The sequence below is a fragment of the Fundulus heteroclitus genome, chromosome 11 (genome assembly GCF_011125445.2).
Source record: "Fundulus heteroclitus isolate FHET01 chromosome 11, MU-UCD_Fhet_4.1, whole genome shotgun sequence".
In the NCBI taxonomy this organism is placed as follows: domain Eukaryota; kingdom Metazoa; phylum Chordata; class Actinopteri; order Cyprinodontiformes; family Fundulidae; genus Fundulus; species Fundulus heteroclitus.
The window spans coordinates 11,387,755-11,531,933 of record NC_046371.1 but is presented as its reverse complement, the minus strand read 5'-3'; the positions used below and the strand labels follow the sequence as shown (position 1 = coordinate 11,531,933).

Sequence of the window (144,179 nt, the reverse complement as noted above, 5' to 3'; positions counted from 1 at the left end):
TTGAATTTCCAAGAGCCGACACAACGTAGTAGTACTTTGTTGCATCCGTGGTGATGTCACGTAACGCGAACTGCGCTTCAGTCTGGGCGAACCATGCCGACGCCGACGATTCCCAGAATTCGGGGAGCTTGAGGGTAACAGCGTTCGCGGTCATGGTCGTGGAGTGTCTCTGGATACGTCCAGCAGACTAACGTCGGGGTCACCAGTGTGGAAATTGCAGTAAATCGTAAAAGACAATTTCTCACTTTGAGCACACGAGATGCGTGTGTCGTTTATTTCAATAGGAAAAACACTGAGCTCCAAAATGGCGCTGTCCAGCAACAACAAAAGCCTGGGGCTACACGTCATCACCCTTCTTAACATTTAAAGGGACCGCGATCCCTGAACAGCTATACTTACATGAAGTAACTACAGGCAGAACAAAGTGCTGTGTCTAGTATGAACGGTATGTAGAACCATACTTAATAACAAAGGTGAATTATGTCAATCACATTCACTACAAGTACAATGTTTACTAATGTTAGCCAAAGGACTTGGCAACTGGCTGGTAAATAGTACAACTGAACCTTAGAACCAGAGCGGCCAAGCGCAAGTGCACCATCTAATGGCCGGGAGGAGTTAAACTTGTAGCTATCTCCTTTAATTAATATCATGTTATGCAGAATACAAGTTGGACCAAAATTAAGTTCAGTTCAATGCAGTGTATTCCAGTACAATATCATACCATACCATACCATACCACACCATACCATACCATACCACAGCATACCATACCACCCCATACCATACCATACCATACCATACCACCCCATACCATACCATACCATACCATACCACCCCATACCATAGGTAGGTAGGAATAGCTCCTAAATTGACTCTGTCCCTGAATGAGACACAGTTAAAAACTAAAACAAAGTGAGTGTTACTAGATGAGCAGAACTTTCTATGATAAAAGAAAAACAGAAATCGTATCCATGGCTAGTAGCAACAATACCTCCATCAATGACTCCGTTCACCAGAGACAGACAGCTAAACAAAGATTCACTGGGCCAGGGGCACTTTCTATTGAACAACAACAAAGAGAGTCCACAAGCTTAATGAGAGCAAACTTTTCATTAATGGCTTTGACCACTTAAGAGAAATAGCTAAACCGTTGATCATTGAGCAAGGACTGCTTTCTATAAAAAAGGAAACTGGGAGTACAAAAAGTTAGAGCATTGCAACAATTACTCTGTCCATGAAAGAGTTTCAGCTAAATACAGTTAGGTAGCCATATGTACTTTATACAGGAGGAAGAAGTACTAGTTACCGACAGAAAAAAAGCTTTGTCAGTGAGTCTATCCATGTCAGAAGTGTTCTGGTACTTTTTTCAGAAAAATACCAAAGAGAGCACATCAACTTAAAGTCAGCAATAATTTTTGTCAAGGAAGAAGACAAAGGTTAACACAGAATCACATGCTCAAAATATTTTTTTTATGAAAATAAAATAAGAACACACATAATGGCAAGAATATCTCTACAGAGGGCTGTTTCCAGAACACCTACACACCAAAACAAAGAAGTCCTGGGCCGCCAAGAGTACTTTCCATGGAAAGAAAAAAAGACAGAGCAAAAGGAAACAATAACTCAGTCCCCAGGGTTGTCCTGATAACAGACACAGCAAATTGCATAACCACAGGGTCAAGAATACTTTCTATGGAAAGATAAAAACACTGCACAAAGTGGAATGCAGCAATATATGTGCTTATGACTATATACTCAAATAATACCAAAACTTGCATGTGCACAAGTACGTTCATATTTTGTGACTGCTTCAGATTAAAATGTCCCCTTTAAACTTCAACCAAATGTTGTTTGAAAGTTTACAAATCTTATCAGACTCCATTTGAACATGAAGGTAACCATTTATGTGGACACACAGTTTTAAAACATGAAGATAAAAGATTACTGGAAGTTTTCTTTAAGCCTTTATTAAGAATGGCTGTAGCAGTGAAAGAGTACTGCACTAAAAGATAGGGTTGAACCATGGTTGTTTAAGACCCTTTGGATAAAAGTGTGCTGCATCTGAAGTACAATACTTCCAAATCAGCCCAAGCCAAGTTTGTGCTTTTGGCTTCATTGATCAAGAAAGGCTTATAGCTTGTAGTTTGATTCACATCTGTCCCTGATAACCACAATGTGAAACCACAGACTTGGCAGCAGGAGCAGAGCTCTGCCCTGCCAGCACTTTTACCACAAACTCTCAAACTGCCACGCCGAGCCTCCCGCGGTACGCTGCATCCAGAATCAATGTGTTCTGAATACTAGATTCTGCAATCAACACACTCTCCATATTCTCTCCCTGAGGTGCCTCGCCGACATCAAAGGAGGAAAAAAGATGGTGTGGTATCTCTGTGCGCCTGTGCCTTCCCCTCTATGAAACAGCCCGGCTTTCAGCCCCGAGACACAGGCGGTGAGCAGCCGAGGAAATTTGATTTCACGAGTACCACGTTACTACCCGGCAGGTAGGGCTGTGGTTTGTGTGTTTTGCAGGTTTTGCCTGCACCTGGTTGTGAGCTGATCACACCAAATGCCTCTTTAAGCCGCAAGATCAGATATAAAAATCCTTATGCCAAACATTCTGAACACAACAGAGAAAGTAAAGAAGAAAAATGTGCCACTCAATAATACTTTGGTGGGAAAAAAAAAATTGTTAACTTTTGAGGGAGCTTCTCCTCATACTGTGGTGGTTCAAAAATATAAAAAAATAAAGAATTTGAAATTACATCCTTTTTCTCAGAAGAGACGAATAGTGATATTTTAAAAATTGTTCTACAGCATAAATCTCATGGAAGATTCATCTTTATGCTGTCCAATGAAAATGTAAACTTCTGTAAGTAAACTGCACTTAATTACCTTGAAATTTTCCAGACTTTTTAATTTTTTTATTTTTTTCAAGAGCCTGATAAAAAGAGATGTTACAGGAGAAAAGTATCCCCGAAGAAAACATTTGTGGTCTGTAGCTCTCAGCAAAGGATAAAATGGAGAAGTTTACTGTAGATGAAGCAAAAAAGATCCGTTTTCTTACAAAAAAAGGGACTTTCCCAAAAAGCTTTCTCGTGGTAACAATCTTCAAACAGTCCACTTCCTTCTTCTCCTATTAATGAAAGTTATTTGTACTTTATTGCAAACTTTTTTTAGGACAGCTCCTAGGCCTTTATTAATGTTTCACATTAAAGCCATTGTCACAACAGCCCTTCATGTTCAATTTCAAAAGTTGTTTCTGTAAAAAAAAAAAAAAAAAAGTAAAATATTAGCAACCCCTACTCTGAAACTTGAAAACTAACTTGAAGTTGTACAGAAAACAAAACCTTTAGATTTATCTAGTTAAAAATATGGAAGCGAGCGTCTGTGTTTCTTTAAATCATCAGAGAGGAAGTCAACTCTTGGTATACTTGAACTAAACAAGGTTAAAGACCTGACCTTGTATATAAATACATTTAGTTTTTACTTTTTAAATATAGTTTGAGTCATAATGTTGCTTTCATGTGACTGAATGTAATCTGTGGATCTCCTACAGACTGGTTTATAAAACATTTCACCCACAATCCATCCAGTTGTTTGTGGCATTTGCTTTGTTATTCATTTTTAAATTTAATTGTAAAATATCCCCCCAGAAACAGTGTTTATGCCTAAAATCCCAACAGAAAGTAACAGGAAATCCTGAAGTAATTCCAAATCGAATTAAATGTTCAGCTTTGGATCTGAAATGTTGTGTAAATGATTTGGCTCTTAACTAAAAACATTTATTTTTACTTTTTGGTGATTACATTAAAAAATATATATATAAATGATCATGTTCACAATAACTGTTGCACATTAAGTTTGAATGAAACATAAGCAAGCCCAAATTATTCATACTCCAGGCAGATGTAGGTTGAAAGTGATCTTTTAATTTTACTGACATGGTTGTTCATACTGGAAGCAATATTAATGTTTTGGAGAGGCCGAGTCGTAGTCCTGACTTTAATCTTATAGAGAATCTGTGGAGAGAGCTAAAGATTAGGGTGATGGCAAGAGGCCTTTCACCCTTTAAAGACTTGAAGCTCATCATCACGTAAATCCTCAAAATACTAGCGGAGACAGTCAAAAATCTCATTAAATATAATTTTGTTTAATTGTTGTGATACCAATAACATTTTGTCCACTGATTATTAAGAAAGAGATGCATGCTTTTTAATATGCATTTTTATATAAACATAAATATAAGAAGATACTTCTTATATTTAAGTTAATTTCAATTTAATATTAATTTCAGAAACAAACTTTATGGCTAAATCTGTCAAGGGTATGAATACTTTTGAACTTAACTGTATTCCCTATGTCTTCTGATGACATGATTGCTACTTTGTTATTAACTCTAGTTAGATCACCCCAAAAAGAGAAATGTTTAAAAAAAATAGAAGTAAGTCTATCTCTATGGACAACAGTGTTTAAAAAGTCTTAAAATAAAAACATTTATTGCAGCAGCATAATATTAGCCTGATCATCTACTTTTGAGAGCACAATTATTCATGTGGATTTGTTTTCTTAAAAATTGTGGCATCTAAAGTCACATTTAGAGGCACAACTAATATTTTTCTAAGAATAAAGGTAACCAAAGAATTTCTGACTTTCTGACCCATTTCTCTCAGCCACTCTTACAAATGGGAAAGAAAAGAGAACACACTGGTTAACTGAAGCAGATGTGTGTTCTCCTCATTAGTGGGAACAGAGCTACAAGAAAACAGCCAAAATATCTACAGTTAGATCACTTATTTGACACGTTCAAATTTATCTGTGACAAACAAGGATAGCCAAGGACCCAAGGTTTTTTTGTTTGTTTGTTTTTTTGTTTTACACATGCAGAATGAGGAGGATGTAAGGAAAAAGAACATAAAAATCTCCAAACCTCAGTGCAGCAAAAGACGGTCATCCTGTGGTCATCATGTCTCCATGACAGCAAGTTGTTTCAAGGCTTTCGTCCTCATCTTTACCAACTGTGAAAGGGACTCAGTCTACAGTATATTTCATTAAATGCCATATTTTGAACTTTTCTCCAGAAACAAAGTTTGCATAAAAAAGAATGTTGAAAAAGTGAGCAGGCTGAAGCTCTTCTGTTGAAAAAGTGTTTGACATCAATCAAGAACATCCACCAAAATGTCAATCTAATGTCTTGAATGGGCAAAATCATTTACATTATCATTAGATAATTCATTCATCTTACTGCATCCTTTGAATTAAGTTTTGTTCTTGCAGTTTTTTTTTTTTTTTTGATCGGTTTGGTTTGCTGAATGAATATTCCTTTTCGTCGCACTTTCACCAAAACATTAGCACAAATTGTCTGTAGCAGAGGGCCAGAGAAACAGAGAAAGAAGGGAGCGAGGGAGCGAGAAGCTGCAGCGCACCAAACTGAAAATCCCTGGCACTCAACATGGAGCCTGGAGCCAGTGGTAACTTTCCTCTGCTTTTTGATCCTGACTAGAATTTCACAACAGAAAAAAAAAAAAAAAAAATCAACACAAATTGGCTTTTATCTTCTCAGGAGTTCAGCCAGATACAGAAAAGCACATGAACGCTGTTATATCACCAACAGACTCGACTACTGTAATGTGCTTGAAAATTCTGGATAAACTGCAAAAAGCCAAAGCAGAAGCAGATGGGCCTCCCGTTCGTTTTTGATTTTACTGGTTCTGTTTTATTGGTTTCAAATCTCTCTCTGGACTCCTGTTGTGCATTATACACTCTCCCCTGAACTAATCCTCCATACAGGCTCCATATTTGTAAACTCTATCCAATATTTTATATTTATTTCCAGAATAATTACCACACATCTTGTGTGTAAAAGCACGCATGATGGCTTACTTTTTGTGTATCTAAATCGAATAAGGAATCAAAAAGTGCATTTTTATGTTCTTTTAAACATCTATTTTTTTAAGAATATAGCTCATTCTTCTTCTTCTTCTAAAGCTTACACTACTTGTGAAATTTACTTTATGTAGCTGGGACTCACGGGACAAACAAGAATAACTTTAATTTCGCAATTTTAACCAAGCGTTACAGTTTAATGTGACTTTAATGTCTCCCTTTTTACACTTTACAGTATTTAGATGCTTTGCGATGCATTTCTTCAAGAATATTGTGCAACCTTTATCCACTTTGAAGCCTAAAGTTACTTATATTCAATGAGCACAGCTTCCTGAGACAAGGTTACAGTTTGTCATATCAAGGCAGTACAGATCATTTTCCATACAGGCGTCTGATCAGCGTTGTGATCTTTCAGTGGTTGTGTAATTCAATCTGTCTTGAGAAATGCGCTTCACTGTCTTCACAAAGACCCCCATTGTAGATATGAAAATCTCTTTCAAGCCAGAGGTGTGAAGAAATCAGACAAAGCAGTTTTCTGGGCGTACTTGCTTTGTTTGTTGAGATGCTGACAGTTGACTCTAAATGCCAAGCGCATCTCAAGCGCCTAACGTACAGACAACCACACACAAAAATGCAATCCCACGCCCATCTTTAAGTCAAGAGCTACACACACACACACAACAACGACACTCACACAAACGGGTATTGCTTGTGTGTCCCTCTTTCAGGACCAGGAGGTTCTCCTGGTCCTGAAGTAAAACGTTCGCTTGCTTTTCAGGTATCTTTGTTTTGGTCTTTTGCATACAGTAATAACACGCTGTACTTGTGAGCAAAAGACAGACCTACACAGCACACAGTTGAAACAAGATATTTACATATACTGTATAAAATGAAATGTAACCTTTTTTCACTGACTGCCTGACCCTTAATCAGACAAACCTGTCCTATTTGGGTCATTTAAGATTATACAAACATTTTTCTACAAGTTAAATGCCAGAAAAAAAGTTTATCATTATTTCCTTCATGCCTTTAAACAATTTGAGAAAGTTCAGATCGTGATGCCATGGCTTTGCAAAGCTACTGATTTATTTATTCACAGCTTTAGAGTTAAAAAGCGATACACTCGTGGATGTATTTTAAGGCAGCACACAACGCTTCCTTGCGTACTATCATGGAAAAATCAAATGCATTCAGGCAAGATGTGGAGTAAACCGTGGAGCTCCATAAGTCTCGTTCATCCTTGGGTACATTGTCCAGATGGCTGAAAGAACTACGTAACAATGATACACAAGCATAAACACCCTAGGAACGTACAACATAGTGCACAGGGAAGAGATGGGCTCTGTGTCCCGGTGTTGAACGTGTTTTAGAGCAAAATGTGTGACTCAACCAGGGAACAAAAGCTAAATGCCTTTTAAAGATGTGGTAAGAGAGTGTCATTATCCACTATAATGAAAGGCCACTTAAGAGAAAAAGAATCCATTTCTCTAAAAGCAACATAAAAAGCTAAATTACAGTCTATAAATCCACACATGGTCAACGACCTTAATTTTTGGAGACCTGATCTGCTGTCTGATGAAGCTGTCGTTGAAGCGATTTGCCCTAATGAGCATGGCTACATTTGGAGGAGAGGGGGAAGCTTGCAGGCCTGAGATCACCTTCTCAGCAGTGAAGTACAGGGGTGGCATCATCAGGTTTTACAGCAAAAGGGACTGGTACACCTAACAAAATAAATTGTACCCCAATGAAAGAACATTATTATAAAATATTTCAGGCAATAACAAAGGTTATACATGTTTTTATACAGACTGATTAAATATCTATTGGCAGGACCAGTTCCAGTCTACATCAGGGATTAATGCTTAGTGAGATTTGCTGCTGTTTCTATTTAATTAATAAATAAGGAGAAAAAGGGAGAACTCTGGGAATTCACTGGAGATCCTAGAAGCAAAACTGTAGATTTTTACAGGAAGGGGAAGTCCTATATTCAAACAATCACTTCAAGCAACTGTACTTTAACACAAGTGTTTCAGATGTGTCAGCTTCTTGTCAAGGTCTGAAAGAAGAACCTCAATTATTTCCCCCAGATGAAAGGGAACTGGTTAGGATATTCAGGAACAATCCAGAACTGCTGGAACATCAGCAAGGGCTGAGAGGATGTCACCCAAGAAAGATACCTGAAACCTTTAAAGTTATCCAAAGTCTGTAGCTGCCCACATTAACACACCTGATGCTTTCAGGACAAAAGTTTCTCAATCAGAAAGTAGGAAATTTAATTGTTTGGCTTTGATGATGATAAATATGTTTGAAGAAGTCAACTTAACTCCCCAAATTTAAGAACACTGTACCAAAAACGGTGGTAGCAGCATTAACACCAATTTTATCAACGTCACCAGTTCTGTAAAGAGGATTGGTCAAATATAGAGAAAGAAATATACCAGACACTTGTTGATGGTTACAAAAAGCATGAGGTCATTGTGCAACCTCCTAAGGAGCATTTTTCCTGATATTTAAACTTCTGACCAGAATTATGATAATATCATAAATATTCTAATCCTTTTATATACACATAAACTTAAAGTAAACAATCTGAAACAAGTTAATCACATGATAAACTAGTTGTATTTGATTAATGGACATAAGGATGTAACTTTTTGCTGAATGATTCTCACTTTGGATTATTGATAATGTGTCATTAATTATTAAAAGTTATAATTTGATCTGAAAAACACACTTTATTCCGTAGACAACTCAACAATTTGTTTAGCTAACACTTTTAAGCACCTTCAAAGAACCTTTTGCAATTTATCATATATATTGTGTTCATACAAGAATCAAGAAACTTTTATTGTCACCACGCGTTACTGTGGTGAAATTATTTCAAAACAGACACCGGCTTAGGAGTCACACAAACAATGTGTACAGGTGGACACAACAGATATAGACATTATTTTTAATTTTTTTTATTTATTTTTTTACAGTCACAAAACATATTCAGTAACCCTTTATCAAATTGAATTTGATTTCTGCAGATCATTTCGTACATATTCTATATTTGATGTCAAAATATCATCTTTTAAGTTAAACTTTTAATGCACATGTCAGATTTTAACAGCCCACCAATGAGTTCAAACACCATCATCTAAAGGTGGTATAATCCTCTTTCATGGGCTTTTCCAACCTGACTAGCGTCAAAAAATATATTGATCACAATAAGTAAAAAAAAATAATAAAGCTGAGACGACAGTTTGTAAAGTTGTGGGTTTAACATTGTTTTCCGGTCAAATACCGATGAACCTCTGGGCAAGGCACTCCTAGGATGCCTACTGCTCAGGATATAATGGCGAACGTTTGAGTGCAAGGGGCTGATTGTTGCTGGAGTGTAAAGTACTTTCAGTATGAGTAGAAAAGTGCCATATAAAGTGAGTCCATTTGCCATAGAGCACATGTATTTATCACAGACAGGGGGATTCCATGAGTTTATTTCTGTTGATGTTGAGGCTATTAGCTCACACCTAATGAAAACCCCATTTATCCAGAGAAAAGTGGAACATGACAAATTTCTGATTAAAACAGAATTTTTCTACTAATAAATGTTGACCTATTGAAACGTATTTCCTGTAAATACATCAGTACATGATCAGGGACCTTTTGCTTGAATTACGACTTCAAAGCAGATTTGTATGTAGGGGAACCACTCGTGGTTCTTCTTAGACATTCAGGAAGTCAAGTTGTCTGTAATGTTGGCCTCCAGCCGGTCTGCATCGATGGGTCTGGTGTCTCTCAAACTCCTCTAGATCTTACTCAACAGATTCTCTGTGGAGTCCTTTTGGCAGTGGAGGATAATGGAAGGATAATGTGCTGGATCCATTTATGTGTTGAGAAAGCTAAAACACAGCTTCAGCTGTGGTCCACGCTTTGTGAATCCACTCCCAAACTCGTGAATGGGTTTCAAATTCCTTTCAAAGCTGTCCCATCATCACACTGCTTTGGCATCACTTTTATGCTACACATTTTCCTTCCACTCAACTTTCCATTAATATGCTCATCATCTAACACTCTGAGAAGAGAAAACTTCTTTAGCAATGACCTTTTTTGACTCACCCAACTTGTGGAGGGTGTCAGTGACCAGTTGACAATCTTCCCCATCGCTGTGTGGGCCCTTAATAATATATTATACAATTTATGTGTTAAAAATAATTTTCATATCTAATATCTAATTTTACGTGAAACAGAATTTGGGGTTTTCATGAGCTGCAAGCCAAAATAATCTAAATAGAAATAAAAAGTGCTTGAAATGCAACACTCTGAGGGTTTCATTGCCTGAATTGAATTACTGAAAGATGTTTTATTGAACTTCCAATTTATCGTGATGTACTTCAGTGGCTTTAGACAGAATATGGACATATGTAGGAGGATCAAAAACCCAAAACTAGAGCATTTGATAAATAGATCATTTTTAAAATTGTATTGGATGCAAACAAAATCCTTTAAAATACATCAAGTTTCTACTTTTTGATTCTTCTCACATTCATAAATCCAAATTTAAAGCTGAAATGTAATTCACATGACAGCATTCAGTCAGGCGTTGTTAGTTTAGATATAACACTTCTCAGTTCATTAAGTGAGACAGAGCAGGCCTAACTTTTCCTCAATCTGTCTTTAAGGAAATAACATTAGTTACTGTTTTTTAGATAGTTATTTAGTCAATCTTAAAACATGGTAGCAAAACTCGAAACCCCCCAAACAGCAGTTTTTTTTTTTTCACACAAAATCTAAAAACTTCAACAGCCACAGCGCCACAACGTTCCCATTACCGCTTCATCGTCCAGAGCTCAGTAAAAGTTGTGCATTGGGATTGTTTCCTTTATGCTCATAACAACCAAGAGACAGAGCTGATGTGCGGTGACACATTTGTCGCCATCCCAATAAAGCCCTGTAATATTCTCAGTCAGGAAAACCAGAACAAATTAGGTTGTGCAGCGCTTCCAGTGTGCCATCGCCGTAAATCATCGTCATGGCCCCGAACAACAGGGCCTGGGAGGATAATGCTTGTTCCCAACTCTGAGCCACAAGCAAAGGGTGATATACTGTGAGAAGAGTCCCGTTCACATGTAATTCTCCCACACTTATTGTATGTTGGAGGAAAAGTGTTTCCCAACTATAGGTTTTGGTTTGGCCCTCATCCGTTTTCATTACAGGGTGTGAACAAGCATCGGGCAACACGGTGCGTTTGTTTACGGGGCACTGTGTGAATGCGCTGAGACACTGCGCGTTTAAACGCCACCAAACCAGGACCTGACAATGAAAATAACAGAAACAATAAACAATTGTATGCTTTTATTGTTGAGAAAAGTTTCCCACACTCTTAACAACAGGAAGAGGCATAAACCACGGTTACATGTTTAGACGCTTCCAGTCGGAAATCTTCTGAATCTGGTAGAAATCCCAAAATGTGGCAGAATTCTTGTTGGATAGATGAGTTCAGTTGTTTTAATTAAGCAGCCATAGCTCACGTTGTGGAGGGGTCCTTCAACCACTGGTGGCTTCGTCCTCAAATTCCCAAATCCCAAGTTTCATTGGGAAAGACAACGCTCCATTCTCCTGTCTTCACTTTGAAATTGCGTTAAATTAAATTAATTTAATGTAGGGCAGTTAGTTTCCTGTCAGAGAGGCCATATATTTTTGAAAGGGCTCATGTCTCTATCTAGGGAAAGCGATATCAATGGTTTGGCCATGGTAGGATTTTTTGGTTGAAGTACCAGATTTGATATTATTTTTGGAATCATCGTCCCATCAAACTACAGCAACATTTAGATTCATCATAGTTTAAACTGTCTTGCGGATTTTTGTTGAGGACATGGTGAAGAAAACTGCATAAGATATTGTTTCTAATACTTTGTGAAAGCCAAAAAGTTTAAAAATAAACTACAAAATCCAGAACATTTCATAAAGGTTCCACCACCATGCTGTTTGTTTGTTTGTTTGTTTTAGTAGGATGCTTCCCTCCTATAATCTGACAAAAAGAATCACTAAAAGTATACAAATCTTTAACATTTAAATACACATTTTTCATTAGTATGTATTTTACTAAAATTAATGATTTTGGTTAATGGACTCGCCCTGCGACAGACTGGCGACCTGTCCAATGGTGTAACCCGCCTCTCGCCCATTGAATGCCGGAGATAGGCACCAGCACCCCTCGTGACCCCACAAGGGACAAGCGTGATGGAAAATGGATGGATGGATGGATGGATGGATGGATGGATGGATGGATGGATGGATGGATGGATGGATGGATGGATGGTTAATGGACGCATGTTTTAACGCACACTTTTAATTTATTCATATTTTGGTGCATAAATGAAACATTAACTAGCTACTTTTTAACATGAGTAATGGTGACCCATTGAATGACTGTCCCTCAGAGCTTTTTGTAAGAGCCAGTGGCTGATTGGCAGAAGTGATTGGTCCAGTGTTTCAAGGCCTGTCCAATGGGTTATATGTAGAAGAGAGGCAGACCAGGGATTGGACACCCAATCCTGAAGGTGTGCTGCCACATTCGGATCTGCATGAGGAAGGCTTCCAATATCAGTGTCATAGTTTGTGTTCTTTCTTAGTGTTAGTTTTGGGTTCTGTCTTAGTTTTAGCTTCTGTCATAGGTTTAGGTTCTGTTTTAGTATGTTTTTGTCCTGATTTGTCCTTAAACAGTGTTTTAAGTTTACCTGTTTTCACTAGCCAGTTATTCAGTTTAGCCACACCCCCGTCACCTGTCGCCCACAATTAGTGCTTAACTCCTGTCACCTGTCCTGTCCTCTATTTATACCTGACTCGCTCCTCCATTCTCTGCCAGATCATTACAAACCATTCGGTGAGTTGATTTTGACCCGAATCGTTAAGCTTCTGAGCCAGCCTAATCCCTGAATCTGTTTTTCTTACCTGTTCCTGCCTGTTGACTTGTGTACCAGACCTAGCCTGTTTTAGGATAATATGAGTTTGCCTGATCCCTGCCTGTTAAACCTGCTTGCCTGTGTACCATTTTTGGACTGTATTCTGACCATCGAGCCGGCCCATCCTAGTCCAGCCTATCTTTGAACCTTCATCTGTTCACTGACTCTGTGCCCGGATTCTGCTCCGGCTGTTCTGCACCTCTGTCTGACCTAGGACTGTTTTTGACCACAAGCTCTGTCTCGCTCAGTTGTCTGTTACTGTTTAGATCTGACTTAGCAGTCTTACACTACCATTTGGCAATTATTAATTAAAGCAGAAAATATCACATGTGGGGTTCCTCAAGGCTCCGTTCTTGGGCTACTTTTATTCAACATCTGTGTGCTCCCACTACCTCAGAATATGGAATATAATGTAATCGCTTATTAATTCATATGCTTATAAAACATAATTTTATATTTCTTTTCTACTAGTCTTTGTGTCCATAATATCAATGAACAAAAGGGTCAAAATTTCCTTCTGTTTAATGCAAAAGAAAAAAAAGAAATCTTTGTTTTTAGGCCAAAAAAAATGCAAGAATAAAAATCAAAAGCAGCTGCAGCTGTAGCTGCAACTCATCTAAAATGATTCTGTCTGAGTCCTGACCAACAACTGGTAAATGCACCACTACCTAAATCCCTGCGCAGGCTCCCCATTTGTAAAATTATAGATTTTAAAATCCTGGTACTGGCTTCCAAAACACTGCATGTTTGTGGGCACAAATATGTTTCATATCATCTATACTTAAGCGTTCCCATGACCCTAAAAAAATATTTAGTTTTGATGTACCTCAGCTCCGGAAATGTCTGCAAAGTTTTGGCCCCTTTAATTTAGAAATGAAGGCATCATTGTTTACAGCAGTTTTCACATCTATACATTGGATGGTCACAACGGAAACAAGTCCAGGAGAGAAACCCAAAAATCCCTTTCCCCAGTGCCATCCTTCAGCTCGTTCTGGGGAATCCCAAGAAGTTCCCAGGCCAGACAGGATATGTAGTCCCTCCAGAGTGTTTTGGGTCTTCCCCAGGGTCTCTTCCCAGTGGGAGGGATCTGAAAAAAACCCAAAAAGGAGGCGCCCATTCTGATCAGATGCCCAAACCAATTGTCTCCTTTTGATGTGAAGAAGCAGTGACTCTACTTTAAGCTCCCCCCAGATGACATAACTCTTCACCCTATCTCTAAGGCTGAGCCCGGCCACCCTCTGGAGGAAGCTCATTTTGGCCACTTGTATCCGAGCAGTTTTCCCACAAAGGTCAAATGTTATTTTAGGAGTTAATTAAAAGAAAAAAAAATACCTTTACTTTGTTTTCCTTTTAAGCACATTTAAAAAAACATATATATATCATTGGTGCTATAATTAGAGTTGCCTTGCCTATTTTGAGAAGACTAAGTTAATGGTCCATTCTTTGAGAAATTGGGTGACTTGGGATAAATATTAAATGTGAATTTATCAATGGGTAATTAAGATGTAGTATGCATAGTTATAGGCAATTGGTTAATGAAATTAAACTTTAAAAAAAATGAAAACATAAAAAGTCCAAAACAAAAAGTCAACGAGGAAAAAGCAAAGAGGAAGTTGTAAAGAGTGAAGGAAACAGAGAACAAACATAAGGGCAAAAAAGGAGGAATCCTGTGAGAGGAAGAGGGATAGAGATGGACAGTTGAGCTCCGCAGTTGGATATCCAATCTGTGTCACCGCCCCCTGAGCAAAACCATCAAAGGCGGAAATTTGGAGACCCGAAAGTCGGCTCAGTCTCCCAAAAAGGAATTCCCACAGCCTTTAAGGGGTTGCCAAACACGTATTTGTTTTGAATTAATGTCATTAACCCCCCCTTTTCCCTGGCCGTCACAAAGAGAAAGCAAGTCACAGTGAAAGGATTACAAAAACCTCAGCTTCTCATGCACCCCGCCTGGCTGGCAGAGAGGCTCGCTGATTCCATATCAATGGGATTTATTTTATTTTGCTTCAGCTTGACATGTAAATCGTCCGGTGACAGTTCTCAAATAGAAATCGGCAGACAGACAGTGAGCAGTCAAACAGATAAACTGCAGATGGGCAGTAAAAAAAAAACACGCACACATCTGCAACAAGGGTGCTCCCTATTTCCACATGTGCACATGCGTTCTTCTTTGTTGCAGTTTTTCAAATACTCTTCAAAAGTTTATCACTACTGTAGAGCAGCTGCATGGGAAACAAATTTGTGTAACAATGAGTATTCACTACCCAATACAAAACACAGTTTATCATCTGCTGTTGACTGGAAAATCTCTCCAAATGTTTGAAGAAAAAAAAGACCCCTGCTGTCTCTTAAAGCTTATGCTCATGCAAACTTTACAGCTATGCCGCCTGTTTTAAGTGGGTTTAAAGGAGTCTTTAGTTTGCATCATAAAACTTACCCAGTCAAAACCAGACTGCTTAAAAATCCATTCAGCGGAGGAGACAAGTTACTTAACCCCAGTCGATCAGCCTCCCAGAGCGGTCCAGAGTCGTAACTCTTTTGGCGTCAATAACTTCTCATGCGACAGAAGTCACAGTAAAACAAATTATGCGTAAGTATGTCATACAATAGCCTTCCAGCTGTACTAAAATGTCCCATAAATCCAAGGCTTTACTGGTTCATACACCATGTCTCTATTCGTTTGCAGAAAAATAAATAGGAATCTGAAAAGTATTGAAAAGATTTTGTGATCAAACCCAGATTTGAATCGCATCTTAAAGTCACATACAAATGAATAGTGTGTGTATATATATATATATATATATATATATATATATATATATATATATATATATATATATATATATATATTATTCAGGCTACAAAATCCAAGCTGCATTACAAATCCAAAGAAAGCCTAAAACTTATTTTTTTTTCTCTTTTCATAAATTACAAAAATCTAATCAGAGTGAATTTTTCATGTGATGATCCAGGTTTAGCCTTTAAATTTAAATATGCAGCTACATCCCTTGAACATTAGCCGATGGAAACACTGCAGCTGTTCTTGCTCTCACCTTCTGTCATTAGTTCCCTTCATGCACCTCAAGAGGTCAGTCTAGCTCCCTCTGCCAGCAGCGGGTGGCCACCTGAGACCATGACCAGCAACAGATCCTCCCAGAGAGGTAGAAACCTCCATCTTATGATAGCATTGACAAACTCTTTGCCCCCAAAGCAGCAGTGGTAAGTATACATGTATGCATGGGTACAAGCTTAATACTTATATTTTATTATTTTCACTGTTTCATCATTCATTAATTATTTAGATGTTGCGCAACAAGTTAAGACGCATTTATTTTTGGAACAGTTTTATTTGAATCCTTTAACAAACCCTGGAAAACATCAGCGTAAGACCCTCAGCATCCATTGATATAAAGTTGTTTGTGTTGATCTGGAAAGGTATTATGGCTTCGTTCAGGGGATGCGCGGTGGGACAGTCGGTAATATTCAGAAACTATGATATATATGACGGTTAGGTTTATATGGGGTCTTTCAGTTGTCCATGGTAATGTGAGCATGCACGGTTGTCTGTCCTGTGTGTCTCTGTGATGGGTCGATGGCCTGTCCAGGGTGTATCCCGCCTCTCGCCCAATAACTGCTGAAGATAGGCAGCCACCACCAGCATCGCCCCACGCGTCACTGCAAGGATTAGTGGGTATAGGCAGTGGTTGACTGGATGTTTTGTTCATTTGTTTTGTCCAGTCTTCAAGTTTGTGTGTGTTTTACACAAAGTTTGTTGTTTCCTCTTTTGTTTTTGAAAAACATAAGCCCCATTTACATTAACCTTTTTTAACTGATCCATGCCGGGTTCGGACCGAGCTTGAATCAGTTACCCGTGACGAGCTTGGTTCTTACGACCGTTTACACGTCACGCTAGCACGGTTCCTCACCTCCTATGGATGATCTACGGTACTACTGCTCTCTAGGATTGAAGGAGGGAATCAAGCAAATAAAAATGGCGGCGCCCGTAACATTCAGGAAGTTATGTTTGGTTATAATTGTGATATTTCCTTGTTTGCGGAGAGTCAGGCGAAGAAGGCAACCTTTGGTAAATTTACTTGACGGAGTCGACTTTTGGGAAGTGGATAAGACAAACGTCTAATCAGGGTTTACAGACGCAGGAAACAACGACAGACGTTGAGGTTCATCACACTGCTAAGCAGAATCATCACTGCAAATCGTCGGGCACGGTAGGGAAGCTAGTATTATTATGAATGTCTGAAATTTCTGACTGTGAGGAGATGACGCGGTCTGCCCATGCGCTCTTTGTTATCAGAGAACCGAGCCACTGAAAAACCGTGCCGAGCCCTACTTATCGAACTGGTCCAGATTTAGCGCGGATCGGTTGTGTCTGGCATGGTTCAGTTCAGTTGAGTTCCATTTACACTCAATAGTTATCTCAGTTACCGAGCTCGGACCATTCTCAGCACGGTTAAAAAAGGGTAGTGTAAATGGAGCTTTAGGGTTTTTCCTTCACCTGTTTATCTGCTCCTGTAAATGTCTTTTTTGTTTGCAACTGTGTCCGATCGGTCTTTATGTCTCTCTGCAGTCACTGGCCACTTTATTAGGTACACATCGCTAGTACCAGACAACGAGGCATTTTCATTCGTGCAGCGTCTGCTCACTGGATATATTCTCTTTTTAGGATAATACTCTGTAAAGATGAGAAAGGGCTGTGCGTTAAAATCTAAGTAGATCAACTATTTCTAAAAAAGTCACAATAGCATGTCTGACACCAACAACTATGACATCCACACATTCAAACCCCCCTTTCTTCCCTATTTTGATGCTATGTTTAAAGAGCATTCGCCAAAGCATTTATGGCTACATGCAAAACACTAAATGTGGTGCAAAATTAACTCTGCATATCTGAACACCCTGCAGCGTATTTAGTGTAGGTCAGCATCATGATGATAAAAAGAGACTGGGAAAAATTGGGATCCACGGGGGAGCAGCTATCATCACAGTATGATGCAGGGGTAGGGAAGCTGGTTCAGAGTTTATGGGAAGATGGACGAATCAGAAGATTGCAGCAAAGAAACATGTTAGAGGATGCAAAAGACTTCAGACAGGGAAAAAGATTCACCTTCCAGCAGGACAACGACCTTAAACATGCAGCCAGAGCTACAAGATTGAATCGTGATCTTCTTAAGATTCTCCAGGCAAAGCCCAGATCCAGATCGAAACGAGAATCTGGAACAAAACTTGATGATTCCTGTCCACAGAAGCGTTCCGTCCAATCTGACCATCCTTGAGGAATCTTTGCTGATAACAATGGGCACAAATTTAATTATCTAGATGTGAAAAGCAGGTGGAGACGTATCCCAAAAGACCTGCAGCTGGAAATGCCATAAACAGCGATTCAATACGAGACTTTTATATGTTACACTTTTCAGAGTTCTTTTTCTATGTATAAATCATTTATAATTTTCCTTCAACTACAGCATTATAAACATACTTAAAATCTCACTAAATTACATTGAAATTTGAGAAATTTCAACTGTTTCACAAAATCTGAAACGGTTCACACTTGACAGGATAATAACTCATATTGCTTATATCGCTGATATGGAAATCATTTGACTTTTTTTTTCACCAACTCCAATTCTAAAGAACAAATAAGACTTCCAAATGTTTAAAGGTAACATATAAGCATGCTGTTTCATTCTCATTGTTTACATGCAAATCTGCCCGTTCAAACTGAGAGTCTGATCTTCTGTCCCTGGTCCTCCAACTGAGTGGGGCTGTGTGGAAACACTCATGCACACACACACACACACACACACACACTCCCCAAACCTAAACAATGATCCATCACAGGAATCCACATCCTCCTCCCAGCCACATCAGTCCCGTTGCTGCGGAAAAACCGATCCCAGAATCGGCTGCTAACCGTCAACTGCAGGACTGCGAGCCGCCTACTCACCACTAAAAAGAGACCACTGTGGACGCACGCATTTAATGGGCCTGCCATCAGGCCAAATGGAGGATCAGTTTGCGAGCGCTCTGATCTCCCTGCGTTGGTGACATCTTTTCTTACAGAAGAAAAAAAACCCAACAACAACTTAAGATGAACCAAAAACAATGGTGGATCTGTTGAGGTTGTAAATTGAATCGTGTTTAAGTTTTGATCCTTGTCATTGTAGGTGAATTATCTGGCTTGTCACAGCTGTTATTGAGGTTTGTGTGTGTGTGGCGACTGCATTTTACAAAGTGCGCACGCTTTCATGTAGGTCCCTCCCACAGAACACATGCAGCCACTTTAACCGGCTGCTTGCACACTTTTACAAAGTTACGGTTTGAAAAACAACAGGGCTGACGAATAAAGGCGTAAACTGAACTTTTCACACAGCAGGGATTCAAAAATATGCATGCGTCCCAGCGTAATGTCCATACAAAGCCTCCAGTGTGACTCTATGAGAAAAGCATCACTATCCACCACTATCCTTGAGCTTGCCCACAGCGTCACTGTGGACATGACCACCCACACTCTCTGCCCCACTATACCATTTATATCAAAGTCCTCATATAGCACCATCTGTGGACGCTGGATGGCTAACTCATAAGCACCACCGCAAGTCGCTTCCTGCTCCAGCCAGAAAGTACGTTTAAAAAGAAACGGCCACATTTTCCGGCCTCTTAGCAGCTGAGCTGACCAAATAGTAAAAGGTGGCCTTGCCTGAGATAAATGTTGAGATTTGCCTCAATTGCAGCTTTAAACATTATGGTTTCTTATTAAATGGTTGGAAAAGACAACATAAGAGAAGAAGGGTACTTTTGTTGCCGTCATTGCTCATCTATATCCATAAAATACATTTAACAAACAAACAAAATAAAGAATGTACTTAAAGATGAAGCTGTAAAATACTTAATACTATACTATTAACTCTCACTGCTATAAAAAAAATCTCTTTTTTTAAAAGAATTTCTGTCCCATAACATTGGTATTACATTACAATTTATACAAACTGTGTTTACTATAATTAATATTATTATTATTGTGATTATTATTGTTGTTGTTAGTAATAACCAGCTGTCTTCTACGCAAGTAATTCTTGCGTTGGCAACTGGTACTTATCTTAAGTGTTATAAAAATGATAATAAACACTGAAACACAAACACAAACCAATGAGTTGACTGGGATCAGCAAGAGACTCGCTGAGGCTGTTAATGCCCTGTTTCCTCTGATGAGAAGCTTCGGGCAGAGCCATCGTTGGACAGAGGCAGGCCTCTCTGACTGTGGCGAACACACAGACCACTAATATCAGGTTGGTTCTGCAGAGGAGAACAACAGCAAGGCCACACTAACCAGACAGCTGCAGCTTGCTGTTTCAAGATGCACTAGGAATAAGCTTGACCATGTAAAAAGTAGAAAAACAACAGGAGAATTTCCAACAGTGGCGGCGGGCCCACTGGGCGCGTATCAGTCCCGCCAATCAAAATTGCATGAAAAAAGCGTAGCCAGTAGACATAAGTTACTGAATAAAAAAGTAATTATTACATTGTTCTCTCATAAAATATGTCTGACTTTACATTTTTTCCACATTCCTATTCCATTTTGGGTGTCTTTGGGACGCTGGACAGATGAGTGTGCATGTATGTTTCTAACCTTTCGGCTTGCATGTGATTCCATCCAGGTCTCTAATTGGTTAATTAGAGATTGTCCTCAGGGCACAGAGAGTCATAGCCAACCAACGTTTTTGTGATCAGATTAATTCAAGTTATGTACATGTCAATCAAAACCACAGCCCTGACAGTTTAGACACACAGGTGCAAATGTCATTTAAACATACAAATTTTGAGGGACGAGTCAGACAAGGCATATACAGGAGAGAATGATGCAGCAAAAGAATATTTGATAATTTATCTATATGACAATAATTGAACGAGGTTTTTGCTGAAGGAATAAGAGCGCATAAAGGAATTTAGACCAGACCGACAAGATTTAAAAATCCAGCAGCAGGTAGGTAACTGTGAACATATTGTGTTACAAGTAAAGTTTATTCTAATTGCATAGATTTTGATCCCATACTTGTCTCTTTTGGCCTGAGTGTGTCTTTGGAACCCCACAACAAGATCTGTGTTTTTCTTCCAGAGCTGTTATCTCAGCAGAACCTCCAAATTCTTTTGTTTGTTTAGTCAGTCTGCTCAAGTTACCTTCTGGATTTTCCTGACTTCTGATGCCCTGTTTGTACAGGAAGAAGCCATTAAAAACGGGATTGTGTTTCTGTTTAACACATCCACATGATAACATTTTAATCACAATCTCTGTGCACACGACACTTGCAGAAACTCTAAAAACACTGACTGTAGGCAGTATGTTCTTTGAACCTCAGCAACTTGCGCATGTGTGCAAGCTCTTGCCGCTTAAAAAGGCACCACCGGTAAGTAAACTGTCAGAATGGCAGAGACTTAAAGGTTTTTACAGACAGACAACTATGGCTTTGGGTGACTTTGAATTACATGAAAACTAATGTGGTTTTGAACTGGTCGCCATTCGTTATGCTGCGTGCGTACAGACAATTCCGTATACCGGCAGATTTAATTTTCCCCGTGTACACATCAGCAATGACCGGAGCGTTTTGAATCTCCACTCTGGAACGCGTTTGGCAGAGAAAGCGTGTACCGTTGTGGTGTAGAAACAGAAGCAACCGTTTCCGTTCGGACCAAATATCACTGTTTTCTGCACAGGGCCACATTGAGTCATTACAGCAAACATGCAAAAAAAGAAGAGAAAAAAGAGAGAAATACTAATTTATACTCATTCATGATTTTTTTATAACTGCTTAATCCTTGCACAGGGTTAGTGCCTTTTCATCAGCAGTCGAGAATGCATGTTTTTGGACTGTGTGGGACGAAGCCAAAGGGCCCAGAGAGAAGGCATGCATGCACATCAAACTAATTGGACTGTTAAAATCAACCCAGGTAAATACAGAATACAGTTTCCAAACCAGTAATCATCCCCCATATCTAATAACTGGGTGTTCTACAGTTAGAACAACGGAAAAATCAAGCGCTTTTGTCATGACTGATAAGAATTCTGAGCACTCTACTTTCCAGAACTATTTTAATTCAGCCCACTGCATGGTTTACCAAGCGTGAACAGCCTGGTTAAGGTCATGGCCAAGCTTCTCAATCAGATCTAAGTCCAGACTTTAACTAGGACACTCCAAACTTTCATTTAGCTTCTTTTTAGTGCTATTCAGGGTTGAATTTGCTGTGGTTCTTCAGTTTGTCGCCCTGCTGCTTGTGCTTCCTTTTACAAAAAACTGAAATCTATAATAGTGACAAAAATCAGATCAAATACAGAGCGTAATGCAACAAGAAAAGTAAAATGAGTTATGAAAAAATAAGAAAAAAAACACACACACAAAGTAGTTTTGCATGTCGGTACCCGGACCTGCAGCTCATCCTGCATCCGGGCAACCCTGCAACTCACCGTGACTGCGCCTTCTGCACGTCTGAACCATCTGCTGTCAGACGGACGACATCTGCGCAACAAACAAAAAGTTGCTTTCTTGTGAAACCAGTGCGCTTGTGCATCATTTATTTACACACTTGGATGTTGGTAAATAGTCCCATTGTGATGTAATGCAGTCATGACTAATTCAAGTATCCGCTAACAATTTGCAGCTCTGACTTTCAGACACTAATGACACGCTAGTATTGTGATTAGTAAAATAAAACGGCAATGATGGGAACTGCTATCACAATACGGGGGCTAGAATGTGTAATAGGAAAGAAAAAGCCGCGTAGCTTTGTGGCTTATAAGCGTGTTGGTTTAGATCTTATACAACAAGCTTTAAATAGCAGCCACGTTGCCTCGACACAGGCAGATTATTCTCTTTTTAGCATTTTCCTTCGTTCTGTGGTAAAAGGCACTTGTGCATGTGTCTGCCATTCTGTGTGTGTATATGCACATGTGTGTGTTTGCGTGTGTGTGTGTGTGTGTGTGTGTGTGTGTGTGTGTGTGTGTGTGTGTGTGTGTGTGTGTGTGTGTGTGTGTGAGTGCAAAGAACGAGGAGTGAATGGCTTGGCTCCACATCAAAGGCCCATGCGAGTCTCTGCATTAACGAGGCCCTTTGTTTCCTGCCTCCCAGATTACAACACGGTTCTCCCCGCCTGTGTGTGTGTGTGTGTGTGTGTGTGTGTGTGTGTGTACACGTGCACGTGCGTGCGTGCGTGCATGACAGACTAAGTGGAGGGCACAGTAACCTGGACACTGAAGGCCAAGGTCTGATCCTCCTCCTCATTTTTTTCATCTAATGTAACCAGAATCTTGTGAATTCAAGCACGCTGCACATTCTCAGCTTGAGGAAACAGTTTACTCTCTGCATCTTTAAACTATCATGCTTCCTGCCAAAGCATTATATTTTACATAAACTATTCTGCGCTAACTTCTTATACCACCTGGTCATGTATTTTGAGACGTTAAGCCATGCCTGCAAAATTATTACCAGTAGTGATTTTTAAAAAATTTTCACCATGACCACGAAAACCACTGTTTTACTGGAATTTTATGTGACTGACCTTGAAGCGACACCTATAGTCGTGTGTTTCTTTCAGCCTTATGCATCTAGAGGCTAAAATGTCTGTCCATCTTTTACAAATTAACTCAGACTCAGATTAGTTGGAGACTTGTGACAGATTCTGAGTTAGATTTAGGTCTGGATATACATTTTTTATTATTTATCTATTTTGAACGTGTGACAACATATACAGAATTTTTTTGAAAATAGAAGGATTAGAAAAAGATTGTGAGGCAAACAAAAGTAGCGTACACATCCAAAGAGGTAGGGAGGAGAACGAGCTTATAGTGACCCTTTTACCAGACACACTTTCACACTTTCAGACTCATCTGTTACCAGTTACATACAGAATTTACTTAATAATGTGCACCAAGTAATAATAATAATAATAATAATAATAATAATAATAATAATAATAATAATAAATAATGGTAATAATAACAATAATAACAACAACAATAATAATAATGAGGGAGTAAGCGGGTCAGAAATGGATGGATGGATGGATGGATAATAATAATAATAATAAATAATGGTAATAATAACAATAATAACAACAACAATAATAATAATGAGGGAGTAAGCGGGTCAGAAAATGGAAGGATGGATAATAATAATAATAATAATAATAATAATAATAATAATAATAATAATAATAATAATAATAATAAATGTTCTAAGGATGAAATCCATTTATAAACTATTTAATCTTTGGACATTGCTTGAACTCCACATTCAGACTGCTCCAAAGCGTCACACAGAAATGCAGATAGCTTTCCTTGCCTGGACCTTAAGAGAGCCATTCTAACAGGTGAATATATTTTCATCTAATTTTACTACATCTAAGGTTGCAATCCTGATCCAGAGTAAACTGTAGTTCCATCCATCTTCCCATCGACTCTGAACAGCTTCCCCGTCAAGGCTGAAGGAAAGCAGCCCACAACAGGTCAAGATAGATTGGAATAATGCAAACTCTAAACAAATAGGTTTTTAACTTTGATTTAAAGGGACTCGAGACTAAAGGACTGGAGACCGCGCTAACAGGAGTTTTACTTGCTACAGTATAATATGGAGGTGAGTTGTCTTTGCTTTTCTCCAGGTTTCCCTCACCTCGCTTCCTGATTGGCTACACGTCTCATTCAAGAAGCTGCATGCTTGTTTGTCCTCGGGGCAATAACACATATGCTAGGATATGGAGGCAAGACAACCCAACATGTTGAATATCCACGATTTGAGGTCAGATTGGTCCCGGCGACCTTCCGAACAGACTAAATCACTCTTACACCACGCACGGCAGGAATATCTGATAAGATTATCTTAAGAGCCATCACAATAATCAGGGTGTCCTTAATATTGTCAGAAGGGGAGCAAAAATCGTCATATTATCTTGCCATGTGAACCAATCCTCCAAAGCAAACCCAGAAGAAAAAGATCACATTTTTCTAATCGGTCTCCTAAAACCTACCTTGTTGTTCGTAGTTGATTCTCCACCAGAGTCTAAAATGGAAAACATGATATTTACACTGAAACAAGATAACAAAAGCTGGACTTAATTATGTGACTTTTAAAGGCAGTTGGATGCACTGAATTTTATTTAACAGAAACAGGGTGAAGGGGACTCAATATAAAGGTACAGCATCATTTTTAGACTTTTATTTGTATTAAATTAAATGAACGCAATGTATGATTTTCCTTGCACTTTTTTATTATGCATTACGTGGTGTTGGTCTGTCACATGCAAGTCCGATAAAATAGAAGGAAGTTTGTGGTTGTAACTTATCAAAATGTAAAAAGGGCCGCTCAGTTCAGTAATTAAACTGCCACAAAATTTGGGAGAAATTATTTTTCACCAAACGAAAAGCTGCGACGTCACAGCCTTGACATGCGGCTCCCAACCTAAAAGAACTTCTCATCCCACAAACTTCGAGACTTTCCTTCAGCTCCACACAGTCACACCGACCCCCTTCTCTCCTTGACAAAACTACGAGAGATTGGATTCTGCACTGCTGACATTACCAACTGCTCCACTTTGGAGCCCTTTATCATTTCATAATAAAGCATTTAAGAAGGAATCAAATGTAGTTTTTTTAATGGATCATGTGGTGGATTCATTTTGATACCCTGTTGCTGATTTGTTTTGGTTGCCCTCAAACAAAAGTAAAAAATCTGCCTCATTTTAGATCTTGAGTTTTACTCAAAGTCACGTGTACAGTGTTTGCATCTCCGTCCACTGATCCTCCACAGAAACGCAGCAATGTGTTTTCAAAGCTCTCTTCCTCCGATGTTTATGTTTGTTGATTTCATCCCCAAAGCCCACTGCAGATCTGTGGTATCAACTCATAAATGTTTGATTAGGAGTTAACGAAGAGGTAAAGCAACGGCATTCTGCTAAATCAAAAGCGTCAGATTAAAATCAGCAAACACTCAGCAAACCAAATCTTGAACAAGCCTCATTATCTTTGGTGTGACACTTCAGTTCTTACTGCTTTTCTTAAAAATTTGACTGAAGCCAGTAACTTTTAAGCTCCTATTCTATTTTTACTTTGACCTTCTAACTGTTAACTTTCAATCCAATATGGTCTCTGCAATCTTTCTTCTTGGAGGTGTTAAAGGTGATGTTTCCACCTCTTAGTGTAGACTTTCTAAATAAATATTAGACATTCTCAAATGATTAAAAGGTTTTTCAGCCTCCTACACAAGGGGTTTTCTGCCTCTTCTTCTCTTTTCGTTTTGCACGCACAATTTTAGTGGCATCTTGTCTCTAAGCTATTTATGTAGAACTCATCATCCAAAGAAGAAACACAAATTTTGTATCTCAAACACAGTCTCTCTCTCTCTCTGAAGATTCAGACTGTTTTTAATAAGACAAGTAAACCGCACTATTCGAAAATCCTGGACGCAGTGGTTGAGTTTGCCTCCAAAACATTTAAAAGCAGCTAAATATAAATCATTCAAAGTGAACTCATCGGCTGATATGTTTTTGACTTCACTGATAGAAACTTGGACGGTAAATCAAACTGGCGAGGAGACGTGCGGAGGTTCCATGTTGCCGGCTGGATGCTGCCTTGGAGGACGTGGTTTTGATTTTAGAAAAAACTACCAATAAAAAGCACACAAGTGGTTCTAGTTAGGAGCTGTTTGCTTGGATGTGGCTTAACCCCAATGAAAGGACATGATTTAATTACTCTGCAGCTTTAATGCGCCTGATGCTGCTTTAGAACCCAAAGTGTGTAATCTTTTTTTTTTTTTTAACCAACTGTGACTCATCTTTAAAGGAAAACATGTTTCCAAGTCTACTGATTAAGCAGTGGAATGATCTTTTCATATTAAATGGGGAATTGGTGTAAACGAATTTGCACCAGGATGGCCACTTTAAAGGGACTGGTGTCAGCAGCTCTTAACCTGTGTTGATTGTCAAGTTCTCACACAACTTTTGTTTTGTTTAATTTTGTTTTGTGCTGATAAGGTAAAAACCTTATCAGCAGTACATTAGATTACTGCTGATTAAAAGGTAGCGTAAGGAAGACAAAATGCTATTCAAAGAAAGGCTGCACTTCCTTTAAATTTCACAAACAAAAAAAGCAAAAACTAAATAAACAGAAATATTCATTTATGCCATTTATGCCATTCTAAGCCCTATCCCCGTTTTAAACTATTTTGTACCCATAAACAAGCTATTTCACACTGGTGGGTAACCATGTGTCTCAACCTATTTATAACATGTGTACTTAGCTTAGCACAAAAATTTCCATTGGGTAGTTAATTTTGATGAGTCATGGAGATAAATGTTTATAGAACAAATTGATAAACACTATGTTGCAATGTCATTTACCATGATGTAAAATTAACCATTTTTTAATTATCTAAATTAAAATACCTTGTTTTTGGTAAATATTATCCTAAATATGAATACTCCAGTCGTAACATTTGATCATTTTAACTATTTAAAGACAGGTAGATAAACTAATAGGCAGGTGAGGACAAAATGTCCATGATGACGGTACATGATCTGCTGACAGACAGTCTGTCAATGTGGGTTAATGTCAACTATGTAGGTATAAAACGTCAATGAGGAACATATGAGTTGCACAAAAAAGCTTGTTTAGAGAATGACAAAACTGCAAAAGAAATTTAAGGAGGAGAAATATACATTACCTGGCTTTTTTACTTGTAGAAAACAGAAATCTCCAAAGCAGAATACAAACTACGTAGAATGCCACTATCATAATATTTCTGTATATAATTTGGTGTTATGAAATGCATAGCAGCTATGTCGAATTTGAACTTGCGACTGTTCAGGAAACCTCAAAGGGGAACTCTAACTTTGAGTGTGACTCTGAAGAAATAATAATACTTTGTATATATTTTGTTTAGACTCAGTCAATATTTCAGAATGGAAAATATGGAAGCATTTAAGACACTTAAATGTATTGATTCAAGTTGACCAATTTTACATTTATTTACCCAACAAAGTTTGTTAAATCACGACTGATTATTAAGATCAATCTGCTAGCTAGCAAGTTTGACTATAGCTTTAGCGCTGTAGCTAAGCTAGTTAAAGCTGGATACAAACTTTTTAGATATTCTCATAAGGTGCCATGTAAACATATTCTCTGACAAACATACCTTATGTGTCCTTCATTAGCAATGACTGCCTCATGGTTAAACAGCTCAGCTTGCTAACACTATTGACTTTAGCTTTAGCGCTGCAGCTAGGCTGGTTAAACCTGGATACAAAATTTTTACGTACGTATCAGAAGTACTGGAATGGACACTCCAGATCGAAGTGGGAGTTTAAACTAATATTTTAGCTAGTAGTGCCTCTACATTCAATACAAAAAAATTATATTTTTTTAAGTTTTTGTAAAATTCTTTAATATGCATGCAATTGTATTTTAGTTCCATTTAATCTCATGCAGTACAAGTGTATTTATGTTTGCTTCTTCTAAAAATGTTTCCCTTTTTATCTTGTGAAGCACTGTTTTGTAACTTCTGTTTAAAAATAAAGTTAGTATCTTATTTTTGTATATTTTATCTACAGCGTTACTTTATTCAGTCATATATAACAATGTTAGCTAAATAGAAACTTAGACCTGATTGCCAGGGGTCTTTTTTACCAGAGCAACCACAGCCACTGTCTAGTTCAGATGCACAGCTTGCTCTGTCTCTAACTGTGTGACAAACTCGACTAGCGGGGTCGCGGCAGCAAAGCGTCTTTTTTTTTTCAGGTCTTCTATGTAGGATGCTTATCATTTCAATCTGCGCATGTTTCCTTTTTTGGTCTTTCCTGTCAACACTGGCAGTGTCGTCTGATGTCAGAGACGACACTCATTAGACTGAGAGATAAAAGGTGATAAGAAAGGATGCACGTGGTGTTTCACAGTCAAAGGAAAAAAATAGAAAAAGCCCAGGACTGATAAAGCAGGGTGATTTGAAGGTAAAATATAATTATGATCTGACATAAATAATGAAACCACTAAACCCTAAACAAAAAAAAGAGAGTGAAAGACGCACACACCGAAAAGCAGAGAAGGTTTATGAGTCTATTTAAGACACCTTGAACAGAGAGTTTGTTCATATCAGAACTTCTGTTTCGCATCAGATGTGAGAAGCCTCAGGTGAACCCGTGCACCCATGCGATCAACGTCTGCAGCTATCAGTACAGATATTCATTTAAGATCAGAGCATTGCATGCTCACAAGGCAGCGTGGCCCATGCAGGAAAAGGACCGTCTCTCTGGAAAAAAACAGCTGTCTATATTTAATCAAGACGAATAAACAAGGAGTTTAAACAACTCATTTATAATTTAGATTAGCATACATTAAAAACGCTCATTTTAATCTTTTTATTAATATGCATCAACGATATTGTATAAATATGCAGTTTTATGCAAATACTGGGCTCATTTTCTGTTTGTATTTAATTCTGTTTCCCAGCTGTGGATCATCATTCTCATTCAAGGCAACAGACTCAGATTAAGTCGAATATTAAGTCACAGCATGGGAGTGTATAAATATTTCTCAATTAAAAACTCTGAAGACCAGCTATGCTACTGTATCGGCATTAAAAATGCATTGGCATTGGGAGGAAAAACGGGGAAGGCAAGTTACGAGCTTGATAAGACATCAGAACTTCAAGTCTACATCTTTGAACTGTGTTTTCTTTTCCATCTTTCCCTCCTCCAATCAAGTAGTTGCAACGGCTAGCACTTTTTGGCTGTTTTGGAGGCTGTTACAAAATCTGGGGGATGTAAGGACCAGCCAAAACATGCTGTGCCTCTGTTATTCATGCCTTCTGATGTTTTTTCACAGAATGTCCTACATTTTGCTGCTTCTTGCGTGAGCTGCCACTTCTCTGTTGATGCAAATGAGGAGTTTTGTTCCAAAATGTGAAAACTACCAACTGAATGCTGTGACAGGCGACTGCTGCAAAATAACTGAGGGTTGGGGGAGATCTAACTTCTAAGTAAATTCAAAACAAACCACAGAAGTCACCTAAAAGTACTTTTTTTGTGAACTTGCATCGCAGTATAAATACAGCTGTGCTGTGAAGGCCCTGGAGATTTGTTAGAGAACGTTAGTGAACAAAAAACATCATGCAGACCAGCAAACAAAGCAAACAGGGTGCTAAGAAAGATGTGGCGAAGCTTAAACTAGGATTAGGTTATAAATGAATATGCCAAGCTTTGAACATCTGTTCAATTATCCAAAAATGGAGAGAGTTACACAACTGCAGACCCACCAAGAAATGAGTGGCCACTTTAACTCACAGGAAAAGATATGTTTAGTCAGAGAAGCATCACAAAATGCTCACGGTAACTCTGGGGGAGCTGCAGAGATCCACACCACTCAAAAACCCTGTTCTTTATGAACGAGTGGACTAGAAAAAAACATTGTTCGAAAGAAAGCCAAAATAAGACCTATATTATTCATAGAACCAGAGCTGCAGTGGGGGTCAGGGTTTATATCAAACCATATTAATGTTAGGACGGCCCAGTCAAAGTCAAAACCTAAATCAAACTGAGAATCTGAGGCACGACTTGACAATTGCTCTTCAGACACTCTTCATCCACTCTAAATGAGATTCTACTGTTTTCCTAAGAAGAGTTGACAAAAAAGATTAGTCTCTGGATGTTCAAAGCTGGTAGAGACAGACCCAAATATTTCCACTTGCTATTGTACTAAAAGATACAATGTACTGACTGTGCAAGGTTGAATACAAATGCATGGCATACTTTAAAGATTGATATTTATATAAAAACATAAAAAAATCATAATTTGCTCCACTTCACAATTATGTTCTACTTTATGGTAATCTTAAATTTCCTAAATTTAGATAAAATTATAAAATCTCAAACCAGACTGTAAATCTACAGTTCTGAAGTAAAATCAAGGTGTTCTCTGGTACTCAGTAATATAGCAAGTCAATAAGGTTTTGAGTGTTCAATTCGTACTCAGAAGTTGGAGTTCTGAGATGGAAAACAGATTTAGAAATACCCCCTGATGTCAGTGTATTCAGACCACTGATCTCTATTATACACCGGAGTGCTGATTTTACCAAAAAACTGAAGTCACTGGCCGCCATCTTGCTACTCCCTACTTTCACAGAATCCCATAGGATTTGGTGGCAACAACAAGCAGTTTTCTGGCTGTGTGAAAACATTTCACAGGTAATTTTACAGTGAGTGGATGTACTAACACTATCAACTACTAGGAAATTAGGTGCTGAAATATTTTACTTGTTATTCATATTAAATACATATGTGTGTATATGTATTATATATATATATATATATATATATATATATATATATATATATATATATATATATATATATATGTAAATATATGTTTTTGTATATTGTTATTTATATATTTACAAATGTTATTCATAAATGTTGGCTGTCATGCATATAAAATGTTTTGATATCTCCAATCATAAAAACTGTTTACACTTCCTATGTTCCTTAATCCTCATATTGTTATCGGTTTGTACTGCTAACAGCAGTTAGCCTCAATAGCTCCTTTTCAATTATTAGCCCCAAGATTTGGTTTCATGGGGTAAACCAAAGTCTGCGACTTATGGGTTTTCATGTTTCCTTTTGCTAGGGGCCATTTATGTAAAACAGTCCCAACTACGCATGGGTAGCCTCGTGAGACCATCCTGATCTCGCGAGGGTCCAAGCAAGTGGTGGCAAGAAGACAGTGGTCAAAAGGACAATGGCAGAGAAATTTTATCCTTTTCCTGCCACTCTTGCCGCCACTCATCTAGACTTTAGAAAACAGGATAGAGAACATGCAACCGATGACGTTATATCTGATTAGCCCCTTTTACACCACCCCAACCCTATTCCTCACTGTCGGGCTCCACTCTATTTTACACCTGTTGGTATCAATAAGTAAAAATAAAGCACTGCTTCTTTCTGCATGGTCAGCACAGAGACTGCAGTGGTGTGCGGGGTGTGACTCAAGCGGAGGGTAGATGACACTGATCTGTGCTCCACAGTTTGCCTTCATTGGGCAAACTTTACAACTTTCTGAGTATAATTTTCGTTAGCCATAGCGAGAACAACAATGATGATTTTTAAGTATTATATTGCAGACTTTTGATCAAAGAAATTTAATTTTTATAGGTTATAGGCTATACACTCTGAGCAGGTCTCCTTCGCTTTCTCTGCCACGGAAAGCGAGCCTGCTCCATGCGCACTCACACACACACACAGTCTGGGCCAAGAACAGTCTGATTAAGGAACTGTGGCAAAACAGTTTATAATTAACTCAAAACGCCAAAAACATCTAGATTTTCACATTTGATATCTGTTCTATGCAGATATTCCCCACTAATTTAGTAAACGCTTTATAGTAACTTTTCAGCTGCGACAAACAGATCCAGTCTACGGGAAATCACAGACAGTCTGGTCGACCAATCGCTGCAGTATAGCGGGGGTTTCCCCATGCAGTCTCTCCGGACAGGCCAGCCTGTCAGCGGGTCAACTGGCTCACAATCCTGATGAACTGACTGCGTAGATGTTTGGAGGTGTACTTACTCGCCTAAAAACATCTTAAACAACTTTTTTTGTGATAAATTACAGTTCTAAAATCGATTGGTAAACTTGTCAACTCCTTACTCCCCCCTTGTGGTGGAGAGTGTTTCTTGCTGCACGAAACCCCACCCCCATTATAGCCATGTTTTCATCCAATTTTCATGCGAACTTTTAAAATGCCATATTGAAGAAAATGCCATTAGACACGTTTCCATCTACTGGTTTGTAGGGAATTAACTAGGCTACACAAAATGTAATGTCGTCAGAAGTTGACATTATGCATGGTTCTAGTACACGGGAAGTGGAGGTTGCAAACTAGCATGGCAGTACTTATTATAATGGAGAGAGGTTTTCAGGAATATCTTGCTTTTCGAGAAAGTTGTAATTGTTCTATCATATCATCCAGTACAGCCGATGTTTCATGCTGCCTGGAGACGTAGAGAAAGAAATGCAATTCTATACACATTACGGGAATATCCGGGAAGACGGCGACAGCAGGAACAGCTGATCAGTCATCTGAGGTAAATGTTTGCTACGTCAGAACTTATTCAGCAAACGTGTTTCCATCTCCTATTTGGCTCAATAACTCTTTTCCCCCAAAATCAAAAAAAACACCTCAAGGGAGTGTAAAAACCTTTTTGCAAAATTTAGAACATTATTTTGAATTTTTACCATTTCCATCAACCTCTTCTATTGCGATTCTTAAAAAATGTGCATAAAAAATTTATGGAAACACAGCTATTGAGAGCAATGAGCAGAAAAGTCCATTTGTTTTGTGATTTGCAACTGGACCGCTGTTAAATTGGGTGTGTAATTCCAAGATCCGCCTCCCTGACTTCCAAACCCGGAATGGATTATAAATGCTTGCTCATTTACCTGAGCCTGATGTCTAGGTTACTTCTTCTTTGCATAACTGAGGATGCATTGTGGAGCTTTTTGTCATCATAGATTTACAGAACCAAGAGAAATTTGAAAAAAAAAAACCACACAAAACAAACATAAATATTTAAAGAGGTTTGCGCTATAGGAATCTGAGCTGTATTTATTCAAACTTGTTTTTACATTTCTGCTTTAGGGCGTTCAGTTGTTTGTGTGCTGCCAGGAAAAGAGAAACATGGCAAAAAAAATCTGTTTATTTCCTCTCATCTTATTTTGTTTATGAAATGTTAAATTTCATAAAAAACATTAATTTTTTTCCAATTTTCATTTAACTTTTTTTTCAAAAGCTCCCTAGCCTTCCTATACACCAGCAGTTGAAATTTGCTCCAAGTTATTTTTATTTACTATATATGTTTAATGTGTATGTGTTTTTTAAACGTTTGTGTTTATTCTAAACTTTGTTTTTTTTACTCAAATGTACTATATAAATAAAATTTACTTACACCCTTTGCCAATGATCATGTGAAAAAATAAGGACCCCCTTCAAAAGTCCATAGCGTGGGATTGGTTATTGGTATTACAAATAGTTTTGTTTAATACTGAAATTGGAAATGTTGGGATTGTAGTTTTTGTGTTTTATTTAGTATGTAAAAAATTTAGGGAGGTTTTATAAACAGACGTTGGTAGAAATAATTTGTTTTTACAACTACCCAACCCCTTTGAACACTGTTTTGTATCTTTGATATGTTTTATTTTCTTTATTTTAACTATTGTTAAAAAATAAAAACAAATAAACCAAGCTTAATAGTGTTCATTTTAACGGCACTGAAAAATTAAAAAAACAAACAAACAAATAAAGCAAAATTGTCTGTAAAATGTAATGTAAAAAGTGAAATTATCTTCTTTTTTTTTTTAGTAAAAATACATTTCCTTTACATCAACTATTTAGACAAAGAACTCAATATCTAATAGACTATCATCCTGATGCATGATCCTTTTTTGTATTTTTTTAATAAGCTACCCTAATTTTTCATATCACTACTGACATAAAGTAGTACATAAATATTAGGAAGAACACTTTTCTGTACTTTGTTAAATTGGCCTTTTACTTGCTCATAAAGACATTGAAAATATTCTACAAATTAGCCAAAATGTATCAGCTATATTGAAACTCTATTAACAACTACATTACACTTAATTTTGAATTAATCTTTACGCTTATTTCCAATTTAAATAAGTAAATGCTGGGGAGGTTACAGACAGAGAAATGTGCTTCCTGTCTAATTAGCCAAAAAATAAAGAGGATTTTGCCATAAATATTCACTTACTTTCACTTAGATTAAAACATATTATGTAAACACCTTTTTTTCTGACAGTGGCAGCCCAGGGACCGTGAATATAACGAAGACGGCCCTGGAAGTCATGAATAATGCCTGTTGAGCAGAGCAAATGGAGGGCTGTCTCTTTAAGAGGCTCAACCCTCTGCAGAAACAATCGTTCAACCCCCACCACCACCACCCCCACCCCCCAACAAGTCATCGGACCTGTCAATCAAGCGGTCGGCGCCCTTTGAAGTCGGGACTCCTCGCCTTGTCTTGGGCTCAAATGAGCTGTTTGCTGTTGTAGTGAAACATTATTCCTCTACCGAGTAGCCAGCCGGGGAGCGCCACATCTCAACTTTTTCTTCTGTATGTGGTGGGGCTTTCTCTACTTTTGTTTCGTGGAAGCGCTCCAGCCTGTGGATATTTAGCAGAGAAAGTAACTTTATTCCCTTCTTTATTTATACTTTTTTTTGTTGTTGTTTTTTAATTTTTTTTTTTTTTTTTAAACTTCGTAAAAGAGGAGGAAAAAAACTCCAGGGGAGGGAAGTAGTCATGCCTCAGCTCAGTAGCGGCGGAGGGGACGACCTGGGAGCGAATGATGAGATGATATCGTTCAAAGACGAAGGGGAGCAGGAGGAGAAAATCCCGGAGAACGCGTTCACGGAGAGAGACCTGGCCGACCTCAAGTCCTCTCTGGTGAACGAGTCGGAAATAAATCAAAGTCCGAACACGGCGGTAGGTGTTTCTGTTTGTTTGTCTGTCTGTCTCTCTGTGTGTGTATGGCGCGCGCTACAACACAGAGCCAAAACAGCGCGTGAGAGATTGTTTTATTTTACACGCGCGCTGACAAGCGCTGAATGAAACCCCCCCGGAGAAGAAAAAGAAAATGCGCCCTCCGGGGGTTTTAAAGTAGTGAGATTCCGGAGATGACGCGTCCGAAACGGGGTCAAAACAACGCCGTAAAAGTGGCGTAAAGTCCGTACTTCTTTTGGAGTATCTCACCTGAGTCGGTGTTTTTGTTGTTGCAGCAGGCGGTCAGACGGGGACAGCAGGGCGAGCATAGGGTCTTCCAGGACAAACACCGAGAGCATCTTGACGGAGGTAAGAGGAAAACGCGTCTTCTCGCCCTCTCATCCGGCTATAGTGGCCAGTAGTTGCCTACTCTGTAAAAGCATGTTTGTTTGTCTTTTTGTTTGGTTGGGTTTTTTTTTTGTTGTTGTTGTTTTGTTTTAACTACACCGTCAGGGGGAAAAGGTATTTGGTCACGGGACACGTGCTGTAGCTTTGAACGCAACTTCAAAGGCTTTCTAAAGATGTCCATCATGTCACCAGTTACCAGGCTTACCTCAGATCAATCACCTGTTTTTCCCCTCAAAGCACTTCTCACATCTACCCCCCCCCCCCAAAAAAAAAACAGCTTTTACTAGAAATGCATCTATTAATCAGCAACATATCAGAATCAGACATTTTTTTCTTCAGTTATGGTTCAAATAAGGAAAACTCAGCCTTTAGTGACCACCTATGATTACTTCATTTGCAGCAAGTTATCAAATTCAAGCATGCACAATATGAAAAATATGGGAAATTCAATATGTACGTCGCGATGTATCTTTGCGTAACATAGTTCTTCTAACAGTGCGAAGAATTAAAAAATGCATGTGAATAATAGCTAAAAGTCTCAGTAAATTGTTTTAAAATACCACAAGAATAATCCACAAAGTTCCTACTTGAATTTGATTGTTCTTCTAAGACCACCTTTTGAGTATAAATGTTGGGTTATAACTCCTGAATCAAACGTACGGTCTCCGATAGAGATGAAGCAATCCCTCGGCCAGAGAATTGGATGATTTTTTCCCTCTACTACAAAAAGAAATGTGGGGATAATCTTGTAATTTAGTAGTTGGATTCAAAACTACAAAATTGAACAAGGACCCTGCAGCCATTTTTGTTCTCATATATCTGTTATAATCTCTAAAAATAATTGATGTAAGCCTAAATTAATATGTGCAGCTCAAACCTCAAAGACAAATAAAACCAGTATTGACCAGAAAAGGGCCTGATCAGTGCATCTCTAGGATTTTCTTTAGGTTTCTAAGCTTCCTTTAGAATATTCTTAATATTTTACCTACAACAGTGAGGCTTGCTCATCATGCCTTTGCATTTAAAGGCATTTTTCTGGTGTAGCTTTATCTTGATGTTTATAAAAGAGTGGGTCTGTGTTGCGAGTTTTTAATTATTTTTACTTTGCCACTCAAAAAGAGTAACTTCCCTCCTTGTGGGCAAGAACGTTGACCCTCTTGGTGCCAGCAGAGGTATTTTCCGTTAAACAGTAGCAGCGGTCGAACTGCACATGAAAAAAACAGCCCAAGGGGAAGTTTAGGGTTCAGGGCAATTAAGTTTTGGGGAGTAAAGGTTCAGGCCAGCATAAAGGAAACGCACTATAAATGAGCCGACTGTTTCCATTTTAAAATGCATCTAAAGAACTTAGCAACAGTGTCAAATATCAAGCGAGAGCGTGAAGAAATGATTGTGTTGGACATTTTTATCAAGATGGTTTATGGTGCATTGCACACAAACAGCTTTTCAAGTTTGCAAGATAAATAAACCCTGGTGTAGGCTACTCAGAAGTTACAAAAATACATGGACTTCCCCCTGACTGTAACAAATTCCGAGGGCCACAATCCAACGTGCCTTTCATGCAAATAAAATGTTTAATATCTAGTTCCTATTTCAATAAATCAGTTACACTCGTGGTGCAGCGCAGCCTCTTTTTTTTTTTTTTTGTAGTGTTTGTATGCTTAAAATGCAGAGAGATATATCGCAGTGTGCCTGGTTTTTGACTTGTACCTAGACCGCTGTGAGGTTGGGTGTGAGGTCCTTCCCAAAACCAGACTTCCTCACTTCCAGGAACAGAAGAAAGCAGCAAAAATGTTACATAAGTACATTTTTTATGTTAAATATTTTAAATAGGCCAGGACAGAGACATACTCAATCTAAATGTCATCAGCCGTCAGCTCTATCGCTCAGATCTGTCACTCGTTTGCTGCTCTGTTTCTGGCACAAAGCTCACATATATGTTTCACATCTCAAGAAAATAGTTGTTAATTAAGTGGCCTAATACTAATTACATTCTAGTCATTTTGTAGTAGGGAGTCATTTTGACAAATTCTCCCTACTACAATGAGATCCGCGTATATTTGCATTTAAAGGCCACTTTGAAGAAAATTGCAGCTTTTTCTAAACTTTGGGAAAAGTGTGGTTATGTTTTTTTTCTCTCTCTCTCTCTCTCTTTGCCACCCAAACAGAAGAGAGTGACCTCCCTCCCTGTATGCAAGCGCATTTTGAAAGTGTATAGATTTACTTGGCAGCTTTAATTATAGGCTGCCGTGAGTCGTTTCTCTCATTTCAGTCCTTCGTAAAAGAAGAGATGTCGTCACGCCGGGGTCGCCCGAGGAAAATGTCTTCTTAAAATCCGGATTTCGCGGTTTCAAGTCGATCCGTGAAACAAACTGAAACTTTCGGAATTTGGTCAATGAATATTAGCCGAGCTGCGTTGGTCTTACAGCACGTCACTCGGGTCCTGGCCAGAAAAGACTTAGCAGAGTCAGTTGTGGCCAATTGCTTTGTCTTGCAGTTTCAATCTTTGCAGGTATATAACCTAGTTGTGTGTGATCCTCAGAGAGAGGGAGAGAGAGAGAGAGAGAGAGGCCCCACGCTTAATAAGGGCGGTGGTGGAAATAAACGTACAAAAAAAAACGCTGCTCCTGAAGTTCACGCCTCTGGGCTATAGGTGACGGCTTGAGTGGTGTTGTTCAAAGTATTACATGTATATCAAGTCAGTGCTCGTGCAAGGATGTGACATGATGCAACCACTTGGTAATAGTTTACCTGCTCTGCATGCACGTTTATTTTGGATGTCTGCGCTTTGGTGTTGTTAAAGCTTTACAGCTGTGTAGTGAGTAAGTGTCAGATTTAGTCTTTTTTTATTATTATTATTATTATTATTTTATCAGGTCTCTGTTATCATTTTCCTTTACTGCTTGAACTCATCCATATAAAAGAGATTATCAAGGCGCGAAGTTAACCTTTTTTTTTTGTTTTGTAAATTGTAAATATTTTTGCTTTTCCATTTAACTTCAGTGTCGAAACAACAAGATGGAGGCATGTACAAGTCGCCGGCGTATCCAGGGTATCCGTTCCTGATGCTGCCAGAACCTTACCTCCCCAACAACTCAGTTTCTCCATCTGTAAGTCCACTTTACATCTTTCAGTCCTTCCTGCTACCTGCTGGTCACTGATTTTGCTCCTGATTGTGTGTTTTGTCAATCTGAGGCCAGCCTTACCTCTGTGACTTCCCTTATTTGTACCCTGTTGTCGAACCCAGAGCACAGTTTTGCTTTTTTGTTCAGTTATTTCAAAGAAAAGCCACAGGATTTGGTTTAGGGCTCGCTAGGACATCAAAATAAAATCGCATAGATGGAAAAAGTTTTAGAGATGGTCATCTTTAGTGTCTTGCTAAAACAAATAAATAGCAAACACCAGCCTGACTATGATTGTATTTTTTTTCTGGTCAAACAAAGGCAAAACAGTTCATCTTTAGATTTTATTTCTGCTTATTTCTATTTTAATACATGCTGCCCTGAAAATTGGACTGTAATCAATGGGTTATATCCACTCTAAAACACAATCACTGCACGTGTTGGCGCAACAAGGATTTCTGAAACTGAATTTCATTTACGTCTTCTTTCATTGGAAGATAACGTCTTGTAAATTACACAGTTTTTACTAAGTTGTGTGTGTTTTTTAATGACATGATATGCACATGGTAGTTAAAAGTGTTTAAATCATTTCACTCGGTCATATTTATTGTAGACTGATGCACAAACCTGCCTGTTTTAGTGAAGTGAAGGCTTATTGAGGCTCTGAGGAGGCACGCTAAGGCGACTGTCGCCTCACTGTGAATCAATCACAAACTTTACATGTGCTCTGACTGGTGCTGTGCCTTCGTCAGATAAAGCTGCATCTAAAAATAAAAAAACATTGAGATATTGCAGGGGAAACTATAAAGAATAGCCTTTTTTTCTCGGGTTTACATCCTCTGCTGACATTTGTCGTATGTTAGGAATGTTTGGTGCCGTTTCACGTGACGTTTTCCCATCCATTCACACCTAGCATGAATGATAAGGGGGTTTGTCGTGGCCTTAAAAACAGCTGAGTGTTCACCTGCTGCAGGCAAACGACAGAAAGACGATCCTCTCTGACTGTCTGAAAAAGATAAATCACAAAAAATCCTTTAGGGCCTTAACGTGATGAGTAGTAACTGCACCAAACATGAGAAGTAGTGTCTAATTTGTTTGTTATTTATGAGGGAACATGTGACCTGATCTAACCAATCACGTATGCTGACAGGACATTGTTAAACTGTGTCGATCTTTGTCATTTTTGCTGCTTGTAGTTTGTGTTACTATAAGCAAATGAAGTCGGTATGAAGAGTGATTTTTTTTCCCCCAGTAAAATCTTTCCTTTTAAGAGCAACGTGTTATTTTAGCTCGCACTGTCTGTAGCTCATCTGTAATATCATTTCTTCTCTCTTTTTTCTTTAAACTGTATGCTTGTTCCCCACTTTTTTTTTTTTTTATTTGAAACCGTCTGTGCAGCTTTTGGAAAAAGCACGCCGTGGTTAGTTGCCGTTTTTTTTTTCCTTCTTTAAATGGAAAAATAAAACTTTCCACAAAGGAATCTAAATGTTTATGGGCTCTATCTTAAAAAGGTTTTCGCCGATTAGACAGCGTGCCCACACGTCGTACCGAACGCACTACAAGTACGTGTATTTGTCTCCCCGTTTAAACATGTTTCATGTTGCCGGGTGCATTATAACTGCACATCCGGCAACATGTTCACCAAACGCGGCGAGGAAGCACGATGGCGTCCGTCTACTGTGTCTCCTCTTAAAGATTGTTTCGTTTAAGAGGTAGAGTGTGATGGAGGAAGGGGCAGCGAGTGGGTAAGATAAAGAGCACTTTCTTTCTCCTGTGTGTCTTCGAGGCTCCGCACAATACTCACTTGTTGCTGCCTCCCTTATAATTAGCCCCCGCTGCCTGTGAGGCAGTAGCAGCGTTTCGGGGCCCCTCTACCTGCCACTTGAAAGGGGGTGAGAATAGTGTCGTAGCGGGTGATGTGGTGATGATCTGGGTGGGGGCTGGTTGCTCGGTGGGCTGGCTGGTTGGTTGGCTTTGATGGTTCTGGATGGAGGAGATGGATCAGAAACTATAGGTCTGGGAGACTGACGGGAAAATTACTGTTTTTTTAGTGTTGCGTTGTTAACGTGAGACAAGGTGACACATGTTGTATCTCTGTCTGTCTGTCTGTGTGAGTCCTTTTGCTTGCTTGGTGGCATTGCTCCCTACTGCTCGCTTGTTGTTGTAGTCTCTGAATGTCAGATCATTTTCTAATGTTTTTGTCTCAGATGAGTGTCAAAACACTTATTCTATAAGTCGAAAATGGGTTTGCGGGAACCTTCGGTCCCCTCTTCTGGGTTTTCCGTGTCTTATTTTATTTATTTATTTTGGTTAAGTTGTCAAAATTGGCTGCAATTGTTCACAAATGATACAATTATTTTAAAAGTCTCTTAAAAGTGCCTCTATATTTACTGACTATCGCAGCGGGAACGTTTCTAGAGGAAATGATCTGTAAATTAATGGTTATATCTTAAAACTTAACGCAAACACTCAATTTCATTCTGTTTTCTATCAATGTAATATGAATGTGTGACGGCAACACAAGGTTTTTTTTTTTAGGCTTTTGTTTCTCCTAAAGGGTGGAAGAGTTTGGATGTTTTGCAGGCTAAATGATTCTCCCCGGTTAAAATAAAACATTCTTGGATGATGGTTAAGATCTTTATTCGCTGCAGTCCCACTTTGTTTGCATCCACAAAATTGAATCTGCCTTATTCTTACTTAGCCATCATTTACCAGCAGCAAAGCAACAGAGGGACACCTATTTCCCGTAAAAATGTCTAAACTTGCTGAGCTCATTGCAAGAGCTTCAGCTGAATGGCAGAAAGTTCTGCATGGAGTTTATTAGTTGTCTGTGTGAATCCCCTCAGTGAAGCATGTGGGTTTGTTTTCACTATAAAAAGCTCTGTCCAGTTGTTTCAGTATTTTAGCGCCTTTTCTATTTACAATCAATTAAAAGCTAAAACAGACTTCCTTGCATCCTAGAATGATTATTGTCTAAGCTCTATCGACATATAGTTTTGAACGAAGCAGACAATGCTGCAAAGTGTACCCCCCCCCCCCCCCCTTATGTTAAGCGATTATACTCCTATTACAACATGTCATGGGACATTTTGCTCTCGTCACATTAATGGAGATATCAGAGAAAATGCCCACAGAGGAAGATTTGTGGGATTTGCAGATATGTCTAAACTCCCTTCAGCTTGTTGTCTTTGGATAAAGCTTTTATCTGGATTTTATAATGTGTTTGCATGTGTGCATGGTTGCTGTTTAACTTCATTACACTAAGTATGTATCTAAGGGTTTGGCATGTTTGTTGTGTTCATCTGCATGCTTTCTCCTCAAGTTTGTTGCCTTAGGCTTGTGTTTGTATCCAGAGTTCATGGTGTGTTTTGTGTGCTAATGTTTGTTCTCTCTCCCTATGTGTGTGTGTGTGTGTGTGTGTGTGTGTGTGTGTGTGTGTGTGTGTGTGTGTGTGTGTGTGTGTGTGTGTGTGTGTTTTAGACTGTGTTTTGCAGCATGTGTGCATCTGTGTGTCAGACCATCACTAGCTGAATGCTTAACGCCGTGGATAAATAGCAGACAAGTTTTTAAAGGGAGTCTTTGTCGTCTCAGGGAGTCAAAACCAAAGAGGAAACGTTTTTGATTGACATAAAAGTAGATTTTTTTTCATTCTAGATCTTGTTGCTTTGTGTCATTTCCACCTTTTTTTTATCTCTGTTCTTGTCTGTTCTGTCTTTATCGTCTGAGCCGCTTCTGTTCGACTTTCTTTCGTCATTCTCGCGTCCTTTGAGATAACCTTCGGGCACCTGGGAACTAAAGGGGTAAAGAAAAAAATAGGAGAACTGAGTCCCCTTAATTTAGGTTACACGTATGAAGATATAAAAAAAGAATATCAGAAACAGCCAGGGGACTATCTTGTCTTTTTCCAAAGACTTGTTGTATCCTAAACATCGCAGACTTCTCTGCTCTTGTTCTTTAATGTGCTGATCACACATCATCACTGATATGTAATTGGTTATGCAGATGATTGAGTGTTGTGTTTCAGCAAAATGTATTATATCATTGGTTGGTAATTAGTTTTATGTAAAGCTTTAAAGAAGTTTTGTGACTTCACATTTTTCTGTGGTTGCTTTCGCCAAACCTCACTGATATTTCAGACTTCTTGTTTCAAGAAAAGGAAGATATATCTTCTTATAGTGAACTTTAAATTAAACTGTTCTTAGACCAATTCAATAAATAAAGCTCCACTTAATGCAACTTTATAACTGGAAAAGCCCATCAAAGCTGTCTGTGACAGGTTTTCTATAAAGTTCAGAACAAGAAATGAGAGTAAATATTAAGACAGATGAGGGAAGATGAAGTAGTTGGATGTATAATGTGAGTTAAATCATCAGTGTTAGCCCTCCATACCTGAGTATATAACAGCAGGGATTATGAGCAGACTTGTTTTTTTTCTGAAAACTGATCCCAAGCCGTCTCAGGTAGTCAAACCAAAGCAAAGAAAACGTTTTCTATAAAGATTCAAGTACCGGTATTGTTTTTGTAGTCAGCATTATCTTTGCTTCGTATTAATTAAAACTATTCTCATTTTAAATAAATATCTTTTTATGTACGCAGATGACTAAGTGCAGTTTTTGTTTAAAGATGCATCAGCGGTTTGCGTTGATTGAAATTATGTAAGAGTGATTTACAAAAGTTCTGCGTCTTGACATGTTTGTGGGCTTGTGACCAAACCACTTTAATATTTCAGGTTGCCTGCTCTAGAAAAAGGCAGATAAATATTATCTTTATGTAAAAACGTTTCAAACTGTCCGTAGATCGATTGCACAACTTTATCTGAACATTACGTATCCTGATCTCAGTAAGACCTCATAAATATCATGTTTTTGAGAGACTTTCTCTGTTAACTTTAGCAATATCATGGAGAGGTCAATAAATATGAGGAGCTTTTAAAGAAGATACTTTAGGCAGTGATGCATGAGTGACTTCTTAGAGACAAGAGCTGCTTGCCTCTTAACTAAAATCGAATTGTTTGGTAGTGCTTTTAGTTTGTCTACTTTTACTCATCACACGGATGCAGGTTGGTCTGAGCATTTTCAAGCGTGCTTAATCTCATGGGAGATTAATCTGGTCAAAAGGGTTAGTATCTGAACCCTGAACCTAATATCTGATATTTGACTGTATGCAGTCGTTTTATTCGCTGTCAGACAGGCTGTGAAACTCCCTGTGATGTGGAAGCTGTGGTCACACGAAGACGTCAGCAAGCTCCGACGACAGCACGGTGAACTGGAGGCTTTTATCGCCCGCTGAACCCCGGACGCTGACTGTAAACGCCCTGCCGTTAAAATTCACGGGTTTCCTCGGGATAACAGTAAATGTTTTGATTAAATTACTGTTTGACAGCGCCGTAGCTCGTCAGTGGAATTTACGAGCCCGTGTTTAACAGCTCAGCGTGCGCCTCTCTTGTCTCGTTTGGGGGAATTTCCTGCTCATTTGACACTTCATTTCACAGACCAAAATTGAAAAATTGACAGGAAGACGGGTGAGAGGCAGCGTGCATGTTTGGGAACGGGAACTTTGAAACATCATTTCTAAGACTGTGGAGGCCCGGCTTGTTTGTTTTGAAAAAAAAAAAAGATATATTTAAGGTTTTGAGCCCCCAGAATGCCCCTTCATGGCTTTCTCCGAACCAAATCAGAATTTCCAAACTGTGAACGGAAAAGTCATTTTGACAGCGTGTTTGATTTCTTATTCTTTGTTGTTTTGAGTTTGTGTTTCATTGAAAAATCAGCTGCTGCCGCTGCCGCTGACAGGGTCTCGTCCTCATCTCCCTTTCTTCCTCGCTGCGTCTTCCAAAATAAGAAAATGAATAAATAAATGCAATCCTCCCAAGATCAAGGGAACGGCGTGTGTGTGCGCAAGACTCTAGGATCTTGCCACTTCCTTGTTTCCCATTGTACTACTGTGTTGACAGGGGGGTTGTTCAGCCTTCCTCTAGTCCTTTGGTAAACAATGGCAGCAACACAGGCTGAGGCCTCCCTAATCCCCCCCACTTTACGGAGTGCAGACCCAGGGGCTGGGATGAGCGGTGCTGGGGCCTCCCTGCCTCTGACTGGCAACGATAAGGACCCCAAGCACTCAGATTTAAGAGGCCTAAAAGAAAAGCAGCTTTCACTAGAAGGCAGGAAAAGCCTCTGTTTTCCTTTGAATATCACCACACTGTAATTCCAAACTTTGCCATTATCTCTCATTCACATTTTCCATGTAAAAGTTCCAGAAAGATAGATAGGGATGTAGTTTACAACATGCCTAAGCACTTCAGGGTGTGGGATTTGGCAGGGTTTTAATTATCTATTGTTTGGAAGTATGTAATTGTGAGATTACAGTTGGCTAAATAATATATGTGCACATCTACTGTCCGTCTGTTTAGATCTAAAGAGCTTTTATTTGCATTGATTTTAAAGAGCAAAACACGACGTTTTTAAAAGCTTTTGAGCTATGTTAAAGAAGGGTTGAGGTAGTGCAATGTTTTATGCGTTTTACAAGGTCAAAGATAACATTGTTTAAAATTATTAAAGATATAAAAACATATAAAACAAGTGAGATTTAAGAGGAAGAACAATATTTTTTCTACAAGTTAAATTAAATCTTAAATCCAAAACAATATACATAAGTCAGAAAAGTCTAGGTATGCGGGGTAGAAATTCGACTAATTGTCCTTTGACCGTCTCTGATCAGCAATCAGCATTTGAGGCACTGAAAATTTTAACTTTTTCCCTATTTATTGAATGCATCTAACCTGAAAAAAATCCTATATTTTTGCTCTACAAATGCATCATCCAAGAGCATGTGCTTCAATGTACTTGTTTTTAGAACTGTATTTTTAATATAATCTGATAAAGGTTAGGAATGCTTTGAAGCATTAATGTGAAAAGTCTTGTAATTTCTGTGTTTTCCGTTGGATTCAAAACCACTAGCTTTGTCAAGGAACCTTCAGTAAGTCTTTTTTCCTTCTTTGATTCCTTATAGTCCATATAAATAACGATCAGGATCAGTCAAAATGTGAACTGGGATGTCCGAATCAGCCTAAAAAGTCAGAAATTGGTGTTCAACTGGAAACGTTTGATCGGTGCACCTCTAAGAACTTCTCATCACTCACCAAATCCCACAAAACAAGGAAAGAGGCAGATTTGCATTAATTTGCAACCTGTTTTGACAAAGAACCCAACCCAGAGTTCACACAAGCTATGTTTACATGTGCAAAATTTCACGATCGAATAGAAACCGTTTAGATGGGCACACAATCATTAATCCGATGATAATGTGCGTGCATATGCACCAGGCTTTATGCAGAGTAGAACCACTCTGACATGCGCAGTTATCAAATTCCCCTAAAAAAAAAACACAGAAGAAGAAGTACTTCCATCTTTGCTGAACAAGAAAATAGTAAACAAAGCAGTATTGTAAGAGTTTTTTGGTTTTCCGAGCGCCCACGATGGACTTGCACCAGCTTGTTATTATGGTTAAAACGTTACTGAATAAATAATCACTTTGAGCTATTTTGATGTTTCGAATAGGAATTCTATTCTGATTCTGATTGAGCTAAATTCGATCACAATATTCCGATTGGCTAGTGTACATGACGCGTTTTTACTCAGCCTGGCTCTTTATTCCGATAACTTTTGTCCACGTAAACTTAGCTCCAGACATCATGGGAAGTCTGCAGAAGTTTAAAATATATTTGGTTGAAAGCAGATAAATAGATTTAAAGGTTTAGAGATAAAGGCGGTAGCGATAAAGAAGTAAAGCGAAGGAGTAGTTCAGGGAGGGAAGGAGGAGGATGAGGAAGATTAAAATACAAATGACCATAAGAGCCTCCTCATCGTCCCGGCTTTTGCTTTGAAGTAGCGGAGCTGTGAAGGCACCCGAAGAGAAATTGTTCAGAAGACTCTTTCAAGAGGCGGAAATGTTTAGAAGAATATCAGAAAAGGAAAGGGGGGGAAAAAACCTTTCGGATAGCCCCGAGGTGTTTATACCTGTAATTATTCATCCACTTATTTCTTTCCGGCGCAGGGTGAAGGTGGGGAGGTGGAAATGGTAAAGCAGTAAAAGACAGGTGTGTGCAAAGGAAGTGTGGGCTGGTTTGATTATTATTAACATTGTTTGTCTCTTTTTTCCTGCGTTCAAACATCTTCATAAAACAAGCGTTTAGCTTAGCTGTTTACACCTGTCTGCACTTCTGGGGTGAATATCAAAAGCACAAATCCTCACTGCAGCTATTTTTAAACAAAAAAACTGGAGCTAAGTATTTTGTGATCGATTGCACCCTTTGATATTTCTTTCAATCGGCACCACATTTTCCAAATTCGTCCCGTGCTTTCTGTTCCCAAGGTGATGCTATCATGTATAGGAAAAATAAAATAAAAAATAGAGCAAGCATCAGTTGCCTTCCTCTTTGTGTTTGCTTTAAAATAAACTCCCATTCTTCTGTAAATCTGCGTTTTAGACAAGCACACATGTGGTTACATGCAACGTACAGGTTAGATAAAATAAGAAAAGATATTTTCCTAATCAAACATTATTTTGTTTTTTGCTCTTTGCTTTTATTGTGGAAAATAAAGCAAAATAAAACCTTTTCACTTTATAAAACATTAAGAGGAGTCACACTAATGTCAAAGACACTGCTTTTCTCTTTTTATTCTATAAGGTAGTTGTCTACGACTTATGATAACTTCTGTAATCCCAAGAGTCATTTCTTCTCTTTTAGTCTAAACATCTGTGTAAAGTAATGTAAAAATGCCCTGAAGGAATAAACTTATAAAAGGCTTGTCCTTCTTTCAGAACATTAGATATTTCTTATGTCGTACTCACAACAGATGAAAACCTTTATTACCTCTGTCTTATAAGAATAGACCAATTTCAACATTTTAAAAGCATAAACATCCAATTCCAAGTAATGCAACTCAAATATATTTAAAATCCAACAGGAAAATGTATTTTTTAGAGAGAGACTTCACCGCATGCCAGGGTAAATGAATAAACAAAGTAAAAACCAGGTTAACGAACTCTTAGTTTGGTCAAACTGATCTCAAAAAAGCATTCTGATTAAATATTTAGCCAAAGCCGGAATGACAGCTGAGTAAACCTTGTATTTAGTGCAGTGTTGTGCTTTATTTAGAATAATGCACAATATTTGACAGTAAAACTAGTTTTTCCTGCCACCGGAATATAAGCTTTATTAGAATTACTGTTAATTACCCAAGGCAAAAGGGCTCAGGGGCCACATGTGGCTCCAGAGCGACAGGTTCCAGACCGCTGCCCGAAGGTGTGCATGTGTGAGCGGAGCTTTACGGAATAGGAAACAAGTGACGTGTTGAAAGTTGAGCCGGAGACTCTTCTTTGTTTCACGAGTGTCTTTATGGTTTTGAGAGAGTGTGAAATTGACAATAAATGGGAGAGAAAGTGGGCCCATTAATCATGGGCTTCCTCTTCGAGCCCTTCTGCACTTGTCAAATGAAGAGGCCGCGTTCACGTTCTGAGCAGCACGGAAACAGACCGAAACTGAAACAAAGGAAACTCGACAAGAGGTCAGTGGTTTCAAGCGGCAGATCTCTGCTTGGGCCTCACTGTCTGAATAGTCTTTATGAGCTCTCTCTGTGCGTGTGTGTTCAGGATGTTGCGCCCAGGTGAATCACTGGTGTTTGGAGTGAAACCTTGCAAAGTTTCTCCGGTGTCGTTGTTTACAGAGTGAGCTGTCCAACTCTCCCAGATGTGTGTGTTCTCAGCCCGTAGTTAATCAGTCACAGCGCTGACTCTGTTGATCACAGGTGCATTTAAAAACAACAAAAATCACATCTTCTCTCCTTTTTACTGCAGTTAAAACATAGGGCTTGTTTCAAAACATGAACAACCTACAGTTTTGGTAAATCAAACCAGCTCCAGTATGAAACTTTGGGTTTTGGATCATGTTATCTACACAGAAATTTTAAACTATGAATGAATTGATTCCATTTTTAACAGAAAAGCGTGAAATTTTCCTACTGCTGCTGAAATTATATTACATACTATGCGCGTTATATTAACATCACCTGTAACATTAATCCTTATTTTGATGCACACCCAAATGTATAAACATGGCATTATAACTTCTTTAGTTTAAAAGACATGACTTTGTTAGTTTTATGCCAGAAGTGACGGGACGCACACCTTCCAAAACGTTCAGACGTCTGTCTCGTCAGACCTCAGCGTATGTCCCTGAAAGTCTTCACCTAGATGCTTTTTGGTAAATGTGAGCTAGGCCTCTCGGTTCCTTTTGGTCAGTAGTGGTTTCAGACACAGAACTGTGTTATGAAGGCCATTTTTGCCCAGTCTTTTTTTTTATTGTTGAATCATGAAATATAGACTTAACTGAGGCAAGTGAAGCCTGTAGAGCTTTAGATGTTGTTCAGCGTTCCTTTGTGACCTCTTAAATAAGTGGTTAATGTGCTCCTGGAGTAATTTTGGTTAATCGGCCGGTCCAGGGAAGGGTTAGCACTATGTCATGTTTCTCTGTTTGTAAATAATGGCTCTCACTGCTGTTCCCTGGAGACCCAAAGCCTTAGAAATGGCTCTTTATCTGATGCCAATGACTTTGTTTCTCATCTGTTCTTGAATTTCTGTAGATTGAGGCATCACGTGTTGGTTTTTGAGATCTTTTAGCCTACTTCATGCTGCCGTACAGGTCCTACCTAAGTGATATGTTGATTCCACAAGTCTGGGTTTAGCTTGTGAAACTGAACCATAACATTTTAGAAACGTTGAAATATTTTTAAGACAAATTAGGTAGTTCATTTTTCACATAGGGAAAGTTTGGTTTGGATTCCCTTTTGCCGATAGTGAAAACCTTTTTATATTTGTCTTTTTATATGTTTGTCTTTGGTTAAAAAATGTTTAGGAGTGGCAAAAAAGCAAAAATAGAAGAAAGCTGTGAGGGGGGCTAATACTTTTTCACAATATTGTACTTTCATACCAGATAGCCGGTGCATACCTAATCACAACGTGGTGAAAAGTACTGGCCCAGAACAAAACATTATATTTTAGTAAACTCATATCTAAGGATATAAACTTATTTATTGAGGCACGACATCCTCAAGTAAAATCAAATGGCAGTCATTAATATTTATTTAGGTAAATCAATATTTTTGTAAGAAGCTCGTATTGTACTATCTTTCAAAATCCTTATAAAATAGCTTACTTTAACCATATGAATTAAAATTTTTGTTGCTTCTCCTCATACCAGTCAAAAAACAATGTGGTTTAGTCAGATTGACATAAATCTAGGGCTGCTGTGTAAAACACAATCATTGTTCTCACCATTTAAGCAGTGACATGAATTGCTGAGAGCTCAGTTAGTTGGAAACTCTCGTAGCCTGTTCACATTCTGAATCGTCTCCACCCTTCTTCGTCCTTAATCAGTGAGGGGTTTTAAAGTACAAAGTTGAGTAAACACCCACAGCCGGGTTTAATCAGAACTCAAACCCTTTCTGCCGTATGTAGTTTGGTTATCAGATTAAAAACAATAAAGTAAGACTTAAATTTACTTAATGATGCCTTCCAGTGCAGTATTTGTTTTCTCTAATAAACGGAAAACCAAAGACAGTGGCGCAAAGGACACATAGCTGGGTAATGAAGTATGGATTTACACCGGAGGATTTCACAAAATCAACATTTGTTTTTTTTTTTTAAGTGCATTCAAGAAAAAAAAAACATTGAATTCTGCTTTTACGTGTATTTGGTTCGACGACATCACGAGGAGCAGAAGAATTGAGCTGATCCAGCTGGTATTAGCAAACATTAAGGCGGATGAGCGACATATAGCGACTTATATTCTGAAGCATTCCAGCTCCATTTCAGGTTGTGGTCCTTCCTCTTGTTTTATCGGTGCCAAGTTTTTCTAAAATTCATTGATTGCTCCCAAATGTGGTTCAAACGCTTTGCTGCAGCTGTGCAGATTACAGGAAAACACCTTTGAAGGAGGTGTTTTGACTAAATATTAAATAAAGAAGGAGAACAGAGGGGAAAAAGTAAAATAGAATACAAAAGGATATACTCCAAAACTTCAAAAAATTAAATAGCGAAACAAATAGAACAACGTGCATTGACATCATGTAAAGCTGTCTGTCCATTTCTACAAGTATTTTGATTTAGTTTACAGAAAAACATGGCTTGTAGCTTTAAAAGAGCAACAGGAAAGCACAGATCATAGTTGTTTTTGTGGTTAATCAAGTGATATTCAGGTGATCTTACTCTTCACTAACTTTCTGTGTGGGAGGATTTTTTTAAAGAAACCAGATGAGCTATGGGAATTTAAGTCATTTTTCATTTCCTCCTTCCTTACAGTCAATAATCACAAAGTTTCACTAAGCAGTCACGACTTCTCTAGATTAGTTAAGATTAGTTTTAGCCTCGCACTTACGTTATAGTTTCTTAAAAAGAAAAAAGGACAATGTATCTAACAGCAGTTTTCTTACAGTGCCTGACTTGAGTCTGTTATCACTTCCTTTTAATAATTAGAAGACAATGTATGAAAATACAGTGTCAAACTGTTCAGGAGAAGGTTTAAGGAAGCAAAACGAAGCTATTCAAAACAAAAATGTTCTGAAGTCTGTCTGAGTAAAACCGATTGTTCTCTCCTAAACAATAGACGACGCTGGAGGCGCTGTATTCCTTCGGGTTTCCATCATTCACGCTGGGATGTTCCAGCTCTGCGTCTTCAGCCTCAGCCTATCTGCGTCACTGTTTTGCACCTCTCTGTTCACAGAAAGTCAGTGTGACGGCCATATGTGAACATAAACGACAATTTGCCTTATGTTCTTCCTCTTTGATCCCTCTCCTGCGAGGAAAATTTATGGCCCCGCTTGCACTCTCCCACTTAGAGAAGGAGCAGTGACTTTCCCCATCCATGTTTTCACATCTTGATTCAAGCTTGGATCTGGTAAACGCCTATCAAAGACGGTGTCTGGTGTTCAGTTTGGTTTTTGTCTTTGGTCTTTGCTGAGCTGATCATGTTTTAAGACTATTAAAGAGGTCAGAAGAATTAATGAATGATGTCTGTTCTGTTGCGTATCCCTTTTCTCTTACAAATACGTTCCTCTGAGTCAATCCTTGCAAGCAGAAAAATATCAAATCCAAATCAGTTTTCAAGTTCTTGTTGTCCTGCCTAAAGTTACTTACTGAACAAAATCTGGAAAAAAAAACACAGATTTAGACAAGGGGCTACTTCTACAATGGCATGTTCTCATGTCTTTTCTACTTTAAAGAGGGAGTTTTAGAAAAAAGTAGCTTTATACCCCAGAGAAACAGGAATTGATGGATCACTATTTAAAGGCTGCTGGAGACTTTAATATAATTAAAAGATCAAAGTTAAAAAAAAGTCTTCCCTTAATTTTAAACATTTTTGCTAGTGATTACATGTACTAAAATTAAAGGTTGGATTGTTTTAAAATTTTTCCTACTGTCAATTTATTTCAAGATTTTTTGACTATATTTACCAGGGGTGCTTGAACGTGTATAGGGTGCTTTATCTTAGTCCCCTAAAATACCATAAAGGTTCATTAAGACCAGCAGACTCATTGGTGTTTCTGTATAAATTATTGATTAACAATCTAGTTGAATAAAAGAATCTTTAGCCCAAAGTAATTTTTGAAATCGAGTCGAAGCCTATTGTTGGGCGCATGAAAGTTCTGGTATCATTACTACTAATTCAAGTATTTTTTAATTGAGTAGCCTTATATTAGAAAAGGGAATTGCTGGTTTTTGTGGACTCTCGGGGGGGAAGCCTGTCTTATCGATTTGATCACTGACTCACAAAAAGTTACCCCAAATAACCCGTAACCCATTCCCACAGAGGTTTTTACTTATGAATAAACCTCCACAGCTAGTGCGTTGATGTCAGCAGCTGATAATGTCCCATAATGAGTCTTCCTCCCTCAGACCTCAGCCTCCACAGCTGACCTTTATCATTTTTAATGTGCACTTTATTAAAATAGTCATCATAAAAATAGTAGACCAAACGAGGGAGTCAAACCCCATCGTCCTCCGCCCCTCTCCGCCCAGTCCGTGCCCGTGGTTCTGCCCAGACCAGCTGGAGCCGCCACAGCCGCATGAAGCAGCCCCAGCACACAAGGCTGTGATCTGAAGCGTGCACACACACACACACACACACACACACACACACACACACACACACACACACACACACACACACACACATGTCCTCACAACGCAAAATGTCCACACAATGTTGGTTGTTTGTCAAGAGTGGGTCCACACAACTACAGCTATATATGCCCACATTCACACACACATTTTTAATCCTGTCTCATATGAGACCAACACCTTCATGTGCTATTTATGTAAGCATACCAAAATACACCACGCGTCTAATAGTTACACCTGCTTTAATTATAAACTCTCATCTGAATGAGTGGATCGTGTGTTTTCACTTCCTTCTTTTCTCTTCATTTACACTGACATACTAACATACATGTTGAGCAGGCACACTGCAGTGACGGTTGAAAACACATTCGGTGTTTAGTTTGAATAATCTATTGTAAAACCCACTAAACCCGGAATAATGGATGAGTTTTGGATGTTTTAGTGACTTAATTTCTCAAATGTTACCCTTTGGAGACAGGACTACACTATATTGGCTTTAGGAAGCAACATGATATTTTTAAAATTATTCTTAATAAAAAATAAAAACGTTTCAAAACTAAAATTGAACTATGAGCTATGGATAATCAAATTTTGTCTATATTCGTTAAAAAAAACTTTGAAATAGCCCTTTAAATTAGCATCAAGGACTAGCTTTGGCACCAAATCTACGGGGGAAAAAAAGCACTTGAATTTTCCCTTTTATCGGTTTTACGAATAGAATAAAGTTTCAGCAAATTACTGTGTTTTAAACAATCTGTAAGCAGTGAAATATTATAACTGTACCACAAAGGGGAAGTTAAAGAAAATCACATACTAACTTCAGTGTTAGCTAGCCACAACGTAATGTTGTATAGACATGCAGTGCTTAGTCATTCTGTCACTGTTTATTCTTCTATTAATGTCGCAAAATGCTTCCACACAAACAATTTAATAGTAAAAGGGAATAGAAAAGGGGATTATTGAGGCAGTGTTCTTCTAGAGGAGAAATACTGAGATGTTTGATTTTATGAGGTCGCATTACCATTCTGTACATGTTGACAAGGCATTGGCCAATATCAGAGTCTAAAATTCATATAAATATAGAATAAACACGGCATTTTGTTTTCACATAATTGTGTTTTACTGTTGTTGTTTTTTTAAATAAAAGTCACGCAAACATACATTTGGTTGATTAGTCAGGCAATCTACTGAGGAAGATAGCCTGTAGTCGGCTGCTCCACAGACATGCTTCTCTTAGCTTTTCATCTATACCTTTAAAACAGTGTTATTTTTGTCAAGAGTAATAGGTGATGCTCCTTTAGATTCCCCGCCATGACTGCCAGAGGTTTTCATGACCTAAATGATTTCCAAACAGACAAATTTGGCTACATTTACATTGTAGGCAAATGCGACTCAAATCCAATCTTTTTGGCCATATGCGACCCATGTCCGTCTTTTTAATTACAGTGTGACTGGCCCAATTCTGATCTCTTCATCCAAAAAACAAGATCCAATTCATGCCACTTTCATATGTGGTCCTAAATCCGATACTGATTGGATATTTTTTCAAAGCCTTCGTAGTCTGTGAAAGGTAATGTCACATTTCATCTGTCTTTTACGTCACTGTCTTGACTCTTACTACACATCCACACAGACAGGTACAGCAGTAGTTGTTATGATGTTGTCTTAATAATGTTGCCTCCTATTATTCAACATCATACCAGCACAGAGACGCCGGTATCCGCTATGACGTTTTTGTTTTTTGAACAATGCTTTATTGAACAGTTGTAGAAACAATTACATCAGGCATTACTTCTGTAAATGGTGCACTGCTGTGCGATGTCTTCTTTTGTGATCTGGGGTTTTGAGCCATTCAGACAGCGATGGCGGTCACATTTAATTAGTAGTATGAGTGACCACTTATTTGAGCAAAAAAAATCAGAATTGAGCATTCAGGGCAGCATTGTGAACGTAGCCTTTTTTCTTGTAAGCAAGAGAAAACGTGGGAGACTAGCCTGAGCTACCAGAGCAGCAGTGGACATCAACAGGAGGGGTAGAGGAGGCTTTGTGTTATCTTATGCTCTATACAGAGAGAAAAGTGGTCACTTGCCGCCTTCTCTGATAAAAAAAAACCTAGTACACCTTGATACCGATACCGCAGACCATGCCTAATGCCAGCAGATAAGGATGTTATTTTCCTGTCTTTTTTCATGCCATAACACAACAAACTGAAAAAGTCAATGTCTTGTACTGCTGTATTGAAAACTTGGTATTTATGGAGGTGATACTTGTTCAAAAAGGTTTGAAAACAACTGGTTTAGGTTAAAAATAGTCATTATTCACTGCACCTGTAGATAATCTGTGACTGCTGACACCAGTTTCTGTCAAAATCAATAGCAAGCTTTGATGCTTTTTCTGTGTCTAGAGTAAGGTCCGTTTAACTCTGAGGACAAGAAATAAAAAGTTAGCGGAATACGTAAAAGGTAAAATAGCTGACAGGCAACAAGAAAAGGGGATAATTGTTTGTGCATACGCTGCATCTGTTTATGTAGTATTTAAGAGAAAAGAGAGGAATTCCCTCTTCAACAGGTTTCCTCACAAGGAGCTCATTCATGCGTCAAACTGATTTCCTACTTTTGTTTCAGACAGTTTAGTCATGCATGCTGAGGTTCTCATCCCTGTGTTTTGTGATCACTGGAACCTTTTCCTTTGGTTTTCAGGAGAAAGAGCCCTGAGGCTATTAAGGCAGGCAGCACTGACGTACATAGACTGGCGAACACGCGATGGAGGCATGTTTTTCCAATCATCATTTTGTGATGGAGTGAAAAGATTGGTTTCGAATGGTTCTTTGATTCCTAACATATTTGGAAACAAGACAAGGGTGTGCATCAATGGGAGGTTGTGAAATGAAAACAAAGCCAAAAGAACTAGCTTTATTGATCACAAAGTTGATGTCATTGTCAGCTTGGTGTGTAACAGGAAGTCATGCAGCTCATAAAGCATTTTTACTCAGTGTTTTCAGTGTGTGAGAAGCTCCTGTGGTAAATCAGCTTGTGTGAACGTTTTTCAAGGCCAAACAAAAACTAGAGCAACTGTGATATGCACTGCACTGTGGTTGGCGTGAGCGAGCGTGAGTGTGTGTCTCACTGTGTGTGGGCGTGCGTGACGGCGTAGGTGTTGCTCATAGTACAGGACGTCTATGTGGGAAACACTGTATGCACACCAAGGACAGATGAAAGGGGAAAGGTGGGTGGGCAGGAAGTGAACAACAAAAGAAACACACCATCTGATTTATCAGATGGGTACAGATTGGGTTGATCAGATGGAGGAGAAAAAGAGAGGATGGATAAGAAGGAGAAAGTGGCTGGGAAGAAAAAAACTGAAAGAAAACGACGGAGAGGCTGAGAGAGTGATGGAGGGAGAGACACAGAACAATGACGGAAAGAGATAAGTGCAGTAGCGGAAAGAGGTTAGCAGTAAACAATGAGAAGGCGGTAACCACGCTGTGCACCTGGTACAACAAAACCACAGCCCCAGTTGAAACAAACGCTGATACCTTAAGAACACCTTTAACCGTTTCACCGCCGCACTCAAGGAAAAGGAGTGCATATCCAGGGCTAATTTCACTCTTGAAAGTCAGTTTTTGCTTTGAATTAAAGGAAGAGGACTTGTCTGGAGTTTTAAAGGAGAGCAGCGGGGTTGTGACAGCAAAAAGAGATGATGTTCAACTTACAATGCTGTGAAAAAGTATTTTTCAATTACAGATTTCCACTGTGTTCAGTTTTCTGTCAAAACTAAATGTTAACTGAAGTAATGAATACACATTTTTATACCTTTGAGTCCCTTTGGCTGCACAGCACTTCATTACAAGTTGCACAACGGCTCGGCAGAGTTTTTACACTGGACGCCCTTCTTGATCAAACCGAGATCTAAACTCTGGTCCATGTATCAAAGACAGACTTAAACCAGCTAAACCACAGAGCGAATTACAAATGCAAAGCAAAAAATAAGAAGTTATTGCACCCTGCTCAATTTATGAATTTATTGTAACTACTGCACTTCTTTGGTGCAATATTACTTGCCACACCCAGGCCTGATTACTGTCAGACCTGCAAAATCTAATTTTTCACTTAAATCGAACCTGTCTGACAACATGAGGTAGGCAAAAAGATCTCAAAAAGCAAGATGTCATGCCCGGATCTAAAGAAATAGATCATAGAACAGATCAAAGAACAAAGTAAATGGCATCAATCAGTCTGTAAAAAGTCATTTCTGAGGCTTTGGGACTCCAGTGAACAGTATTGAATGGTATTAGCCACAAATGGTGAAAACATGGAGAAGTCATTTCCTTTCCAGTAGTGGCCAGCCCGCCAAAATTACCCCAAGAGCGGAGAGAACTCAGAGCAATACCTAAAGAACTGTAGGCCACACCTCAGTTAAACTATGAGTTCATAATTCAACAATCAGAAAGAAACTAGGAAGAAACGGCCTCCAAAAGACAGTTCCAGGGCCAAAACCAATGCAGCAAGATCCGAAGCACACTAGCAACTTCACCTCTGCATGGGTTAGGGTTTTTGGGTGGCCTAGTCAAAGTCTGGACATAAATGCAGGTGAGGTGCTTTACCATGATCTTAAACAGTCCGTTCATTATTGAAAATTCACCAGTCTGGCTGAATTATAACAGTTTTGCAAAGAGGATTGGACCAAGATTCTTTCAAAACAAGGCTCATGGCCAATTTTCATAAATGGGTGATGTCGGTTGTTTCTTTTCATCTTGCTGTATTGATAATACTGATGCATTTTTTCAAAATTCATGCATAAGATTCTTCTTCAAGTGTTGTTGCCATCTTGTTGTAGGATCAGCTGTTGAGTTGTCTGGTTGTTGGCATCAAATCTCCTGATAACTCTTTGTCTGTATATTTGTTGGTGGATAAGGATTTATAACACTTACTTTCGGGTTTTTCAATGAGATTCCTCTGCACTTAAATAATAATCAGACATAAAAAAGGTTGGGAACAACATCATAAGCCTAAATGCTGCAAATGCAGTTTTGTATTTAGTAAAAGAACAGTGGTATGATAGTATTACCGGTGAAAACCCGGCTCTCTTCTTATGCATCAAGCGCCTCTGTTCTTTATTGTGGCAGCCTTGTGAAAGCTACACGTGCACGTTTATGTACACGTGTTACCGCTGTGTAGCCTTTACAGCTAAATGATTATTCACGTATCCTTTAAATAAAGATACCTGTATTTCAGCCTAAAAAGCCAACCATGAAGTCGGGATTAAGACCGAGTCAAGTTTATTCTGGTTTTCCTAAAATGAAGACCAGTGAGCTACTCAGATGGCAAAAGGTTTGGTCTGACTTTCAGTTTTGGCTCCATTTGTTTTGAAAGTCTGCTGCTCTAGAGTGACACACAGTGGTTTTTTAAGGTCATATACAGCAACCTGAAGTACTGTATTTCACACTAGGTAAAGGTAATTGGTGAATTTTTCAGGTTAGGAGGATACTAAAATTAAATATATGAGCTTTGACATCAAATGTGCCACCTTATGACCTTAAAATGCAAACAACTGGTACAAAACCAGGTAGATCACTTCAACGTGAGCATAGAAAACTTGAAAAACAATAAATAATAATAAATGTGCAATCTTAAGAGATGTCAAAAGTTGTAAAAAGTATTTTTTAAAAGTTTCTTTTGTATATAACACAACCTAAAAACCACTGGAGCACCTTTGTCAATTTTGTTTGAAAGAACGTAATGAGGACTGCAAAACGCTTTCCTACACAAACAAAAAATGGAGTTTGTAACTAGATATGAGCAAGATAACTTTTCACACTGAAATGTACAAAAAAATAACTGGATTAGAAATATTTCTTACATATTTATGTTTCTTTCAAGCGCTCAGAGCTTAGTTCAAAGGAAAAAAACTATCAAATTTGCATGTGCTACATACATAGTGACTGCACAGACTTTCGGTTTCAGTTAAGAATATCAGCGAGAGTCAGTCTAATTATAAACATGATTTCTGAGGTAATTGTAGAATAGAGAATGTGTTTTTCTCACCTTACTGGAAAAACAATAAAAATACAAAGATTTAAACAGCATTTACATCAGACCCATTTGATTTAATTTGTAGTTTGATTTAACTTAAACCAAAACTTCACATGTGACTTTGTGGAGCTGATTTTCGTTCTTTTTTTTTTATTCACACAAAGGGAATAAAGCAAGGACACATTCTATTCTGTCAGACAGACAGACAAACAGTCTCCATCAGTGATGTTTTTACAGCCTCCCTAGCCTAATCATCTTCCAGACAGAAGCAGATTTACAACAGGCACATTTACCAGTCAGCCTGTGAGGACCCAGAGGACTGGTTGGCTCGCCTACTGAGCTGCAGAGCGAAGTGGCCCTCATTCCTTCTGGCTTCTTCGTCTGTCTCCCATTCGTTTTTTTTATGTTTGCTCCATCTCCGCAGCCTGTGTCTAGCACCGATTTTACTTGTATAATTTGTTTTATTGCCTTTTGTCTTTTAAATTGCTCCATCTGACTTAATCTGATGGGGGTAAAGACGACATTAACTTGGACACCACGTTGAACTAATGTTGGCTTCGTTTGATCCCCCACAGAGTACAAAAATAGTCCCAGGACAGTGAGGAGAGCACTGGTTTCAATTAGTAATTGATCTGCAAAGCATTAAGTGTGCTGTGTACTATTTGAATTAGTAGGGAATGGAAGAAGATTATTATAAGAATAGAAACTGAACATACAATTCTTTTCCTGAGGGTAAAGCCATTTCCTGAACTCTCCTTCCTAGTTGAAAAAAAAGGACATAACCGAGAAAAGCTTGTTGTTTTTTTAAGATCATAAAGGCATGTTCCTATACTGTCTTCATACATGTGAATAGCGTGTCCATATTTTGGGCTCATTAAGAGAAATGTCTGCGAATTGCTAATTTTTTCTTCTACTTGAAGGTAGACTCAAATTGTAGCATTTACAAGAAGGGCATCTGGAGCTGCATAATATTAGGAAAATGTGTATTTATGATGTTATTTATGAATACAACAAGAGCCAAATAGACTTGGATTATTCCCCATTTTTCTCACTTTTCTATTTTTTCGTCATCAATGAGCTTTAGCTTTCTGGTCACTAGAATCTATAGAAGGTGTGGGTGTCAAGGGGAATGAAAGTCCATCTAACTGACCCAATTTGTATACTTACAAGCGGAGTTTTAGTCTGTGGCACATGAAATATTATATTTGGAATTTCAGTGTTACACACATTTAAATTGTGATAGTATGTATTTTACAGCTGTATTGGTATTTCCAGTTAGGAAATTAATAAAAAAGAAGACTTTTTATCAGCCTGAATACCAAAAAATTAACACCAGTCAGGCTTTGAACTTGGATTTAAATGCAAAACAAAACAGTTTTTTGTATTTGCATCAAATACTGTATGTATCACAGATCATAAGCGTTTGTTTAAAGAATTTAAATTTATTGTCAATTCCTCGGGTCCAGATTGAAGAAGTCTTAAGTTTTGAAATTGGTCCAGATGCCAAAACTAAAAAACTGTGGAATGGCCCTTTACCACAGTACAGAATATGAAGCAAACTTCATCATTGTTTTGTTTTATGATTTGAGGAGCATGCAGATAATAAAAAAAAACAATAACATTGATGTTTGGTGCTAAAATGTCCAGCATGTCTTGAAATTCTATTTTAAAGAAGTATGACATTTTAATTCAAGGCATTTTATGTGAGGCTTAGTCAGAAGAGCAGCCCATCTGCTGGAAAACTGTACCCAGGGCCACATTTTACGACGTTTTGACAAAACAACTCTTCTCTGATATGCGGGTCTGCTGTGATCTGTGTGCACAAAATTGAATTTAGTCTTTCGACATGCATTTGTGTGTGCACGAGCTCTTGTGTTTGTTGTGTACTGTTAGGCAAGGTTAACCTTGTTGTGGTTTACCATGGAAAATAAAGGCCTCAAGTCACATTGTCACCTGAACAGCACAAACACTAAGAGTGCCTTTTTTATAACTGGGTGCGCCTCTTGTGTGTTGGTGGAAAATTTTCAAGGTTCGCTTGCTCAGCTGCATCTCCTTTTTCCAAGTACCAAGGAAGAAGTTACCAACCTGCAATGGAAAATAAATTTCTAATTGAAACAAACATCAGAAACAATACACTCTGACAAAGGGGTGTGGTATAGATTTCATAAAAAGTAAGTATTGTTTTAGTTTTGACTAGATATGTGTTGATCATCTATATCCAGCAACTCTTTTTTTGCCTTTAATTTAACCGTTGAGGCCACAGTGGTGGAAGAAACTCTTTCCATCATGGAAAGATGTAAGATCGAACCTTGCATTCAGGTGCAAGCTTCACACAAAGATTACTGATAAAGCAAAGCTCAAGGCTTTGAAAATTAAAAAAAAAAAACTCTTGTTGCACAACATGAAATAATGCTGATACTGAGGTTCTTGGTGAGGTACTCTATCATGGAGTTTATGAGTAAAAGGAATCCGCTGCAAGCCTGTGGTTTCTTGCCTTGCAGCACCATGACTTGGAATATCTGGCAGATGGAGTGAAAGAAAGGAGAGCAGATTGGGAGGATTGGGGTTTGGCCTGGAAGCTTGGTTTGTTTGGTTCCTCACAATGTTTTTTCTGGAGAGAGTTTAAAAGACTTTGGGAATTCATAAATTCACATAGAGGAACATGGATTACAAAAGTAACCAAGATGTAGAGATGAGATCCAGACAGTTTGAATTAGGGGTGTGACACTACATCCAGTTCACAAGACAGGACTTTTGCAACATTTTTGAGAAAACTCAGATTTGCATTTTACGTTTCACAAATGACAGTTTCCCAAAAAAAAAAAGAAAGAAAGAAAGAAAGTTTGTTAGATTAGGTATGTTGAGAGTAGGTTTAATAATTAAAAGAGAAAACCTTCAGAACTTACCCAAGAAGAGCATGGCATGGAGCATGAGCAGAATAACAGGAGGAACCAGCAAAGAACAGTGACATCAGTGACAATTGGGCGTGTTTCAGTGGCGCAGTGGTTAGCACACACGACCCATGTACGGTCCTTGACCCGGCTTCGACTCCGACCTGTGGTCCTTTGCCGCATGTCTCTCCCCCTCTCTCGTACCCCCCTTCCTGTCAGCCCACTGTACAAAAAACGAGCCACTAGCGCCATAAATACCTCCAAAAAAAACTATACAAAACTGACAACCAGTGAGCTTATATACTGAGGGAAGAGTGGAGAATGACATTGAATGCAGGACAGGTGATCAGGGAACTAGGAATAGTTGGGGAGGAGAGTAAGAGGAAAAGCTTATAATTAACACAAGGGAAGCTGAACTAGACACAAAAGAACTACAAACCAATAGGAAACGCACCAAGAACAAAACACAAAAATAAACTCAGAAACTAAACACAAATGCCTGTCTCATAATAATATGTTAAACTTCATCCAGCAGACATAAAATGGATAGGGGCTTTGTGAAAATGTGGTGGTGTTTTAGTGTCGCCAGATCTCCTTCTTGTCTCCCTCTTTGATTGTGTTTCTTGCACCTTTTAACCAATGTTGGTAATGTTAAAATTTAATTGGCTGGATAAAAATTAGACTAGTCCGGTCCAAGAGAATAAGCTCATTCCATACCATGATAGGTTTTAGAAAAGTTAGTTTTATCTGAATGAACTGCTAGATGTTCATCATCTCAGAAACTTTTTGATAATCTCAGTGCCCGTTATTTCAACGTGGCTTCCTTCTTTTATCAGTACTTCACGTTTTTGTGCTCTACTCCATGCTGCCTACTTAATCCAAGCTCCTTCATTGAGCGAGTAAAAGTGGAAGGCGAAGCAAGCCGTTAAGGGCTGCCGACGGTTAGACTTCTTGGCTTGGGCAAACAAGCGCTGAGAAGGGGAGAGGTCCGGGAACAATTATGGCTTAGTAGGAGTAACGGTGCCGAGTCAGGCAGCTGCTGATCGTTCCCTGAATATGCTTTATTTCTGCAGATGTTTGTGTTCCTTTGTGTGTGTGCACAGGCTCAGGGGGCGTCGAGAAGGAGCGATGCTCTCATACGCAACCACATATTTACGTTACAAATCATGCCTAAACAATTTAGCTCGCCACAGACGCAAACATCGCACGCTTTTATAGTCGGGCTGGATGGATAGAAATGATGGAGAGATTGGCAGAAGGATTCAAGGACAAGAATACAAAAAAATGGAGTCTAGACTGATGGAAACAGGTATAAAGCATACTGTTTTACCTTATCCCAAATTGTTACATCTTAGCTGGTCGTTCAAAGGCAGAAATGTAGCTCTTTGAGGGTCTTGAGATGATGTTTTGCATGCTTTGTTAAACGATGTAAGAGCTCCACCCATCAGTCTTACTAAGGTCATGATGTTGTAAAACTACAGTTATTAAGGTGTTTTAAATAAAAGCAATTACATGGTTGTGCTGTGAGAATCTGAAGTAGCCACATCTTGTGTGAAGATAAAACTTTGTCCCACATGCTATTGCGGTTGGAGACTGATTATTTTTTCTCGTTTTTTTTTTTTTTTTCAAACATTTGGCCTCTGCATGTGCAGATAACCATCAGAGATCAGCAGTGTGCAGTCCTCTGCAACTTCAGCTCGTGTGTCACAGCCGCAGTAAAAAGATTTGTGCCAGAACTTGTACTTTACAAGATTTGAAGAATTAGCTTCTACACAAGGCGAGCAAGTGGAGCAAAATAGACACGAGTCTCTGACCATAGCTAATTTAAACGCAGAGATCTTTTAGTAGAGCCAGTCACTTTATTTTGGGGTGATAATTACACATTGAGGGTGAGCCACCATGTTATTTGTGCAGAGATGATCGATAGCAGAATATCAAGTCTAACAGGCAGTTGTAGAAGGAGGTTTCCCCTCTGGTGGGGTAATTTACATAAAAATACACATCATTCATGCAAAGAAACACACATACGGAGTTTTCTATAACGTAGTGGCCCCACATACACATGAACAAGCACATGCGGTGCAAACATATGTTTAAATGCACGCGCGCGCACACACAAAGATGAAGGGTGGCAACAGGCGGTCTCTGTGATGCCGCTGCAGAGCGAGGCCTCCTGGGCCTCTGCATGCAGTCCTGCGGTGCAGCACACCAGCTCTGGCTCTTGTAGACTTTTGGACAAGCTCCACATGTGGTCAGCTGGATGGTAGCGCCCTCGCTTCATGCTCCCAACATGACTCCAACATGGAGCAGTGCCATCTCCAAGAAACACAAAAAAAAAACCTAAGAGAAACCTCTTTCTTTCTCTTAATAGACATAAACATTGGTGCTAAAGGAGAAACTTTGGTCCAGAGTAGCAAGTTGTGGAGATGTTTCTCTCAACGTGCAGCTGTAAGTTTTAGGAGAAAAGCAAACTTGCAGGTATTCTGAATTAAATATGATTGCTAGAGAGATTTCCCGAGTCAGTTCAGGATCCCTCCATGCATCTCTGTGGAGGGCTCCCACCACCCCCGGGTTAAGTCGGCGTTACAGAACCAAACAGAGTCTGCTCGGTCAGACTTGGTGGGGAGTGCTTCTCTGCTCTCCAGCACCTCTTTGAGCTCCTGGAGATAAAAGCAGCTGGCTCAACATCAAATCAATAGGCCCATCAATGGTAACATCTCCGGAAGATTAAAGAGAAACTCAGCGAGAGGCAGCGATGGAGGTGGGGTGCTAATACGGTACAAGACCCGGCCAATGGGAGGGGATTTAATTGATGTGTAGGACAGAGATGGAAGCTGACGATGTTGTAATGGGGTGAGGTCGGTCAAGGTTCTGTTTGGTAACTTCTCATTTCGTTTCATTCTTCCATTAGTAGGAGTCTTGTTTGTCTCCATGTGCCTCAAATATACATATCTGAGTTATTTTTAATGTTTTCTGGACATTCAGCTCTTGGACATCTGTAGATAAATAATTATTTCTCTGTAGTATTTTATCTGCACTCCAGTTCCTTCTTATGATCTCCATCTGCTTTTCACATTCCCTGTTTGATCCATCAAAAGGCATTAAACACAGGCCTGGTTCCTAAGGAAACTGGCTTACGGTGCCATGCAAAAACTATAAATACCCATTGAAGTGTTTCGCATTTTATCACAGCACAACCACAAACTTTAATGTATTTTATTGGGACTTTACGAGATAGATCAACATAAATTAGTGAAGCAGATGGAAAAGGTATAAACGGTTTTTTGTTTTGTTTTTTCAGGACACTAACCCTTTGGGGTATGTCTCTACCATGTTGGTCCACCTAGAGACTGAAATATTTACCCAGTCGGATTTGATTGAGAGCGTTTGTGAACATCAATTTTTTAAGTCTCTACTTTGGCTTGGCCCTTTTAACTCAGTAATCATGCTTTGATGCAAACAACTTCATTGTAGCTCTTGCTGAGTGTTTAAAGTCATTTTACTGCTGCAAAGTGAACCTCTGCCTCAGTGTCAAGCATTTGCAGCCTCCTAACACGTTTTCTTTCACTACGCCTTGTATTAAGCTCTGTCAGCTCACCTGCTTTCCTTGCCACTACTGCAGAAAAGCATCCTCACAAAACTGACATAAAGCAATACACAATAAACACAGAGATGAGTCAGTGTTTAGTCATTTGCTTCATTAGTCATTAAGCACAAGCACCTTAAGGTTAAGCGCCCTTCATTTTCCCATCAACTACAAGCTGTTTTGTTGTGTCTGGTGGAGAAACCCACCCCTACGTCATGATGCTGCCACCACCGCCAGGTGTCAATGTGAGGATGGTGTGTTGTTGATGTGCAGCTAGTTTTCTGCCAAACAATGTGTTTGGCGTAGTACTTCAAAAAAAAAATATTTTAAATTTCATCTTATTCCAACTGTTTGCTATGTCCCTAAAGAATTGGACCTGTTACTGCTTTCTTTCAACAATGTTTTTTTTCCCCTGCTTTCCATGGTTGGCCAGATTTGTGGAGGGCATGACTGCTAAATGTGCCGCTATGTCAGATAAAATCCCACTAAAGGATTGTGGTTGTAAAATGGCAAAATGTGAAAAAGTCAAAGGGTTAGAAATGCTTTTGTAAGGCACTGTGTAAAGATCCGGAGCTTTGCATCAAAACTATTAAAAAGGATAAGTTGACCTCAGTTTCTTGCACAACTGACCAGAACCTTTGTCCAAAATAGAAACGTGGGGAAACTCAGCATGCATCCCTTTAGCCACTAACATGCTTCGTACAGCCGCCAGTATAGAGATAAAAAAGCCCCTAAATGAGAGCAGCATGTGTGCGGGAATAAAGTCAGGGAATGAAAAACCTCTCTGAAATATTCTTTCATAGTGAGGAGGAGACCGCAGGATGGAGCCTGTGCTGATCTGGTCGGTGTGGTTGTGGGCCGGGGTTTGTACGCTCTCTATCTGAAGCCACATCAGAGGCCCAGGCCATGTGTAATGTGATCTGGATGGGCAGAGGAGGGTCCCCCAAACCCTCCCCACAGCTGGATTCAGAGGGACCGCCGCTGAAGTGCAACATCAGGACGGATGTATGTCGGTGATGTAAGACGGCCTGCCATGGCAAACAATTATGGCTGCGAGGATGGTGACTTTAAAAAAATAAATGCTACCGTGACAGTGTGTGGAAGGTGAAATATAGTTACAAAACGACATGATTAAAAGTGAATTATCTAAAAGATTGGCTGATTTGTAGGAGGTATATACCTGTACTACCTGCGCCTGTCTTCTGCAACAAAAGAGTGATGATGAATTACCTATTTTTACTCAGTAAGTTTTTATTTAGTAAATTACTATTATTTGCAAACCTCCTCAAATTGTCTCATAAATGTACACCTGAATTAACAACAACTAACCACAAATGGCTGCTCTACCCTCTGGAAAATGTTTAATTTAATCATCTATCAGTCCATCCATCCTCATCCTTGCACTCTTTGGATCCTATGGTCCATATTTAAACCTTCCCCACTGTCATATCTGCCATGAAATAATGACAAACTCTTTGTTGATTACACTTTCAGTACGGACTAAATTAGAATGGAGATTTCTAGAAATTGAAGTTGTTATAAGACAACTCAAGAAAAGTAAAATTTATCTCTTCAAAAATGCTCCTTCTTTTTCCTCAATTTCAGAGTCCAGGACAGCCCTAAATGTTATTTAAGGTATTCGACCTGAGAATAGGTCGTCTGTAGGCTCAAAATGTAAAACAATATTATTGCTTAAAATGTTTTAAAGAGCTTGTTTTATCCTTTATTTTGTGTCTGGAGATTAGAACCAGTGAACTAGTGGCTTAAATTTCTACAAAACGTTCCACAAAAGACAAACACGCTTCAGTTCTGCTCTGTGTTGTTATCTTCTCTTTCTCATCTGGTCTGCCGTTTCTTCTCATCTCCCAAGCAGTTGGTTTTTCTTTCTCTCGTTGTTTTTCTTTCCCTCCAATTTATTTACCCTCTACCTCTCTGTCTGTCTCTACTCTCATCCCTCGTTCCCTTCTGTGTTCCCTCTGCTTACGCCGAGCCTTGAACAAACAAACAAGCAGCGGGTGGCTTGCCTCTCCTATCTATAATTCAAGCCAGTGAAAAGTACAGCAAGGATGTTTGTCGAACGCATGAAGTGCGTCTCTCAGAGCGCAGAGAGAGAGAGAGAGAAAGGCGTAGAGGGAGATGTTTCTCCATTACAGCTTGGGCACAAGACGAGCAGCTTTCCCACACTGAAACTGGGAGATTAAGACCAGGTTAATGGTGCCTTTTACTGGTTTTGACTGAAAGCAGGGTGGAGTTTTAGATAATAAGAGGCCAAATTAAGTAAATTACACTAAATGTTGCAAACTCCATACAACAAAGCAGATTTTAAATCAAACAAAAGACCAACACAGAGAGTATATCTGCACGAATAAGTGAAAATAATCTATTATTTTATACTTCAGGCCTCTTGTGACTTGCTTGAGGACACTGATGCAGCTGTGTAACAGTAACCGACTGCAGGCGTTATCCATCATAGAGAAAAGCAGCCTTATCCCCCTGAGAACCAAGCCAAACCACTTGTGGTAACAACAACTTATAGTGATAAATGAGAGTGGCAAGAAAAAAAAAAAAGAGCCAAAGCTGCATTTCCAGGTGTTTGGATGAAACTCCGGTTTAGAGTTTTGAAATCCAACCGATATTCTTTTCTCGAAAACGGTTCAGACTGATGTTAATTTCACCTTCATAACGTCAGTTAGAGCTCTGGTGTGCAGTTTAGGTTAGATCAGAAGTGATTGCATATTAAAAAAAAGTACATTTAAATTGCCATTATGTTAGAAGATGAGAAAACGGGCAGTTTTTGCATTTAATAAGCAGATGCTGTCATTTAAAAAAAAAAATTGAATCTGAAAATGTCCTAATAAACACTGCAAGTAGATTTAGCAGTTATGCACAGCTGGATTGTAAAAGCAGGATTCAATCACATGCACCATATTCTTGCAAAACCTATTGGATGAAAGTGATTTTTTTTCCAGCCAAGAAACCCTTTAACATTAATTTTTTTCCTGCCAGGATGTGTCGAGATTAAAATGATGGGACTTTTTTTTTTTTTTGCTGCCCGCAGTTGAAGCTGTTTTCTCTTTCCCCGCTGCCATGTGGCGCCTGTTGAGGGGACCAGCCCCCAGCAGGTGGGCCTGACATGGGAAACAGAGGTACAGAAGAGGTGGGGCTCTCTGCACATCTCCAGAAATCACCAACGCCGCTGGGGTTAAAGGAATTAATCAGAGAGAATACATTAGAACATGAAAGGAGAGAAGACTCTCTCATCCATCCAGCCTTCATTCCATTCGTCCTTGTCTTACTTTTGTTTTTATCTTTGAAAAGTGAAACTCAGTTGATCAACAGGGGATTGTTAAAGTCACCTTAAAATCCCTTATGATAATTTAGAAAAGAGATGCAATAGACAGAATGCTGTGGAGGATTTGTAATCTCTGGATTGCGTCAAGCTTTGACCTGCCTGTAGATAATGGTTTTAACCAATTTTGATATCTCTTAAAGAACTGTGACATTATAAAATTCAAGAGCAACACACTAAATATTTTTTTCTGATGTTCCTCCTGTGATCTGTCATTATTATTTATATTTGGAGTAAAGGCAACTTTAAGCATGTCCATGAGGGAGCTGTTTCTATAAAACATGCTTTTATTAACTCATTAAGACCAAAGACAAAACAGCTACATCTTTAGCATCTTATTTTAGCAATTACTGTAGCAAGCATTGTTTGAACATTAGTATCTGTGTGGACCCCATATTTTTCAAAAAGCTACCAATATTTCCAAAGCTCACATGTTCCAAGAGGTTGAAAGCGTAAAACTATAATAAGGAGCAACTTTAGTGTATCCTTATTGTTATCTGCTGAAAATCTTGCTCTCTTTTGCTTATTTGGAGATTAAATGAACCAAATTTATTTTAAATATATCCTGACTCCTCACTTAACTCCCAAATTTACTGATGCCTGCCAATGTTTCCAAAAACCTTGTTATCCTTGAAGTTGAAAACTCAAAAACATAGGACCAAGCAATTTACCATGTATTTTTCAGCATTCCTGTTATCTGCAGAAAGGATTGCTCTCCTTCTCTCTCTTTCAATCTAAATAAACCACAGGCATATGGAAGAAAAAGCCTTTTTATTTTACATAGCTTCTTACATCACTTTGCTTCCCTGACTCTAACACCTATCTGATGCTTAAAGTATCAGTTTTTTATTTAATTTTTTTCCCCCTCATTGACAACCTCCACGGTAAAGGGTTGTTGTTAATTAGACCTGGTAGCACGTAGGTATGGTACGTTCTTTGATCTGGAGAAAGTCTTGTTTTTCTAACCAGCAGGGCTGACCATGATCAAAATTGGTCAACAATTAATTACTTGGTGCATCTCTGATATAGAAACATTAAATCTAAACCTCCTTAGAAAATAAAATGTACTCAATTTCCAATTAAAATATTTAAGATAAAAACATAGACGTCTCTTGTTTGTACACTACAAACAAGAGACGATGTCTGAATCTCCAGGTTTTCTAAAAAAGCAAAAGCAATCTGTTATCATGATTTTAATTAGTTGTTTCTGTAAATTCATTAATGTAGAGAGAAGCTTCAAGGCCTGTGTGCATTTCTTGATTCTGAATTTGTCGCTTATTTGTCAGAGTGTGCATTTTTTGGGTTCTGCTGTGTAAAAACTGTGACTGCAGTGTTGCTGGAGCCAAACCACAATCCCACAGTCAATGTGGAAGTGCCAAAAGCTAAACTTTTCTGAAAAGGCCTCCAACATGTTGTCGGTTCACCTCTGCAGTTGCACAATTGTCCATCCATCCATCTATCCATCCGTCCTTAGCAAACCTTCAGTTTCTATTTTTAAAATCTGGTAGAAAGGACTTTAAACTCCATTAATAATGTTGTTGTAACAGTGAGGAATTCTGACTTAAAAAAAACATCTAGGAAGCCTGTTAATACAGGTGTAAATGAAGTGTTCCTGGCTCCCAATAAATATTCATTTTGTCCCCAGGTTCCTGCACACCACTTTTGAATTTGAACTTTATCTAAATGAAGCTGAAACATAAATGAAGGAGTTACTTTTAACGCAATTGCTGTCAGGTTAACAGACTAAAACCTGAAAGATTTTACAGGAACACATTGAAGGAAGTGTCTGAGCTGTGTTTGTGCCACAGATGACGCTTGATAATCGGATTGGACTTCACAGTTGTTATCAGCAACCGTTTTGACAGCTTACGAAATGTATGGGTTAAAAATAAAAGTCCAAAACAGAAAGCAATTTACAGAACACATATTTGTGGGAACAATACAGAAAGACGTGTTATCTAGTTCATTCTATATTTGTTAGGGGAACGCGTAGTTTAATACGTTTTAAGTATGAGGGTTAAAAAGTAGTTCTTTGCTAGTTTTTTTTGTTTGTCTTCTTTAAAAAGAAAGTAAAAAATTGCACGAATTAAAATGCAAATTTGTGCAAAAAAAAACTTGTGCTTATCTTAAGGCGCAAATCCTTTCATATCTATCTAACTACCATAAAGAGTATGTTTGCATGCAGATGGAAACAGAATATTTCTGTTTGGGTTTGGGGATGTTACAGCCATTCAGCAGATGCTACCTGCCAGGCACCTCTTTTACGTGGCCTTCAATACTTCCACAACACAGACGCCCTGGGACACGAGCATTTTGATACGAACATCAAAGCAGCAGATCAGACTTCAGAAAGCGCCGTGCTCATAGATCCAATGGTTGACCCACAGGGCAGAAAGCATGTAAAATGACTGAGTTCCCCAAAACCTGTTGGTCTACACCAAGAGTCGGCCATGCACAACCGCCTCCTCAACGCCTCGATCGACACAAAAAAAACGACAAACATAGACAAAACATGAGAGCTGCATACACTGGAAAAACATGTGCTTACTTTCTATGGTATAGTGATTTCAAAAAAAATTTCAAAAGTAAATTAAAGGGATATTCTTAGTTACCTGAATTACCGCACTGTGGGACAGTAAAGGATATTTCTATTCTATTCCATGTTTTTGTCTCGTTTCAGACATGCAAAAAATTGCTGTTAGCACAAACTGGACCGAAATTAGACGGCATTTAAAAAAAAAAAAAAGAATTTCCAAGTTCAAGGCAAAGTTAAGAAGACAAAGAAAAATATTTAAAAAATGTTTATAAACTCAGCTTTTTTTATGTTGTACATCCAAAGAAGCCCAAATATAGAAGTTGATAACCCAGCAGAACAGGAAACAGAATAAACAAAAAACAGGAAATGACTAAACTCTTACTACTTCTAAAACTGAAATTAACATATATATATATACAGTAGTTCTGCTGGGTTCGATTTGTGTTTGATGTTGGATTTAAATACCCTTGTCTGCAAGCTGAATTCTCCCAGTAATTGTGTTTTATAAAACACACGCGAATCCATCATGTCCCGCTACAGTCTCAACCAAAAATGGTTCAGGCCAATCATGTTGCATTATTATGGTTTAAGGTGGGACATAGAGATGTGATCAAAACAAGAACTGCCAAGCCCACAGCTGAATCAAAATAAACATGGCATGGTATGCACACATAACTGCTGCTATCACATCTGTTTTGTCAGAATCCACTATTTCTTTTTTGAAAGAAGAACAGCAAGAAGTGCCTTGACCAGCGTAAACTTGCTATCGTTCCTCATGGCAGCTGCTGCTAACATTTTTATTTGATACCGTTGGCTAAAACCAACCTTTGGTAGGCGGGCACTTGGTGTCGCTTCGCCCAATCAGCTTGGAGAGTTCTGCTGAATGTCCCTCCTTTACCCAAACAGATTCAATGGGAACAGTCCCACACTGATAATGTGCAGAACAGAGAGCGCTGCACTATCAATCTGACTGGCTAGGTTAGGGTTTATAAACAACATCAAACCAAAAGTGTTTTTTTTTTTTTCTGAATATAATTATCATTAACACTGAAATATTGAAAATAACGTGCTCTTGTCCGATTAAACAATACGTGTGTGGTAAAAAATATATTGAAATGTCTTTTTATGACTTAAAAAAGTTTGTTCCCTAGTACAATTTCTGACCTCTTGAGGGAGCTTTTGTTAATATTAAGACTTCCAACTGAAAGTTTCAATTATTTTCAAAAATGACAGCTTTATTGTCTCTAAGGACGTCGATAGTTAGAAGACAGTATTTACGTGAAGTCAACCACTGCACTTAAAAACAAGGAAACATCCATTCTTTAAATGGCCATTTTCTGGAATAAATATTTTAAATAAATATTTTAAACCTTGAAGAATTATTTTCTAATTTTGAATAATCTAAAAAAAAAAAAAAGAAGCTTAGACTGGAATATAAAAGGTATAAAACTAACAGCGTGTAACACTGTTTATAATATCCTTAGCTTGAATTTGTCAAATTTATTGTTAGATATAATCAACCAAATTAAAGTTTTTGCTCAAAATTCCCAGTTTTTAATTTGGTTAACAAATTTGAAAGAGAAAGACAGAGACAAGGGGAGATTAAAAGGAAGGAAAAACCAGGCTGGTTTAGTTTCATCTTTGAATCTACATTCATCTAAGAAGCGAGGGAAAAAAAGTACTTTCACTATGACCTTTCTGGTTGTCTTTCATGTGGTATTTGGTGGCGATATTTGTGTATTAAATACATACTGGCACACAGGAAACACGTCACTGCAGGGGTTTTTATTTTCTCAACGTGCGTCGGCATTTCCCATTTTGAGCATACGCTCCAGTATTTTAAGATGAGCTGGTTAGCGAAAGCGCTGCTCGGCGGCCATAAAGGGAAAGGTTTCACAATGATTGAGCGATAGACATTTGCTCAGTCATCTCAACATGGCACATAACTTCCGGCCAGGATGGCAGTCGACCAGATATCTGCCCGCCGCTTCCTCCCCTCCCTATATTAGCAGGCGGGAGACTCTTGTTAAAGGTCACTTTGGTTGTTGTTGGGTTTTTTTTCCTTCATCTTGATGATTGGATAAAAGTTTCACCCCCAACCACAGTCTGCAGATAAATCAGGTCAGATAAACACAGTTATTGAAGTTTGACATTTTGCACTCCTGGTCGGAGAATAAATGCAAACACTGTCGCCCCTCTCTCCACATCAAGTCCTTGTGTCCTCTTAACAATGCTCTTATCAAACCGCGACATTTTTTTTCTCTCTTCTGCTAACTTTTTCCCACAAGACAGACAAATATGGCTGTGGCCTCAGCTAACTGTACTATCTATTGTTTGAGCAGACCAAACTCTGGAGGAAATGCGCCTCAAAGAGGATTTATGTCTTGTGTGGTCGCCTCGTTTCCTGCCGACTCGATGTGTCAATACTTTTTGTTGCCGGCGATTACCCGAGTGTCACAAACAAGTTGTTAATTGTGGAACGTTCTGGTGGAAATAAACAAACACACCATTAATTAGCTTTCTTCAGGACCGATCATTAGAGGTCCCTTTTCTGCTGGGTAACACTGTCGCCGCAGTCTAGAGGAGAAAGTTGCCTGCAAGTCTGTCTCCGTCGACTCATTAAGAAAGTGATAACTCATCTCCAAATGCCATTGCACTGGTTGGATTTGATTTTCTGCAGCCTGTCATATCCATGGCCCAGAGCCAGTTGTAGCAGAGCTCAGTGCTTTCTCCTGCGTTCAAAGCCTTTCTCACGGCATCAGGTCTGAGCTGCAGTGTCAGATGAATCCGGGGCCTGTAAATGGAACAGATGCAGATGTCATTTTCTATTGCAGGCAGGATAAGGCTCTGCAGCAGGAAGCTGATGCCTAAAGGAAATTACGTGAATTATGAATCAGGATTTAAAAAGGTAGTTTTAAGTGAAGACCTCTCTCTGGCTGACTAAAACTAGGGTATGACCTGGATGTTGTTCTCACGGTATGATAACTTTGAGTAGAAATACTGTATCAAGGTATTTACAACTGTGATCTTGATATTTTAACTTTTTAGCCTGGTAAACATACTATTAGTTTTCAAGTGCTTATTGCAGGCTGCGTAGCGACGCAGTTGGTACGATTGTTACCTGGCAGCAGTGAAGTCCTGGGTTCAAATCCCAGCCCTGGGTCTTTCTGCATGGAGTTTGCATTTTCTACCTGTGCATGCATGGGTTCTCTCCACATACTCCAGCTTCCTCCCAAAGTACAAAAACATGACTGTTAGGTTAATCGGTCTCTTTATATTGCCCTTAGGTGTGAGAGTGTTCATATTCGCATCCCGCCTCTTGCCCAATAACCGCTGAAGACAGACACCAGTGACCCTGCACAGAGAAGCTTGTATAGACAATGGATGGATGAAGTACTTATTTCACAGGATATCAAACCTTTTTTGTGTTTTTGTATGGAATTTAATAAACTGATGTTTCTTCCATCTCTCCTTTGTCTATTCATCCCCAGTACTTACTGGGTTAGAGGAAGGATACACACTGGACAGAGCGCCAGTCCGACACAGTGCAACGCAGAGACACACGGGACAAACATCCAGGCACAGCCACGATTTAGAGACTAGTAAACCAAACAGTCATGTTTTTGGACTGTGGGAGGAAGGCGGAGTAACCGGAGCAAATACATGCATGCACAGAAGGAGAACATGCAAACTCAATGCAGAAGGATCACAGTCCAGGATTCAAACCCAGGACCTGTTTAGACTTAGACAGACCTTTCCTTGATGCAAGTCAACTGTGCTACCCCCTTGCAGCCCACAGACTCATATTATCAGTCAAGCAGTCAACTGTCACATTAATATCGGTAATGAGTGGCGCTTGTTTAGTTTCCACATTATGACTGTTTGTCATAATGTCTTTTCTATGAGTGAATACAGTCTTCTTAGAAACAGCTGACCTGCAGTGTGCAGCAATATGTGGGGGAAGGAAAGGGTAGCGGTCTGCTACTGCTTTGAAAACACTCTCAAAGTTTTTTATGGCATTTAATTAAAATGACTTTAAACTGTAGAATGATACGAGGGACGATTTTGTATTGATTTTGAAACCTTAACATTATAAAGAAAACTTCACTTTGATCCTGGTGTTATTTGATATACATTATAAACTCTGATAACAGATTAACAGAGGCAGAAATCGGGATAATAAAACTTATGCTGTTGTTGCTTTTTAATAAACTGTGTTTTTTTCATTTAATGACTTGATGTTTTGCAAATTAAGCATATTTTTAGTTGTCTTATTTTACAGTTTAATTGTGTATCCTCTAATTGCAACTACAGTAATAACTATACAAGCAACAGAAAAACGATAAACAGACAAATTAATTCATTACCTGCAATAGAGATGATCCAATCAGAGTTTTTCTGGTCAGTTTACAACTTCAGTTTTTGCAGTTCTGACTTACCAATACTGATATCTCTATGCAAACTATCATTTCATCTAATATATTTTTATTTTATAATATAAAAAGATCCAAGAAACACATTCAATATATATATTCAATGTATATTTTTTAGTCTTTGTCCTAAAAGTGGTCACAAATTATATGACAAACTGAGGTGATGTCACACTGTTTGTGCAGTATACAGAGAGCGGCTGCACAAAACATGCAAAAATATTAGAGTTGACAATCTAAACAAGCATCTTATGTTAACTAGCATAGTTACTGTAGCTAGCATTGCTGAAACAAGTCTTGACTGATATTATGAGTTTGTGGGTTATAGATCCCAACCTTAACACCAGGAGTTTTCCAGGAGGTTTGCAATATTTCTGAATCTTGTATGCTCCACAAAGAGAGGTTAAACGTTCAAAAAGGATAAAATAGAGCTACTTGGCTGTATTCTGGTCAGTCTTACTGTTATCTGCTGAAAGTTTTACACTCTCATAGCCTGAATGAGCATGAGACAACATGGCTTCTCCTTGCTTCCTCTGAATTTATTATTAAAACCCTAACTAATACTGAAAATAGCTAACTGAGTCTTCTTTACTGAGTAACAGCTTTCATGCTGAATAGTGTTGTAAGGGGAACCTGCTGTTCTTATGCATGGTGAGATCAAGTTGAAAATTGTCTCCTGCAGTTCACCTGCCGATTTCTTGGTGCGTAACTTTCCTAAATGGCTCTTTTAATCACCCGCTAAGGCAATTAATCGGTTTATGGAGCTGTTGCCGGTACTATTTGTTGGGAAATAATGGTGACGTTTTATTATTTTTGAAAAAAATGGATGCAAAGTGGTTCCAGCCGTTGTCAGAGGGTGTTTCAAAGTAGTCCAAAAAAGGTTTGTTGACTTGAAAAACTTTCCTAGCGTTTTTTATTTGACGCCTTCCTCAAAAGCTGAACAAAAAGCACATTACGTCACACTTTATTCCCCTTTCAAGATGCGTCTTAACCCTGCACATTAAGTTTCAGGATCGGGATAGGAGAATAAAAAAACAGGAATCATATGCAAACATCTAATTTCAGTAAAGACTGCTTTGTAATACGGAGAATCACACAAAACATCTCTGGTTGTTAGTTACCAGCCCTGGTCACTGATTCATCATGGCCACGGCCCAGATGTTCCAGCAGTGTTTGGCAGTGGCGGACGATGGTGTGTGTACTTGCATGGGCGGATCTTTGCATAGATGCACTCATGCATGGATAAGAGCAGTTGTGTGTGTGTGTGTGTTTGTAATTGGGAGTAGTGGGCGGGCTTGTTGAGGCGGGGGAAGAAGAGTGGGGGTGTTTGGTCCTTTTTTTAAACATAGCTCCATTGTTATGGCTGCTAGCGCTTTGATGTTAACCAAACCTCCAACTTAGAGGCTCTCATTTTCGGCTCCTGACTCTGGAAAAGGCAATGACTTCCAGATTGGGGGACCTAGTCACCGCCGAGGACGGGTTGCTCGGGCGGGATGGGCTGTGGGAGGTCCTGAGGGGCAGAGCGGGTCAGACTGATGGGGACAGTAACTATGGATGCATTAAATAGCAATGTTAGCAATTTAACATCTTATGTAAAAAAAAAGCAACTTTTAGGCTATGGTGACAAATACATTTCTGAAACTATTAAGGAGAAAGGCATTAGTTCAATATTAAGTTCAAAGAAAATTAATTTCTTTGGGTTTTCTCTTTAAAGAAAACAAGGCAAGATTTTATTTTCCGGAAATTAATTTTCATACTTTCTTTCTCAGCAAAGACAAAAATCTTTACAAAAATCAATCAGTCATAAACTGTTCTTAGTCATAAAGGACGGTTTCAGGATTATTCCGCTCAGAGTCAGACCAGACAGTTCCAGTTCTTCACGCAGCTGCATGCTTTCACTTTAAACGCATCAATGTCCCTGATGGGAGCTTGTTTACAGGCTTATCAAATATAAGTGGCATCTAGAACAGGACTTTCCAGGAGATCACACAAAACACATGCTGTCATATCTCTAATAAGCAGTTTGCACCTCATTTCCAGCTTCTGCTTAATAATTTTCTTGCTCTTTCTTTGCTTCTTATGTCTGGTTCAGTCTTTTTGCACTTAGTCTCTCATTGCAGGTGTGGGGGAATTTTACCACACATGATCTATAAACGTCTTTTTTTCCACTCCTGTTCACCCATAAACTCATAACCATCTGTACACAAAGAGAGAAAAAAGTTTTTTTTTTAAAGGGTATGTATTTATTTGAATTTTTATTTAAAAAATTATATTTGGAAAAATGTATAAATGCAAATATTGAAAATATTTTAAAAATACAAACAGTAATACAGTATAAATATATATTTAATTACCTTTATTTGTAAATACATTGGTTGCGCTACAAAAACTTGATAAAAATTGTCTCTGCACAAAAACAAAAAAACAGGCTAAACTCTTTAGCCGACAAGGCTAACACGAAAGTGAGAAACTTTCCAATTAAGGCAGGATAAAAAAATAATTACTGACGGATGCTCTATGCTAGCTGCGCTAACGCTACAAGTGACACAGATATGTGAGAGCAATGTAAAAAAAAAAAAAAAAAAAGTCATGAAAGATTCTGTGTTTGCAAAAGTGAAGTCGTAAACCCCCGGACGACATAAGCTAACGCTATATTTTTAAATATTAGCCTAGTTGAGTGGATGTGTAGAACACATCATTGTTTGGCCGTGCCATAATTTTCTTCTGTTGAATAAAAACAGAACTGTTTGTGGACCAATGGAGAAACAAACAAGAGTCAGCACACAGCCTCAGTTATTACAGCTAAAAACAGATCAGGCGTGAAATCTGGATGTAGTGATGGACCCAGGCTTGAACCTTCAGACACACATAAAGACAATTACAAAGTTGCCATTCTAGTCTAAGAATATTTCCAGGATTAAAGAACTAATCTACCAACAGGATCTTGAAAAACAAAGTATTATGCATTCATCTTTAGACGAATTGATTACTGCAACGGTGTCTTCATGGGTCTGCCTAAAGCCTCGCTCAGACAGCTGCAGCTGATCCAGAACGCTTATGTCCGCGTCCTCACTAAGTCTAAGAAAGTAGAGCATATCACCCCAGTTCTAAAATCCTTACATTGGCTTCATGGATCTCAGAGAAGAGACTTTGAAATACTTATTTCAGTTTTTAAAGAACCAAATATGGAGAAACAGCATTTAGTTTTCATTTAGGTTTATGCTCCACTAATCTGGAGCAAAAATGCTGAAACCCTGAATTTAAGGTTAAAACTCCATTTGTTTAGAGTTGCCTTTGACTGCTCTATTTAAACTGAAGCATCATTAATTTCAGTCTGCAGTCCAACGTTTCCACATGTAAAGCACTTTGAATTGTCAGCTAAATGACAGTGTTCGGTTGCTCAGGGCTCCCCTGCTGAGATGTGCTGCCAGGTGTAAACCGACCAAAGCCCGGTTCTAATCATGCAACCCTCTGTTCTACTGCAGGCAAATGTTCATCAGCTGATGGCTCAGTTGGCTACTAAAATAGTGAAGCAGCAAAACAAACCAGTGGACCTGCCTCCCATTGTTCCTCCATTTATTTGTAAAGTCATTGGTGGCTAATGTGGCTAATGATAACACAGGTCATGGAGGAGCCAGGCATGAACAGAAAGAAAGTAGCTGACCATTTGCATGGACCAGATTCTTGTTTACACTGTAACAATATGTTTTGTGTGCACCAAATCACATTTGTTTTGAAACGCAATCTAAATATAGAATGATCCTTTATTTGCCCTTCAGTAATAACATTTATTCTTATCAATATCAAATTGTTAAACAAATGGAAGCATACAGTGGCACACTATAAATAGTTATAATTAAATAAAATAACTACACGACTGAATCAAAGGCATATACTTTCATTAAGGATATTAAAACTTATGCTAAGTGTTATCCTGTCTATTGTTTTGCCAAACAGGCGCGTTACACTTTTTAAAAGAAAAAGATTCTAGAGGACGACTGAATTGTCCCGTTAATTGGTTTTGCCCTAATTAAGGAAGTTAGAATGTTGTCATATTGTTAATAATCATATATTTTGCTCTTAACTAGAGAAAAAAAAACCTGTGTCTTCAAAAAATTTATCAACAATTGTTTTAAATATCAAGTATTTTTCTTAGTATTGGTAGTGACTTTGAAATTCTTGTTTAAGAGACGACATTGCCACTGAAAGCAAAGGTGAATCAGCCACTAATCTCCACCACTTGTTTGCATTTCTGGTAATTTCTGCTTCACCACTACAAGCATGACTGGAACAAGCTGTAAATTTGTGTTTTTAATGTCAGAAGTGACGTAAAATATAAGATTAAAGATGTCAGACTCAAAAGCACTCCGAGGCAAGAGAGAGGAAGCTTTTAATTTCCTCTTCAAATACTGAAAGAGACTGATCTACTAAGAGTGCCATTTGAAAACTAAAGAATACATTAAAGGCGTTTTATCAGCATAAGGTCCGCTAAATTAAAGTGTGTGTGCACGCTCAGAAACGAGCGACTGCATTATTTTGCTTTGCATGTATAAAAAAAGCATATGCACGTGTGTGTGTGTGGACTAGGGTCAAGGTGGTGGGCTGTCATTACAAACAAGTGATGTCTGAGATCCCATTAACTCTTGTATTCAGCCGCAGATTTCTGTTCAAATAGAGTGAAGATAAAAGGCAGAAACAATATCCTGATGAATCAAAGGCCTTTCAAGTTAAATGAGACTACAGAGACACGGAGAGCCACATTTATGATTTCCTGACACACTTTAAAAGGTGTTGATATCTAATTGTAATTTTTAAAGTAATCGCTTCTTTGAAGTAATTACATCTTTGATGTAATCAACAAATAGGAGCCTTTTCAATCAGGCCCGATGCTGCTGTCGGCGTCTGATCGGGATGTTCTTTGTCAATATGGTTGCTTGATGTTGGCAGAAATGAGGCAATGTCGTCCAGATTGTCCCACTAGCTCTACCAGGGCATTAGAGACTAACACATTAAAGATGAAATTAATAAAGATTACCACGACCTGCTGCGTTTAAAGCTGCACAAACAGTACCCAAGAGGTAAAAGCAGAGTGGTGAATATGAAGGAATGTAGAGAGTGGTGCTGTTTTTTTTTTGTTTTTTTTTACAGTGCAAGCAGAGTGTGAACAAAGTGGATGATGTATATTCTGATCGTGTTCAAACACTTCTGTCAGAACACGTTGTGGCCTTAAGTCGTAAACAGCTGCAAGCCTAGCTTATTTGTTTACTTCCGTTCGTACAAGCAGTGATGCAAATTGTTTTACAGAAAAAGTAAAGGGAGAAACGTAATGAAAATGATATGAGGAGCAAGAAAATCCATTTTAAAAACCCGTAAGTTTAAGCATTTCCTCCCACAGTCCAAAAAACATGACTGTTAGGTTAATTGGCCTCTCTAATTTCTCCTTAGGTGTGAGTGTGTGCGTGAATGTTTGTTTGTCCTGTTTGTCTCTGTGTTGCCCCTGCGATAGACTGGCCTCTCGACCATTGACAGCTGGAGATTGGCACCAGCACCCCTCGCGACCCCACAAGGCATAGACGTGTTAGAAAAATGGATGGATGGAAGTGTCACATAAAACACAATGTAAATTTCACATTTAAAACAAATAGCTAAGACATGAGAAACATAAACTGATAAAGTAGGATTTCTTAACTATAGGTAAGCTGCAGTAAACGGTAATGTTTTCCGTCGTGTTTTAATGGAACCAAAGGTTTCTGGGCATCTCTTGTTTTCATGCAGATTATTCCAGAATTTAGCAGCGTAGAAACTCAATGCTGCCTCTTCTCGTTTTAGCTCCTGCAGTGGGAATACACAGTGAGGAGGTATCAGGTGTTCTGAGGGGTCTACAAGTTTTTAATCTCCTGTTTGGACAAGATACCTCCTATTCTGGCAATCTTTTAAGACGTTAGTGGGTTGATTAAGCAAAACATTGACAAAAACATTTAATTCAGTGCTGTTTTCCAATGACTCATTTAGAGGTCCAGAAACAATGATTACTTTTGTCTTTTCTTCATTTAACTGGAGGAAATTTTGATTCCCTCATCTGAGTAATATAATGAACATACTGACTCAGTCGCCGTAATTTACTCAGATCATGTTATGACAGAAATATAAAGTTGCCGGTCATCAACATAGATGTCCTGAGAGTCTTGCAATACTACATAGTCTGAGCTGGGTGGATCATATATGCGTTGAATTAAAGTGTTGCAAGAAGGGAGCCTTGAGGAACCTCACATACAATCTTTTTTTCCGCAGATTCATAACTGACGGATATCACATGATAGCCCTGGTCTGCCAAATAAGATCTGAACCATGTTTAGTTTACAACCAGACAATCAGGCCTACTTTTCAATTCTATGAGTCAATATGATATGATTATTTGAGTAGCGCCAACATAGAAGTTAATGTAATTTACTGTGAAACGATTCACCAATGCCGTCTTAGTGTTTTACTTTAAGGACCGTAAAGCATTGAAGAGAGGAATGAATTAGTTAAAAACTGCCTTTTCAAAGATAATTGCCGAGACGTTTAGGGTTGTATGTGGGCCAGGAATTACTCATTATTGAGAAATGAGTCCTCTCTGCCTTGCATGTTGTTTCTCTGTTAAATAAGTGAAGTTTCAGTCATCCACTGTTAAAAACCCCTTTATTTCCTATTGATTTGTAACATGAATATTTGCCCTGGTGATTTATGTTAGCCTTCAAGGGTGGGTAATTCATCTGCTGTAAATTAAAGGGTTGGCAAACTAGTCCCTCATCTCTTCATGTGTGTGTGCGCGTGTGTCTGTGTGCCTGAAGATAGGTGTAAATTTTCACTCTTATCCTCTAAGAAACTGCAGGTTTATGATTCATAAGGTCTGGAAGTGTTATTCAGCGTTTTGTGTGTGTTTGTGTGTGTGTGTGTCCCACGTGCATGTCAGCACTCGTCTATTGTAGCAAAAGTAATTATGTGTAAGTTATGTGTGCAGTGGGGGGTTGAAAAAGGGGAATTTTTTTCTTAAACACAGAGGGGTTGATAATTATGGGTTAAATGAGTGAGCTCAGTCAGCCTCTGAATGTGTGTGTTTAAAAAAAAAAAAAAGGAAGGCGCAGCGAAAGCCACTTCAAGGCGGACTAATTACCCCAAGGAAGAGAGGAAACATAAATGGACGATTTTGTGGCTATAACGTTACAGCAAAACGGCTTCAGCGACCTCAGCACGTGAAGTGGAGCCACAGCAGATGTGTGTGTGCACGCGTTTGCATCCTTCTTTCAGCATATGCTAAGAAGCTGAAAACGTGTGCAAGAAATTCATGCTCTTTCATATTCTGTGGTTGTGTCTCTGCATGCTAATGTTGGTGCAGAGGTATTTAATTTCTAAATCGTCAGGCTTCAGAGTTCACGTAAAATGTGAGCGTTCTTTTGAATCTTTGTCAGCTCCTGTTTGTGGCCTCCCTCCCTTTAGCATTATTTGGTTTGATTGAGGTTTTTGATACTAATGTCATGTAACATTTACCGTCATACCATCTGCTGATGCAAACTGAGCAGTTTTTGGGATTTTCCCTGCAAAATGTCAGTAATTCTGCAAAGAACAGCTACAAATGTCATTATTTTTTCTTATCTGGACAGAATGTTGTAATTAAATGTATGTCAAAGTGAATTTATTGTTTTGATATGATTATTGAGATAAAGGCTGTTGATAAAATTAGGCTAGACTAAGAAATACAGACTACTTCAGAGGTTAAAAATAGCTTGGAAAACAATGAAATTAGCAACATTTTACTCAGAATTCTGCACTTAAATGTAAGCTTATTTTTTTTTCTGAAAGCAATCTATTGATTATTGGCTTTTTGGTTTATTTTGAGTTCAGTTTAATAATCACCAATCACAAGTGATTTTAGATTAAGGTAATTTAGATGACAAACATTTTATAGGAATTATATAGAAAACAACCTTCAGCTCAAACCGATCCAGTTCCTTTAATGTCAATTTAGTCCTATTGCCAGATCTTTATAACACAGCAAACGATGAGATTTTTCTTTGGGAGAGAAAACAAAAGAGTACACAACATTGATGGTTTTGTGTAAGAAAGAATGACTAAGCGCAGAAGCATTGGGCCAGGAGTACTTTGTGTTGAAATAAAATCAAAAAGAGTCGATAAAATTAATGCCAGCTATAAATACTTCAACTGGTTTCTCCAGGAAGGAGACAAAGGTAAAAACACAAAGGCTGGTTTAGCAGTACTTTCTATGAAAGGGAAATATAGCAGGTAAATCTATAATTGTTGGCAAAAATAGTTCTAGTAATGTTTTTTTTTTTTTTTCAGGAAAAAACAAAACAAAAACGAGCTAAACACACATGCACTGGACCAGAAGTCCTTTCAATGGTACAGAAAAATATGGAGTACAAACCGTTAATGGCAGAAATATCAGCGTTGGTGGCTGCGTTTAGGATAAAGATCCAGCTAAACCTAAGCACTGAACTAGGAGTACCTTCTACGGTAATAAAAACAAGGCGTACGCAAAGTTAATGACGTTCTCCTTGAACTCAACACAGCCACAAACAGACGGACTGAGCAAGGCTTACCTTCCATGGAACATATGGCCGCTTTATGTGCCACTGTCGCACAAGTTACAAGAAAATCAAATGATTTTCGAAGAATACCTCCTTTACCTTCTTGTGACATTTAACTCTCACCGGTTTCAGACCAATACCCATCGTCAGTGTCACATCCACTATTTGGAGTAAAAGTTGACTAACACAGATGCGCTGTGTCAAGTGTTTTATGTTTTTACAGCTAATTAATTACAGTGATTTGTGATGAAGCAGCACTGCAGAATAATCAAACGCGAATGGTATTGACATAACTATGACCCCTATCCTACTTTTTATGATTGATGTCATAATCTCACATTAAGCTTTTTACTTTGCAGAATAAAAATGCATGTGTCCCTGTGTTGCATTTGTTTTTGTTTTTTTTATAATGAACCAGCTCTTTTGCCTGAATTGTTGCATCTTCTCAAACATCTAAGGCTGCTTTTTCATCTCTTCAGATTATTAAGAATGCAGCCCACCTTATCAAATCTTCTGCCCCACCACCACCACCACCACCTTCCCTCACTACCTGCTGCTCCATCTCCCACACTCCTTTTGCCCGGCTCAAGAGGCAGCACGTTTTGTTTTCACGTGTCTCGACATTAAAAGCGGTTTAGCGGTTTGATCTTGGCTCTCCAACCGCTCGTCGTGTGGCATACGCATGAGGGTCCATCTCTGTGTTTGTGTGTTTGGTCAGAGTAAGACTTTAAGATGCTGATGGATAGTGTGTGTGGGTGTGTGTGTGTGCGTGCGTGTTAATGTGGAGTGCAGCGTGTGGAAGCTCTGCCTTAAAGTGATAAGGTATTCACTTTGTAACTCAGCAGGAGACCCAGCAGGTTGCACCAAGATCTTCCTCTCTGTAGTGCTGCTTAATGCAAATGGACCTACATGCACACACATCCCTCCATCTCCGATTATAGAACACGTTTTCAGAAAAATGTTCATGTACATACAAATCTTCGTCTTTCCTAAGCGTTCAGGAGCTAAACCCAGCTCCTGGACTCGTTTGTACATGCTTGAAGCATCCATTCATAATCGCCACGTGATTAAAAAAAAAAAAACGTAGTTGCACTCGCACAGAAACATGCATGTTTATAGTTGCACAGAAACAATGACCCTCACTTACAAATATACTCACACCGCAAAGTCCAAACTGTGTCTAAGCCTGCACGGCCTGGCTGCCTCCAACTCTGCAAACCGCTGCGACATATCGGATGTCGGCCACCATGCCGAGAGCATTAGCAATAACCGGATTTCACATAACTTATTGAGAGCCATTTGTAAACAGAAACATGAAAGCAAACTAGCTCGCACGCAGTCTCACTTGATCATCAAAGGCTTATCGATCGAACGATCCTCCTCCTCCTTTTTCTCCTCCTCTTCCAGTCTCCCGTGAAAACAAGCAGGAGCAAACTACAGCCCATCGTTTTTATTCCAAAACATGTTTAAAGTATCCAGTTTTTCCCCTTTCCTTTAGTCTTATATATATGTGTTCAGTATGTGTGTGTATTTGCGTTGTGGTAGACTTCTGTATCTTCTGGCAAATGCTGCTGTGTGTTTAAATAGTAAAGATGCAAAATTGCTGAAATTTCTGTTTTTAGTTGGCCTGTGTTGTTTTCTAGTTGCTAAAACCGAGATTTTCTGGTCCTTTTCTTGCCTTTGCTTGCATGAATTAAAAAAATGTTCGGGGAAATTGCAAAAATAAAACACCATGATTGTGATGTTCTGTTAATCTTTTTCTACTGAAATGATGTTACTAATTACAAATAACTAATGATCTTTTATTTAAAGCTGATTTCATTCTTTTTCTTTCACTCATAGCTTCAGAACTCACAGTTAAGCTGTTCATTAAACAAAAAAGTAACAATTGACACACTGTTTTTATGTTTCCCTGCATGCAATGCATGATTGCAGTATGTATGGTAAAATATACAACAAATGCAGAATAATCCATAACTTTCAAATTATGAATCAATCACCTAAACGCTTTGGGGATCAAAGTTGTTATCACCAGCCTAATGAATTCACTAAAACAAAACTAAACGTATTTTGTGTTGTCGTGTCTCCCCAACAGTCCAACAAAGTGTCGGTGGTACAGCAATCCCACGGGATGCACGCGCTGACGTCCCTGCTGCCCTACAGCAACGACCACTTCAGCCCGAGTCCTCCGCACCTGCCCACAGACATGAGCCAGAAGACAGGTGGGAACACACCGACACACATCCGAGTCTGTGCAACTGTGTAAAACTGACCTGAATCTCTTTAAAAAAAAAATATCTCACCTGGGTTTGGTGGATGTTATCAAAGTGCTTCAATGCAAATGCTGTAAAACAAATGCGTGGCGGGGTGTAAAAGTTTCTTATTCAAACAAGGATATGGAGAATAGGAACTGCCAAAGACTATAATATGGGAGACGACTGAATCAAAACGCTGGTAATATTCAACCAGTGAGAAAGGTTCAGATCTCTCCCACTACAAGGCTCCACCTTAGGTTTAGAGTGCCTCCAAGAAGTCCTACCTAGGGTTGTTTTCAGGGGTAGTTTTGACCCTGGTGATCTAACTTAGTCCTGGTTTCTTCACCTGCTTCAATACCGAGTTGTGGCTAAGTTGTCTGTCAGGGTGTAGCGACAACTCTGAGTCCTCTCCAGATTTTAGAAAAAAAATGTTATGTCCAATAAATTCATAGGCCAGAGTTAAGTGGCTTAACGCAGAAAAATAATGTTTTCTTTTTCTGAAAATTGTCAGTGAGTGACTGGACAAGATGGGTGAAAACGCAGGCAAGGTTAAAGGAGAACATTTAAGGTCTACCTGCAAGGATCACATGAAAGTTTGCCTCCATGTAGGACGATGTAGACAGATGAAGGACGACCAGAGAGCTCCATGGGAATGCAAACGAGCAGACTCAAAAAAAAACAAGCAGACTCAAGGCAAAGGTTGTTCCTACTGATAGCATGTCATGTATTCACACACACACACACACACACACACACACATACGCTGGGGCAGACATGCTATGGACAGCTGCTGAACTCTTCCACACACATTCTGTTTGTGTTGTTAAATAATTATTCATCACATCTGCAAAAAAAAAAAAAAAGATTCAGAATGGTCAAGTATTCAAGTCCTCTCTCATTTTACCAGATGTGGACACACACACACGCACACCAAAATGATGCAAGATAACAAATTGATTGTCTCCATATACCTCTCTCACATACACACACACACACTCACTCAGATGTGCATGCAGTGTGTAAAGTGGCAGCACCGGCTCTGTAAGCCTGTGGCGATCCCACAGCAGCTCTAAAGTGGTCCGCTCCTCTGAAGGGACTGCCAACCACACACACACACACACAGACTCACACACACAAAGATGGAAACAATTAGGGTGACAATCGCACAAACTCATCACAGCAGATCCCACAAGGTTCTACTTTGCAAACATCGCATACAAATACACAATGTACTCTGGAAGACACAAGAAAACACACCGTGACCTTTAAACACTACTGGAGTTTGCCTCACTGGAGCCAGAATCTAAAAAGTCGTTTTACTTCTGAACGTATTTGTGACAACTTCTATAAGCTTTTTTTTTATTTTAAATTAAAAGTCCTCCTGAAGATGGAGAGCATCCTGTGAGGATTAAACTTCCACAATTCAAACTGGGTCAGATCTTCATTTGCCCTCACTCATCCAAAGCTGAACACAGTCTAGCCTCTGTGACAAAAAGCAGGATAAATTCAGTCCTATGTACGTCTAAAAATTATTACATATAATAGAGCGTATCAGGGAGCAGGAAGTGTGGGCACAGAGGCAATGCGGGCACTGAGTCTGTTGGTACATTTCCAGCGAAATGAAACTAAAACATCACTTGTATAGTTGTCATTTATGTGATTTTATCCTGTGGTTTGTGTGTGAAGTGCAATAACCACACGGCTGATGGGAATTTCTGATAACGTTAACTACCACAGCCTCTTATGAGTGGCCTAAACACGCAATTGTTAAACCAATAGAAGAAATCGCATCGCCTGTTGATGGTACACTTTTATGGAAACGGAGGAAATCTTGTAGAGGATCCACAAAAGTATCTCAATCTTAAATATTGTGATAAGAATGTAAATCCCATATTTTTCATCAACATTATGTCCCCAGCATCTCTTTCACTAAAACCTGTCAGGTGCTGGCATTTCGGGCGGTGTCATCTGCAAACATAATCACAAACCATTTTGTCGTGCTGTACTCACAAGCTATAATTTTACCTTTGTTTGGATTTAATGTACTGGACTGACACAAAGTAGTGCATAAATGTGTAGTGGATGGAAAATATGCATGACTTCTCAAATAAAACCTCCATTTTAATTCTGCTCTTTCCACTCTGATGCCCCCAATGCAAACAATAACCTTCAGAGATCATCTAATCGGCGAATAAAGTCCACCTGTGTACAATTCAATCTCCAGATGTTCTGTGAAGGTTTGTTAGAGTAAATCAGTGAACGCATCAGAGAGAGAGAGGTGGAGAATATGAAAGCAGGGGTATGTTTTAAAACTGTATCCCAAGATTTGACCATCTCACAGATGCACTGTTCAGTCCATGAAAGAGAATCAGCAGGTTGTGCCTGACCACTTAAACCAAAAACCTGGACAAGGAGGGTCTTTTTTTTTTTTAGTGGTAACTCGGCTGAGATCAAGAACTCGGGTGAAATCCGAAAAATGTTTAGTCATACACTTTATAAATGAGTGACAAGAACAAAGTGATTGTTTTAAAGAAAGCCATTAGGAGTCCTGTTTGCCTTTGCTAGAAGCCAGGCAAGCATGTGGAAGAAGGTGCTTTCGTCAGATGAAACCAGAGTGTAACCTTTTGTCCTACATGCAAAGCACTTCACCTTGAAGACGTCATCCCCATTATGAAACACGGGCAATTCTGGAAGACAACTTGTTAGAGGTTGGAAACGTCTTGAGACTGTGGCAGAAGTTCAGCTTCCTGCAGGACAATGACCCTAATTATACAGCCAGAGCTACAAAAGACCGGTTTAGATCAAAGCATTCACGTGTTAGAATGGTCCAGTCAGGGTCGACGCCTAAATCCAAATAATAATTTGATGCAACACTTGAAGATTGAAGATCCCAGACACTCTTCGTCCAATCTGAGCTATTTTGCATCGACAAATGGTAAAAATCTCAGTCCCTAGGTGTGGAAAGCTGGTAGAGGCACACCCCAAAACACATATAGCTGTAATTACAGCAGAACAATGTTCTGCAAAGTATTGATTTGGTGTGGCCAAATGCACATACCAGCCACACTTTTCAGATAGTTATTTGTTTAAAAAAAAAATTCAACAGTGAATCCTTTTACAACCGTTTCGCAGCTATCCTCTACTTTTTACACAAAATCCAAAATCAGCTTTAGGGTTTGTGTTTATGACAAAATGTGAAAAAGCTCAGAGGATATAAATAACTTTGTAAAAGTAATAGCTCTCTAACACACTAATGACGACATCCCCAGGACCATCTTTCATGCAGAGACGATAAGATGAAGTGAGAAGAAAACCGGTATTGTGCTGCTGTGATCAGCCATTAAACAGAGAGACCTGCGGTAATCTTCCGCCTGCTCCGTCTGGAAATCCCCCTTTTCATACAAACACATGCTCCTTGTCTGGTCTAGACTCTGTGCGCGTATATCCATAAGTGACGGTGGATCCGTGAGTCAGCTCTTAATGACAGACCGCGCCACCTGCTTCCACCTCACACATCCACAAACACCCTGCGAACACCTGGCGGCTCCTGCTGCTGCATCCAGCCTTTCTCAGAGCGTTTTCACGCACGGGGAGGGGGAGTGGTCGCGCAAAATTCACGGCCACCTTACCTCATACCTGCCGTTTGTCAGCTGATCACTGGCATGGACTTCCTTACCAGTGAGGTCATTGCTTTTAACACACCTATCCGAGTTCAGCCTGGATTATACTTTTTGTTCAGCTGAGGAGTGGGGTGCTTAGGTGAGGAATTTCTTAGCTTGAAACAACTTCAGTCAGAGCTGTGGTCTGCTGCTTAAAGATGGTTAAGACGTTTAACTCGTCATAGAGTTTTGTATTAAACCCCTAAGGGTTCAATCATCAGTTGCTCTACCCCAGGGGTGTCAAACTAATTTCTATATGGGGCCACTTTGGCATCATGAAGTCATTAAAAGGGCCGCTTGCATGTGTAGAGACGATACTTTTCATTTCATAATTTCATTCCAGTTCACACAGTAGTATAAAAAATGCACAGTAACATAAAAGTAGCACCCTTAGGCCCAGTTTATACAGTTTATCTGCAAAAAAAAGTTGATATTGGGGTGAGTTACACTTACAGGAGGCACAGTTTTAGCCACTTTATACACTTTAAAAGGATATATGCCTTTTTTTTGGCTCTCAAGGGCCGGATAATTTACCTTGACGGGCCAGATTTGGCCCGCAGGCCTTGAGTTTGACACCTTTGCTCTACCCCTTGTCCATCATCACACATTTTCACTAATCAAAGCAAAAACGCAATCCTTGCCTCCTTACATATTGATATACTTCTATAGGTATATTTAGATGGGTTAAAAAGGCATCATGTAAACAAGCCAATCAGAATATTGTGATCAGATTAAGCTCAATCGGGATGACATTGTAATCCGAACGAGAGGGATGGTTTATGCCGATTGACACTCCAGGTTGGCATGCATGAACGCCGTTACCCTGAATGTGGCAAACTGACCTGAGGTGACGTGCGCTGGACATAATACTTTTTTATTTATACAATCTTTTAATTAGAAACATTTAAAGAGCTTAAAATTATTATTATTCATTCAGTAGTGTTTCAACTGCAATTAGAACCAGGTGTAAGTCCAGCATGGGGCCCTCAGAAGAGAAACTTGTACAATACTGAGGTTTTTTTTGCTCAACAAAGACGGTAATACTGTATTTTTCGGACTATAAGGCGGTTGATTGATGATTGATGGTGCGCCTTATAATCCGGTGCACCTTATGTATGATTAACGTTGTGTTTACTGACTGATTTTATGTGGAACAATGTGCTCAACAATCTGTTAAAATGTGTAACTATGACTTTGGTTAGCAACGAAGCCGCTCCGCTCAATGGATATTCGGAGCATTACGGTACACTGTGTCACTACCTGATCAATACAAGACTGCCTGATTGTAATGTCTAAACTAGAAGTGCATTCATGTGAGGCATCCTTCGCCCAGAGTACGTGCTAGCAACAATAAACCAAGTAATTTAATTCAATACAAAAGTTATGTTTATTTTGGCTTTATGTTAGACACAGGGCAGTGTCGTCCGTCTACTCGGTCCTCCCGGCAGAGACGGACAGCTCTCCCTCTCAGGAGAGAGCTGTGTTAAGGAAGAAAGACTACTGACGCGTTGCTCTAAGCATAGCAAAGCAGCATACGCACGTCTTACGCTTAGCTTTTCATTTTAATCAGTCAATAAACGTACGCTACAAGCATAATACGCATAATACAAACACTGCTTCATGTTTTATCAATGTTAAGTTCTCACTCTTCATCACATCACAAGGGCGGTGGCGAGTAAATGTTCCTGTCAAAGTATCTGAGAGTTGCCGGCAGATTTGTTTCTGGATTCTTCTGAAAGTTAACAGTTTTTTTTTTCTTCTTTGGTTTAACTTCCTTTAATGTTTTTAAGCTCCAGTTCTCACCTTATTCTCAGTGCACAGCTTACTTCCTGTGTTATTTCCATTACCGCCCACTGTCAGTTTTCAGCCCTGCCTTAAGATATGTCTCTATGTTGTGAAATGTTTACTAAACTCGCCCCACTTGTACACAATTTTCCCATTGACTTCCCCTTTTTTTTTATTAAATCACAGCGTGTTTATCAGCTATGTTAGAACATCTTAACTCCCTTAAAAAATCGCCTGTTACAGTTTCTAGTAATGTTCCTGGAATCACAACCTACCATTTGACCATAAATGTAAAAAAATAAGTATTTGCTGAAATGTAATTGGAACATCATAATGTTGCTTTTACTACAGTGTAGCCGCTGATATACTGTGTAAAACTATATCAATGAATGTAAAGTTGAAATATGACTCTATCATCTGTTCCAATTAATGATTTCATCACACATTTATAAAGAGATTCAGGATATTTTTCCATATGAAGGGTTATTTATCAAATAAATTACACCTAACCAGGATTGTATTAATACTGAGTTGTCCTGGTACTAGCTGTTTGGATGTCTGGAGGCTCCTCTATCGGATTCAGAACAGAATTGGTCATGAAAGGGGGGAAAAAAAACACTTAAAAAAAAGAGTCACTGAGGGATGCTAGGCCTGTCAAATGTGTGGAGGGAAAAGAACTTCACACAGAATTTCTAGACAAAGGTAAAAACACGTAAAATGAACAGAAATATCGATCGCAACCAAATCCGTCAAGTTAATCAGCTAAAAGCCATTTTTAGTGATTATGTTTAAGACAAGATTTAGCTCCCTTTGACAGCTTCCAGAGGAGTCTTCCTGAGCTGGGTCAGCCAATCAGAAGCAGGCTTTGCAAAAACATTGGACCTACACAGCCTATAAGAAAACTGGATTCGACTATTATTGCGAGAGTCATGCATGTAAACAAACTTTCATTGTAGATAAAAATGTCTCCCTGTTGGAGCTGCTTTGCATTCCAGGTCTTCCAAAAATATAATTATTCTATTGCAGAAAAAAAACAGGTTTAGATTTCAAAGGTGAATATATTTCATCTATCATTCATATACTTAAAAACAATGAATTGACGAAGAGACATTGTTGTGGGGGAAAGGTCAAGTCTAGGTGTTTTTGGTCACTACCACCGTTACAACAAAACAAGAGTTTCATATGAAACTCTCATCTCATCTCTGAGGCAAAAAAAGACTTAAAATCACAGACATGCTGTGGGAATGGCAAGAATGCAAGAATAACAGCCTCTTAGGTCAGATTGTTGACAATCCTTTAGTTTTTCTCTTGTACCCAGAGAAGTCAGATGAGCAATACACTATTTTGGAATAAACATGTAAATATTACTAAAACCAGGTAATAATATATTTACCTGGATGTGTATAATAAATACTTTTAATTATGTTTATATTTCTATTTTAAGTGCACCATTTTTAAACCATTAACTTATATTACATAAGCAAGAAATCATAATATGTGTAATTAGGCATATATTGTGAGCCAATTAAAGCTGCTGTTTTAGGTCCTAGGGACTTCATATTTTGCTTTTCATACATTGAAAACCTCACGTTGATCATCCAAGGTCGCGTTGAGTCTCCTGGCAGGTTGTTTTTGACACTATATGACCCAGCTGGTCATTTCAGACATTTTGCAGTCAAGCATAAACGCCGCAAGTGATTCAAAACGCAAACATCAACCTTGATCAAGCGCTACCACACTGCACCGATGTTTGGTTATGACTGTCGGCCGGACAATAAATTGGAAAATACAGAGTGAAAAAGCAGAAGTGAAACACGTCTGCACTTACTGTATAAGCTTGTATGTGTTATGGCACTTGTTAGCAAGAGTGTTAACAACCTTTGCAGACTGCAGGTGCAGTTTGGGGTATTTTCAGACCAACAAATTTCTGTAATTTGTTATGAAAACCCATGAAAGAACCACATGCATCAATGCAATTTGAAATCACACTTTTCAAATTAATACACAATCTGAGTTTGTAAATGTGAAGCAACACTAAGTGTTTAGTTGCTGAAAATAGTTTGTTGCTTTACGACATAACACATCCCACAAAAAGAGTTGATCCAATCTACCCATCTATTTATCTTAATGCAAGTTTCAAAGCGGTTATTTTCCTTGTTATAGGCGATTTTTTTCCAGACACAGTTTTTCCCTCCACTCAACTTTCCATTAATGTTTAGACACCACAGCCTCATTAGCAATGACTGTGAGTTAACCTTCTTCTTGCTGGTATCTATGACTGTGTACTGGACAGCTGTCAAATCAGCAGTTTTCCGTATGATTGTGTAGGAATAATGTAACCATAACAAAGAGCTTTTTGATTCAATGTTATTCTATCGTTGCAGTTATATAATATCAAAATGTGAGAAACTGTAGGTTTCATGAGCTGTAAGCAGTAATCATCAAAGTTATGTATTATATGAGTTTTACTTTTTAAACTTTACTACTAGAAATGTAATTAAATTTTAACTAAACAAAAAGAAACATTGCTACATCTTGCTTTGTTTGTTTTTTGTCTGCTTTGTGGTCTGTAAAGTTTTTTCTGCATTTGTAGCTTTTTAAACTTTTACACGGACATCAATCGCTCAAGACATTATTTGTTTTTATTTAAGAAATAGAAAATTTTGTAAACTTTTGAGAATGTTGGTGTTGATGTATTTGTCTTCTTTTTGTCCAATGAAAAAAAAAAAAAACATGAAATAAAAAAGCTGACACCATAAATGATAAGTAAATGTGAGTCATAAACATCAAGAAGACTACACATATAGTATAAAAGTAAGCTAAAGAACGGTGACTCAAACAGGATCCCAGTGGGGTTTACTTTTATGTTTCTATTTTCAAATTAATAGCTGGAGTGGGATTTAGTTCACTTAAAGACCAAAAAAAAAAAAAAAAAAAAAAATTGAGAAGCGAAACTGCCTATAAGAAATGAAAAGTACCTCTTGTAGCTTTACACTGTAAAACAGTTTTATTATTACTGTGAGTTTCGATCTTTGCTTTTAGTAAAAGTAACTTTTTCAACACTTGAGTAAGTCCCACCCTTACTGTAAGAAAGCACTACAGAGTTTATTCTGGTCTTGGGCTCTTTAATGTGCGCCACACAGGCTGATTGACGAGTCATTTAAAGGTGCAGAAGCTGCAGCGCTTTCACTCTCAGTGGTTATAACCACCGCAGCACATTATCTGCACAGGGATACTATTTTCAGCTCCTCTACTCTCATTTTAACAAGCACGCGTTCTGATAGCGAGCTGGTTTGACTCAAATGGTCCACCTTTGATCTCGCTCCCGAGACGCTGACACGGAGGCCGTGAGATAGTTGCAGTCGCTCGGCTGCTAGAGGGCCGCTTTATAAAAAAGGGGCATTCCAAAGAAAACTGCCCCACTACTGCTGCTAATTTCCCCCTTCAGGTTTCCCAACAGCAGTCGGTGCTGCTGGTGACAACGAGGGACAAAACGTGACTTACAGAAACCGGTGCGACGTCGCCATCGACGCGACGTGCTGCTGATAAGCCGGCGAAATAAAAGTCGCCTTTTGGGATTTCGGTTTTGATGTTTGCGAGCAACTCATTTTAGCGAAACTTGGTGATTTCGAGAGAGGATGTAAAGTTCATCACCTCAATATCACCAAATGGATTAGCGTTGGCTGTACTCAGTCATTGATATTATGGACGATTTCCACCTTATCTATTACGTTTATCTGATTTGATTAAGGATAAAGCATTACTTTTGTGTAAAATGTTATTTGCCCAAGAACAAATTCAGATTCAACAACAGTTTTGGCTCCTATACCCGTATTATTTTGTCAGCTTTCTCAACAGTTGACCTTAATGTGCTAAAGCTACCATTTAAATAAAGTGTGACGAATGAAGAACAAACATTTCCCGTCATACCAAACGCTTCGAGGTGTACTCGAGAGAAAGGTGTTGTGGCACAAAGATGATCACAGCCACCTCTGTCACAGATGTTTGGTCACTTAAAGCAGCATTTCAAGAAAGAAATGCAGCCAAAAGGACAGTTTTAATGTAGCAAATGTTATACAGCTTTCTGATGTACTGCTTTTGCCTGGTTACCTAATATTCACCGACTAGACATTGACCAGAGCTAAAACTTAAAAATAAAGAAAATCACAATATCACAATATTTGCATATGCATTTAAAGCCACATCATGTGGTTGGCTTTATCTAATGTGGAAAAACAACAATCATTTAAACTGCTACTAAAAGTATAAAAATAAATAGACAATTACAGTCATAATAATGGTATTTCTAACATTTTTACGGTTATTTTGAATTTTTAATAAACTTGAGCAAAAGCATAGAATAAGAAGTAGTTTTAAAGGGCAGATTTCACAGAATATCAGAGCTGGACAATATATCAACTCAAAATATTTGCAATATCTCCATGACAATTGAATGTTTGGGTGAAATATGTGGTGAATATTATATTTTAAGAGCTATGCATGCAAATTCTGCATGGAAATACTATTTTTGGCCATTTGGATAGACATTTGATGTCTATTGTAAGTAAGAAAAGTGTCAGGGAAATTTGGGTTAATCATGATTTTTGTTTCGATCACAATATTGAGAAATAGTGTGGCATTCACGTGTTCTCCTGAACCTTGCAGAATATTGTATGCCTTTTTCTGTTTCTGCTGCTTTTTAGTCTAACAAGCTTAAATGAGCTGGTTAATTAGTCAGATCTGTTTGTTTAACAGACAACCTGCCCCACTGACTGTCCTCGTTTTTTATCACAATAAATATGAACTATTTTGTTGCCCTCTTTCAGCCAGATGACCGATATCGTGCACCAATAAGTGGGAAATGGGAACTCTACACTTTCTTTCGTCTTTAAATAAAAGAACTTCAAACTGTAGGAACCCTTTGAAACCGTATCTTTTTAAAACCTTGTTAAGTTAAGTTTGAAACGGCACATTTTTCTGTAACATCCTCAGCTCCTGTTAAAGTTTTCAGCTTTATGATTTGAGGTTTAGCCCCTGGTTTTAGGTAAACAACCTGATCCTTCATGCAATTCCTCCAAGTGGTGAAGAAGCGCAGCAACCCGCAGCCTCTTAATCTTATGCATCTCTGTGCGTCCAAACCAATTATGGGCTGTAGGTCACTGAACACTTGTAGTTCTCTTGTACGACACTGTAGTTCATGTATCGGTCGATGCAAAGCAATCCTAAATGATGCAGCACTTTGCAAAGGAACCATGTAATCAAGAGTCCCTCTGTTTTGCTCTTGTTCACACGTCTCTCTGTTTGCTGTTTTGCAGCACCATTGTCAATCTTCACACGTCGCTTTGTTTCCAATAAGGAGTTCACTCTGAATAACAGATCTTAATGTATCATTGCCGCTTGAAGAGCTCATGCTGTGAAGGTATAAGAAAAAAAACTAAAGCTGCTTTTTTTTTGTCTAAATGCAGTAATTTTTAGTTTCTCTGAGACTAGATCACAGCTTAGATAAAACAAATATTTACCACCTTTAGCACAATTAATCCACTAACTATATGGAGAATTGCAAAACTAGTCTTTCCCCTTGATCTCTTTCAACATATTGCAACATTAGAACAACCGTTAATAATGTGATATACCATATGAAGCCTTAATATGAGTTAAGGAAAACTAATAGTGTGACACGTCACCCATAAACACAGTTTTTCAGCCGTCGAATATGACGGTGAAAACATCATGCTGTGGGAATTTGTTCTTCAGCGTAGTTGTGAGGTGGAAGGAAAAAGAAACGCAGTTTTAAAAAAAAAACTAATAAGAACCTGATAAGTGTGGCGTACACAGACTTAATGCTTAGTAGAAACACCGTTCACTTCATAGTTCCTAACAGCTGTGCACATCTGCAGGCTGACATTTTAATTTACATTCTTACTTGCAAAACATCTTGATGTTGATCAAATTGAATTGAAAACATTACCACAGATTCTCAGTTGGACTTTGACTAGGCCATATTAATGCATGAATACAATTTGATCAGATTCAAAACCATTCCCTGTTAGCTCTGTTTGTATCCTTCGGGTCATTGTAACATTCTTTATGGTTAAAATGTGACAAAATGTGTAAAAGTTCAAAGGGAAAGAATCCTTTTGCATTTGACATCACTTGCTTCTTGTCATTTTTTATTTCCTGAACACATAAAGCCCAGGTTTTTGGGTAAAGGGCAAAAAGACAAGTTTCTGTGTCCAGACCAACTTAATTAGCGGAGCAGTAAGTCTGTAATAGATGCATTTTCCTGGTGAGAAAGGTTTGATAACATCGAGGTGAGGCAGAGCAGAGGTTAGGTTAATGTAAGGGGGTTGATGATTAAGAAGATCAGAGAGAGGAACAAAACGAGCCGAGGTCTGTAATGAAGGAGGGGAGGTCAAAAGGTAAAAGAGGGGTGAGTCTGGATCCTGGAAGATTGGACAGCCAGTGACAAAAAGCTGCGGGAGCACGGGACAACGGGGGGGGGGGATGGGTGTGGCGGGATTAATGGAGGGGAGGACGGATTGGAGTGGTGAGACAGGTCCACTGACTCAGTCACATTCCTGTCATCCAGATTTATAGCAGCTCGGGGTCCTGAGACAGGCCCGGAGCCGCGGCCAAATTACAGTCATCTGCAGCATTCCTCTGCTGCAAACACAGGTTAGCAGCACAGCCGCGCTAAGTGCTAGGTGGTGCATGTTGACAAATGACTTCCTTTGAAGGGCACAAAGAAAGAGGGAGACAGTCGGAGAGAGGCAGCCTGTTTACTGAGCGAGGGCAGAGAGTCGCGCAGTCTGCGTTTTCTTTTGTTGGAGAGCAGCTCGGCCATAAGTAGAGATGAAGACTGAATGTTTGTATGCATGTTTGGGTGTGTTTGTACAGTGTGGGCACAGTCACCACAGGCCAGATTATGCAGCTCCCAGCGGAGGGTCCCCCCCCCACATGTGCAGGGACACACAGCGCGACAGCACGGAGCGGGAGCGTGCGACCTTTGTTAGGAGAGTCTTTAATGGCAGGTTCCCAGGCCGTTAGTGGCGCTGATAGCAGCTCAGACCCGAGGCCGGGTTCTGATCTCAGACAGATCCTTCAAACCATTTAGTGACGTTACACCGTGTTATAGCAACCTAAGTGACACCATATGATAGATTTTTTTTTTACATTTCCTCCAGGCGTCCACAGGCACCAGTCCCAGGACCTCTCAGGGTATTACTCCCTTCCTCCAGGTGGCGTTGGCCAAATCACCCCCTCCATGAGCTGGTGAGTTGCACACATTGTTTAATAACTTGTTCCATGTTTAAATAAAAAATGCCAAAAACTTCCCCTGTTTTTTTTTTTTTTGGCAGGAATACGTAGTTTTCTTCTGTTAACATAAACCACAAAACCGTCAGTCGGACAAAATGAAACATTGGAAATTTTCACATTCAGGGCAACTCAGTGCTGCAGTTCGGCCCGTTTGTTTAAAGAACAAGAAGCAGATATAGTTTGATAAAGGTTAATTCCAACAGCGATCAGTCGTCAACATCCCAACCGTGCCGTTGGGATGTTGATGACTGATTGCTCATGTTTTTGTAGTTTATACCCACCAAAAACAACTGATGTTTAACTAAGAAAAGCCCTTAAAAGCAAAGTAGCAGCCTTTAGAATAGAATAGAATAGAAAGGTATTTAATTGTCCCACAGTGGGGAAATTCAGGTTTACCATCAGCAGACAGCAAATTTACAACGTCACAATAGAATACTGTACAGTTATTTAGTTGGAAAAGTGTCCCTTTTTTCATCCTTTAAATGTATAATTTTGTGGTAGGATTGGAAAAGATCACTGACCAATCTGAAACTGTGAAGGATTAAATTTCTAGGTCAATATTATAAATTAGAAAATGTAAATTTTCTCCCCTTGAACAAATATAATTTTAAAAGATTTGTCTATTTCTGCTGTGTCTTTTTGACACAACACAGGTTTTTTTTTTTTTTGTTCTTTAGGCTGAAAACTAGCATTCCCACAATTCTTCACATTTATCCTCTAGAAGAAACCAAATTTCATTATGATCTTTTAAAATTATTGTTAATAAAGTTTCGTTTCTGTCCTTGTTTTTATTCCAATAAGACGTGTTTGGAAGTCAGGATAAAAATGTATCCTCAGCTGAAAGTTATGGTCAAATTTCTGCAAAGGCCTGTCACAAAACCTGAGATTCATCCTCTTCTAGTTAAATGTTTACAGTATGCCTAGTTAGTTTCTAAATCTTTTTTTAACAATCATCTTGTAGGTGAATTAATTACAATAGTGTCTCTCTGACAGACCGATTGTGACATGTTTCCTCCATAAATCATTTGGTCCGGGTCTGGCTCCATCCATCTTCAGATAGACTGTCTATTTCTGATCATTTTTAGAAAAAAGCAATTATTCGCCAATTTATCAGCAGCCTCATAATATCAGTCAATCTCTAAATATGTGTCAATTACCAACAAGAAGCACACTTAGGTGTCCAGAACATGTATAGAAGGACAGGACCTGCAGGTCACAAGTTAAACAGACGTAATTTACACAAACTTCTAACATTTTGCCTGAAATTAGTTTATATTTTTTATAAAATCGCAACGATATACTGCCAGAGATTTAAAACCTGTTATTTAGACCATGAATTTATTGCAAAACCATCTAGGTCGATGGTTTGTTTTCTTCCTGCAGTTTTTTTTTTATTATTATTTTACAGTTTGCAGATTTTTTAAGCTGTTTTTATTCAGTAAAGGAAAACCAGCAGAACCTGCAACACCCTGAACTGTAACAACAGTACCAACCTGGTGCTCATGCATCATGCTGGTACTGTTGAAGTTACCAATGTCGCCGCTGATGACAACAGGCTTGTATAAAGTGATCAGGAGGATTTATTTCTGCTACAATAACCTGCAGAAGTAATAGACATATAAAAATAATACTTAAAGTGATTTTTAAGTAGTTTTTGGCCAAAGGAAATGGAGAAGGTAATGGTAATGGAGAAGAAACAGATGAGTGTAAACAAGTCACGGAACCGCTGGGATTTTTTTTTTTTTTTTACCCTAATATGCGTTTGTTACTTTTCCATCCTCTTCTAGCTGCAGCGGATTTCCAACGACATGGAAACTTTAAATCAGAATAGTTTTTTCTTTTGTTTTTTTTTTCGTTCTGATGTTGCTATTTGGTTTTTGCTGAAACTCTGCAGAAAAAAGGAGCCCAAAAAGAGACACATCTGTTCCACGTTTTCTCGTCTTAATGTCCCGCTGTGCGATTGTGAATCTATAATGTCAGACTGCCACAGAGTTATGGATCAGCACAAATCCGTTTATAGCAACCTCCAGAATCTGAGCCCGGGAAAAAAAAAATCCTCTCAGGAATAGTTTAAGTCTTACATCAAATGTCATGAAGATTTAAGAAGAAAGAGTTGTTTTTTTATGTGTGATTACATGTGTGTTTATTGTGTTTCTGCAGGACAATATTTGTCCCCACATATTTCTTAAGCCATGGATATACAAGCATTTTATCTTTTTCAGGGAAAGAACCCTTCACTGTGGATTTTTCACAAGTGTTATTAGCAGATAATCTCCTTTGCTGCAGATTATCTGCTTGTTTTAGGTCCTTGTAGCGTAGCTCCTTTGTTGAAGGAGGAGACCATGGAGGAGGAGTGTTTAAATGTCAAACTTGTTTTCTGTTGTGTTGACTTTCAGCCTGGGACTTCTGTCCCTTCGCCGCCACCTCTCGGTGTCCCCTCTCGCCTGTTGGCTTATTGGTTATATCCGTCTCACATAAAGATGTGTTGTCTGTATCTCTTTTTTTTCCAGGATGCAGCTTCAAATTTGAGCAAACAAATGTGAAAGAGCATAAATCTAGTTGAGATCCATTTGAAAATCCTTGGAAATTGAATCAAGAAGGGTAAATTGCTAAAAAAAAAAAAAAAAAAAAAGGACGTTAGAGACTCTCTTGTTTAAACTGGCTGCAGCTTTGAATTGCAAAACATCAACTAGTACCAAAAGAGTCACGCTAAGGTTCATTAGTTACAGTACTTTGCGAAATATTCATGTCCATCACACTTTTCAGCATTTTCTCACCGTAGAACCACCAAATTCAAGGTGTTTTATAGGGATTTTATGTGATGGACCAACACAGAATACAAATAAAATCTACAAATTGTGCGTAAATCTCCTAAATATTCAATAAACATAGTCTATTTGTAAGTAATTTATATCAGGATAAATCATCAAATATCAATTCAAACCGTTTTTCACAAGACTTTTGCCGTCCACCTGAACCGGCGGGGTTGGCAATGGCAGCCAAGAGGCCGATGGTAACTTTGTAGGAGCTGCAGAGATCCACAGCTCAGGTGGGCGACTTTGCTGACAGGACAACTATTAATCGTGCCCTCCATTAATATGGCCTTTTTTTTTTAAAAATCTGGACTTTATGAAAGTGTGGCAAGAGGAAAGCCGTCGTTGACAGAAAATCGCTAAAAATCCTGTTTGTAGTTTGCCAAAATCCTTATTGGAGACACATCAAGCTTGTGGAAGAAGGTTCTCTGATCTGATGAGATCAGAACTGAACGTTTTAGTCTGCTCAAAACATGAGAGAGGCAGAATCATGCTGTGGGGATGTTTCTTTTCCTCAACATCCACCTTTTGGTCAAATCAAATTAAATACTCGTTGAACACAAGTCTGGGAATGTAAACGGACAAAATCTTAAAAAAGTTAAGTTGGTTGAACACTTCGCTGAGAAACTGTCCAATCAGCACCTTCTAACTGGGTTTATTAACAGCCTTTATAGAAATGTTTAAAAACATTTATTTTCCCATGACAAAGCTGCATCTTTACATTAACAAGATGCGAAGCTGTAGTTCCCAGCATGCTTTGGCACAGTCATGCCTTTCACATACCGTCACTGGGTTTTTTTTTCTTGTGGCATCAGTCAAAAACTGCTGCTGAATGACAACTGGTTACCTTTTTGGTCTTTCGACCGAGAGTTAAAGATCCTGACTGCTTATTAGATTTAGTTTTTTTTTTTTTTTTTTTTTTTTTTTTTTAAGAGAAAACAGAAGTGGGCTTCAGCCCTTTTTCTGACAAAAACACCTGATCTGTGCTCCGGAGCTGATTCAGCTCATGAGATGAAAAGTGGAAGTGTTTGATGATGGTGATGATTTTAAAGGAGGGTTAGATAATGGATGTGGATTGAAGTATGTGTTTGTGTCTGGGTAAAACCTGGGCTCAGTCAGCTGGAGGGGGGGGGCGCTCTTAGATGGCAGTTTTCTACATATCAAAGACTGTCTCACACGTCCCATCCCCAACCCTCGACCTCCCACCGTGTTTATGTTGGTGCTTCTTCTACGTCAGCTCTGTGCTGGCACACAGCTGCTAGCAGCGCATACTCTGTTTTTTTTTTTTTTTACAGCCATATTAGTGCATCACATCATCATGTTTGTACACATTTTTACTGATTTAAGACTTTATACAAGCACAGCCTTTAAAAAAACATACAGCTAAATGAGTCTCCCACGTAAGAAAGGGTAATCCAAAGAACCTGGGAGGTAAATCTGGAAACCGATTTTACAAGTGCCTCACTTTTAAAACAACAAAACGTTTACCTGTAAAGCTAAAATCCACCTCCTGCTCCCGTCTCTCCCTCTGCTGTGCCACGGCAGGCAGAGCCAGCCGGTCTACCCTGCCCTGTCCCCTTGTGGATTCAGGCAGCCCTACTCCTCCAGTCTCCCCAGCGCATCGTCCTACTCCAGGTACTGCATCCTGCCGGCCGGACCGAGCCAGGAAGAAATAAGAACAAAAAAAAAAAATGTAACAAGCCGTGCTACGCAACAGCAAGCTCCTGTTTACAGCACATCAGGAAAAAAAAAAAAACACACACCCGAGCAGGACTTTTCCACTTGTTGGGGCAAAACCATCAGAGTTTCATCGGGACTGTTTCTGTTATTTTCCTTTTATATTAATCGGTGTGCTGTAAACGGGATGAGCTCAGCATTTCGCCAAAGCAGGCCAAGTCGAGCTGAGCCAAGCCAAGCTAATCGCTGCTCCTACTTGATGAAAAGCATAATGAAAACCGCTGTTCTGCTGCTTTAAGCTCTGTGTTTTTATTTGTGTCTGTTTCTCATCTCCGACCTCAAAACCGCCGCAACAGAAGGCTATACCTACACGCTTCACATGCTTTAGGGTTAAAATTTCACCCGTTTTAAATATATACCTCGTCAGAGGTCTCTGCATAGACACGCCGGATATAAGGGCTTGCTTAAAACAAGGGGACGCTCTGTCTTTGCCGGAGCCACAGAGATGAGGCCTCAGCGTTTAATAGGGTTTGTTTTAGAAATGCTTTATATCTGACGTGTGGTTTTATCACACCGGTGGTCTCATCTCAATAACAAATCATTTTAAAGCCCGTATTACAACATTAGAAACTGGTTTGTGCACTCTTTTTTTTCCCCAAGTAGTACCTGAATTTAACTGTCAAATGCACTTTTTAGCAGCACAGCACCGTGACGAAAATTCAGCAACATGCTTATTGTTTTTTTTTTTCTTTGACCAAGATGCTTCTGTAGCTGCCAGCTCTTGATGCTTGACGCTGTTTGGATGTTGTTGTGCTGTTTCTTTTGTTTGTGGTACGTCAGGACATCTGCTGCTCTTTTGCACAGGATTTTTTAAAAGAAATAATAAGAAATCTGGTTATTTGTGCACTGTGTAAAATGTAAAAAGTTGTTCCATCAACTTTTAGCAAAAAAAAAAAATACTTTGGCGCCCTCTTGTGGTGACAAATGTTGAAACCACAGCTGCATACTTAGCATGATATATTTTTATATATTACATTATGAATTACAATTTTATTATAATTGAATATCTAACATTGTAGTTATATAATATTAATGTATCATTACCTATTTAATACCTTTATGTATATTAAATTTTTTCTTTTAGTCACTCATCCTGTGTGCCTGTTAAAGTACAATATTTAGGCACCAAAAAGCTATTAAAAGTTGAACTTTTACCAGCTTTGACTCAATATATTTACATTTTATGATGCAAAATCCAATTTGGACCTCAGATTATGCTTTTTCTGCTTTCAGGCTCAATGCTTAGCAAGAAGTGCCTCTCTGTTTTGACGTTCACCGTGCTCTCCACCCATCAGAGTTGATGCATCTCTCTGAGCCTCACTTGTTGCTGTTTCTTCTCGTCTCCCCTGTCTGTCTCAACACCACCAGGTTCCCACACTCTTTGATGCTCGGGCCGTCGGGCGTTCATCCTACAGGGATCCCCCACCCGGCCATAGTGCCCTCTTCAGGAAAACAGGAGCATGATCAGTACGACAGAGGCATGTACATGTAAGTCATTTCCTTCATCACAACCATGGCACTCACTCAATCTGCTTAAATCTCCATCGCTCCTGGTGTTTATATTTTTGCGGGTGTTCTCGCTTCTTTAGGAAGCCGCAGGTGGAGGTCAAACGGGAGAAGGAGCCCAAGAAACCGGTCATTAAGAAGCCCCTGAACGCCTTCATGCTCTACATGAAGGAAATGAGGGCGAAGGTTATCGCTGAGTGCACGTTAAAGGAGAGCGCTGCTATCAATCAGATTCTGGGACGAAGGGTGAGAGACGCACACACTTTGCCATTTCTAAGCTTATATCTGCTGGGGAACAAATATGCCGTGTTATTCGTGAATATTTATGCATCTGCTTTCTTTTCTATTAACTCAACGTTCTAATATTCTGAGCAGAGGTTTCTTCCTGTTTCCCCATAGTCAAAGAAGTTTTCTTCCTGTTGAAAGTAAAAAGTGTCTGGTTGAAGTGTTGACAGGATCAAACCCTCATTTTGTTTGGGATCTTCCTTTCTGTGTGTGTCCAGTGGCACGCTCTGACCCGGGAGGAGCAGGCCAAGTACTACGAGTTGGCCCGAAAAGAGAGACAGCTCCACATGCAGCTCTACCCGACCTGGTCTGCTAGGGACAACTACGTAAGCAGACCTTGTTTTTCCCCTCCTATTCCACCCCCTCCTAACCGTATTTTCCCTCCTCTAACTCCGGTTCACTGCTGCTAAACGAACGTATTCAATACAAAGAGCTGATTTTTTTTTTTTTTTTTTTTTCAAAGCAAAAGAAAAAAAAAAACGTAAACAGGAAAGCGTTGAAGTTCCTCCCTTTTGTTGTGCAGAATTGTTAACCAAAGTGATGAATTTTTTGCATTTCGGTTTGCGGTCAGAACAACCATTAGAGAAAAGATGTCAGCGGGTTGCCATGGTTGTAGCGACGGTGGAGGAAATGAAAGTTAAATACTTAAATCCTCGTAGATATTGGTGTTTACATTGTAGAAGTTTTTCGTTTTAGTTTCTAACAATTATTAATTCATACAAAGTGTTTGAAAAGGCGTGTCACTGTTACTGAGCTATACCTACTGTTTATATTGTACCTACTGCATGGAGGGTTGTTTAATATTTATACACTGCTTGGGTCTGAAAATGTGAAAAAAGGCTCATATAGTTTGTCAAAGCGTGGGATTTGATTTGATCTTTTTCCCAGTTTGGTTAAATGTGGTTAAAACGAAACAATTTGAAAAATGTTGGAGTTTCCAGACTCTGTTTTTTATTTTACCATCAGAAACATACAAAACTGATTTTCTGAAAAATCAAACTGTTTTTACACTGGTTTATGTTAAATTGTGTCCTTTTATCTCTGGTTTGCTTCATCACATCTTGACTTGTTTTTGTTTAGCTGACTGAACCTGCAGATAAATGCAGTGTCGTTCCAAAAGTCATTTTGCTTTTTAAACCTATTTAGAAAGGTTTTCGTCAACTTGCAATTCGTTGAATCTCTATTTTTTATTTCTGCAAAGAAAATATCACAGATTACAAACTGTGCATGAAATATTTTATAGATTTAATGTAGTGGGGGTGGTTTTGTCCCAGGGAAGTTGTTGTGTTACAGATTTTGTAACTCTTCTAACCCAAGTTTGCACATTTTCTTGTGCTGAGATATCCTGAATTTTACAAAAACTGGAGCCAAGTGAAAAATTTCATTCTGGAAAAGTATGGTAAAACTAACATGGACATTTTATAGGAGCTATTTTTCCAAAACTAAAATAAAAACAATCAAGAAGCAAGTAAATGTTACTGTTTGTTCTCCGAATGATGTCTGCTTCAATTAGATTTTCAATAGATTTCATTAGTTTTTCTACTTTAATACATCATTTGATAAATCCTCGTAGATTTTCACTAAAAAGGGGGAGGTTTTACACTTTAATAAGTTAATATCTGATATTTCTAAAACAGAAGAGACACTTCCTATTCATTTTCAGACCCCAATGAACAACAGTTCTTTAAGTTTTAGTGATGAAGTACAAATCATTGGATAAACAGATTTTTTTCATTCTTGTTTCATTTTAAAAAAAGATTAAAAAAAAGATGGCGAAGGCACACCATGAGCAGCTCAATAGGCCCAAGTGTTTGATTTGAAGAAATATCTTATTCGCTGAATTTTATTGACGCCTTTGCCCGCAACACCAAAGTGAAATGTTACATAGATAGCTCCTGTGTGGTGCATGCAGGTGTTTTATTTTTATTTTTTTAAAGTTCAATGTTTTGGGGGTTGTGCTGAATCTGGGCTGCTGTGTGCCTCTGACTTCTCAGTTTGCTGTTGAACTCTTGCAGGAGGCGGGCCTTAGCGGGGTCGCAGGGGAAAAGAGTAAAGCTGATTGGGTAGGGACTCGTCTAATGATGGATTTATACCTCTGTGGTGTGGGGTAAAAAAAAAAAAAAAAAAGTGTTTGAGAAGCTGCATGAGAGGGGAGGGGGTTGTGGGTATTTCTGTGCAAAGTTTGCATGCACCTTCCAAAGAAATCTTTAATGACGCACACGCTCGAAGCATCACGAACAGCATGTGAACCACCACAGGCACACAACAGACCCATCTGATTGGTCAGCTATGGATGCTCTTTACAAACTCTTGCCTCATTTCTGTACTACTAAAACTCTCCAGCACACAGAGGTATAAATCAGCCCCCCCCCCCCCCTTTTTTTCAACTAACAGAGAGCAGGGCTGCATGGCTGGCCTCGCTGCATCAGTTTATTTATCCTCTTGAGTTTCATTTCAAGCACTAGACCTGTATGTGATTTTATTTCAAAAGTCCTACTGTTGTTTGTTTATTTCAGAAAAAAAGCTAATTCTGCTGGACTTTGACCAGTTTCTTCATACTTCTCTTCCAAAAAAGTCAGACTTTCTTGCAATATTTTTATGTAACCTTGACATTTCTTTTTGCCCTGAAAGCTTTCTGACTCGTTTTCTGTCATGTCCCTAAAGTTAACCATTACACCTTATTACACAGATAAAAATAATTAATTATCAGGGAGTGGACAAGTGGGGTACAAAATAAATGTATGTCCTCAGAATGACTGTATAACAGCGGAGCTGTGTCTGAAAGTAAAGACCTAAACACAGGAACTGAGACATGCATCGTCCTTTGCTTGATGCTCTGCTATATGCAAAGATTTTGGTTCATTTCTCCTTAGGAATCTCCTTCCTGAGGCTACAATCCTATTTTATTTCTGCTAATTTGTGTTGTATTTGTTTTGTTTTTTATTAATTGATCTGTATAAAAATGTTGAAATTGCTTCCTGGTATGCTAGAGGCCGCTGGAACCAGTTTAGTTTTAAGTTTTCTGTTATGCATCAACACAACACTGGTCCATCCTCCTGAGATTAGAAGCCTTTTTCCTTACTGAATGATTCATAGCTCAGAGTTAGTAACTTTTGCAGCTCAACATCGCTTCACAGTAAGATTCAATTCAATTACATTTTATTTATATAGCGCCAATTCATGAAACATGTCATCTCAAGGCACTTTACAAAGTCAAATTCAATCATATTATACAGATTGGGTAAGATTATACAGATTGGTCAAAAATATCATATATAAGGGAACCAGTTGATTGCATCAAAGTCCCGACAAGCAGCATTCACTCCAGGAGAAGCGTAGAGCCACAGGGAGAGTCGTCTGCATTGTCCATTGCTTTGCAGCAATCCCTCATACTGAGCAAGCATGAAGCGACAGTGGAAAGAAAAACTCCCCATTAACGGGAAGGAAAAACCTCTAGCAGAACCGGGCTCAGTATGAACGGTCATCTGCCTCAAGCGACTGGGGTTACAGAAGACAGAGCAGAGACACAACAAGAGAGACAAACAAGCACAGAAGCACACATTGATCTAGTAATCTGTTCTACATTAGATGGTAGTAGCAGGTGTGCCGTCTTCCCTCGATGATGTCACAGCTAACAGAACGTCAGACCAGGTGAACCTACTATGAAGAGAAAAAGAGAGAGAACAAAAAGTTAAAAGCTGAAATGACGACAAGCAATGCAGAACTGGAGAACAGTGGAAATCAGTAGAGTGAGAAAAATAGATCCTGATGTCCTACAGTAGCCTAAACCTATAGCAGCATAACTATAGAGGTAGCTCAGGGTAACATGAGCTACTCTAACTATAAGCTTTGTCAAAAAGGATAACATTACAAAACTATTAAAGGAAAACAAACCAGAACTGTAAGCAGTTAAGAAAGCGAGCCAATAACTCCCACCTCACAGCACACTTACCTAACTGCACCCCACCAGGTTTACACCTTCTGTCCCAGAAATATAGAAGAATAAGAAGAAAAAAAACATTTTATGGAAGAAATATCTGGGGAATCTGCATTGAAGTTCCCCACTGCTTCACAACACCTTAAGGAACGTATTAGCTCCTTGTTTTTAGCACCCCCTGGTGTTCAATCTGCACTGATTTTTTAATTCACTAGCTTGCCAGTTTCCAAAAAGAATAAAATCTCTTTATAAAAGTAAGAGGCACAATAAAGCGTTGGGGAAGTTTCACTCCCACTTTGACAACCGATGGTTTAAAATAGTTTTCTGTATTCGACTCACAATCGATTGTGGGAAAATTTGGTTTTATGACTCTTACAAAAACTATCTAGGTCGCCTAGAGTTATTGTGGTTCATTCAGGGGACATAATCTGTTACAAGGCACCATCTTATCTAGATTTTGTGTTCTTAATGTATCGTTAACCCTCTTGTAATGAATGAAGATGGGTGAGAACCAGGGTAATGTGGGTTTTTTACTATTGTTCCTGCTAAGAGTTTTACAAGCTGAAGACAATCAACCTTTTTTTTATTATTAGGACATAAAAATTAGTCTAAACAAGAGAAAATAAAAGCATGAACAATCGTTTACAAATCTTATTCATTTTAACTGTTTCTTCTGAGCAGGAGTTTAAAACTATGGTTTAAATGTTTTCCAGGTTTCACACAAACAGTTAAATTGTTCCTAAAAAAAGGTCAGGTCGTGGATGGAAAATGAGCCAAAAAGCACCCAAAATCAGAGGCCAAAACTTGCCTGAAGAATTTCTGATTAACTTCCGATTAAAATTTACAAAAAAAGTCAGCTCAGAAAAAAAATGTAATGAAATGAGGGCTGACTAATGACGTTTTTCAGAGTAGGAGCATTAGATGATGCTCATTAGCGTCCAGGTTTTAGAACAAAAAAGCCCAAATCCCACCCAAACGAACATTATTTGTACTCCTAGACTCAAAAATCCCCTCGTGTTATGCATGAGCTGCTGGTGAATTACATCTGGTGGATTATTGACCCGAGAGCATGCATGTCTGGGACTAAAGTGTAACCTGATGTGTGCGGAGAGAAACCTCCCCCTGCAGTCACTGGACCTAGAAGCGCGACATGAAGAGAAGCTCCGCATCTCACCCCCACACGTGTAGAGGGTTTCTCCTGCAAGTCAGAGAGCATGCTTAAAAAACCTCCATACCCGCCGCTGTATGCACACACGCCCACACCTACACACAAGAGGAGCTTCATTTGCAAGATGAATTGTTGTAAACCACACAGACGATGCTGAGAGCGAGGCGTGGAGGGCAGACGTCGGGGCGTAGGCGGTAGATTCCTTTACCCACATCCTTCATCTCACCCAAATACGAGGCCTCGATTCACCATCAGCAGATCTGTGTGAAGAGCTCTGATGTTTACCTCAGCAGTTATTAATACATGACAGCGAAGCCCGGGCCTACAGACACTGAGAAACATGGGCAGAAATATCACGATTTATTTTCTGAGTGATAAAAAAAAAAAGCAGAGATGTTCTAAAAAAAAGCTTTTATTTTAGAACGCTTGTGGAAACTTCAAGTTTTGCATGAATCTATGTTGTAGTGACTGAAGCGGTGCAGTAGACTCTCTTGTTTCTCTTTCTTTCTTTAGTTTTGCTTCTTCATGGCAAAAAAAAAAAACAATCTGGTTGCTTGTTGTATCTTTTATTTATTTCAAAATGGAGCGACACTTCTGCAAGTTTATACATTTATACCCCGCCTTGCAAATGTACTAATACTCCTTAAACGTCTTCTTGTTTTGTTGTGGAAAACAAACTTCAGTGTTTTGCTTTTTGATTTTACACGATGGACCAACACAAAGTGAAGGGAAAGGAAAAGAAAGCATGCTTTAGAATTTTATTAATCACATAAATATTTGAAAAGTGTGGCATGTATTTATTTTCTGGCCCTTAGAAGACACCTTATTAGGAATTAGAGCCAGTTTGTCCCTGGGGGCGACGTTGACAGGCCAAATGAGACTAAAATTTAGATTTTTACCGCTACAGGTGGTGAAAAACTTGTACCCATCAGGAAAAAAAAGCATTATGGTGTGGGGATGTGTTTCTTCAGCAGCACAGGGAAGCGCAGAGTTGATGGGAAGATGGATGCTAAATACAGGACACAGTGGGGCAGAGGTTCACCCTTTAGCAGGAAAACAACCCTAAGCATTTATGCAAATAAAATTGTTTATAATTTAAGCATATTCATACATTCAATTTAGTTAAGGAACCGTGATAAAACTTAAATACTGATGTTCATGGATGCTGTCCATCCAATCAGTTCGAGGGGATATTTTCTTTGTCTAGTTGTGCAAAGACTTGCAGGTGGAGCTGCAGAAAAGGGTGGTTCTGTCAACCGTTAAGTCAGGGTGGGCTGAATACTCTGCCTCGCTAGGGCTGCGCAACACGTCTCACAATTTTATCTTGTTTATCGTGGTATCAGTGTGCGCTACATCAGTATTGTTGTCCCAGTCCTGCAGCAGAGCACAATGCATCTATAATGTTCTGCCTGCCAGTAACATTTGTTGTCATGTTTGTCAGCTAAAATATTTTATTTATAATAGAGCAATGTTGTTAGAAAGAAAATAATTTGTTTATTTCATTATCTGAATCAACTACCTGGGTGTTGTGTGTTTGCGATAAAGTAAAAGCAGAAACAACAGGAACCATGTAGACTTAATTATTCTTAATTTTTCACAAGCCATGTTGCCATTATGACATTTATCAATTTAAGAGCAAATCACCTGTTTTCCTTGTATTGTGCACCCCTAACCCACAGCACATTTATTTTTTTTGGTGATTATTATTATTATTTTCCTTCTACTTTGTGTTGGTCTCTCACATGGAATCCCAGTAAATAAACATTGAGGTTTGTGGTTAGACAAAATATATATAAAAAAAAATGTATTGTATTAATTTTAAATGATCTGTACCCTGCATTTATGGTCATTTTGCTCATGTTTTACTTTAATCTTGTTTTTTTTTATATACTCTGTTTTATTATTTTTATCTGTGTAAGTTACCTGGTTAAAGTTAACCACCCCCTTACATTTTTCAAATTTAATACAGTGAACTGAAACATCTAGTATAGGTGCCAAAATTATAAACTTTTGCCAACTTAATTTTACATTTAAACTGGAAAAATATAATAGTGGGAAGTGTCTTTTGGTTGCAACAGCCGGAAGTTTGTGGGGGAGTAGTAATCTTTGGATACTTTAGATAACCTACTTGAAAATCTTCAAATTTAAAGTTGTGCAAACAAAAACCTTTGCAGCACAAACTTGGGAGACGATTTTTGGTTTGTGCTGGGTAATGGTGAAGGTCCTTGTCGACCCTTGATCACCTACATTAAACATTTTCCAAATATCTTTAAAGTGACAACGATTAAAAACAAAGATTTTGCTGCTGCATAAACGTTTGAAGACCCTGAACGCAATTTGCTTTGGTGTGAAACATGCTATGCACAAAAATCTTTTATTTACCTAAAAGTGTTTTAATACTTCAGCAATGCTACAGTTCCTTGCTAAAGTGTTGCCCTCCCTTGGCTTTTTACCCATTTTGTTGCATTAAAACCTATAATTTCAAGTTTTTTTTAAAAAAAAATCTTATTTCATGGGATGGACCTGCACACAGGTGCAATGAAGGATCAAGTGTCACATGATCAATATAAACACACCTTTTCTGAAAGGTCCCAGAGGCTGCAGTACCACTAATTACCATGAAGACCAAAGAGCTCTCCAAACAAGTCAGGGACAGAGTTGTTGAGAAGAACAAGTCAGGGTGGCATTATAGAAAAATATCCAAAAATATATCTTTGATGCTCCCCTGGAGACCAGCAGAGACCAAAAGGTAACTCTGGAGGAGCTGCAGAGCTCCTCAGCAGAGACTGGAGGATCTGTCCATGGGATCACAATAAGCCGTGCGCTCCATAGAGCTGGGCTTCATGGAAGAGTGACCAGAAAAGAGCCATTACTTAGTGTTAGAAATAAGAAGGCATATTTTGAGTTTGCCAAAAGGCACGTAAGCAGCTTCCTAAATGTATGGAGGAAGGTTCTCTGGTCACATGAGACTAAAATCAAACTCCAGCCACTCTTCAGCAGGGACTGGGAAACTGGTCCGAATTGAGGGAAAGATGGATGGTGCTAAATAAAAAGGATATTCTGGAGCAGAACCTGTTAGCCTGCCAGTGATTTGAAGCTGGAACAGAGGTTCACCTTCCAGCAGGACAATGACCCCAAACACAGCTAAAGCAACACTCCAGTGGTTTAAGGGGGAATATTGACACGTGTTGGAATGGCCTAGTCAAAGTCCAGACTTCAGTCCAACTCAGAATCTGTGACTTGAAAAATCGTTGTTCACAAGCTAAAACCATCCAACATGAAGAAGCTGGAGCATTTTAGCCTTGAGGAATGGGTAAAGATCCCAGTGGCAAGATGAGGCGAGCTAATAGATAGTGATTAAAAGTGACTTTCAGCTGTAATTGCTGTAAAAAGTCGCTCTACAAAGTACTGACTGACTTTAGGGGGTGAGGGGGTTCAGTTATGCACGACGAATAACACATTTTTTAAGTAGTTACCATATTCTGTAAATGAAATGGTGCAAACTGGCAAACAATTTATTTTAATTCCAGGTTGTGAGGCAACAAAACATGACAAATGCCAAGGGGGGTTAATAACAAAACCTTCAGCTATCTTTTCATGAGTAATTCGAATACATGTTCACATGATGCATTTTAACTGTAGTTTTTTTCTTACAAAAAAGATCATAATCTGATATTTTCATTGAGCTGAAAACAAACAAAATTAACTTGATATATCTGGGGCATTTTTTTTTCTGTGTGTTTCTGCCACAGGGCAAGAAGAAAAGGAGAAAAAGGGAGAAGCAGCAGGACTCCAACACAGGTAAACATCCTCAGAAATGTATTTTCTGCTGACAAATGACCAGGGTCACAAGTGCTGCGTGTGTCAGAACATGGAGGGAAAAGTCAAACGTGCGTTGGCGCTCTGAGGCGTTGCATCGCTGCTTGGTCTTTGAGGCAGGATGTGTCTCTAACGTCAAACCACGCACCCACTCTCCTTTCCATGTAACCTGAATTAGAAAAGTCCGCACACATCCCAGAGTGCGGATGTTGAAGACCGAAGACGATCGTCTCTGTCAGACTCTTTGTCTTTATGGTTCTGGGTTTTCTTTACTTATTTGCCCTGTAAAAGTGCAGCACATTGGTACAATTCCTCACTGGAGGCTTTAAAGGAGAAAAATGATGTGCTCGTTAACTAAAGCTGTGAAATGTCAGCTCACTGCGCAGAACATGAAGGCTTTTTTTTGTTTGTTTGTTTCTTTGCATTTTGCACTAACAGCGCCACGGCACGGCTGCCTTGCTCTATTCTCTCAGAGCGTCTTATCTGGGTGACATTAACGGCGCTGCATCTGTGTCTGCTGGTTACTTTGCTGGTTGTCAGTGTCGCGTTGTGCTACTAACAGTTTTGGCTTTTTCCAAGGTGCTTTTTTTTTTTCCTGCCATGACAAACTCTTTATCCCCCCCCCCCTTTTTTATTTTGTCACCCTCTAACTTTTTCCTTTCTTTCTTTGCTCCTATGTTTATTATATTTTTCTCTCCTTTTTTCCTTTCCCTACTCTGTTTTGTGTGCATGCTGTTGCATTGTGCGCTCAGATCCGGGCTCTCCTAAGAAATGCCGCGCTCGCTTCGGCCTCAACCAACAAACGGACTGGTGCGGTCCTTGCAGGTGTGTACCCGACGTCCGTCCGTTTTCCATCCAGCCGGGATGCTGCCGTCCCATTAAACCTCCCAGATCCTTCTCACGTTTAATCATCTGCTCCCCTGTGCATCATCATGATCAAGCTTTTTTCCTTTTTAAGAAGACAGAGCTGCCGTGGAGGTGGTTATCATCTCACTCTGATTAGCTGTCAAAATTTGACCCTATGATCTGTAGATTTACCCTGATCCCCTGAGCTTTTTCACGTTTGTCACAATGCAGCTGCTACCTTTAATGTGTTTTATGGGGATTTTATGTGACAGACCGCCACAAAGGAAACTTTTAAGCAAAAGTTTCAATTCCCCACGATCATCAGCATCATGCAGCATTATGTTGTGGCGATGCTTCTCTTCAGTTGCAACGTGACAAATCGTGAAAAGGTTCTGGGCGTGGGAATACTTTTGCAAGGCCCCGTCCGCGCAGGTATCGTTATAAAAGTTACTTTAAACTTCCCTCACGAGCAGCTCTGTCTCAGAGACATTGTTCACTCTGCATGTTGTCTGTCACTAACCACCTGCTGATCCAGACAAAAACAGAGAAGAGTTTGGTGAGAAATGCCAAGAGTTTAGCTTTCAGGTTAGTAAGGAACAAAAAAAAAAAAAAAAAAACTTGGAATAAAACATAAATGACAATCTTGGACACAAATTTCAGAAAAAGAGATTCGTGTCTCTGGGGATAAATACTACAGCAACAAATACAAATGCATTATCTTTTCTTTCACAAGCGAGTAAGACCGGAAAAGCTTTAATGGGGGTTAGGAGTGCCGCTCCGTCTGAAAGCTGTCGGAGAGCCCAGACATGTTCAACTAGGGAACATGTCTGCAAGTAAAAGGAGAAAACTACAAGAAAAAAAAAAAAACATGGCTGTTTTTCCCAAAAGTCTGCACAAACGTGCCACGATGATGTATAATGCAAATAAATCTTATCAAAAACTTGTCTCATTATCACTAGATGGTGTTGGCGAGTGTGTTTCCAAGCTGAGGTCAGAAGCTTTATTGCTAATCTTAGGGCTGAACCTGTGTGCATCTAATGATTTTAAATCATGTGCCGCACGTCGTTTAGCTGACTTAGCGTGTTATGAAGACGTTCAACAAAAGGTCGTTTTCTTTGCACGTCGTCTGTCCAAAAACCGGACTGATAAACAACGTAATGACCACAAATCAGACCCTTAGGTGTTTTTTTTCGTCGTTTAACTTTGCAACCTGTGAGTTGCTTTTATGTCATCTGGCACATCCAATGACATTTTGAAAAATCACGTTTTACTTCACATGGAGCGTCGCCTTCTCTTCTGGAGGCATGCGGCACAAGTGGGCTGCAGCTCCCACCTGCCTCTCGTTCAGTCAACCTTCTCTGCGTCGTGCGTGAGCGAAGCAGAAGGGGCTCCGAAACAACACGACGCGCTGCAGCCGCAGGGGCTTCGTTTTAGTCACAGCAGGACTTACAGTATTCGCCCCGTGGTCCACGGCTTGGCTGCAGGAGTCAGGAATCTGTGTGGTTCTGACATGAAAAGCTTCCACCACCGCTGCACTGTAGCGGCCCCGTCGTCTTCCCCGCTATCACGTCATGGAAATCTGAGTGTGTGTTTCGCTTTGAGAGAACAAAGGGGGCTGGATGCGGTTTGAGCAAATCCTTATCACCACAGCTTCACACACACACACACACACACACACACACACACTCTCTCCCTGCAGCGTTGCATCTCGACAGCGTTCTCATGCCCATCTGCTTTCAACTTTCTCCATTCCTGCGATGTGGTGACGAGCAGCTTTTGATGGTGAACTCTGACATTTAGAAATCACTTTCTATTGCAAGAGTTGCTCCCTTGCTCTCCCTCGGTCTGTCTAAATATGGCCCAGCGCCTCTCCTTGCGGTTAAACCTGGTGACTCATATCATATTCTGGTAATGATCATGGGATCCTGTTAGCTGCTTTGATGCTGCACGCGGTGGTACGCAGGTCTGCTTTAAAGTCTAACACCTCACAGAGCACAGCGGGTCACTGCTGCCTCTCTGTTGGTTCATATATATGTTTAGCTGAGAGCAGGAAAACACTTATTTGCATTATATTACTCAGAGCAACCCCTGTGGCGCCTTTCTTTAAGACACACCTGCAGCTGTTGGATTAGTAATCTTGTTATTAAGGGATTCATTTAGAGACCCAGATAGCTGTCCTGAAACGATGACAGTATCTGTAACATCCAAAATTAAGATAGGACTCTGAACCAGTTCTAAGTTGCGTTCAAACTGAGTCATGTGATTCCTGTTCACAGTTCACCAAAACAGTCTGAACGTGATTCATAATCCACCAACCAGTTCACTTTTGTTCACGTTTTCACATTACAACCACAGCGAAGTATGAGATGCCCTGTGTTGGTTTATCTCATAAAATCCCAAATAGATTTAACAAATAATCTGTTCCAGGACTAATCTTTAGTAAAGTTTGCAATATTGCCAAAACTGCCACAATCCAGAACTTATGATTCAGATGTAAACACTTTAATGATATATAAATAGATACATAAATTTAACATTTAATGAAAGAGTAAAATGTGGAAATAAATGAAAATGTTGATCAAGTCAAGATCTTCAATTAGTTTTCAATTTATTTGATAATTTCATGGTTCCTGGTTTATATTTAATATATAATATTTAATTAATCATAACAATACAAGTGTTAGTCCCACCCACTGACTGAAGGGTAAAGTTGGCAGACAATGTAAATCAGCACAAGACTCTACAAGGTGAAATAATAATGAGCTTTTGAGAACACAATGGGACATTATATTGCTATATTTAGTTAATTCTATGTTTTATGAAATATTTATGTATTTAAATGCAACTTTACTTGTTTAATGGGCCATTGAAGTAAACATTAAAAATTATCCATTTATATTTTGCATCATAGCGCCTTTGGACCTTAAGGATATGAAAAATCAGTCAGGAGGGATAGCCTCGCTACGGTTAAGGCCTAAAGTTTCCCTGCTGTGCTAATTAACCAATCAGAAGCTGGGCTCCATTTGACAAGCTATAGTTACCGTTTAAATCAAGTCATCGTGCACGGCAAAACCGTAACCATGAAATTATTCAGTAATGGAGTGTTATTTATAATACAATCACATTTTCTAGAATTTTCTCATTTTAATTCTTTAATTTCAGATAGATAGATAGATAGATAGATAGATAGATAGATAGATAGATAGATAGATAGATAGATAGATAGATAGATAGATAGATAGATAGATAGATAGATAGATAGATAGATAGATAGATAGATAGATAGATAGATAGATAGATAGATAGATAGATAGATTATCTATTTTTGCACATTTGGCGCTCCATATTGATTCTTTTTTATTGTAAATCCCGGTAAAGCTGGACTCGTACCAGAACATGAACTAAAACAAAGGCTACAGGTGCAAACGTTGTTGTCATTGCCATCTTGTTTTGTTCATTGTGTCCATGTTCATTGACCTCATTGTGAATGCTGCACCTTCACTGAAGCCTGCTGACGTCTCCCATCCACACTTTATTCACAGATAACTCTCTCTGACTGTTCCTAGGAGGAAAAAGAAGTGCATTCGCTACCTTCAAGGAGGAGGCTGCCCCAGCCCATCTTCTTCAGATCTAAGTGCCATAGACTCTCCCCCCTCCCCCTCTCCCTCGCGCCTCCGCCTCTACCAGCAGCAGCCCCCTTCCCCGGGCTGCTCCCCGCCGCCAGTCTCCCCGTCCACGCACCTCCCCTTGTCCTCGCACACGCGCTCACACACACGCTTCCCGCAGGAGCAGCCCGCCGGCAAGCGGGCGGACTTCCGTCAGCCCCCGGACAAACACGCCCCCAACACGCACCTGGAACTGTCCGGCAAGCAGGCGCTCTGCTGCACGGCGCTGTCCGCCGCCAAAGTGGCAGGACTTTCTCTTAAAGTGCTAACAGAGACTCACTGATCGCCGCGGTCCGCTGACGTCGCCCTCACTGCTCTCCTCCTCCTCGGCTTCCTCCAAAAAGCACGAGGATCATCCTCCTGGTCTCCGGCCTTCGCCTCTCCTTCAGCCTGGATAGTCCAAAAGTGTCGTTTGTCCACAGCAGCTACACTAGAAACAACACGTTCAGGGGCAATACGGACAGGACAAGTAATGTTACTTTACCACCTTTTTTGTTTTTAACGCATCAGCCAATAAGATGAAACGATGCATTTGATACATTTCTGGTTTAAATCAAAGTTAGATGTTTGGTGCAGATGACCCGGTAAGAGTACACCAGAGGATTCAGCTCCTCCAAACAGCACATAGCTATTATTTCACCATACAGGCGATCCAGAAGATTCATACACCTTGAACTTTTTCCCATTTTTTTTCATGTCGCAACTGTAATTCCAGTTTGTTTTATTTGGATTTTATGTAACACAACAATACAACCTAGGGCAAGGTAGCTAAATGCTTTACAAGATTTTTTTTTAAACAAACTCTCTTAAAAGTTTGCAGCACCTTTTATATTCAGTCGATACCTTGTAGAACCACGTTCTGCTGCGATTACGCTTTCAGGGTACGTCTCTAGCAGCTTTGTGTCTCTACAGACTGACACCGCTGCCCGTTCTTCATCGTCAAACAACTGAAGCTCAATCAGATCGGACGTAGATCAGATTTATTTACTATATCAGTGTTAAAGTCTTGCCATGGATTTTCAATTGGATTTAAATCTAGACTATCGTCCCTGTTGGACTGTAGCTCTGACTTTATGTTTAGGGTTGTTTTTGCTTCCATAATTTGACATTTCTGGCCCAGATTAAATTATTTTGCCACCTACCAGCACCAGCCGTCTTCCCCGGGGGTTTTCTTCCAGGATTGTAGCTCCATCCAACTTCCCCACAGCATGTTGCTGCCACCATCATGTTCCCCGGTGGGGAAAAGTGTGTTAGTTTCCCTCTTCTTTTCAGGATGTGGGCTGAAAGGTTCATTTTTGCAGAGTTTGGCTTGTACCAAACTTTAAATGGGACTTTCTGTATCTTTCTGTGCCATAAAAAGGTATGTGGCTAATAGTTGTCCTGTCATCAGATTATCCCACTTAAACTGGGGCTCTGCAGCTCCTCTAGAGTTATCATGTTCCTCTGGGCTCCATCTCTGATATATTAACACCTCTGTCACTTTAGGCCATTACTCGGTAGGTCTGCAGTTGTGAAATACTCTTTCCATTGCCGGATGAAGGATTAAGCCTTAACTGTTTTAGAAAGTAACCCAGCTTTCTCTCTGAGCTGTCTGCTGTGCTCCCAGGGTCTTAATGGTGCTGCTTGTTGTTCGGACGTTCTCTAACAAACCACAGATCTGCTTAATTAATACTGAGATTAAATTAAATACAGGTGGATCCCATTTAGCAATTAAGTGACCTCTGAAGACAGCTGTACTTTATTTAGGATTATCAGAGTCTAACACGTCCAGAGATAAACGCTCAGCACACTTTTCACAATTGATCTGTGTTTTGTATAGGTCTGTCACATATATGAATAAATACATTAAAATGTGGAATGTGACAAAACATGTAAAAGGTTCAAGGAGTACAAAGACTTTCTGGGCAACGTAATCTTCATGTCTTAGCTCAAACACCTCCAGTTGTGATCCAGTTTTTTTTTTTTTCCTCACAGCAGCCTGGTATCCTTTAGGGCTCAGTGTCAATAAACTGATTCACAAATAAGCTCTTAAAATACCAACAGCACGTTCATCTGTTAGAGGACAAAGATGTATGAAGATAGCTGATTTGGTTCCAGCTGAAATATTTCCGTTTTCCCGCCTGCGCCTGTCAATCATGTGATGAGGGGCCATGGCCGACAGCCTGGGAGGCTGACCAGCAGGATCTCGTATTTTTTGGGGGAAAGCATTCTTAGTTCTTGTTTTTTAGCAGCCATTTCACCATTTGTTGGTATTTCCAGAGGAGGCAAAGCGGGCTCCCAAGCCACTTCTTTTAGCACTTTTAGGCTTCTAATCTCCAGCTTCAACCGTTATTTTTTTTTTACATATTGTTGTTTTTTGTACTTTTTTGTGAGTATGCATCTCATGTCATTTTTAAGGTCATATGTTTTCTTTGTTAAGATTTTTTTTTTTTTCTTATCTGCAGCTCCGCAAACTAATCTGTGACCAATGGGTACTATTATATTGCATTGTCTTGTAAAGTTTTATATTATAATAAATAACTTTTGTATGTTTTTATGGAATAAAAAAGTAAATTGCTTTAAAAAAAAATATTATAGTTTCCAACTTTTTTCTAAAAGCATCATGTTTTGTCTTCTTTTTTCTTTTCTTTTTTTTCTTGCGGTCCAGTATTACTGCAGAAGCCGTCAAACTATATTTTGTGTTCTCAGTCTGTGCTTGTTCCAACTGTAATGTTACATTTCGAGCAAAAATGTTTTCATTTTGCAGTTTTCTCGCGGCTTCAATCTCAGCTTCTGACTGTGGAATGAGTGTAGGCTGAGCTGTTGTACCATTCCTCTCCACCAGATGGAGCTCTTGTGGTAGAGACGTTCAGGCCAGAGGCAGGAATAACTGGAAGATGTCTTTGTACCTTCATGCTTTGAACCCCTTTGATGTATTTGCTTTTGTTTGATGTTATTAAAAGTGTTTTGAATATCTTGTTTATGGCTGCAATTTTTGTAATGCCTATGGTTGGTAATAAAAAGAAATTGGGTTTCTATACATTTTTATGTAAGAAGTCCATACTTTAAAATGTTTTCAACCCAATTTAAATTATAATCTCCAGGGAAAAAAATTATTAAAGAAATAAAGCATTTATTACAAAGATTTCTACAGAGGTCAGGTTTTATAATGTGTAAAATATAGCTGTTTAACTTTAGGACAAATCTCCACTAAAACTACAGGTTATTTTATAGAAACATAGCTAATAAGGGGCAAAGAAAGTGTGGTAAGAGCTGTGCTTTCAATTATTATACTATTATACTATCAGTCTCTCTGTGTGTGTGTGTGTATATATATATATATATATATATATATATATATATATATATATATATATAGATAGATAGATAGATAGATAGATAGATAGATAGATAGATAGATATAGATAGATAGATAACTCAACCCATGGTTTTAAGATAGCCCATAGGTATTATCAGCTGAGTTTGCTGGTCAATAAAGCAATTAAACCAGGTATTAATATTTTTGTCAATGCTGGTATGTGTCAAATGTAGAATGAAACCAACATCTCATTAAAGCTTATCAACAAAGGGAAGCTTTTCCTGTGCGAATTTGCCTTTGTCTTTCAGATTTGCATCATAAATTACACATCTGGATGAAAGTTTGTTGCAACGGCGAAGTGCAAAAACAAAACGGTGTGATTTTGTAAATGAAGCAGAATTGGGGGGGGAAAAAACATCAACCCTTAAAAAGGCAGAAAAGAAAAATTTGCAAAACAAAATTGCAAACTGACCATATATTGTACATTGTGAAATAAATGTTTATTTTGCAAATCGAAAGACGGGGACGCTACACCCCTGGAGGAAACTTGCCATTTAACTTTATCTTTCCCCAGTAGATAACACAATGACCTGGACTGTCTGGACAATCTGGGAAAAACAAGAATTTGTCCCCACCAATAAATAATTAGAGGAATTTATATTTTTAAACAATGTAAGAAAAAGACAAAAGCAAATCTGCCATTTATCTAGGAAAGGAAAACGATGCAGTTATACCTTATAACAGGTTTTGTAACTTACAAAGAGTAAAAAGAAGAAAGAGGGAATAAGACAACCTAAATGGGAATCAACAATATAATTATGTTAATTTTGTAGTATTGTTCCCTCTGACGTCCTTCGGATATTTTAGGACTGGTCCTAAACTCTCTGTACATAAAGTTTCACTGAGTTCCCATCTGATTTCCATTGTAAAATTAGTCTTTTGGCCAAAATGGGAACAAAGTATAGACTGTTGTCCTCATTTCTTATTCATCACCCGCTGATCCTCGAATGGCCACTAGGGGGCAGGCTTTGCATGATTGAGAACCTGAGTGAAGGCCTGGGAACCTCCAGAGATGTTGAGCACTAACCTAACTTCTACATTTGTTACTCACGAGGTGTTACAGCAGGATACAAGATGCTGACCTTACATTCAGAATATAGAGCAATGTTTGTAAAGACAAAATGGTTGTTCCAGCCAGGCAGGGGATAGTTCAGTTACATCCTTGAAAGGTGCTTGAAATAAAATGTATTATTATTATTATTGGTGAGGGTCGTACTCCTCCAAAACACTATTCAGATGCGCTTCCCGGTAAAAACATTTGATTTTGTTCACACGGCGGATCAAAATCCACCTGGTGCGAGTCAGGTTAACTTTATTTTGCCAAATAAAAGGAATCTCAAGTCCAATTACCTGAAATATACTTGTTGAATGATATATATATCTTAATAAACTTCTTTGGTCCCATCTCTCCACAGTCTAGCTGAGCCTTACCTGGACCTAAGATAATTTAGGATGAACTCCAACAAAGGGTCTTCTGTAACTAGGATAAAGTTCATCAATATTCATCATTTGAAGACGTGATTGATAAAGCACTCCATCTCCTTCCCTCTCAGCACCAGGAGAGCACACGACCGTGAACTCAAAAGGCAAATGCAACATGGAGTTACAAGTCGATGATGGATGGAAGAAATATTTAGAAAATGGGAGAAAACGTAAGAGTCTGGAAGCTGGTGACACCCCCAACAGAAAGACCACACCACATGCATTTGAAAAGTTTTATTAACTCCTTCAGTGTGTTTATCCAGCTCGGGGGAGGGGGGGGGATAACCAGCATCACAGCTAAACTGAAAGAGTCCAATTTTTAAATACACAAATTAACTTTGAGTTAAAGCTGTGATGGAGGCGATAACGCAAAACATCTTGCCACTTCAAACTTCATTTTTCCTATTAACAAGTCGCCTTCCATGTTAACTAAACCGATGCATTTGCAGAGCAAAAATAACATTCACCCTTGTTTTTCCATTGTCAAAAATGTAACTTTATTTAAATCAATGAGCCTAAAAGAAAAACCTTCAGTAAAAAAACAAACAAAAAAAAAAAAACTAGAGCAACTAAAGACAAGGATAATCTGGATTTTTTTTTCTTCTTTTTAAGGGTACAAAGCCATGAAAACAGGACTATATTTTATGTAGCTCCACAACATGAGTGTGAAAACAGTAATAAGCGTGTTAGCTTTGAATTAATGACACCACACAGGCAAGATAAAATGGTCATGCTATTACTGGGATACGGAAATGAAGGGGAACTAGAGAGCAAAGTGGCTGTCGATATCCTAAAAGTAAATATTAACAAGTATGAACAACGCCAGTGCAACCAGTAAGCAGGGACAATCCTTTTCAGTGTGGTAGTGTTGGCAGGATTCACCCATTATTTTTCTTCACACCACTGGTTCTCTTTGCGTACCTGGGCACAAAACAAGCAGCAGATGAGCTTTCAGGGATTTACAACATTTTTGCCTCAAATAAAATGACCTTATCTTGTTATCCTTAAAAAAAAAAAAAAAAAAAAAAAAAAGGTGGAATTGAGTACCTGGGCCTCTTCCTCCTCTGTAAAATCATTTTTGATGTTGAAAGTCTTCCTGATCTCTTCTGGGGTTTTGCCTTTGATCATGTTGGCCACTGTCTTGCAGGTGACATCTAAGAGGCCTTTGATGTCCAAATAGTTAGCGGCCTAAACAGACAGAGGAATAACCACAAGGAGAGGCGGTGAAGGGATGCACATAGGGGGAACAGATCCTATACCTCAGCATAAAACATTTTTTAAATTCTATTTTGATATCCAGGTTTTATAAATGCGCTTCAGAGTAGGGATTAATTTTCGATTAATAGATTAAAGTTTGTTCCATCCGATTAACTGATAACGTCCGCTTAGACGGACCTTCTTTCAGTGTTGTAGTATGGCCGCCATCCAGCAGAGGGCGCTTGCCGGTCATTCTAACCGCAGTGGTAAGAGAAAAGAGTAATGGCGGATGCAACATGAAGGGGTCCAAAGGAAGTACGGTATTAGATTACTTTTGTGCTTATTGACAAGGATGCAAAATGCTCTTTATGCGGTTCAAATTTTAAATATAGACACTCAAAAAGTTTCTCAAGTTGTCAGCGTAATCTCTCGGCCGGGCTGCATGGCGGGGCACAGTTAGCAGCTCAACCAAAACTCTCTGATGTGGTCAGAAGGCGAGGATGTGATGACAGAAAAGCAGAAAGCATTACGCAAAAATAGTGACACGATAGAAAAAGACCAGATGCCAAATAACGGCTGATGGTGAGGTCTTTCGTGGGAATTATTAGTGTTTCATAAATTTTATTCAATTTATCTGTATTTAGTAATCTATAACATAATAGAATATATTTTATAAATATGTCCAAATTTAATAATGTGTGAAAAAAAAACAATTGTTTATTCAGTCAGTATTTAATACAGGTGGCACAATAAATTTAAGATATAATTATGTGCCCTTTTGAAATTCAGCATATTGTAAAAAAAAAAAAAATTAAGGAAAACTATAGAAAGACCCTCTTGATACAAGAGAAAACTAGGGTTTTTAAGAAAATGGCAGCTTATCAATTAATCGTTAGTCGACCAAGAAGATCAATCAACTTTAGATTAACTCATAAATCGGTAATTTGCATCCCTACTTCAGAGTGATTGCGGGAGATGGTTATGAGTGGGCGGAGCTTGGAGCAGAGTAAGTCATCCCTGGTTCGGGGCACCGCCCACTCATTTCTCGAGTTAACGAGATTCGGCCAGCTCCTTAGAAAGTAGTTGCCATGGAAACTACAGTACAACTCCCCTTTACTCTTAACAAGGTGACGCTCTTTTGAAACTAAAGTCGTCATAATAAAAAAAGTCTAAGCAGTAGTTAAGCAGAGTTTAAGCTGGTGAACTGAGCCAAGCTAATTATCTAGCTAACATTAGCATCAACGTTCCTCCAAGGGTAGCAAAAGTGATATTTAGCGTAATTAGTACGTAAATGCTTCACGAAATTCAGCAGGTGTTTGATATTTTTGCTTCAGTCTTCCACTACTACGCAAATCTCTTAGAAAAACAGCTTTACTGAATTTACTGTTTTTAGCAGGATGTTTTTTTATTCATGTCATGAGTATATGGAAGCAGCTGACTGTGAGCTCTTTCACCTGTGTTATCAATAAATCTATTTCTTACACAACATTATACCTATAATACATTTTAGCCCCAACAATGTATTAACTGCTGCTTTGGTTTTAAAATAAACTGAATCAAGTTGCAAATTCGTTTTAAATGTTTTCGTTAACACCTTGGTAGTTTTTTCCACGGTTCTACAGTGAAAATATTTGTGGAAAAGCTTCTCTATCAAAATACCTTCTATAAATAATATTATAGTTAGAAAAATCCAAGTTTTATTATTGTAGCAGTAGAACCAATTGTTGCTTTTCTGTTTTAAATAAAGTAACTGGATCATGTTATACGCTTGTTCTAGAGTTTTAAGTACATACTGTGAAAACCTTTTTTTTACTCTAGGTTATCAGAAAGTGAGAACCTGCATCATATATTTCAAAATAATGTTAATTTCAGTGTATTCCTCATTAATTACTGTTAAAAAAAAACGTCAATTCAGTTACTGACGAGACGACCCTGTTAGCTTTTCTTGTTCAACTTCTCCAAACTAACCTTTCCACCTTCCCTGAGTTTGTGCTTGTAAACACGAGTGGGGAGGTGAGGGGTACAACAGCTCATGTTTCTCTTTGAGGAACCTCAGCGATTTCCCAACATCTCTGTAGGTTAGCTGTTCGGTTACGTCTCACATGATTTGCCCGTTTTCCCTTTCCCTGCTCTCCAAATCACTTTGGGTGCCGGATCAGAGCTCATTTAACCTGCTGAGGACTATGGATATAAATTAGCCTGTATGATTAAACCCGCCACATTTTCATAATTGACAATAAAGTGCTCATGTTAATTCAAGAACAATGTCCCTTTTAAACAAAGTAACCCCCTTCAATCTTTAAAATAAGTAACATTTCTGTTTGAAATTGTTATTTTATTTAACGAAAGGAAAGAGATCCGGAACAACTATCCTCAGCGTTCATTTCTAATGGCAGAAAACCACAATCTCAGCGAGGCTTGTTGTGTACGTAGTGGATGTGCCCTCCAGAGTTCACTACAGTGAAATATTAATAACTTACAAGCATGCATAACATTCAGTAAGGTATTAGGGCCTGACATGCAATAGTTAATTGCAGATGTTGCATGTTTTTACCAGAATGAGCTCAAACAAAGTGCCTTGGTCCACTTTGAGGAACTCCTGGTCCCAAACTGGAATGTCATCCGTCCTCTTCTCCTTGTTCTCGTCGTCCTCGGGAGGAGGGGGGTCATCTTTGTGATGAGTACACCACTGAATCACCTGAAGGAAAACAACACGTGCACATTTGTAAGCAGCCCAGCCTCATATATACAGGAGCTCTGCTTTTAAAAGAAACACACAGAGGCATACGTGAAAAGAAATATCTGAATATCTGGCTCATCATACATGTCTCCTGTGATTAAATCAGCTGTTGTGATAAATTGATGTTTTGTTCTGATACCGTCCAACGCCATGGGACGTTTAGCGTCTTGGACACCTGTTCTCTGTTTCAGGTGTGAGCGTCGGTACAGCCGTACCCCATCCGCTGATGTGCAGAGTTTGAAGAGTGTAGGCAAGACATTTGGAAGATAATTTCCAAGATTATTGCCTTCCTAACACTAATTTGCTAGATCATTATCGTAAGCAGTTGAGATATTTTTCATGCTTCCTGAACAGAAACAGTTAAAAGATAATTAAAATGAAAGCAGGAGCAAAACAACCGGAGCAGCCGAGAGCTTTTTCTTCTTGACTATAGAGATTTCACTTGACTAAGTCATAACTTGTGTCCTCGTTTCCCATATGAATTTGAAAAGATGCGAGTTCATGTCCAACTTCTGGGTGTTCCGAGCATCCGATATGCGAATGCATTTGTTTGTTTACAACATCAAATATGCTGAAGGTAGTGAAAATACTGTCCTTTGATTTTAGTTTTACGATAACAGACCAGGCCTTTGTTGCATTAAGGAAAATTATAAAAGTTTAGGACATGTGGTTTGCAGTGGTAACGGAAAATATCTTGGACATTTAACATTTCAGCGATTAAAAAAAGAAAAAAGTACCTTGGGAAAATGGATACCATTTCTAATTTGCTACTGTTTTTTTTTTTTTTTTTACCCCTGGGGTTTTTCTTTTTCCAACAAAGCTGCATTAAACTCCTAAGTTTTGTTGCATCACGACATTGTCAACAAGTCATTTCCTGTCGCCACAGCTTTTGGGGTAGTCCATTTCAGCGAGACTCTGTAGCTCTCATTGAGAGGGTAACCATTAATATGAGCCCCACATTAGGCTCAGCTGCAATTTAAATGTGAATTTTAGTGTAAAAGGGTCAGAATAGCCAAAACGTGCTGCATAGTTTCACGTTTACCATTTAATTGATTTAAAGCTGCGCTAGCTACAATATCTTCAAGGATTACACATGCCAGCAGTATATCTGGCCAGTTGGACGGAGTCTCTCTGCTCTCGGTAAACACAGCTGATACAGATCTTACTGACCATGGTGCTAAAACACGCAGGCAGTCCTGGAAAAATTGGGATGATGGAAGAGGAGGACTGAGCAAACCGTTTGTTACCGACATCGTCACTGGAATATCACGATCATATGTTACTCTAATATCACACGGCGCTAGCTTAAGGTGAGCAGTGAAGACATGGAGGTGGGCGTTCGCTACCTTCTTTAGGATGGCAGCATTGACATTAGGGAGGGGCACTGGGTCGTCATCTCCCTCGTCGTCCATTCCCAAATCTGTGAAACCATAAACCAGAATTAAGCGAAATCCCTTCACAATTAATCAAAAGGTACACCCGTGGGGAAAAAAAAAAAGGAACTTATTTCCAGTCAAAGCAACCAGGAAACTAAGAAATTTGTGATGGTTTCACTGTATCACCTTCTAACATGGTCTTGATGGTGACGGACTGTTTAGCTATCTCGACGTCCACCTCAAAGATTTCCCCATCGGAGCTCTGTAGTTTTATCGTGGGCATTGCCTGAAAGACAAATCAAGGCGATTAAAAGAAAATTGACTAATTAACTTACAAACAGGGTAAAAAATTCCTTTTAATAATTCCCAGAGTTCTTCGAACATAGATGTTACAATGTTACTTTGTTACAAAAGAAATATTATCTGTGTGTTAAATAGACAATGTAGTAAAGGCCACAGGTTTATGTTTTTATTTGTGCATCTGGTCTAACGTGGATTTGTTAAATTAGAAATCGATCACTCTGCATCCAATAAACAGTGTTGTCATCTTAAGTAGATCCAAAAACAGGTACTGTTTAAAACCCTGACCTGAGAAGAAAGTAGTAAGATGACCTTTTTGTAATGAGAGTGAAGTATCTGTGGGTTCCCAGATAGTAACTTTAAAAACAACAAAAAAAATACATAGCCCAAGCAAAACATCATACTTGTGGCTTGACAAAAGCAAGTTTTATTTATCTACACAGGAGCAGAATTTCCTTATTCAACCAAATACTCCGTTAGGAAATGTTTTCAAGAACATATATTCCAGAAATATGCTGATTTGATACCTTCACTCATGCTTTTAAAACCCCAGCAAGGGGGGGGGGGGGGGGGGTCTATGGTGAAAGCGCTAAAAACAGTACGGTAATATAATTGGGATTTCACACCATGTGTTGACCTTCAGAACACACATGCTCTTCAAACACATTTGACACCAACTGTAAAGGTGATTATCATAAAGAAATAACAGAAGTTATGTTTTGAATTATTCTGTCAAATAAGTATGTTTGCTTTCAAACAAAGTTCTGTGAGAACTGCTTTTTATTCAATTTTTTTTATAAAATGGCAGTTTTCTCCATTGCAGCTTTGAATAATAACATATGTAATATTCCATGGTAACAATCTTGACCTTTTGGCTGAATAAAGTCAATTAAGTGACAAAATTGTTATTTTCTACTATTTAACAGGACTGAAAGTTTCAAGGCAATCTAGATATTTTAATATTCTACAACTTTTCTCAGGTTTCAATAAAAATTGAAGGCCATCAATCAACCCAGACAGGCTTAGATGTTAAGATGAAGCAACCGATCATTTCTAACCTACCTACATACATGATATTGGAACCATTAAAAAAAAGCTTTAATTTATCTTTGATGTGTTTCAACATACAGCTCTTTTCACAAACACAACAAACTACTATTTTCCATACTTGCTTTTCTCTTTTTTTGTATTTCTCTTTTTAAACCCAGTCCTAAAACCTAATTAAATCAAATCCCAAACACTGAGCAGGAACTTAGCATTTACTGTTTTCCGTTGGTTAGCAAACAACAAGCTAATGTTGGCTAAAACTGAGCAAAAAGCTCGTTGACAACGTCTCGTTTGTATTTCTACCAATAGTTTATTGCATTAATGTCTAACTTAAAGTAAATCTGTACAGCTGTACGCTTTATTTTAGGGTAACTGCGGGAGTATTGCTGGAAATTACAGCAGTAAGTTATTAGCCAACCGTCCGTGCTAACGTGCACTAGCTAAACAACGGAAATGCTAACGAATTAGCCTGTTTACGGATAAACGCTGTGGATAAACCTTGACTACAGCTGCCATTTGACGCCTAAAATACAAAGCATATATTCCGTGTGTGTTTACAAAGAGGCTAAACATCCTCCTGACGGTCAAACAGTCGGCTAACCAGGCGGCTAGCTTTTCTTAGCGACCTGTGAGGCCTCGTCTTAGCCACCATGCCGAGGCGTTTTATATTACAAAAAAAAACACACAGTTTCATTATAATGTCCACGTGTCAGGCTACGTACCGTAAATATTTAAACAGAAGTCGGGCTGTGAATTTCTTTCGCAGTCTGCAGAAATGCCCGAAAGGTGTGGTGGTACCAACGGCGGCTGGAAGTCTCTGGATGAACCTGCTGGAAGCGTCCTGCTGGCGGCTCGGCTGTCAGAGCGGAGGGAGGGAAGGAAGGAGGGGCGCCGCTGCCTGCTCACTCAACCCACTTCTGACCCGGACTATTGGGCAATCATTCACACAAGGCTCTTATTTCATCCCCCCACACTTTATTTTCCTTCTGCATTTTACGGAACAATTCACATGGGTGAAAAACGGCTTAATGAGAGCACTTGTTTTATGTTTTATTCAATATTCTGTACCGCATTCACGGTTTTAATAATACTCTCTTGGATACCGTGAATAGTAATAGTAATATCGTCTTTATTGTCATTGAAACATACATTACAACGAAATTTGTTTCGTTGTAATGTAGCAATCTGGGGTTAGGGGTTTTGCTCAGGGACCCAGACTGGAGACGCTGGGAATCGAACCAGGTACTTGCAACCTTCTCTGAGTGCAAGCGCGCTGCTCTAACCACTAGCACACTGTCTATTTCCCATTTACATTGTTTACATTTCAGTTGTTTACATAATTCGCTTCTGCATCTTTATCCTGAAATTTTGTGCAATTTACTGGGATTTTTCAAGCTGCATGCAAACGAAATTTCGTTCTGTACGCAGTTTGTGCGTACAAAATGACAAATAAAGCTGTCTAAGTCTAATATGTTTGACGGAGGGTTGTTTGTTTAGGGGCCCAGGGCCAACACGAGGTTTTATGGGGGCCTTAAGCGAAATTAAATTTGGGACCCCATCAAACATGCATTTCAACATCGATCCAGGGGAGCGGGGCCACATCTAATTGACTGAGATTAAAAGCAATCGGGTATTTATTTTTAGGTCATTATTTGCTGCGATGTATTTGTAGGGGGGAAAGAAACCCGAGCTGTGTCACAAACAACAGATTAAACTTGTAGCTTCAGATTGTCACTATGGTAACACAACAATCAAACGATGAGGATTACAATTTTACAAAGTTAAATTTTCAATTACTTTAAAAATATAAAATCTAGATACTAAACAAACATCCGTCCATCCATTTTCTAACATGTCTATCCATTGTGGGTCACGAGGAGTGCTGGTGTCTATCTCCATTTTTTTTTCACGCAATCCCTCTTAAGAGCAAAAGAGCAGGTGAGACGGTCTTGTGAATGCACATTTATTCAAAAAGGGACTTGGGGAGACTTCCAGAAAAATCGCCGACTCTAGCTGGAATATCCATCCATTATCTATGCACGCTTATCCCTCATGGGGTCGGGAGGTGCCTATCTCCAGCATTCAATGGGCGAGAGGCGGGGTACACCTGGACAGATCGCCAGTCTTACTAAACAAACAATAATGTTTTAATGTATCTCTTCTGAAGCCGTCAAATCAAATGAAATACTATTCTCGCTCTCAATAAATCCAATATAAGAATTTTAGACACATGGTCTGTGTTTAGATTCAAGCATTTGTGGGAGGCCCCTGAATCGGGTGGGGAGAAGCCATGACAGAATAAATTATTTTTTTGTTTTATTATCTTGCTATCAAACAGGTTTCATCTAAATACAGTTAAATACTATTTATGCCAGTAATTTGTTACACAGGCTGACATTCTTAGATTATTTCTTTCATTTTTGATCTGCAGATTAAAACTATAATTCAGCTTCTCAGAAAGTACAAATATGACATAAAGCCGATAAAAAAGAATTTGTGATTTTAAAATGTTTTGTCCTGGCCCACACCATAATGGAAAAGGCTGTTAGTGTGACAGTTTTTCCAGTATAATTTTGTTGAAGTTTTTTTTTTTTTTTAAAAAAAGGTCACCAGTGGAGAAGCCAGTAAAAAGTGCTTTACAGAAGTGTTTAAAGTGCTGTAACTGTAAAGTTGAGTGGAAATAAAAAGTGTGGTAGAAACAGGAACTTAACTTTAGGGTTGCCTTTCTGTTATCCACTGAAACGTCATAAAATGGCCCCTCAAAAGAAAAACATTGTCAGGTGTCAGATTAAATTGTTACCAGTCTTTGGTGACTTTTAGCTGATTTCAGATGCCTTTTGTCTGTTCTTTTCTTTTCTTTCCTTTCTTTCATTCTTTTTTTATTTTATACTTAACTAATTTCTCAAATTTGGACGAGAAAAGGTACAACACTAACGCTAACGTGACTTACAAACCTTAACAGAACCGGACAGAAAAGTTGCAAACGCATTGACATATTCCCTTTAAATTACCCAATAGCTTTGCTGTTTACATGTTTGCCATTCATTGATCAGGTCTCTCTATTTATGAGGATAGTCTGTTTTTCCACAAATATGCAAAAAGCACAATCCGAAAATCTACAATTAGGTTTTTATTCATAATATTTTACCTTGCAGGCTATACTTTCCATTACTGTATTGTATTTCATTTGATCAATACTTACTTTTATGTGCATTTAAGTGCTTAATTTCAATACAGTTTATTCATATTGTACAAATTTGCAACACATATCATCTCAAAGGACTTGACAATAAAGTTCTCTATATTTGACAGATAGGTTCAAAAGTTTTCTGCACAGAAATCCAGCAGATTGGTGAGATTGCAGTCACTGACCTGCAGCATTCATTCCTCTTGGAAGAGCAAGTAGCCACAGTGGGCGGTTGCTTGCCTTGTATGGTTGTCTTTGTTCTGATCCAGGAGTACTTTCCATGTGAAAGAAAAGTAAAAGTGTCATGGCAGTATAAGCTCCATTAGTGGCGTCATCTAGGAGAGGAGCACAGCTAAGCTTGTGTTTATTTACCGATTACTTTGCTGCTGATATACTTGAGTTTCCCCACTGACAAACTAATTTAATATTCAATTTAAAAGTATTTATCTGTATTTCTTCAAAAAGGCCCTTAAAAGTTACTAAACAGTTGTTACTGAACTTCAGAAAATCATAGCAACATTTAACAAAAAGGTTCTCTGTAACGTTTGTAGAGAAACAACATCTCTGTCAGTCCGAGATAAATCTGTTTCAGTTTCAATAAAACAAGATCCTACAAAATAAAAACCTCATAAAGCCTAAATGTTAGGGAGTTCTGACCACTGTGGGGAGGATGGAACAATAGAACTTGTTTTATTGGTATGTCAGAAATGTAAGCCTGAAAATATGATATAAAAGTTTAACATAATAGGCACGCTGTAAATTGGCTTATAGAGCTAACATAGAAATTAATTGAAATTAAGAAAAAAGAAATAAAAAAAGAAGTTATTTTATAAGCTGTCTGCTGTTTGGATGTTGTACAACTCAACAATCGGCTGTCAGATTTATGTTTGGGGGAGGGTGGGGGGGAAATGTTTGCGCATACTTTTAGAACATGGAAAACACATTTCCAGGTTCAAATCCACCTTACCAAATTAATTTAAGGACTATAATGCAATAAATGTTTGGGGAGGCGTGGTACTTTCATTATCTTTTCTGCAGCATGTTTACATAACGTAACCATGATATCAGCACATTTTATGCTTTTAATAAGTGACCTTCTTATGTTCTGTGTACAAGAGTCTTATTTGTTTCTGTCCCAGTGTGCTTAAATGTTTGTTTGTGGTCATAAAGTTATAAAGAACTGGCTTAACTTAGATTAGACTTTTTTGCCTTTTTTATTTCTAGTACAGTGACCACAAACACCTCAAATCTGAACTTTCACACAATTTTTACCTTCCTCCATTACTATGAAAATGCATCTTACAATCCTCTATCATGCAGATAATTGGTGTTCTTTTAAAATGTATGATTAGTTACTAAAAACAGGGTTAAAATGTGTGGAAAAAAACAAAGCTGGCTTTCTATTCCATAAAATGATTATATGTGAATGTTTTTTGAATGTAAGTTGTTTTTTTAATCAAATAGGGCTATTTTAAGGTTTGCAATTTCTGCTGTTTAAGAAATACAACTAGAAATTTTTTTTTTGCTTGTCTGAAAAAATGCAACATTGTGGGAGAATTGGGGCTGAACATACAAACTGCAGAGAAACCATTTTGAGTTGCTTCAATGATATTTCTGTAAATTGGACCAGCCTGTAGCATCGCTTTTTCAGTTTCACTTTTTCTGTGACGTTGGATTAAGTTCACTGTGGGTTGATGATTGTCATTTTCATCAAATGTTGCATCCTTAGTTCTTAATACACTCCATATCATTACAGTTATCCAGCATGATTTTATTTCCAATTGAGATCTAATGGGTTTTCAAAGCATTCCTTTTCATTTTTTGAGCAGCATAAATGTTTTGATGGCATTCAGCACATCAATCTTGCCTTTTAAACTTCCGCGGGGCAGATTACTCCCGTTTGGGAGGAGCTAATTATGCACTCCATCATCCAGGGACTCTGGGAACGCTGCTGCTACTGGATTACATGAGAAAAGGTTCAGAGTTCAAACCCCCCAGCACACCTCATGGTGTTGAGTAGATTAGGAGCGGTGCCATTCCATTTCACCCCTTCACTGTAAGGTGTAAAACAACATACATAAGCATTAATAAATCAATCTTGCAACTGATAACTTATTTTTATGACAATTCACTGTGGAGCCAGAAGGTGCCCGAAACTTTACTTTAATGGTCATGTGTGGCATCAATTGATTGTATTCTTATTAATTTTTACCCACTTGTATCTATTTGTGCATTTCATTGTTTATCTTAAGACTATAACTACCTATTAATGGGATTTTCTATAATGCTTGAGAGCCATTGATACCAAAATGAGGTGCAATATAAACAACTCTAGAGCTGTGGCTCTTGCATACACCGCTGTAATTATAGCCTACAAGTTGATCCTCGGTTTTATCAGAATATGTATTTTCCCGTGTTTTTTTGTTTTGTCTTGTAATTTAGCCAGCCTTGGATGATTTTCCTCTTCAGAAAATGCTTCCGCCTTGCCTCCCACCCGAACACCAGAAGCACATGGCAGATCGTAGGCATGTGTTTTTCACGACCAGAAAGTCCAGCAGCTTTTCTGATATCGCTGCAGGCCTATTGGTAGCCAACCGGACCAGTTTTTCTCACGCGTTTCCGGCAGTCTTGAAGGGATGTCCAGTTCCTGGTAATGTCACTGTTGTGCTGTCCTGCTGAGTGGCATGCCTTGATAATGAGTTTTCTGCTTTGGAAGATCTCTGCAGGTCGCTGGTTTGCTGTGAGATGCCATAGCTCCTAATCCTCGAGTTCTGGTATCTCTGCTTCAACCGACCTGAATCAAATAATCGTAATTTTCTGGACCAGGTAGAATTTTACTCCACATCGAGGGGGCAATGCAGTCATTAGATTTAAGTGTGCTGGACCTCGGATTCATTTAAACGTTGCTGGACACGTGTTAACAGCCTCAGGCTTAACAGAGCAGCTGAGTTTATTAGAAGCTATTTAAATGGTGGCAGATGTGTAGTGATTTCTGTTTAACATGAATTTGAATGTGACAATTTATTCAAAACCAGCCACATACCCCGTGTGTGCACTTTTGTACCCAAAGTTGTTTTTCTTTTCTAACAAATTCCCATAAGATTTTTTTCCCAGGGTATTTGTCACAATAAAAGGAGGACATTTTTTTTTAAGTTAATCATCTTGATCTGAATGGACACATTTATATCACAAAATACCAACTTTAAAAAAAAAAGGTATATCCACTTAGACCTGTTTTCGGTGTTATACCTACAGCAACCACCGGGTGGCGCCAAATACCTTCGGCACCCCCTTCAAGCAAGCGTCTTTGTAATGCGGCATTTTGATGGATAAAATCACAAAAGACAAAAAAAAAAAAAACTAAGCAATGTCAAATACTTTCTAAATTGGGCTAAGCTATAACACTTTAAATTCACCTGTAAACATTTTTATATATTTATAAAAAAAAACAAAAAAAACACCAACATCAAGAAGCCATCTTTATTATTCTAATTGCTTTTGTTAAAATACAGAGTCTGGCAGGGAAGGGAGTCAGTGAGTAGATGAGGATGAACACCATCATCCATTATATAGAAACCAAGTTGTATTACTGTACAGGAAGGAGTTTTATCATAAGTTACTGGGGACAAAAACTCTGTAAAGCTTTATTGATTTGGGCGTTATCTGTAACTTTTACAAAAAAAAAAAAAAAAAAACAGGGAGGAAAAAAAAAATCATAACACATCTGTAGTGTGAAGCTTATCCTTTTTTTGACATATGATACAAATTTTATAAAGTCATTTAAATGTACAAAAGTGCAAACATGTTCAGATCTAGTCAACTAAAGCTGTAACTGGTGGGACTCAAACAGCTGCGGGTTTATCTCAGACTGGATCAGCCCAGCTACATCAGTACAGAATGAAGAATTTTAAATATTAGTGTTTCATTCACTCTGAGAAGGAGATTTTGAATACAAGTCCTCAGCAGTGAACATTGCAACGATTATGGCACACACCGTTTGGTCCATCCATAGATGCATTCCTTTCAGAACAAGCTTAAATAGGTCATTGTGTTGGATATACACTGTGCACTGCTGCGCTGCTTCCCCCACCCCGCTCTCCCAGACCTGTGCTCCTCATTCACGTCGATACTGGTTCAGAGTCATATAACGGCAATACTGGAGTTGACTGTACAAGATTTGATAGAAGAGGTCGGGATTTACAGGAAGTAGTCTGGGGTGCGGCGGGTTACATGCGGCTCTCCTCTGCGAGGCGCGGGATCAAACTGCAAGCTGAAGGAAAAAGATTGAAATGTGTTACAAATGTTGTTGTGTTTTCCTTTAATCAGAGCATAATGAATATAATTTACACAACACCTAAGCTAAAAATGCTCTCATGCTAAAGGCTTGGACCAAACAATGACAACATGTATGAAAATATTCCTTTTCGGATGACTACTTTGTGGACTTACAAGGAGTATTTGAGAGTGTCGTCTAATTCCATGATGGCCGCCTGGTTACCACAGCGGTAGCAGTAGTTGGGAGCGCTAAAAATCGTCACCACATTCCTCTCATGACACCAGTTGTATCCCTAAAGGAAAGCAGATGCATTACTAACCTGAAACACAGTGCCTTGCAAAAGTATTGACACCAATGTATTTATTGGGATTTTGTGATCAGGCAACACAAAGTAGTGGACAAATAGATTTTTTTTATGTAACTAAAAGGTGTGGTGGGTGTTTTCTATTCAGCCTACATGAACATGCTTCGATCTCAACACGTCTCTTGTAGCTCTGACTGTATGTTTAGAGTCGTTGTCCCTCTGGAGGGTGCACCTCCACCCCAGTCTCCTTTCATTTTGCCTCCTGAGATGTTTTCCTCCTCGTTTTCCCTGTATTTGGTTTAGCATTGTTCCTATTAAGTCTACAGCAGCTTCCCTGCCTCTACCAAAGAAAAACATCCCAACTCCATTGCGCTGTTTCACCATCGGACGGTGTGTTCGGGGGCGATGTCACTTCCCCTCCATACAGGCGGTTTGCATATGAGCCAAGAAGTTCAGGACCGAAGCACCTCCTGCGTGGTTGCCGCTTCCACTGCATGGCTTGTGACGAAACAGGACTTCTTGTAGCTTTCATTAAACACTGACTTTCGCCTTTTGGCTCCTCGATAAAAGCCAGATTGGTGGAGTGCGTGATTGACAAAAATCCTGTTCATGGATTCTCTAAACTGAATCCTTGATCTCAGCTTCTCCATCAGGGTTCGAATGCGCCTCTTGGCTGCGTCTGATTATTTTTCTCCCGGTCCGGTCAGTCAGTTTGCAGATGCAAACCTACAGTGTCTCGATAGGTTTGCAGATGTCATGCTGGTTTTATTTTTTGGATGATGGACTAATCGGCACTAGGTGACATTATCGATGCATGACAGTTTTATAAACTAACTCTGCTATAAACGTCTCCACACCCTTAGCTCTGATCCATATTTACTAATCAGTGACTTCTGAAGGTAATTTGATGCACTGGACTTTATTAAGGGTGATCAGTGTAAAGCCGTTATTAAACTAGAGTATTATCTAAAAAAAATAAAACCATCCATCATTTTCTATATCTATCTATCTATTGTATATCTATCTATATAAACTACTTTGTGTTGGTGCCAGATCAAACCCAAACGTAATACCACAAACTCTTTGGTTGTAACGTGACATAATGTGAGCTGCGTACCTCCATAACTAGCTGGTGGGCTCGGGACACCAGAGTGAGGCGGTTGGCGTGGTTGAAAGTCTCCGAGATGTCCTGACCGAACGTGTAGCCTGCCCCTCGAGGAGAGATGCCCCAGCCGCCGCGGTCATCAGGATCCGACCACAGCAGGTCACACATCGGACCCTGCACGGAGAAAGCGCGACAACTGTTGGAATTCCCGTTTTGGATTTAAAATCCATACTTGTCACCACAAGGACCCACACGTGTAGGCAGCTTTACCTCATGTGGTACTTCCTGTAAACGGTCCAGGGCCCTAATGTGATCCAGTGTATCTATAGAGGGTGACAGGCCTCCATGAAGGCAGAAAATCTGAGGAGCACAGAAGGACATTGTAAGTTTTGTTGTTGCGTCTTTGTTAAATATCTAACATCGTTCCGTTATCCGGTTGATTCTTTTGTGAGATGAGCCACAGTGCGCTCCCACCTGAGAGTCCACCAGGGCGGTGAGGGGGAGGTAATCGAACAGGTCGGTGAAGTACTTCCAGACGTTGGCGTTTCCGTACTTCCTTAAGCACTCGTCGTAGAAACCGTAGACCTGCGTGATCTGTCTGCTCTCGTGGTTTCCTCTCAGGATTGTTATGCGCTCCCGGAAACGAACCTGACACAGAGGGGAAAATATTATGGACTCTTCTTCTAAAAACTACAGGAGGAAATAAAAGTAAATAAAAAGAAACTGGCAGTTCAGTGTGGATTTAATCACCTTTAGTGCTACAAGCAAAGAGACCGTCTCTACAGAGTAGTACCCTCTGTCCACATAGTCTCCCATGAACAGATAGTTTGTGTCCGGGGATTTCCCCCCGATCTTGAACAGCTCCATGAGGTCGTGGAACTGGCCGTGCACGTCGCCGCACACCGTCACCGGACACCTCACCTCCTGGACGTTTGACTCTTTGGTCAGGATCTCCTTTGCCTGCAGGAAGCCAACAGAAGACGAACCAGACATTTTAATGTGGATGCAAGAGAGGGCAATTCATCGGCTCACGCTACACAGCGACTTTCTTCATTTCAGGGAAACTTCCATGACAACTTTTCCAACACATTCTCCCACAGCAGCCACCATGATGTCCCCTTCGGTGCGGCACGCAGTGTGACTGTGACTTAGCGGGGCGTGTTGACAGGCGGCGAGTTTACCGCGGCTCTAACCCGAACCCTGCGGCGCTTGGATACGCAGAGAATAAAGATTATTTCCCAAAACATTTAAATAAAAAGGATCTGAAACTAGAGAACATTTAGGTAATTCAAGATATAACTTAACTCAATATGTTGTGGCATTAACCACGGTGTTTCTGCCCGTAACAGACAGAGGAACAGAGAGACTGGATGGATGGATGGATAGGACACGACTTTATCAAAATCTTAATGTTAGTGTAATAATTATAAACTGCTTGGAGTGCAATAATTGCTGCCCGATACATTCAGAACACCGGACAATTAGAACAATAAGAGAACCCTTCATGGTTTTATCACTGCTGCTTGTTTATTCTGCCCACGTTTCAGGTCTGCTGCTGCTGCAATGTATGACTCAGCGTGTGGCCTGCAGCTAATGCTTTCAGAAGCCATTAGTTACCGCTCCCTGGCCGAGTGCTAACAGGCAACAATCCTACTGAAGGGAACCACTTTCAATATACAGATCCCTGCTTGCTTTGGCTTCATTCAAACAGCAGCATCCTTAGCGTTAACTGCACGTTAGGGCTTCAAATAATAATAATAATAATAATAATAATAAGGGGTTCTCCTGCAAACAAATCCTCATTCTGAGGATGGTGGAGCCTCAAGAGTCCACCAGCTCCATGTTCTTCCACATCAGAAATATAGAGAAGGCATCTGGTTGTGTTTTTCGTGAGCAATCGGAGGAGTCTTCACGTCAAACGTTGAGGTGCTGTGGCGCAGCTTTCAGCAGCTCCGTACACAGAGAGGTACGGCGCTGGCGGAGAGCTTTCCCTGGCCTGCAGCCAGCTGATGGGATGGAGACAGACGAGCCCAGAGCGGCCAGGAGTCAGCACAGGGCTGCAACGTTGCACAAACTTGACCTACATTTTACACACGCACACACAAAATGTTGGTGGGGGGGGGCATGTGGGTCTCTGAAGCTACAAAGCCACTAAGCCTGGGGAGAATGTTCTAGATGTCTGTATCAAAGGAGAACGGCGAGGGGCGAGGCCGATTCCCTGCGAACGAAGGGAGATTTAAATAAATAAATAGGCGGGCCATCTTCACCGCACGCAGCTTCTGTCACCTTCCATAACGGCTCCATTCTCTTAAGGTAGACTGCTGACAGCTGTAGTTTATTAGCTCAGTTAGAGCACGAAACATGGATTACCACAGAAGGGTTTTACTAAATGCATTGATTTCAACATAAAACGGCCTTTTCTGATTAGTTCCAGTCAGTCTGAGCTGCAAAGGGTTTAAACAGATCGTGCATCAGGATGGAAGCTGCCATGAATGAGAAACTGAAGCCATGACATTAATAATAAACTTCAGGATATTTGTGTAAAATTCTCCATCTCAAGTCGAGCATACCGTACACTACAACCCCCCCACACCCGTCAAGCAGGTTATATGGCTTTAACGTGATCTGGCCTCAGAATGATGGCTGATCTGGTCCCTACAGTCTGCCCTGGTTCTGACATCCAGGCCGTCATGTGGCTGAAACGTTCTGCAGAGCAGGAATGTGAACAGAAAAGCATGCAGGAACAACAGGAAGAATACAAACTAACACAATTAAAGGAGATCTGCCTTATGTGACGCCATCTGAGGCGTGAAGGCTTAGTTTTTGGGATGACAGATTTCTATTTAGATTAAATGAGAGAAGAGCTGAGCCCGTCTTTAATATGTGACAAAATATAATGACTAAGTGCCAGAACCTTTTACTTGGGTATGGGCAGAACTGAATAATATGTGCCAACCCCAACAGGAATTCTAAAATCATTGTTATTGGCCTGCCTTGTGTATTATGGGTGACTGATATTTGCACAAGAAGGTAGATCAGAAAAGAACTTTTGTTTTGACAATGATTATAAAAGATAAATCACAAATTCTTTCCAAGCCTTCAACAAAATCTTTTTATTCAGATTCTTCTGCCAAACTGGGGAACCTTGAATAGTCTTTAAAAAAAGAAAAAGTTAAGGAATTGGTCCCAATAAAAACCGATTCTCTTTTGTGGATCAGGGACCAATAAAAGCCTCTTCCGTTCACCTCGCTGCCTTCATCGAGGTAAAAAACCTGCATCCTTCACCGGATTTAATTTAACGATGACGTAACCTGTGAATGCTATAACATTAATAATCAGCCATAAAGAAAAACCAACACGGAGGAGGATTACGCCCTGATCCAGTATTACATAAACCCAATACTTGTGGCATCAGGACGGCTTTTCATAACTCCCAATCTGAGGCCAGGTGACGGAACAGGTGCCGTTCCAGCGGCCTTCACAGCACACGTTGCATAAGACCGCTACAACTGTACATCCAGCAGCTGCTTTTATCAGCATTTGTCATACTGTGATTTTAACAAGATACAATTAAATGTCCTTCCCTTGCCCATAAACCCAGCGCTGAACAATGAAATCACTCCTGCACGCAAATAAAAAAACAAGCCTGTAGAAAACTCCACCGCTGGCCTCCTTCTCCGGGGCGAAACGGTGAGCTCAGCTGCCTCAGACCCGTTCAAACGTAACTGGGGGTCACGCAGGCGGCGAGGCGGCGACGGCCACCTTACGTCACTCTGACGCTCTCTGGGTGAGGTCAGGTGTTAACAAGGACAGAAAAGTTCAGATTTGCTCCTATATGCAGCAAAAGTCCTCCCACCCCTCGGTCGTTTTCACATTTCACTTCATCAGAGCTGCTAACCTTCAAGCATCCGTTGTGATTTTATGGAAGGGAATGTCAGAAAGTACGGCATGGTTATGAAGTGGAAAGAAAACATTTAAATCTGAAAAATGAGGCAGGCAACGCTGTAGAATCACAGCAACATATTTATTTTAGGATATCTCTCCATCAGCTTTGCAAATCTATAGATTAAACAATTTGCTCGTTCTTCTAAAGCTCGATTCCAGGCGGATTTTTGTGGAGGGCCGTCAGATATAAAGCCTTGATGTTGAATCCCTGTTGGATTTATGCTCAGGCTTTAACTGGGTTATTTAAACATATACATATAATTTAATCCCAATATTTCCATTATAGCGCTGGCTGTACTTTTAGCCTTGTTATCCTGCTGGGGGGGGGTGAACCTCCAGGCCCAAGCCTCCAACGGCTTCTCCTCTTGGACCGCACTGCGTTCACCTCCCATCAGCTCCAACCAGCTTCCACATCCATTCCAGGCGAGTGGAAAGGTTGTGTTGCCCACACTGGTCTTTGTAGCTGAATAAATGAGCCTTTTCAAACATTCCCTTTATTTAAGAGCAGATGATGCTGTTTTGAAGAGGACTTCCTTAAGATGAACCGTGGGCTGGTTTAAACAGGCCTCACACAGGACTCTA

General features: G+C 39.1%; 3 protein-coding genes and 1 long non-coding RNA gene across 15 annotated transcripts in view; 1 reads left to right on the top strand and 3 right to left on the bottom strand.

Moving 5' to 3' along the window:
- The first annotated feature begins 34,853 nt into the window (after nucleotides 1–34,853).
- tcf7 (transcription factor 7) lies at nucleotides 34,854–122,238 on the top strand. Of its 12 annotated transcripts, none has more exons than XM_036142852.1 (13): nucleotides 34,854–35,377; nucleotides 35,674–35,743; nucleotides 38,783–38,889; nucleotides 86,584–86,710; nucleotides 99,372–99,459; nucleotides 103,863–103,952; nucleotides 105,423–105,542; nucleotides 105,644–105,806; nucleotides 106,064–106,171; nucleotides 107,861–107,908; nucleotides 114,703–114,751; nucleotides 115,522–115,594; nucleotides 119,182–122,238. In XM_036142852.1, exons 1-13 carry the CDS (start codon nucleotides 35,195–35,197, stop codon nucleotides 119,561–119,563), a joined length of 1,608 nt encoding a protein of 535 aa, XP_035998745.1. In that variant the 5' UTR covers nucleotides 34,854–35,194; the 3' UTR covers nucleotides 119,564–122,238. The 12 variants fall into 12 exon arrangements, with proteins under 12 accessions (XP_035998745.1, XP_035998744.1, XP_035998753.1 ...); XM_036142851.1 differs by having other exon boundaries at nucleotides 35,671–35,743; XM_036142860.1 differs by having other exon boundaries at nucleotides 35,671–35,743; nucleotides 119,158–119,275.
- On the bottom strand, nucleotides 73,241–105,440 carry LOC110366519. Its single transcript, XR_002426749.2, has 3 exons — nucleotides 105,331–105,440; nucleotides 103,806–103,962; nucleotides 73,241–74,264 (listed from the first exon to the last, which is right to left on the bottom strand). It is a non-coding gene; the product is annotated as an uncharacterized LOC110366519 (long non-coding RNA).
- Nucleotides 122,239–124,711: 2,473 nt separating the features above from the next.
- skp1 (S-phase kinase-associated protein 1) lies at nucleotides 124,712–131,664 on the bottom strand. The gene is made up of 6 exons (XM_012881501.3): nucleotides 131,503–131,664; nucleotides 129,620–129,719; nucleotides 129,404–129,477; nucleotides 127,872–128,015; nucleotides 125,168–125,308; nucleotides 124,712–125,041 (listed from the first exon to the last, which is right to left on the bottom strand). Exons 2-6 carry the CDS (start codon nucleotides 129,714–129,716, stop codon nucleotides 125,006–125,008), a joined length of 492 nt encoding a protein of 163 aa, XP_012736955.1. The 5' UTR covers nucleotides 129,717–129,719; nucleotides 131,503–131,664; the 3' UTR covers nucleotides 124,712–125,005.
- Nucleotides 131,665–137,433: 5,769 nt separating this feature from the next.
- Nucleotides 137,434–144,179, bottom strand: part of ppp2cab (protein phosphatase 2 catalytic subunit alpha b) — a 9,971-nt gene continuing 3,225 nt past the window's right edge. The window contains exons 2-7 of the mRNA XM_012881499.3: nucleotides 140,403–140,612; nucleotides 140,127–140,300; nucleotides 139,923–140,012; nucleotides 139,665–139,826; nucleotides 138,417–138,535; nucleotides 137,434–138,237 (exon numbers count right to left, since the gene is read on the bottom strand). Coding sequence (XP_012736953.1) covers nucleotides 138,165–138,237; nucleotides 138,417–138,535; nucleotides 139,665–139,826; nucleotides 139,923–140,012; nucleotides 140,127–140,300; nucleotides 140,403–140,612 — 828 coding nt within the window. The 3' untranslated portion in view covers nucleotides 137,434–138,164. The remainder of the gene's footprint in view (nucleotides 138,238–138,416; nucleotides 138,536–139,664; nucleotides 139,827–139,922; nucleotides 140,013–140,126; nucleotides 140,301–140,402; nucleotides 140,613–144,179) is intronic.

What these genes read in the sequence shown, in the direction of transcription:
- skp1 (XM_012881501.3), bottom strand. Translation starts at nt 129,716, where the DNA reads ATGCCCACGATAAAACTACAGAGCTCCGATGGGGAAATCTTTGAGGTG. An exon ending in ATGCTGCCATCCTAAAGAAG is followed by an intron (nt 128,016 to 129,403) that starts GTAGCGAACGCC and finishes GTTTTCCTTCAG; the next exon opens with GTGATTCAGTGGTGTACTCA. An exon ending in CAGAGGAGGAAGAGGCCCAG is followed by an intron (nt 125,042 to 125,167) that starts GTACTCAATTCC and finishes TTTTGTGCCCAG; the next exon opens with GTACGCAAAGAGAACCAGTG.
- tcf7 (XM_036142851.1), top strand. Translation starts at nt 35,195, where the DNA reads ATGCCTCAGCTCAGTAGCGGCGGAGGGGACGACCTGGGAGCGAATGAT. An exon ending in AGACATGAGCCAGAAGACAG is followed by an intron (nt 86,711 to 99,371) that starts GTGGGAACACAC and finishes CATTTCCTCCAG; the next exon opens with GCGTCCACAGGCACCAGTCC. An exon ending in ATCAGATTCTGGGACGAAGG is followed by an intron (nt 105,807 to 106,063) that starts GTGAGAGACGCA and finishes GTGTGTGTCCAG; the next exon opens with TGGCACGCTCTGACCCGGGA.